Source organism: Thunnus maccoyii, chromosome 10 (genome assembly GCF_910596095.1).
Source record: "Thunnus maccoyii chromosome 10, fThuMac1.1, whole genome shotgun sequence".
In the NCBI taxonomy this organism is placed as follows: Eukaryota; Metazoa; Chordata; class Actinopteri; order Scombriformes; family Scombridae; genus Thunnus; species Thunnus maccoyii.
The window spans coordinates 14,888,775-15,026,260 of NC_056542.1; the positions used below are offsets into that span (position 1 = coordinate 14,888,775).

A 137,486-nucleotide genomic window follows, 5' to 3' on the forward strand; every position below is an offset into this window, starting at 1 on the left:
GTCGCAAAACTTGGAATTGATTTGTCTACATTGTCACTGGTTGAACTTCTCTATATAGTCTGAGTTGATACTGGTAAAGCATTTCATGTGCTGCACTATAGCATGCTGGAATCCCAAGGTGGTCATAGGTGAAGATTTTAGGGGCTCATCTTTCTCTCTTTGGTCGGTCATGTCATTGTTCTCTGTCATCTTCATCTGAATCTGGATACGGGGATACCAGACTCTCATCTTGTGCTTCTTGAACTGGTTGTACATCTTCACTCTGATTATCATCTTCCCACAGCACATTCTCCTACTGTGTCTCAGACTCATTTGTGTTTGTTATAGACCTTTCTTCAACCACTGGCCCATCAGTGCTCAATACTGGTGTCTCCTGGTCACTGTCCCCTTGTGTGTCAGCATGCTCAATGGTGCTGTCTGCAATGGGCACTACTGGCTTGTAATAGTACCCACATTCGCCGTCATCATCTTCCTCTTCCTGATTTGAGTTTTCTGCAGCTGTCTCCATCATCCTTTTCTTTTACTTAGATGCTGCTTTTGGCTGAATTTCCAAGGGTAAGTGATCACACAGTAGAAACAGGTTGCGATGCATGATTCTTGATCTTCCCCTTCCCTGTTCAGGCTTGACTTCATAGACTGGGATGTCTTCTCCAACCTGACGGATCACAACATGGATGTTCTCTTCCCAATGATTACAAAGCTTTCCAGTGCCTCCTCTAAGTGTCAGATTTCTACTCAATCACAGAATACAACACTGAGCTTCTCACTTTTCCATCATAATGTCTTTTACTCATTTCTGTTGACTTCTTTGCATTCTCTTGTACTACTTCATATGCTTCCTGCATTTCTCGCTTCCATTATTCCATGTATGTTCGATGGTCTGGTTTTCCTGTGTTAGAGGTGAGACCAGACGGGAGAGCAATAGGTAACCTGGGGGACCTTACGGATAAAAGGTAAAAAGGGGAGAAACCTATTACCTTGCATCGTGTGCAGTTACATGCATGGATCAGCTTGTTCAAGGAATCTTTCCAGTTTGTCTTCTGTTTATCTATAAGTGTCTTTAGCATTTGTGGCAATGTTCGGTTAAATGCTCGACTTGCCCATTTCCTTGCGGGAGATAGGGTGTTGTTCACAGACCAACTACACTACAGCTCTTTTTCTTATCATCTTGCTGTGTTTGTCGAATCTCAGCAACCCAGAATGGTTTGTGCATCTCTTCGCTCACTGCTTTTCATTGGAGAGAGGTAAGTACTGGACAGACCCACGGTGGGCGGGAGTCTTGAGTCTCAACAGCTTGGATTGTCGCTGCCACACAATCTGATGCCAACTCTTCAGTACACTGTCCCATCATCTCCTCAATATTTACAGGCATTCTTGACAGACTGTCAGCATCCACATTTTCTTTACCTGGACAGTATTAGATGGTAAAATGGAAGTCTGCAAGCTCTGCTACCCATCTGCATCCAGTTGTGTTGAGTACTTGACAGGACATACGTAAGCAGATTATTATCACTAAACACAGTGAAAGTAGGCACATAATACAAGTGATATTGGAATTTCTCTGTGAATGCCCGCTTTAAGGTGAAAAATTTTCTTGAATGGAGATGATAATTCTGCTCAGAGACTGTAAGTGTCCAGGAACCGTAGGCTATCACATTGAGTTTATCATCTTGTCATTGGTATAGACCTGCCCCGAGGCCTTGGTTTGAGGCATCTGTATGGAGGATAAATGGCTGTGAGAAGTCTGGGAACCTAAGGACTGGTGGCTCGACCAGACAGTCTATTAGCAACTCCAATATGTGTTGATGTTCTTCAGTCCACACAATTGGTTTGTGTGATGGCACTCCTTAACTCTACCCTGTAGCTCGTCTGGTGTTTATCCTGTTTTGTGGCACATTGTTGTCTTCTGTTGTCCCTTTCAGCAAGTTGTAAAGTGGCCTGGAAAGTCCCAGAAAAGTCCTGTATGTATTGCCTGTAATAACTTAACAAGTCCATGGTAGCTTGTAGCTCTCCTATATTGTTCAGTCTCTTATTTGTCAAGGATCTCACAGTGATGGTGTCAGCTGGATTGATTTTGCTACCTTCAGCTGAAATGACTCTTCCTAGATAGCAGACCTCGCATTTAAATAATTCACACTTGCTGGGTTGTAGTTTCATCCCATACTTCCTCAACAGCTGAAGTACTTTTGTGATGTGGTTTACATGATCCTCAAACAATCGACTGTACACTGATGTGTCATCCAGGTAGGGGCCGCAGATGTTGTCTCACATGTCTTCCAAACACTCCTCCATAGAGTGTTGAAAGGCTGTGTGTGCATTCATTTGCACAAATGGAATCCTTATCCATTCGTACAGGCCCCATGGAGTCACAAATGCAGTAAAAGGCCTGCTGTCTTTATCCATAAAGCCCCGATGGTAGGCCTCTCCTTGGTCTAACAATGAAAACCACGAGTGGTTTTCATTGCGTAATCCCAGGACTGTCAAGGATGTCCTGCATTCGAGGAATCGGTTGTCTGTCAGGGTGGGTCTTTTTGTTTAGCTTGTTCCTTACACAGACAACCTCACTGAGACTGAGGCATTGTCATGGATGTATTATAAGAGCTGGATAGGGCTCCGCCACTCAGCCTTGCAGCCAATTTTCCCCAGTGGCCACTTGTGGTATTGCAGCAAAAAATCCCCCTGCGACCCAAAAAGGATTTTCCTCATAGACTACCATTGTAAAAGAGACGTCTGTAAAACTGTTGACAGGACACCTCGGACTGCAAACAATATCAATTATGATTTTTTTCTATTATTAATTTTTGATACATGGTGGTTTTATATTTGTAAAACTTTCCTCGAGCCAAGAAAAGCGATTTTATAATATATGATGTCATCACAATGTAAAGTCTATGGGCCAAGCAGGAAGTCTTAGGCGGGGCCAGCGGGGGAAACACCACTGCACATATGCAGTGGGCTGCACAACACGGAAGCAAACCCAGAAGCTAGAAACTTTTTTGACATATGTGCCAGCCGAGCAATTCTTATTGGACAGAATTGGCGCCATTTTAACTCCTCTGGTGGGTAGGTATCCTTATACTTTTTCAAAGCTTTTAACCCTGTTAACCTTGTTTTTTAACATTTAAACCTCTTTATTTTACAGGGCTTATATATTTTAACCTCTTTCACAAGACTTTGTTTTTATAGGACTTTTTACTTTAAAGTTATGACCTATTTATAAATGAATTCCCTTTTGTCCCTGGATCAGCTTCCAAATAAAATCAATATGTCACATAAACTGTCACTTTCATGTGGAACCTTGAGCTGGACGCCTGTGGGTGCACAAGAGACAGAGAGAGGACAGCAGCAAAGACTGGGGGAAAGTAAGAAAAAAATTAATTAGGAAATCAAGAAAAGCACACAAAATGACCAAGAAAGAGTAAACTTTAGATAGTATGAGTTATAACAAGCAGGAAGTAGAGCCAGAGTCTGTGTGTCCTGGTAAAGAAAAGAATGAAAAAGTATGTGTGTGTTTGTACATAATTTCTCCTCCACCTTAATGGCATTTTGCCTAACCACACTGATGTATGAGCCTCTCGTCCAGATCAATACACGCTCTCCATTCACTGGACAGACAGTAATGCAACTGCCTCGTTTGTTTGATGATGTGTGCACGTGCCTGTGTGTCTGTGTGTGTCCATGTCTTTCAAACTGGTCCCCATTTCCTGGCAGTATCTTTAACTCTGCCGTTAAGAGAAAGTGACCATTAAGCCACATAGTTTAGCATGTCACTAACTTAATCGCTTAATCCACATGCCAGCATTGATTTCATAAGCGTGTAATGTGTGTGTGTGTGTGTGTGTGTGTGTGTGTGTGAAGGGTCTGTACAGACACACAAATGAGTGTTAAGTGAATTAAAAGGCGAGATAATACTCTCAGAATATTTACCTCCCATTGTAAATTTATCTGTGTCTGATATGGCATGTATGTGTGTATATTTCTCAGAGATTTTGTGTGTGTGTGTGTGTGTGTGTGTGTGTGTGCGTGTGTGTGTGTGTGTGTGTGTGTGTGTGTGTGAATGCCCACGAGTGTTAGTCTTGCATAGGACTAAAAGGTGAGGCTAGGATGCTTGTGTTCCCTCATTACAGTGTCAGCAATACAGTTTTTAGCCCACTCAACCACATAAATGACTTCAAATCCTCTGTGTATTAATCCTCACCACTGGGAACCCAATTTGTAACCTCTGCCCAGTAATACGTTAACTGGACTTTATCTGGGGACAGGCAGAGTGTAAAATTCATACAGTATCTGAGAGAACTAATTGAACCAATTAAGAAAGTGAATATGGATTACTGTGAGACTGTGAACACACACATCCCCTCTGGAATAGAGTTGGAGACCACTGCTTTCACGCGATAATGATTGTCATTGCAAATGGATGGCAGTGCTGGGTCTCAGTGTGCTGCGTAACAACACTCCCAGAGTCGGCTGGCTTTGCATTTACACTGATGTGTTTTCATTTCCTTAGCAGCTGATCCCACGGCTGCTATTCTGGGCAGTAATTAATTGCATGCGGGTAAAGGAAAAGTCAAGGATAAGTGTTAAAACTGTTCCTCGCCTTGTACACACGCTCACATCACACACAAACATAAAGGCAGCGCTCGTTTTTCACACAAACACACATTTGCTAGAGGAAACAAAAAGGGGAACGAGTATAAACAAGGAGATACACAGAAACTTGCACAAAAATAAGAGCCTTGGGTACTTCATGCTTTAAATATCTTAATCAGCAAGCCCATAAAGCCTCCCGATTTTAATTGCCCCACCATGACTATTAATTACATAACAGCCATTGCAGCCAGCATGCCCATATGTTTGCTAATAGGAAAGGATGGATTAGAATAGTGAGTGGAATATATTAGAATACAATGGTTTTTATTGATCTACAAAGGTAGAATTACATTTCCCCTCCGGGATGCACACATAAACAACAGCTTTTTTTTTCTTGTGAGCTCCAAAGAACGACATAAAACACATGGCAGGAGACATTTCATAGGCAGAGAGAACAATGTATCGTATTATTGTAAAAAGGTAAGGCAGAACACCATAGATTACTGTATAACAAAAGATGCTTCATACAGTAGGCTGCAAGAAAAATGCACCATATTGTTGTGAAACTGAAACACTATCTTGTGAGTTGTTTGTGGACAACATCCTCTGAGGGGACAACATATACAGCTCTGATAATACAAGAATGGAGTCATTTGATTGGCAGCCAGTTTGAACTCACATGTGGATCAGGAAACCCTGCCTGGGATTTTTGCATGTAAACCTGATGTCAGTTTATAAGATTGTAGATAAACTGATTCAAGAGCCACCAAGCTCAGCAAGCTACCTTGGCTAGATTCTTAGCACCTTAAAATATAAATCTATTTCTTCATGGAGGGATCAAATGTTTTCATCTGTAAAATGATACATATTTGTTGAATTTGTAAAACAACAGTTACATTTTTATACCCATTGTACCGCAGGTCTCAGAGTTTATTCCCTTCAGCAGAGCAACTTTTAATGTGCTAAGTGCCTGTTGACTGTAATCCTGCCACAAAACTGATCCCAATATCTTTTAAAGGTGCAAGTATATAATGACTGAAATTTCTCCTCTTAAAAAATGGTCCCAAACACCCAGGTTTCCAGCACTCTGGCGGCAGCAGTTAGGCAAAAACAACCTTTTCTGTCCTAGGCCTCCAAATCTTTTGCAGTTTTGTTGTGTGATTTTGATTATTGCTATCTTGTAAGAGCTTGCTGGTCCTAGCGACATAGTTTGTACTTATCTGTGTAAATTCTGTTAATAGAATGATCCACCTTTTATGAATAGTACTGAAGCTTCATTTATACTCTTATACTAAGAGTTAGATTTAGTGAACGTCTTTTTGATGTTTTTTTGTTTGTTTTTTGTTTGCTTGTGTGATAATTAAGAATATTGCAAAAATATTAACATCATTTATGCTACTATTGTTATTTTAAGTGGACAGATAGTTCCGAGGATGTAAAAATACCCGATAATGTATATTTCCAAACAGTTTCAACAAAAGTACACATTATTGAGCTGATGCTGCCTTCCAGTGGGCTGTTGGGCTTCAAACTGTAGGCAGCCCACAATTTTTTACCATAGATATATAGACGTGGATGCCTCATTTGTAAAGAGAAAAATAAAAGCACCCTAGCCGCCATATCTCACTGGCCGAATGCGCAATCTAAGTGTATATATCTATGGTGACCTCACAAAGGTAATTTAGCACTAATAGCAACAGTCAATCAATGAACTTCAGTCCAATCCACTCAACTGTGCTCTTCCTTCAGCTTACATGATTTACAAGGTGAAGGCCCCTTTGATCAATTATATATTGTTGAGCTGAATGATCATATTGTTATGACCGTTGTTATGACTATTTTATCCCTTGCTCTTTCTCTCCAAGTTTCTGTGTCTGACCTACAAGGCATGGTGACAGGCCGCTCTAGACTGACTGTACTGTGGGATACAGGCAGACACATGTCAACAGGTGATTGGCTCTTCAGTGACAGTTCAGGATGACAGCGAGGTGTCAGCTGGTCTGCAGATCGGAGCAGAAGTCTCCTTTCATGTCTCCCACCCCACCTGACAGTTTTGTCTCTATTAGTAGGAGTGACCTACTACTGCAATTTGCACTTCTGTGAGACATATTGTTGCTCATGGAACAATAAAGCTTGTAAACAGAGACAATTTTTTAATTTGCTGGGGACCTAGTTCAGCTGCACTTTGTGACTGATTTTGATCTGTTTTTGGTTGAAGGGTTTAGGGCAGAATGATGTACTTTATTTTTATTTTGCAAGGCTACATGGATTCTTCTCACCCAGACTGTTTGTTTACATTTTGGCTTGACAGTTTGTGCATTATTTATTATATAAAATTATCATTTATGGCTCCTCTGATTATTATTTAGTCTTTCATATCAGGAGAGCACAAGAGTTTGGTGTCATAAATTCAAATTTATATTCAGCATATAAAGCTTCTCACTTGTCACATCATCCTTTCTGTACTTTAAATATCTTTGAGTGAAAGACTTGTTAAGCAGTTCAAACTGTTTTAAATGTGTGTAACTGTATATCTGTGTGTATTATTTGGGGATGTAATTTGAAGAAAAAACCAATGAAATCCTATGAAAAACTGAAAAGTCTTAGACAATATGGTAATGACTACCCAAGTGTTAATTCCATATAAACGCCCACATGGTTTTTATTCTCCTGCTGCTCACATAACATCTATTACAACTTTCCATAGCTCTAGGCCAAACTTTCCTCTCGTCTCTCTTTCTTCCCACCCTCTGTCTTTCTCTCCCTCTCATCTGCGCTCATTTCCAACTTTGCCACTGCACTCTGTTTTGTTTCCAAATCAAAGTAATGAAATGGATCTTTACTGAGGTGATTTTCATAGCAAGCAAAGAGGGGGCTGTCATTAGTGCATCATTCGGGGGGGACGATGAGCAAAATGAAAAACAGGAGGAGAAAGTGAGCAGAGAGACAAATCAAAGAGACTCGGCTGCCTGGCTTACTTTTCCAGCCAGATCTATAGCTCTCGCCTTAAGGTAAAATCCACCCTTGAATACTCTTACACTGTTATAAGTCATCAATCTGTGGTGTTCAGTGGATTGCAGCAGTTCGTTTGTCATTAAGTGTTGACATTTTTACTCTACAATGGATTTCTCCATGTGTGTTGAATACTGATGTAATCTTGTACATCTAGAAAGAAGCTCCTGTTCTTTGATTCAAAGATGCTGTTGCCAAACCCAACCGAATACTGATATTTCAGAAAACTCAATTTTATGTGCTACTGAACTAGCTAAAAGTATTTTGACATGACATCACACCATCTGTATTTGGACAGTCATTCATGCTGTCCAAGACTAACAAGCCATGCTGTGAGGCTGTACTCAGGCACAGCAATGCCTTGAGCTAAATGCTAAAGTCAACATGCTAACAGAATGATGTTTATGAAGTTCATCATCTTAGTTTATCGTAATATCATGCTAACATTTGCTAATTAGTGCAAAATACAGCTGAGGCTGAGGGGAACGTTAGTTTTGCAGGTGTTTGGCCATAAACCAAAGTATTGGACTAATTGAAATTTTGACCTCATGGTAGTGCTAGATTAAAAATCAAGGGATCACCAATGCTGTTACAGTTCATCCTCAGAAGAACATGAATTTTTGCATCAAATTACTGGCAACCTATCCAAAAATTATATAATCTTTACCAGATAACTGGAAACCTGTACCTGCTGGTGGTGTTAGAGGAAAGGTCAGGGGCTCACTGAAATCTGTAGGATTCCTCTTCTGGGGAATATGAATGTCTGGAAATCCATCCAATAGTTGTTGAGATATTACTATTACTCTACTGACCAACGAACAAGGCAACATTTCCAAACCTTGAACCATCCCACTAAAATGACTAAAAAAGTACGACACCAAACAACAAAAGTGACTTACAAGTGACTTACTTATTAGTGAAATACAGATTTTAGCAGCAAAAGCTTCCCTAAATTGTTTGTTTTTTACAGTGATTTTTTTTCTTCTTTAATCCACATTAGTTAAAAACACGTCACTGGAAATAACAAATGGTGCTTTTTAATTCATTAACTGGTATTTTGGTGAATTCCCTTAAGTTATCAGGGTGGAATGGAGCTGAAGTGCGCCTGTGAGCCTCTGTTACTATGGGCCGTTGTATTGTGCTGTCGTGTCTACCTGCTTCACAGGCCTATTATAGAGACATCAGGGGAGTAACAGAGGCCGACAGAGACAAACAGGTCACCCTTACCTGGGCTGCAGGATAAACGATTTCCCCTCCACCACTGCTCTACCCCCCCTTATTTTCTCTTCAACTTCATCCCTCCATTCAACCCCCCATCAGCCAACCTCTCCTCTTTTCTACCTGTCTGCCATCTGACTTCTTCCCATCTCCATCCCCTCGACTAGCTCCTCTGCCCGCCCTCTACCTCCCTTCTCCCCATCCCAACCCCATCTCTGTGCCCCACCTCCCCACCCCCTCACTCCCACCCCCACACACAACAGAATTAATATTAAAAAGGTGACTGTGTGTGTGTGCAGGGAGGGGGTGATGAGAGGAGGACAGCGTGTACAATGACCTTACTCGCAAATCGTTGCCTCATGTACAGCAAGCATGTCCTTGTTGCAACACCATAACAGCTCCAAGCCCCAGACCACAAGGAGGCATAAACAAACACACACCCTTGCACACACACACACACAAACATGTACTCCAACAGCTACTTCTCCCTCTCTCTTTCCGCAGCAGTGTAGGATGCTCATTATCTACCCTTAAAATTTCATTCAGTTTACTTGGTTGGCATTTAACAGAAAGAACAGCTGATACTCCGTTCTTGTAGGAAAGTGTTGTAGCTGAGTATAACATAGCTTTTTTTAGCTCTGACACCTCAATCAGGTGAAGAATGTGCCTGCAGCCGGTTCCTCTTTAACTGTCATAGAAAGGGACAAATGATGTCAGACTCTGTTGCCACTGCTTCAAAGATGCACATGTCCTTTTAAAAAGCCCCGGAGCTCTGGCATTTAACATTAACATAAGACAGGTGCCGTCATGCATTCAGCTCTGTGTCACCAGCTTGCGTATTTATGCATGCAATCTCATCCGCTGATGTATGATCACATGCATACCGCATACGTGAATGCATAGGTGTGCGTGTATGCGCGTGTGTATGTGTGTGTGTGTGGGTCTGTGTTGCTGTAGCATAAATCATTGGAGCTGAGCAGGGGGCTGGTGCTGCTCCCTCCATCTGTCTCTGTCTGCAGGGGTGAGGTATTTTACACTGATGATAGGGCGAACGGAGGGAGGTGAGAAAAAGTGAGCCATGCTCGAGTCGTGTGGGATGGACAGAAAAATAAATGCTGTGGTATCGAAGGGCAGCGGGCAGCGTGTGCATCCTGTGAGTACGTGGAGAGACTTGGGGGAAGGGATGCGTCGAAGCCTTCAGCTCACATAATCCGCATCTCTGCAGGGCCTGTTACTCACTACCTAAGATCTACTTCTGTGAAACAGACTGTTATGCAGTGCTGAAAAAATAATGCTGCTCCTATGAGGTATCTGCATGCAGTCCTCCATCTACTGCAGGCTGCATACTGGATATGTATGAATGAATGCCACTGGAAACTACAAACTCAATATCTGCTTGGTCCAACATTTACTTTGTGTCGGTAATATGGACACATTAGCCCCTCTTTTGGACTAAATGATGTTTTCTTGTTCCGTCTACATGCAGAGACGGAACAATCCTAGGAACTGGCTTCATCTGTGGGAGAAGAACTGGCTGTCCACTAGTTACCTCCCTTCCATCAATCCTGCTCACCCCCCTAACAGGATAAACCGAAGCAGAACAGCCCCTGAACAAATGTATCCAGTACTTCCTGATCAGGTTGTCACAGTGACGAGGGAAAACGCTCTTCAACTGTACAGCATAGGGATTCAAGCTACTACACTGAGCTTGTTCCGCTGAGGTGTCCTTGAGCAATGAAATGAATCCCCAACACATCCAGAAATTGTTCTGAGAGCGACCCTGCAGTCTGTCCTACCTGTAGAGAGGAGGCAAGTGTACAGAGAATATACACTATGGGTTACACATGCAGCAAACTCACTTAAAGCAGCAGCAGCTGGTCGGCACATCATACAGGACTGAGCGCAACACCGCTGGACACTCTGCTTCGTTGAGCAGCCTCTGTTCCAGCTACACCCACAAGAAACTGAGAGAGCTTAGTGCAAAAACAATTCAAAAGCTGGAATAGGTTTTGAGCCCCCATTTATGACTCGTGTTGAATCCCTCATCCCTCCTATCCATTTGGATTACAGAGTTTCGAAGAGAGTGAATGACAAAGACAAGAGGAGAGACTGTTGGCTTATGTGGGTCTACCGTTGAAGGAGAGGGAGTCATGCTTGGTTGGCTTGGTTGTTAAGGTAGAGGGAGCAGAATCTCTCCTGACAGACAACCAGTAGCTTGCCACACTGCAACATTTGGTTCTGGGTTCTGAGATTAGCTCAAGCATGGCAATCTCTCCTTGGAAGCATTCTGGAGGGCTTAAAGAGGCAGCCTTAGAGCAGCAACATAACTGTGGAAAGGACAGAGCCATGCCAGGATTTTTTTTTTGATTTTTTTATACAAACTCAGAATTGGCAACTGAACACTGCATAGTAACAGTCGCATGATTGTTGCTGCATGTCATGTAGCTTGGTTCTTAAAGGAACACTTCAACATTTTATTTTCCAAGGGTTAGATGGGAAGACTGATATCACTCATATCTGTCCATTCAATATGAAGCTAGCAGCAGGTTAGCTTTTACCTTGCGAGGCAGCTGGATTGACAAGATCACATGAGAATCCATCTTGTCAGCCTTCGACTTATGCGCTTGTGTCCGAACCACCAGTGGTTCGAACCAATCAGCGTCCTATGAGGATTCTCATGTGATCGCATGATCTCAAGAATCCAGCTGCCTAAGATGGTGATAAACAGATGGTTCATCCAATCACCTGCCAAGTATTTTTTGAAAGTGCCTTCCCCTTTCCAAACAGTTTCCAAGGACAACCACTCAGATGGTTCTGTGTAACAAACCATCTGGCACATCTGGTTAGGTTAGCTTAGCTTAGCATAAAAACTGGAAATAGGGGGATATACAGCTAACCTGGCTCTGTCCAAAGCCATTTTAATGAGGCCAGTCTGTCAACACAGCAGAGATGCCAATGCAATGAAAAAACGTAGGGTTCTCCAGCAAGAAAGTTGAGCCTGGTTCAACTGCAATGCAACATCATCTGGCAAGACGCTATGGTTACCAATCAAATACAAGCAAGTGCACATTATTTTGCAACGTAAAAGGCGGCCAAAACAACATGTCCCTTCCAACACAGCTCCTGGTGTTGTTTTAAATAGGGATGTTTTCTGTTTGAGCACCTGATAAGCTCACTAATTTACATGTTTTATCTCATTTGTGTAATCCGAACAAAAATTAAGTGTAACAACAACAATCTGTGGTTTTATGAAGAGTTACATGCTGGACTATTTCTTGGCCAGGCACAGTGACTTACTGAAATCAGCACCATTAGGTTGCCAAGCAACCAGTGCAGACTCTAAGAAGTCACTGCATCCCGCCAAGACATACAATAGTCCAGCACATAATGTCTGTAAAAACACAACCTGTCTTTTAACCTTTGTACAAATGAAACAAGCAAGATATAACGTGCTGTTAATTTTAGAGGTGCTGTTATAGGCAGATTTTTTTTTTAACCTTTGTTTCCCTCTGTTTCCAATTTTTATGCCAAGATAACCAGCTGCTGACTGTAACTTTATGTTGCATGGACAAAAATGAGAGTAATATCAATCTCCTTGTCTAACTCTCAACAAGAAAGTGAATATGCACTTTTCCCAAAATGTTGAACTATTCCTTTAAAAGTATGCTGTTTGGGCAGAGCATCATAGCTGCTATTAACAGTGTGCAAGGACACACTCTTACCATCTGTACAAGACAGATAATTGAACTGTGTGATGTTCAGTGGGGTCAACTCTGAGTTTATTCCATGTTATAAATAAAATGAAGATGTAAAAGAGCACTTCTGATCATATGGGTGAGAGGTATTGACCCACCTTGAGCACAAATGTGGGTTACGATAAACATGTAGAGATATTTACACATACAGAAACCCACACATGTGACGAGGTCAATCTAATCTGTGGCTGTATTCAAAGCATATAGAATAAGGATGCAGGGGGTAGTTAATCCCTACAGTACTCCTACGACCTTGGAGGGATGGGAGCCCTTATATCCTCATTAACATGGATGAAGCATGGCCATCGGGTGAATACACCTACCAGATCACCCTGGTTCTCCTGCAAACTACTAGACAAGTAACAAGCATACTCAGATCCAAGTGCATACATGTATGCACACTGAAAAGAGCAGCCAGGCATGCACAAACCTCCAGCATCTATTTTTCATTATTACAATGCTATCAGCTGGAGGCAAGGTTGGGCTATGTTACACTGCAGCTGTGCAGAGGCTGCGTGTGTGAGGTGGGCTGTCATTGACACTCGCCCTCAAACATGAGTCGTTGCTAAAAAGTACAGGAAAGACCCAGCGGGAAGCAGAAGGGGAGCGGTGAGCAGTGTAGTCTAGTACACATCCTGCGCTGGAACTCAGCTGTGTCCTTTGCAGGCTCAAACACACACAAGACTGCTTGTGGCTTTGTTTTATCTGATTTGGCTGTAATCTTTCTTCCACAAGACAATAACTTACAAGAGGACAAATATCAGCAGCTCAGGTGCAGGCAGTTTAACAAAGTGCACAGTAAGGATCAGATCATTTTGTGTTTATGTTCTCTGCAATGTCCTGTCCTGTGTACTTTTATGTCTTGTCAAGGATAAACTGTGAACTATTTAAAAGGAACAAAAAGTGTCTGAAGTAAGTAGGTAGTCCCTCATGTTGACATATATATCAGATGTCTTGAGGGTTTAATGTAGAGAAAAAAGTACACTAAAGCTTGTTCGTACTAAATTCATGCAGAGATGTCACATGTCAAGGCTGTCAAAACAATAACCACAGCAGCTATTGGTGCTAAACATTCATTAACAAACAGAACAACTCAATAAATTAGACAAGACAGGGCACAGAATGATCTAATCCTCTGTCAAAATGAGGGGCAATCAGTTCTACAAAACACAAAAAAACATCAGGCAGTAATACAATCTTGTGTTATTTGCCAATTAAATTTTCATGAACAATTGGAGCAAATACTGATGATTTACATGGTACTATTATTCGTTAAGTGTCACGGCTTTTTAGATTTACTGCGGGTCACTAACATCGAACTCAACATGCACACATACACACCTGCAAGGGAAAATTGGTCCCTATAATGTGATTTTTGATGTAACTTTCACAGAGATTTCTTGTTGGGTCTTTGCTCTTTATTATAAAGATAAAAAACTAAATTTGGGTTTCAATTTGGACCAAATTGACAAAAATTGACAAATTGTTATGCAAAGTAGCTTAACAAGACAAACCTCAACACTGACATAAAGGTTGAATCACCTTTGAGGATGTAAGTGGAAATTTGTGAAGGATTTTTCTTCCTAACAACACTAAAACAAGATAAAAATGTCCCAACCTGAAGCCAAATAAACATCCTGCAGTTTTGTTGGCAAACAGTTTGCTCTGATTTTGTAGAGCTTTATATCTGCTGTTGCTCTGTTGAAGACAGTCATTAACCCGAACACAATTAACACAACTAAGCTTTGCTCTATGAGCCTCTTTTTCTCCCAAAGCTTGTATGAAGTGTTCAATTAAAAAAATCACATTACTCATCCTTCTGCCATTCTGCTCATTGACCTTCTTTCCCGTGGTGGAAGAAGCAGGCATCCTCTTGCAGTATTAAAACACTACATTACAAGTAAAAGTGTTATAGAGCAAAATGTACTAGGGTATCAAAAATGAAAGTACTCATAATGCCCTCTGAATGTTAGACTACATATATATTATATATTGGATTATTATTACTGAGGCATTAATATGTAAATTGCATTTTACTATTGTGTTAGCTGTTAGCTGTAGAGCTAATATTAACTATTTTATACACTGTCGGGTAGTTTATTTTACAACAGAGCATCATATCTTATAAGCTCATGATATGTTTTGTATGCAAAATCTAAATCTGTAACTTGTAACTACGTTCAGTATAGTATGAAGTAACAGAAAATGGAAATATTAAAGGAAAATACAAGAACCTCAAATTTATTCTTAAGCGACTATACTGTAATGTACTTTTTTGAGTTTTTGGTTACTTATGTGAAAGTATATGATTTTACATCTCAGAGACATTTTTCTTTTTTCTTTTTTAAACTATTTTTCAAATGTATGTATTTATGTGAAAACAGTTTACACTGCTATGTTACACATAATGTACAAAAAAACATACATTTTCTTCCCTATGTGTACGTTTTTCCCTCGGGATTACCTCCCATACAATAAGAGCAAAGAAAAAAAAAACAAATAAATAAGAACACTTAAAATAGTAATAATAATAATAATAATAATAATAATAATAATAATAATAATAATGACATACATTTTAGTCAATGATGAGGGTGATCTGTATAGCTTCACCATATCAACAACCATCATCACCAGTGTCATAAATATCATCGTCACAGTTATTGAGTATCAGATATTTTTAAGACAATACTGTGATGTGTCAGCAGGAGGCAGAGAAAAGCAGGCTAATAGCTACTAATAGTAGAAAAACAAAATAAGCCAAACACCAGTGCACTGAGATTTTAATTCACAGAGTATTGCTATACTGTTGATTTTTTATTGCTTTATGAAATGCAGATCCTGTCATGAGTCATTGGATTAATGTCCTGAAAAAGATTTTTTTTCGCAACATGTCCAAATTTCATATTAAAATATTCACAGGATCCGCGAAAGCTTCTCAGTTTCTTTTTACATTATAATAAACCACGATAATGGAAAATACTGTCTATATTTATCCCACCCTAAGCCTACAGCATGCTAGTAAAGTTTCTAGATAGGCACACTTACTAAAAAGCCTCTGGGTTACTTTTTCTGTTGGTACAAGGCAAAGTGTGAGCTGCACAGAGGAGTCATTTTAGGCTGATATTATAAAACACTGTAGCAGCAAATTATAAAAAATCAGGCACAAATTCTTCAGATGGTCTTCATGTTCCTTAACAGATCCTGAGCAGAGTTCAGCAAAACACTCTGTCTGACTAGTTTCATGTATCACATTAAGGAGTAACCTTCACATACATACTGTGGAAGAAGAATTGTTTTCACAGTGTGTGAATTGGAGTTGCCTGAACTACTCTTTATGGGTCTATATTGGGGTAGTCTTTATGAAGTCTTCATGAAGTCTTGGGGTCTTGGGATTGCAGTTGGAAACTTCAAACATTTTCTAAGGTAACACTAAGCCGAGAAAAAAAAATATGCTTCAGAGAAGAAAAGTTGAAAGTTGGTTAAGCTTTCATCCCACAGGGTTGTACAGCTCCACTACTGACTGTCAAGAAGCTTGGCTGGAGTTGTTGAGGTTCCTGCTATTGTGGCGAAGGTCAGTTTAAGAACCAGTACATCAAAAACATTTCTACCCACTCGTTTTGTGACTGCTGAGCCAAATAATGCCACATCGGGTTAGCCTTGAAAATGAGGCTCTTTTCTTCCTGCATTTTTTTTTTCTTTTTACTAAAAGAGGCAAAACATCTGTGGTACAGAAAGACTGTTCAGTCAAGCCTTGTTTTGGTGCTAATTAGTCCAATTAGCCTTCCCCATCTCACACAGTTTTAAACAAAGACGAGCAGCAGCTCTGCTCAGCTTAACCAGCCCCGCAGTTTGATGTGTGGTAGCGCTGGAAAGCTGCAGGAGCCTCTAGTTACAGACACAGACGCAGGCTACTTTAAACAGTTTCGGGGCATCCTTCCTCCACAGGATAAAACTGCACCCTGCCATGTCTTTTGAAATATTCTGTGTATGTCCCTTTAGCAAGATTTTAGCACAGAAACGTGCTTTTGTGTGTTAGGAGTCAGACTGCAGTGTGGAGGTAATATTCCCACAGCCGTAACTTCATGATTAGCAATGCTGAAGGGCACGTTCCATATTGGTCGCCTCAGCCTGTACTGTGTGATAACAGATTTCACGAGGAGGTGTAAATGAACCAGTTAGATACAGCTCAACAGAGAACTACAAGGAAATTTGTTATTCTGAACATATGAAGAATAATTAATCATTCCTCAACAACAAGCCTCTTTAGAAGCAGTTTATCATCATGAATCAACCCACTTCTTCTTTCCATTTGTCCTCTTATGAAAATTAAACAAGTTATTATTTACAAATCATATAATTATGAACAGTAAGATACTGATATCTGACTGTTGTCACACCATTAATTCTACTGTCTTATAGCAGAGAGAACAACAAGAGGGAACAGAATTTGAATCTTTCAGACATATCCTCCTTGGGGCAGAGGAGCAGTAATAATTCACCAGCTTTTGCAGCAGAAAACAAGACTTCTGTGGTGGTTTCATTGAATGCCCGTGTTTTATGTCCCAAGAGGAAATGATACATTCAGATGTTTTTATTTTCTTTCTACAGACTACCAGTCTGAGGGTCAATGTAAAAGTACAAAACTGTATAGTGAATGCCCTCTCAACACTGGCTGTTGATAGAAAGGTCTAAAAAAAAAGTCTATGAGTCAAGAATATGTTCAGTCGTATTGCTTTTTCTTTTGTTTTCTTTCATTTTCATTATTGAAAATGCTGTATTTTATTGATGTTATTGATCTTTATTGAGTTTATTGAACATTTTAATACATATCAAAATGAAAGAAAAATGAAACACATAAAATGAGAAAGGGGTGTGCTCGAATACAAATACATTTTTCGGCTAAGCACAAATAGTGGATTTTATACAAATATTTGTTTCATACAAATATTTTAAAAATTATTTGTTGAGGATGTTCCCCAGAGATAAAGCTGAGCTACTGACACAAGCAAAGTGCTCCCAAGGGACTCTCCATAACCTGTTGTTCCCCTTCTCCTTTCCACAAAGTTAGGTTGTAAAAAATAGGCAATAAATGAAAAGTGCAAAGCAATAATTGCCTTTGAAGTTCTTCCCTACATGTTACACAGTGGGCTGTGAAAGATAAACTGAGGAGAAGTCTGCTCATCACCAAGTTAATACATCCTGTGAATATATATTTATATTTTTCACAGTGCTCCATGATTTCAATGTTTGCTCCTAATTTAGGAGCACATGTACACATTGGGGGGCAAAGTTAGCTTATAGTCCAACACAAGTAACGTTTTCCCCGTTTCAATGTTGAAAAACATGTAATTGCTACCAGAGTTTTAATTTTACATTTATCAGTCAGAAGTGGAATTTTTCTGTTATTTATTTTGGTATGTTTATCCAGGCCAGCCAAGGCTCCCAGCATCTTAGGACGTAACATAATGTATTGTATGTACAAGAGTTTGTGACTGTGTCATGTAGCACTTATTTTGTTTTATTTTGTTGTTTCTCCAGCTATGAGAGAGGTCCTGTAGCATCGATGTATGGTATCGCCTTTATCTTCATCCTAAAGTGACTGTGTAATAGGTCAGGGGTATTTCACCATATGCCATTGATGGCTTAGAGTACGTTGGTTTTCATTACAACCAAAGACAACAAAAGTTGATTTCACTGAATAGCTACTTGTCTCTGACTGAAAGTGTGTTAATCAATTAAATAATCTGATCTAGTCTGTTGTTGGGATGAAAATCTGCATGGAATAAGGTTGAACAGTTTCTGGTGAGCACATTAGATAAATAAATAGATAGATAGATAGATGATTTATAATAGTAAGTTCATTCATTTGTGCTGTTTTATTTTTCTCAGGCACTATGGGTTGGCATTATTCACCATGTCTGTGACATTCACACCCGCCGTCAGGAGAGGTCTAGATAAGTGATACACATTTGTTTGCCTATGTAGCATATTAACTTACCCTGTAAGTCCTACTCTTGGTTAAATAACACTATTTTCACATGTACAACTGTATAAAATGTATGAAATAGTAAATTATCTCTATGTGTAATGGTACTGTCCTCCACAGAAGCAGTTTTCCATGCAGCTGCTGCTCTACACACAGCTCCTGGAGCAGATGAGGAACAGCAGTGCCAGTGAATCATGGGTGTTGTTCCTGCCATGAGAGCATCTTCATCCCAAGCAGTAAATTAAATACCTTTGGTGTGGTTTTGGTCTGACCTTTGTCAGCTATTATATGTGCAGCAATTTGACTGCTGGAAGGTGATCGGATAAGTTTAATCACACTGATTTTAGTGTTCAAACAGACTAATGATTTGATAGATTATTCTGTCTTTATCAGAATCAACTCTGAAGAACACAGAATAAGCTGTCAATATGTTTGTGTTTGAACAGTAAAAGCTGCATGTTTATGTTATCCTTTTATTGTCCAGATTGAAAAGGATGTCCAAAAACGTTTATGTTAAATAAAAGATATTTTTATTACAAATGTCATTATTCTCAGTGTTGTTTTTTATATATTTTTTTGTGGTTCAAACTAGTGAATTACAGTTAACATAACCTGAAGTGGCAATGAAAATTAATCCATAACATGTACTACAGTGCCCTGTTCTGAGGATCAGTGGTATTCCAACTTCACTACTGTTTTATGTTGCTTTATAAATATAAATAATGACAATATAAATTAATGGTGGAAGTGGTAATGACAATATACTGACTGCAGGGAAATACTGTCAATGTATAAGTATATATTAATATGTTTATCATTGCAATTATCACAGCACATCTGATGAATATCATTTATTTGGTAAACTTGCACATTTAAGTTGAACAAATGTGAATATATAAACAAAGAGTTTAATAATTATCCAGAAAATATATAAATATAGAAAATGTGTAGAACAAGTATAAAATAAATAAAATATCAGAAATGTAACAAATAAATATGAGATGATTTGATGCCTTGATGGTGAACAGGCAGGTGTGTGAGTACCTGAGATACTGTGTGGACGTTCCAGAGGACCTGGAGGGAAACTCAGAGGCCAGGTGTGAAACCAGTGTGATGTCTTTGGAGGACCAGGGAACTTGTCCCTGATCCTCCAAACACAGCAACTGGGGATGATAAGTTGGTTTCCCTGGCCTAAAGAGCCATGCTGTCAATAGATGAAATGTCTATAGGCAGCATAACAGTACTCCTGGTTGTCATCCCCAGGCTTCCTGGTTTGGCCAATTACCATAATGTCCTCCCAGTACCGCCTGTGAATGCATAAAGAGCATTTTCAAGACAGTACTGGGAGAAGTGAGGTATTATTATTATTACACAATCTGCAGGGTACTGGCCACAGCATTTCCTCTCCCGGTCCGTAGGCATGTCTTTACAGTTACTACAAGTACATCATGGTACCCCTGGCACTCCAGCAAACGATGGGACACCATGCCTGCACTGATGCATCATCAAGGCATCAAAAATGAACCCTGGCCGCCTCTGAAGCAGTTCACTGGTGAGCTGCCTGTGCTCCTCCAAGGTCATCTCTTCAAGAAGTGTCTGAAAAAATAAAACACAGGAAAAACACAGATAAGGCTTTATAGGTTATAAGTTTCATGATATGTTGGAAATATGGTAATGGTAGTGCAGAATATCGATTGTAGGCTGTCCAGTGTTCCCAAACATGTCTACAACAATAACATGATTTTTGAAAAAAGTCAAAATATTGCTGCTCGATACTGTTCCTATATAGTATTTATATAATCATTCAGTAGTGTGGCTGATGTTTTCAGTAGCCTCTTTTATACAGAGAACCCGCATTATAGCCGTAAAGAGGATCCAAGGGGAGGACATTTCTCTTCGTTTGATAACGTTAAAAGTAAAGTTAGACTTTTCTGTCGGCTTCCCGATTCATTTTAAAAAGACGAGAGAAAGAGAGAGAGAGAGCAGCTGTGGTCGAGTGAGCTAGAGGGTGAATGAAGAGAGGGAGCGCTAGTAACGTTAGTGGGGAAGCTGGTGAACCAGATTGATAAACGTTATTTTCCAATTGTTTCACAGCGGTTAGTTTCTAAAGCACAAACACACCCACACACCTCTTCAACCCTGCAGCTGTGCGCTGCGCCACCTGATTTGGTCTGAATACGGGCTAAACAGAACAGCGAGGCGGATTACAGGCGCAATATTCCCGCCTTGAACGGGCTGTGTAAAAGGGGCTACTGACTCACATTACACTGATAACACATCAAACTATACAGACTACAGTGATGTAAAGCACAGAGCTGCTATGTAAATACCACTTTGTGTTGTATTGGCATTTTTAATATCATGCAGAACGGGTAGGAATATGATAAAATGATTGTATAAATAACGTCACAAACCTCAGTCGCTTCGGTCCCTTTGGAGGGTATCCAGCCTCTTGCCCTGCTTCCGTGGTGCCGGTGTTTGCTCTCCTCCCTTGCCTGGCCCTGCCTGCAGAAGAACCGCTAACTCACTTTCTTTCTCGCCCTCTTCCTCCTCCTCTAACCTCCAGTGCTTGACTCTGCAAATGGATAATAAAATATGTAACGTTATCCTGCCAACGCTATCTCGCTATCAATAATGCCTAACGTTAGAATAAAATAACATAAATTTTGTTTAGCATGATGTTGCTAATGTTAGCTTGTATTACCAAAACAATAAAACACTCATAAGTGCTATCTTACTTGTGAGATATAACCTATGGTATTATAGACTAAATAATTAAATAACATCTTCAACTCATCGTTTGACTTGTTAGAAATGCTCGAAGTTGTCGTGGACAATGACATCTTCAGCAAATAGCTTCTTGTCCTTGAAGGCTTAGGGAGGGGAGGCGTGAGCAGCGGAGTGCTTCAATCTAGAAATTCACTGTTAGAGGCCGCTAAATACCACACATATTACACACTGGACCTTTAAATTTTTATCTACTGCCATCATCTGGTCAAAAAATGTTCAATTTGTCCGATACTTCGGTTTAAATACTTGCAAATCTAATGACATTCCCTTCAGTCTCAGCTGTGCTAATCTGCAATCGTTAGCAGGCTAACATGCTAAACTAAGATGGTGAACATAGAAAAAATTATAGCTGTTAAACATCTGCGTGTTAGCTGGCTGGCCAGAGAGTTAAACATATCATTAATCAGATCACCTAATCATAAATCCTGTCCTTAGAACAGATGTTTGGTTGGTTTGTTATTCATCATAGAAAGGCTTCAAAAGGTCAATCAGGGAACAAACCTGCTTTTTTCGGCAATAAGTGCTTCTAGTTCATGATCAGGTGACTCAGCAGAGGCCTTTTACATGGGTGTAAATTTGCAAAAAGGTTTTGACTAAATATACTCATAATAATAAATTAATTAAATAAATACCATACCTTTTTAGTGAGTAAAGTGAGTACAGTAGTTACCTATTATCATGTTTCCATTATGTTCTAATTAATGGTTTTAAACTAGAAGTTATTTGACTAGATTCAGCCTCACTTTTTGTCTCTCTCTCCATTGTTTAGTTTCCCTGTGTCTTCTCTCTTCTGTGTGAATGCTGTGCCTGACTTTTTCTTCGTGTATGTATGTGTATAATTTTGTCATCCAGATTTTCCATGTTGTCACTTTGCTATTTTTGTCTGAACACACAACATCTATTGCATGTCTGTTCATCCTGGAAAAGCGATCCCACCTCTGTTGCTCTTGCTTACATTTCTCACATTTTTTCCACATTAAAGGGTCTCCTAATCCAATTTGAGGGTCTGATGATAGAGTGTGTCATATGTTGTACATATTGTAACACCCATTGAGGCAAATGTGTCATTTGTGTATTGGGCTATATAAATAAAAGTGACTTGACAACATTTTTGTCATACAATTAAATTGTCAAGGTTGTTTTGGTCAAGTTTACATTCATACTACTACCATGTGGAGAATTGGCTGGACTTTTCCTTTTAAGCATATTTTTGGGCATTTTATTCACTTATTGGACAGCGACAGTTGAGAGATGACAGGAAATTACATGCAACAAACGTGGTTATGTGGCATTTGGCTTAACCACATGGCTACCAGGGCCTGCCTGGCTGAACTTCATCCTTTAACCAATTCTTCTTACATTTAGCCAACAATTTTTATTCATTAATTCAACTGTTTATTCCTTATTTTTAGCTAACTATTTCATTCAATATCACACCAATATGTCCTTTGTTTTTCTCCTTAACATAAATATATTGATATATGTTTTAATCAAATCGAAACTTCTATTTTTAAGTTGAGTTAGATCAGATAAGTTGAGTTAATTAGTTCAGCTTTCCATGTTCCCCCTGGCAACTGCAAAAAATGCCGCCTGGGGCAAGTACCCCTGGTTAATAATCACTATGTACTGTATATATGTATATATGAGGCTGTCGCTGGAGAGCCAGCAGCAGTTCAGGGCCTCATGCTCTTGCAGTCTTTCATTGAGTCTCTTATAACCACACAGCTCACATAGTAAAGAGATTATTTGATGGATTTTACAACCCATGTATTGGTTGCTGTGGTACCAAATGCCTTTTTTCTGCTCTAATACTGAAAACGTGATTACTGCTCACTGTTGGCTAACTGACACACTGGCTACAGTAGCTGCTGAGAAATTAACATCCCTCTGCCTGCTCTCATATGGTTTATAATTGCAAAGCAAACCTCTCAGAGGAGCGCCACAGAAATCGAACCATAGCGACCTTCTGCCAGTGATCAAAGCCTACCTCAACTAGCCCCCACCACCCCCACCCCCACCCCAACACCCCACCCCAACCCCGACCCAAGAGACGAAACGAGAGAGCAAGGAAAAGAGAGAGCGAGATGGAGGGAGAGAATCCACACAAACCACCTCACGTCTCAGGGAGAGCTACCTGCTTTACATATGAAACACACCTTTCTCCCTTTAATTCCCATGAAATCGCGCAGGAAGCGGTTATTGCAAGGGGGGGGGGGGGGGGGGAAGTGATGTGGAACGGCTAGAGGGGCCATTACAGAGACTCCCTCATTACACCCTGGTCACAGCTTTGGAGTATTACCCCTGTGAAAACACACTCTCTCACCCCCGGGTGTCAAAGAGAGTAGATTGTCTCCTCTTATTTCTCTCTTTGTACCTTGTCTCTAGACAGGTATGGTAGGGTTAAACTTATCAACACATTATGCAGCTGTAGCTTGCTGTAGCACTAACAGACAGGCTGGTTTAGATCTCTCCAGGCTGTAATTGAGTCTAAAGAATTGTCTGTTGTATTCTTATGTTCCCCTCTTTGATTGGAACAGAGATGGATCCTCACAACATATCTTGGTCTGTGAACAATCAGTCAATTAATCAACCCACCGGCTTTTATAGAGGCTCCTCATTTGCAGCAACAGTGTCTTAACCACTGAAGAGAGCTGTTAAATCATCAAGTCTGATGAGAAAAAAAGAAATGCCTCTCTAAAGGCGTATTCTTGCGTTGGAGAGCAATATGAGTTGTTTGGCAAGACATCAAAGAGGAAAAACATCCTGACTCATCTGTCAGATTCATGTGCATCCATCAAGCCGACTTTCTCTGTTCATTAGGAGATGCAGTTTACAGTAGAGGCTGTTTGCAGGAATATTGGCAAATGCAAAAAATAATTGATTGTAAAATACATAATTCAGTACATCAGTATCAACACAAGTGAGAAAACAGCTGCCACAGTTAGAAATTATGTATTCAACTGACTATTCAGGTACCTGTGTTGAACTAAACTTTGGCCCAGTAACAGGTCTATCAAAGAAGGGTATAATTTAGGGTTTTCAAACCTGTCCAGTTGAATCGGACTCTAGTTTGTTTTCCCCTTTGGTGCGAATCGTTTGGGCAGATCTGAACACTGCAATCATACTTGGGTGCAGACTAAAACAACCCTACCAAGACCCTTTGAGGAAGTGATCTCAGTCCAGTCTTGTGTCGAAGTCTGTTCCCCCTAGAATAGTGTTTCCCTTCCATTAGAATTGTGTTTCCCATCGCACCACCTCCATGGCTGGCGTTAGTGCTTAGGTTATGGTTAATGTTAGACGTAGCAGATATAACCGGTTGGGGTCAGGTTAAAGGTATACTATGCAGGATTTCCCTAAAAGAGAATGTATAGGCTCATACAAAAATAATCGCTCTAAATCATTACTTATGACCCACTAGAAGTGTGAAGTGGTGTATGTACCTGCAGAGACTCTGCTCTCTGCCTGTATTTTCTTATTTTCGTGCACTTCGGCTGCATTCACACCAAATCTGGCAATACGGCACCTGAGTTTTAGAGGCAGCACAATTGCATATAAAGTCTGATGGAAAGACATGAATGTCTGCGAGAGTTGAAAATGTTTCAACTTGAGCGAAATATTTGGGCTTAATGAATGTGTTTCATAAACATATAGAGAGGAGATGAAATGAGACTGGAAGGAAATAACAGAAAGAACCAGAGTTTCTGGTGAGTTCTGAGTTCAGTCAGAGGCTGAACTGAGCACAAACACACAGACACAGTCTGTCCTTTGCTAGCTAGCTTAGAGCTAATGTACAGTTGGTATTTTGGCCATTCGGGGCAAATAAACACAAATAGTCCAGCAGTAAAAAATATGCGAATGAGGCATGGTGAAAATTCACTTTGCGTTCTGTCTGAACACACCATAAGACTAATAAGGTTTTCATAGTCGAGAGTCAGTATCTAAACTCAGTTTAATCACCTTTTTATCTATATGTAGGTCATTATGACCTAAACTTGGACACATAATTCATTACAATATGTGATTACATTAAACATTAAAGTGATTTAAGTTATGTGATGACGTGGTATTTGAAGGGAAAACACAAATTACAGTTTTTTAAAAATATCTTTTATCTTTTAGGGGTTTTTTTGGTGGTCCTTTGCCTTGATGATCACTGACTTTACAGCTACATTATTGTTCCTCCAGATAATGATACTGTGTCATTATGAAGATTAATCATCAAGCCATGTGGGTGTCAGTGCTGTTGCACTGATATTTAAGCAGCATATTGGTAGAAATGAATATTTAATTCACTTTGAGATCATCAATATTTGATAAGACATAATTTTGGACAGTTTCTTGTGAAATATATAAGCAATCAGTAGTTTTTCTTACAATTTCTTCATAAAGTAGTCCACTGGTTAATCCGTTCAGCATGTCGTATCACAGCAATGATACTTAACTCAGATAAAAGTTTGATCGCTTAACCCAGATAAAAGAAACAAAGAAGAGCCACGTAGAAAATCTATTAAGACTTTAATTTTCTTAATGCTTTTAAATACATTTTGGACAGGGGTCGATATCTTTGGCATGAATAAATTACATAATAAATAAAAGCAAACACATTGTATTTTGTCTCATGTTTACACAAATAAGGCATTTATAGCAGCAGAAGTGGCCAACAGAGTCTCAGTTACCTGTAACACCCTGGTGTTTCCAGCTTCAAATCTAAATCGGGTCACATTATAACAGTATGTAACCTGGGTTTAGTCAAACCTGTGAAACTGTCTCAGGGGTGATCTGGTCTCTGAGACAGGAAACTCTGCACTAGTGTTCGGAAATTAAATTAGAAACAAGGAAAACACTAGTGGAGGCCCTAAAGCACTGGAAGTCACAGGAGGTAGCATCTTACTCTCCTGCCTATCAATTTTCTTTTTTTTTGTCATGCAGCTGGCAATGTTTATTGATCGCTATGATTATCATAGCCATCCATCCACATTTAACTGCATTTTTCATTGTTTCTGTAGTAAAAGCTGCACAAGAAATGCTTCAACATAATCTGTAGTATTGTGTTGAAGGCTTGCCTATGCTCAGATATCTTCTTCCAATAATTCATCGCAACTGTCTTGCTTAATAAGACATTGGTTTATCATTAGAACAAGAAACTAGAGGTTCAAAGGTTTGCGTACAAAAAAAAACATGACATGATCACAGTATGACCTTACATCTGCCAGTTGCTGTGCCCTTTACATAAACCATATTGCACTCAGCACATTACTTTTATTTTAACACAATACGGTGGAGAATGAGCAGGGGACGAAACACAGTTTTTGCAAAATAAAGTGGTCTTACAGAAAGACATCCAGTTAGTTATTCCCCATATGAATGAGCCAATCAGAACCCCTCAAAATGATTCATGGCATATGCAGCCAATTAAGAGTAAAATGTAATATATGTAGATGGGATCTTGTGTCTAAATTACATTTATCTGGTGCAGGATAGGTTAATGGCAGCTAACCTCTGTCAGATTTTTTATTGATGTTATTATGTTAAATGGGGTTGAGAATGTATATGAGGAGATTGGACATAACTCACTGAAAGTGTATTATACAAACAAATAATGTACCCATTTCTACATGACCAGTAAATCATTTAGAATATGAAAGCAACATCACTGTCACAATTAGGAAAATGTGCAGCATTTACTGGATCAGTCCCAACTGACAAGCTCACCTCTGGTCATGTGACATGTCTCATATACTCCAAACATATCACGTGCTAATTTTACAGTGCATTTTATAGTCACGTCTTATATTGAACTGTACAGCAAAGATTTAACAAAGTCAAATAATACATTCAAGGAATTAATTTACAGAGTGAACAGGTGTGGTCTTGGCGCTGGGTTATAAATTGTGCTAAATCTGGCTTTGCCAGTAGCAGGGTAAGCACTGAGCAGCGGGCCAGACACAGTTGGGGGTTAATCAGGGAACAAAATGACCACCTGTTTTTGCAAAGCGATGAGGAAACTCTCACTTGTCTGATTGGTGCATTTGTATGGGGACTATTTTTGGGGCGGTTGCCTGATTGCTCTCCTGGAGAACGGTGACTTGAACAAGGTAATGTGGCTGTTCTGATGATTACACTGGATATCTACACTGGAGTTACTGCCCGCTGGCAATGAGAATACAACGAAATGTCTGGTCTGAAATGTGGACACAGAAATACACAGCCTCTGTTCTGTGTCTTCCACTCGTATCCTATACAGATCAATCATACCGCACACAAACAGGCACACTTAATTGTAAGTGTGTGTAACTACAAGTGCATTTGGCAATAATGCTTATAAATATACATGGAAGCATTTTTGTGTTGACACATACAAACAAAAAGCAGCCCTTTGTGCACAGTCACATACAGTCAGAAATATTGAACACACACATACTTACACACATAAGCTCGCACACACACTTGCACTTGCACGTACACATGAACACGCACACGCACTGCTTGTTTGTAGCTTCTGCCAGCTTTCTCCCTCTGCATGCCGACTGTGTGTCTGGCACTGGGGTTAAGGTCTGGAGCCACACACAAGCTGTGTGCGCTGCCTGGCTTTTACACACTCTAAATGGGCTTTATGAATGGCTAGGACTCAATGACTGAGTCAACACCAGGGGCCACACTCAACCCAATCCGACAACAGGTTTTGGAGATAAGTCAGAAACAACATTCTCCCAGCGCAGCCAGGAAGCATGTTTAAATTAATATGCCACCAGGTTTTCTTTTGTTTTGCACTGCAAACATTGTGCTGTGGAGTGTGTCAATCCACAGATGTGTTGCTTGTTTGCCATTTCTGGCTGAGCCCAAGTGCTTTTAAACAGCGCTCTGCAGTGTCTATGTGTGTGTGCATGTGTTTGTGCTCTTGTTGCCCCATCAAAGCTATGTTTGATCTGATCGCTGCAATGAATCCAGCTCTCGACATTGCGTGGAGCCAATGACTCTGACAGCCTATCAATGATGGATGGATGGAGGCCTCTATTCACAATCTTGTGCCCTCAGTGGGATTCATACACTCTTCCCCATTCATGACAATCAAACAATACAACGCTCACCTACTGTACATAGAGAGTTATAAACAAATATGCGCACACAAGTTCTCACCACTGCTCTATCATTAGATCCAACACTCAATTGGCACTTACTCGCGTTGTTCTCCTGACTAGATCCTTGCTTGTGTTGTATTAACGCTCAGATGTACGTTGGATAAAAGCATCTGCTAAATGAAATTGTAACACTGTAACATTGTAACATTCAGATCTGAATCCAGACTGAAGTCTGTCTCAACGAAGGGAGCTGTGGGCGGGGTAAGCGGGCGCAGGCCAGACGTCAGCATTTCAAGCCAGTCAGCAGCATCAAACTGTGTCGGAGCCCGTCGTTTCCGTGACTTTCCAGTGGACAACAGAGGGGAGGTGCAGATGGGGGGTGGTGGAGGAGCAGGGATCACCTGGCTTGGGGTTATTACAGCAGGAGATGGAGGAAGCTCCAGTAAGAGAGAGGAGCAAAGAGGCGAAGGCAAGAAGTTGTCATCCTTGGTGTGCTGCTGATCGGCTTGAGGGGGAGGAGAAGGGCTGGGGGCCGAGTGGGCAAGGGATTTATGATCAGAGACATTGGTGGAGCCTGGAAGGATGGTAGTAAAAATGATTAGACACTGAAAGAAATAACAGTTCCATTTAGGTTACATTCATGATTAATTATGGGATACTCACGGACGCAAGTAATAGACTCGTCCAGAATGTCATCTATGGACTGCCGAGGGTCCATCTGTTGGCAAGAGAAAGGAAAAACACTTAATTCCCTCTGTACAAAAGGAACTCTTCCTGAGGTGATCTCCTGTTCATCTAAAGACTCTAACCTGTGCTTTCTGGATGGCCTCCTGTAGTTCTTCCTCCAAGCTGCGAACACCAGGCAAGGCCTGAACAGGACTTGCTGTAATCTGAACTGGCAGCTCAAAGTCCTGGCCAATCACATCACATGGTTGGCAGCAAAACACCTGATTAGAAAGCACAGGGTAAATTAGTTGACAGGTGGTGCTGGGAGCATGCTCAAACGTTTAGAAAGCAAGGCTCTGTGGTGCATCCTTGAAAAGAGGCATCTGCATGTGATGTGTGTGTATTGATTTTTGTGTTTACCTGTGTAAACAACACCTCGGTCTGTGCGTCTGTTTCTGGCTTCCCTCTAGAGCATCCTGGGTCCTGTTGCAGGAACGGATGAAGGGATCCTCCGCAAGACTAGAAGATGACAGGAATGGTAAAAAGGTAGTTATGATTTTATTTCTTGAAAACAGTCACCCTGTTAAATGGACTGTTCTCCAACACATCTGAGATCAAAGATCCAAGCCTGTCAGTCCTCACCTCATTGCCAGTGTTAGCAGAGCGTTCCCTAGGCCTGCTCCGTATTCTCTCCCTCATCTCCAGCTCCACGCTCAGCTCCTGCTGCTGTTGCTGCTGCTGCTCATTATCAGTTCTCCAGGGAGTACCACATTGCAGAGGCGAGGAGGACGACATGGGTAGACTGGGACTTGGAGTTCCTGAGGCGGTGCTGGCAGGAGCCAGGAAGACGGTGTTGGTAAGACCACACTGTTCACCTGCCAAACTGACTGATGCAGCATTCGAGAAACCATTCGAGACAGCACTCAGGATCCCATTTGGGGCTTCACTGAGAATCCCATTAGGAATTCCCCTGTCCTGGATGTACATCTGTTGGTTGGGGCTGCTGCCGGGCGAGTCTGGTCCAGAGCTGGAGCTTAAGCTGGGGCTCTGGTTGGGTGGCAGCTGGGGGCTGGGAGTGAGGGGCTCCATGCTAGTTCCCAGCTGGCAGAGGGGTGCAGGAGTGAGACAAGCATGGGGGAGCTGGAAGGGACGGAGACGCTGCAACAGGGCAGGCTTAGTGCCGGAGACAGGGAGGCCGCGCTTACGCAGCTGCTGCCGCAGCTCTGACACCTAGGGGAGGGAAAGTCTTATGAGTTTGTCTTAAATTGTAAATAAGAGTTGTTGGTTCTCAGACATTTTCTGCTTTTCAAAGCTTTTCTTACTGTTAGATCAACAAGATTGGCCGGGAGAAGCTCAGGCTTGGATGTGGAGTTTGTGTCCATAGGCGTGTGGTTTGTTGTGGCAGGAACAGGTTGGGGGTTCAGGGGCATGGCACCAGAGGACTTCACAAGATCACTGTGACCTCCACTGGAGGAAAACGGGACCATTAACTCACCAGAAACATCTGAGGACTAATGTCCTGCATAGTTCCCAGGCTCAGATTGAATTACCCGACACTATCAGCAGCAAACTACTAACTGCATACCTTGGTACAACAGTGAGCTGCTGTTGTGGTTGTAGTTGTTGCTGTTGTTGCTGCTGCTGGTTCTGAAGGATTTGCAGCTGGAGGAAGACCTGCTGCTGCTTCAGGAGATGGGAATAGGCTGGGTCTAAAGACTGGGTAGAGGTAGGGCTCTTCTGTTTGGCTCCTCCCCCTGGAAATAAACACATTTCCAGGCTTAATTCAAACACCCAGCAACAAGAGCAAGTCTTGAATGGACTAATGAAAGGAATTTTTAAATAAATGTAGAAAAGCAAAGCATCAAATTGGTACCTCCAGTCCCAGACCCTCCTCTCTGGTCTGGAGGAATGTACTGGTGATACTTGAGTTTCCTCATCTTAGGTTTGGTGTCCCGCGGTTTCCGTGGGCGGGGGAGGTGGCTGAAGTTGAGGGAGGATGGCAGGGAGGAGGAACAAGTGGGGCTGGGAGGCCGAGCTGTCTGTAAAGATACAAAATACCCACATTTCCTTAAAGTGTAACTATACTGAGGTTCCAATGAGTAATTTCAAGAATAGCATGTAAAATATCACACAGAGAAAATGTCAAGCCGTTTCACGTTGTTTGACAGTATTTGCCCCATGTCAAGGTTAAATTCTTACATGAAATGTACAAATGTCTCGCAAATCTCCAGATGACAGCATGTGCTGGTTCTGACATATAGCCACGCTGCTTTCGTGTGAATGTGTTAACCTACAGGGCAAATACTGAGCTCCCCCAGAAGTGCAAATTGACAGTAATGAATGCAGAGCAGCTTACAGCAGAGCATTGTGTTTGACAAAACAGAGGAGTGACCATCCTGTTAGGTTAAAGACCTTTACAATGCTGTTTTATCTCTCATGTTGTATACCTGCTGTGAATACCTGTCACCAACACAAGCACACACTCACACGTACACAATCTAAATGCTGATTTCCTCAATGAAAATCACGTTTATTTCCCTGCATTCATGACATTGACATTTTATTTTCCGGAGTCAAAATAAAAAAAGACCCTTATAAAATTTAAAAAAAGAAAACCAAAATGAAAGCAACAGAATTAGTATGCATTAACCCCAGGTTACCTTTGGCAGCAGGGGTGTGGTCTGAGAGGTCAGATAGATCCCATTTGGTCTCCCAGTTGTTGCCATGGAGTTTGATTCACCCAGTGTTACACTCATTGGTTGTCTGATGCCCTCGGTTGCCGGGAGCAACGCCAAACCAGACTGAAAACAGAATATTACATTATGAGAGTTAACGTAATTTATAAACTCATCAGTCTGTTAATATTTATTTTAATGTATTTATCAGAGGGTGTTGATGGGAAGTAATTTAACTTCCCCTCTTTTTAACTTTTCACAATTCATGAATCTTAATCAAAACTAAATCTCAGTGCTGTTTCCTCACCTGAGCATGACCGGGGCTGTGGTTAAGGGGCGGGCCCACAGCTGAGAAGTCACTCAGTAATTGGTCACCTGAGAGCCCTGGCAGTGAACGGAAGGCCGGTGATTGGTGAACGCCATGTTGCTCAGTGGGCGAGGAGGAGGAGCAGGTGGAGATGTCATCTTCGAAGACATCAGCGGACAGAGGGAAAGAGGCAGGACCTGAGAAAATGTAGAGGTAAGGTCACAGGAGGAGCTGAGGAGATTGGGTGAGAAATAAAAATGTATGCAATTCGGTGTGTGTGTGTGTGGACTCGTGTTGACTCACGGTTCTCAAGGGGCAGTGTGTGTTCGTGCTGTTGCTCCACAGGTCCAGGCGGATGTTGGATCCTCTCACTGAGGTCCTGTGCCTGGCGAGCCTTCTTCTGCCTCTGGGCCCCGCATACACTCCTCTCTGTGGGTGGGAGGAAGAGGGAGGGATGGTGAAAGATAAAGGGGACAGATGGGAGACCAGCAGAGAAAGAGAGAGAGAGAATAGGAGATTGGAGTGAGAGAAGCAACAGGATTTCAGAGCATATGTGATGTGAGACTGTGTTGCTAGAGGCAATCCGTCCGAATTCAAACCAACAGAGGCATCAAAAAATAGTAAACACTCCTGCCCATAGGGAGATGTACTCCCTTGGATATGAACATGCACACACAACATTTTTAAAAGGGCAGAAAAGGACTGTTTAGGAAATCAGACAGTCTGAAAAGCCAGATATTATAAAAGCAGTGTTTTCAATTAAAAAGAAAGGTTAGAGGGGTGCGAAGAGGAGGAGGAGAGATAAAGAGAGATGAGAGAGTAAGATGTCAGTAATGGGAGAAAATGATGACTCTGATCCCTGGATGGGCGGGCTTATCATGTGCTGCCAATCACTGATATGTTTGCTGGCTGCTTCGAATGCAGAGTTACAGTGTGCAACAAGGTCACATTTCTATTTAACTGACAGCTGATGAAACGTCAAGCCCGTTGCTAGATTTACACACTTCATTTCCTCGTGCAACTACTGTACAACAGAGAGCAGAGGGCAGCACAGATATGATAAAATACAGACATGGAGAGGAAGAGAGAGAGCAGAAGGAGACAGCGACAGTACTGTAAGCAGGGCATCACCTTGTGCAGTTTCAGTGTTCAGACCACTAGGGGGCAACTTCTGAGTGGCACCATCGTCAGTTAGACGCTGCATCAGGAAACAGCAGGTCAAACAAACAGCCAGGGATTACAATGCAGTTTACTCAGGGGAAAGTTAAATACTGCTGTAGTCCAATGGCAATTATTTCCTCCAGAGTTTTTGCAAGATCTTTGAAGCAGCGCTTGGAATTTATGCAGCAAAGATCCTCCACTGAAACCAATGTAAAGTCTTTTTTCAGGTTATTTTTAGTCTCCACTCAGTCTATTCAGTTGTTTTTCAGTGGGAATGTTGATTTATTCCTCAAGAAAACACAGCAAAAGTAAACAAAATTTGGTCTCATCATGTTCTTTCAAATAAAAAAATGATCCTAAATTTGAAGTGAAAAATTTCTTTACATTGCATCATGGCTCTTACTGCATCAACATCCTTATTTAATCAGTTGGATATCAATGAGAAACAGGATGCTACTCACCAGAGCTTCACTCTGGTCTTTCTCCGCTTTTTGAGAGGGACAAGTAGATTTCAACCCTACAAAAACAAGATGAAGTTATAAGTCAAAATGACAATGCAGCAGAGGAAGAGAAAGATTGTTTTTCAAATCCAAACCCTCATTTCTACTAGCCTAGTAGAGGAGCAACTTGGGTGAACTTAGAACAAAGCACTTTCAGCCTTCAATTCATCCCTTCAAGTTACAGCATGGAGCATCTCAGGTGCTCTTTTGTGTCGACAGGCATCAGAATGTGCAGCGCTTCTTGTGCAACCCGCTTCAGCCTCAGAAATCAAGGAGGGAACTGAAGCAAGGTGCACTGCCTGTCGACAAAGGGATTGTTTTTTGCTTCCCTACGCTGTGAACTACTCTGTAAATTTACTGCAAAAATCTGGATGAATCTGAATGTGCATGTTCTGCATATGAGTCTGCAGCACATTTTATTTACATAGCTTCTTACATATACATATAATGAGTGATATTAAGAACATATTATTATTTTTGCACATACGTTAATTCCTGCATGTATGCTTGTATCCAAATTGGCATAATCCTTGCATGATTGTATCTGCATTTCAAAACTCGCTGCAATGAAAATATGCAGGGTTTTTTACGGTGCATCTTTACAATCCTGACACCTTGCTGTATGTGTGGCCTTGTTAAGTCTTGTTAAGGTGAATACAACACACATTGTGCATATCATATATTATATTTTTGTTATTATCCATTATCATTTTCTCTGCATATTTTCATATTATTTAGTCACATTTTTCCCATTATTAACATGCATTTTTAAGCACAAATTTTAGTAGAATAAAAGAAAGTAAACAATCAATATCATTAACCTACAAAGACATTTACCAATCAATAGGCAATCATCTTTCAGTTAGATGAGGTGACCTAAGGATCATTAATATGAAACTGAATCAATTATTATGTTAATGATATACATAGACTAACCAGGGTCTGCATTGATCTCACTCTGCCTTCGGTTCTGAATCCTCAACTGCAGGACTGAAAGACAAGAACAGAGTTTGTTTGGGCTGTTAAAAAATTACGAAATATAACAAGTTACACTTATGGAGACGGACAAACAAAAAGTTTAAAGAACAAACTATCTGGAAAAATAAATCACACACTTGACGGAGAAAGGTAAGAGTTGAGCAAAGCAAGACAGCATGCTCACTGTCAAATGATACGTCCTTGCAACTTATATTACCGCATGACTTTGCATTGCTTGTAGATTATATATCCTCTTGCATGCATACACACGTATGCACAGACGCATTAACATTCAGTACACAAACAGGTGAAGAAGGGTAGGGCTGGGCCGGGGGCCACCAAGTGCCCCCCTCCCCCCCCCGATACATTTTGGTGAGTTTTGAGACCTGAGAGACCTGACGAGGGGAGCGGAGGTCTGCACAGGGGGTTGAGGCCAGTAACTATTTATCTCTCAGTATGTCTATTTCTGTTGGTCCCATCCCCCCTTCAGCTGTCCCGCTCTCTCCACAAGCCTCTCATGCATCCCCTTCTCACGTCATCCTCATTTGTGCTGCTAACTATACTCTTCCTGCTTTCCTGCCTCTCAGACGACTCAAAACAAAAGTTTAACATGGTAGAAATCTGGATTTTAAGCACCTTCACACAGCTCCGTTCTTATAACAAGCAGTGCTTGACACACTGGAGTTTCAGATCAGTTTCAGAGTGTACCAGCAGAGTTTTTATGTACTTAAACACGGGGCCCAAAACAAACCCTGAACACCACTTTTAATCACAAACATGCATTACATAATGTAGCAGTTCCCAGCCTGGGAGTCAAGATAAATCAGAGTAAAAACAGAGTAAAAAACATGTATTTCTGTCACTGAAATGCATGTGGTTTTGTTTTGTTGGTGGGATTTTTGTGACTTTGCAAAAAACTGTCTCCTCTTAAATCATTCAAATTGAAGAATCCCAGAATGATTCTTTGGTTGAACTTCTCACAACTCAAGACACAAACAACCTGTGAAGACAGGTTGCATGTAGACATTTGTATAAGGGATCCTTTTTCAAAAGGTTTGGGAATCACGGCTTTAACATAAGGATAAGTATGTTTTCTTAGAACTGACATAAACATTAAGCATATGCCTTCTTATGTAACATGAGAACTTTGCATCAGACCATTTAATGTCAAGAGTTTCAGGTCAACAAAAACAGTAACAACAAATTTAAACTATCATACTATAAACAGACTGACACTTGGCAAATCAGTCTAATATACTGGCAAACTGATATTTTGGTCTAGCGCTTCAACAGTATGTACATACATGATTTCAAACAGAGCAGCTGCCCTAAAGAATCACGTTTTCCAGCAGGTGTTTGTACACCTAGGGGACTGTCTCCATGTCATTTCCCCGGCTCTCTTATTTTACCAGCCGTTTGCGACAGCTGCCTGGGAACACAACAGCAGCCGCTACAACTTGTAGGGAAACTTGCATTACTTATGGGAAGGTTGTTTAATGCTGTTTGTCAAAGAACACTGGTTGTCCCCTGAAAGTTGTAAATTAGTGGAGTAGTACATCAGATTGGTACAAACATTTCATTAATTTCAGCTACTATTTTTCTGCTCGAGATCTTAACAGACTGTAACAGGATATCATCAGTCTGTTCAGATACAATGATGTTTACATATTTCTTGTGTGAAATTTTGGATTTGATTGGATATAATCAAATGTACTCAACAAAATCCACTTTTCAAAATTCTCTGTGCTTTTCAGTACACTGTCTCTGATAACAAACCTTGAACTTTAGTGTCAGAGCTATACTGTATTTCTCTGATGCCATTTGTTTAATGGACTCTAATTTTAAAGGGCCATAGTCTATTTTACCATAAATAACAATAAATGTACACATGTCCGGGTTAAAGTGTCACACAGTAACATGCATGAGATCTTTAGCCTCCGGCTCAGCTGTCCTCACATCTATTAAGACGTCTCTGTCTGTGGGTAGCAATCACTAAATCCATTCACTATGATCAATACCTTCACTCTATTGATCACATGATAGACAGCCTGACTGACTAGCCAATAACCTTCACAAACTCTTCACCTCTACATATTGATGCTAATCGTGCCAATTATGCCTGAGATGTACAGCCATTGTTGTAAGGAAAATAATTCCTTCTCCCCTTAATTGGCGTGAGTTGAGTTGATTCCTCACCTGAGCGGAACTTGTTCCGGATGAGAAGCGACCTCTCGGACGCCAGCAGTGTCATGGTGGAGGGGGGTGGGGAGAGTGGCGTGGGGGGTGGGGAGCGAGGGAGTGGAGCAGAGAGAAAGAAAGAGGAAATTCCTGGTGTCACTCTACCAGGAGGAATGGACCCTCTTCTTCTGTCTCTCACTGTTGGGAACGCAGGGAAGCAGAGGAAGCAGAGGGGAGTAAGAGAGACAGATGCTTGTTAATCCACTGATAGACACAAACCGATATTGATAGTGGCACACAAAGCACAGCAGAGATAGATTGGGGGGGAAATAGAGACGCAAGGCCTCTCAGACCTACAGGCAGACTGAACGCTGCGGTGAGCTGCTCTGGCAACAGCAGGCCTCCCCACAGACAGCCTGTCATAATCACACAGAGAGTCACAGAGGCCCACACAGAGAGACAGAACTAACGACACAGAGAATTAAACAGACAAGGAGGCTTTTAGAGAGACAGAGCGAGAAGACAGAGGAATAGAGGAAAAGAGGAGAGTGGAGCTGCGTGAGTGACGGAGACAGAAGCCCCAGTAGATACTCAGACGTCATGGCTGAGGCGTGCTGGAGGACACTGATTGTGACGGACAAACATGAACTTGCAACACCTACAGCATCGCACTACACATTCGCCGTGTTTGAATGAGTGACCCGCAAATGTGTCTTGTGCTGTAAAAGAAGAGGAGCTGCCTCTTAAATAGAGAAAGCCGGAAATCTACATAAGCTGCATTAGTGCACACACACAACCTATTCACAATATTGATCTCAACCGGCCAGCTGCAGAACACCCAAAGGAAGCCTGTTTGAAGGGAATGGACAAACACACACAAACAAAAAAACACACATGCTGTTGAATAGCTGAGGTTATGCATACTAAATCACCACGGTGCTCCTCCAATCCCATAAACGCACACACCTCACTTATTTACAGTATGAAGAGTGCTCCAAAAGAAGAAGGCCACTCACTCATTAATGCAATCAAATAACAAACGATTGATTGAGATTTGATGTCTGGCAAAGGCATTAGTTCGCAGTAGGGCACTGAGGCACAAGAAGGCACCAAAAAAGCACTGAGCAGCCTGAGAATAAAAGCAAGAGAATGAAAGAGAATACTTACAGGAAAAGAGAGAATTGAGTCCCTCGGGGGAAATTGGAGTGGATTTAAGATTAAATTGAGAGAGGTGCGAGATAGAGGAAGAGAGGGAAAGAGAGAAATTCGTAGTGCGTTTAATGACGATTTCTTTCTTTCATGTTCTTTTCATATCCTTTTTTTTCCCCGTCCCTTTTCCACACTTCTCCGTTTTTTTTTCTTCCTAAAGGTGAATATGCAAGGAGAAGAGGATCTGTGGTTTCTTCGTCCCCTTACGATAGAGACTCACCCTATCCTTCTCTCTCTACCTCTGTCTCGCTCTCTCTGCCCCTCTCCCTGTCCGCCCCAAAGCATCCTGGATCCTTGGTGCCAACTGTGAGCGACTGTCAAAGTTTACCCCTCCCCCTCCGCGGCCTTGTCTCCCCCTCCCCTTCACCTAGCAGCCATTCACTCCCCCCCCCCCCCTCCGTCTGACATGTGCTGACTGACTGATTGATTGAGGAACAGATTCAAAGACAATAAGCACTCTGTGTGTTTGTAACATGACTTTGTCAGACGTAGACTCACTGATGAAGTCAGTGCAGTTCTTTAATGTTAGCAGCTGAATTGCCACACAATGTGACGGATAGAAAAGTGAAGGCTGGATAAAGAGACGGTTTATTACAAGGCAGAGAGAAAAGCCCGGGAGTGTTTTGGACTCACATCAAATCATGTACTGCAGCAGGACTGCAGGCTCATATGCTCCTGTCAAGATACCTTTGGGTCACCCTCTTAAAGTGATTTAGTACTGTTTGCGTGCACATATGCGCGTGTGTGTGTGTGTGTGTGTGTGTGTGTGTGTGTGTGTGTGCGTGCGTGTGTGTGTGTGTGCGTGTGACACCACAGAGGGTCACAGATCAGTAAGTCAGTGTCCGTCAGCATATAGTAACAGTATGTATCAGCACTGGTGCCAAGCAGAATCACCCAGGTTTCACCTCGCTGCTCAAGCCTCCAAAACAAGTCAGGTGAACATGTAGGTGAGTGTTTGCCTGTGTGTGCATGTTCCCTATTGTACATGTGTCTGTGCATGTGTGTGTGTGTGTATATAGTGCCTTTGGGCTGCAGAGGGGGAAAAGTGGGGGAAGTGAGGTCGTAGCTGGAGCACCTGTTCCGTCGGTTTGACAGACAGGCCGGTGTGTGCTGGTTCAGCAGGTCATAGAAGAGGGAGGGAAGGAGGGAGGGAGACTGAGAGGGAGTGGGTGGGTGAGGGTGAGGCAGAAGAGACGGCAAAAGTTAAAGAGAAGGAAAGGGGAACCGCACGGGAAAAGTCTTAATGACAGGGACAGGAAGAGGGGAGCCAATAGGGAAACAGACCAAGAAGGAGGTTGCTGCCATTTTATCTGATGTGGAAGGAAAGAGTCTGACGTTGAGTTCCACTAATCAGAGAACACAGAGCAGAGATAGCACCGCATGGGCCAATTACGGTTGCCATGGAACAAAATTCGAGCAACTAATGGAACACAAAATGAATGGGAACCTTAATTTAATACATGGTTACAGACGGACAGCTCTTGTAGGTGCTATTTGCACAGTGCGTCTGTGTTTTCCTTCATTATAAAATCTCACCTTTGACAGCTTTTCCTCTCGTGCCCTGTGAATGCATTTCACACGCACGCACGCACGCACACACATAACAGACATATATAAACACTGACTGCACTGACAGCGTGGCACATTATTGGAGGAAAGGTGATGTAATTGCTTTTTCCTCTGGTTCCCCACCACAGCTACACCCTCTCCCCTACAGCCGGGACTCCCTTTCTGATTAACACCTGTTACCCTCCTTCTTCCTCCCTCCCTCCCACTCCTTCCCCCCCTCTCTCTCTCTCTCTCTCTCTCTCACTCTCTCTCACACACACACACAGACTCACACTCCATAGTGTTAATCCTGCACTGTGTCTGGTGAGCGAGGAGGCTTGCATGCTGTTAACCTTTCCCTTGTGCTGTATCATATTTCTCTGTGTAATTCTGGGCTTCTTTTTTTGCAGCACACCAGCTAAAAACACACTTGGCCCATCATACAGCTTTGAGTGGAAATATACTACATGTGTAGGCGATTTCATATATTTATGTGAAAAAAAAAAAAAAAAAAAAGCTTCCTTCGCTGCTGAAACTGCAGAATTTTAATGTAAATCCAGCCCTCCCAAGGCTCAGTCTTCTGCTTTTCACCCTGGTATAAGTATCCCTCCACCATTTGAGAGAGCTGAGAGACAGTATAAGGAAAGAGCCAGTACATGCAGCACTTCATAAGTGTAAGTGTGCCCTCACATGGCTGAACTGTGTAACGACAGACATGCATGTTGGACCCAAAAAAAAAGCATCCACAGTTAGTTTAGCTCTCCATCATTTTGGCTCTCAGTGGCAATAATGAGACGCCTGTGATGCAACAGAGCGGGTATACAACAAACATATCAAAGTGCCGAATGTATCAAAGAGGATAAAAAGCTGAAACATACCAGCCTAACACTTCATTACATCTGCTGCCTCTGCCTGGTCGTTCATCACTGGATCTATTCTCGTCCCTCTCCCCTCTCCTCCACTACCTTTATCACTTCAATCACTTGGCGATGTGCCTCGTGCCACTCAGAAGGCCTGCTGCCTGTTCCACTTCACGCAACACAAACACAGGCACACACACGGACACATTTCAAACACACACACACACACACACACACACACACACACACACACACTGCAGATTTCTGTCCTCAGTCTGTCTGTCATCCATCTGTCTGTCAGTCACTGCACTTTGAAGCTCTGTACAACCTGGACAGTTACCAACCCTGCACACACATACTGTACTGTACACACACACACACACACACACATACACTCATCTCCAGCTGGACTGCTGATCTCACACACTTGGTCGGCTGAATATTCATCATCATCACGCACTGAGGACCTTGTAGGCTCAGCGATGCAACAGCCCAGTGGAGTCAATTAGGGGACGAGAATCTGATTTGTGTCAATTTATTCTTTTTTTTTCTGACAGATCAGCATTGATTTAATGGCTGAACTCTCCGAGTGACCTTAACAACGAGTACCCGGCACTTAAATGAGTTTCTACAACAGAGCAGTTAGGAGCAGTTGTTAGTTAGAGGCCCATCTTTTATGGGATGAGGAGGTGTAAGCATGACTACAAAATGAAATGAATCAAGTTAATGATTACACTGGTTGCAGGGTTTTCTAATGGGAGAGCGGTGAGTGAAATGGATTAAACATTCTATCACGGTATTTGTAACATTATATTGTGATACATATACCTGTCTATAGTTATTATTCATAAATAAAACAGACAGTTATGCACACACAATGGCTTATTGAGGGGATTAAATAACTAGTAAATCAAGATTCTTCATCACATTGTTGCAACAACCTTGTAAATCTTTTTTTTTTTCTAGGATGTGCTGGCAGCTTAGAGGTTAAAGATGCTGAACATAAACTGAAGCATCCTCAGTTCAAGTCGTCAGGGACCTTTGTTGCATGTCCTTCCACATTTATTTATTTCTCTTATTTTGTGTCATCCCTCACTGTCGAGTCTCATAAAATGCTCAAAATATTTTTAAAAATCCAATAGTGCCATAAAGTAGACATTCTCATTGATTTGCTACTTCAAATACAATGGACAACAAGAGAGTAAAAAGCAGCGACCACAACAAATAATTCATAATCTCTGACAGTTTAAAAATGTGCATCACAGCATACACTTACCGAGCACTTTATTAGGAACACCTGTGCAATCTAATGCAATCCAATACAACAGCTCTGCCATACATTCTCTTTTTATGAAGCTTATACATTTTCAGTTTTCATTGTCAGAAAGGTGATAATTCTACTTTATTATTGAGGTTGTAGTGGTTGATGGTGGTGTACTGGAGGGCATCATATTGACAAGGGTTCCTAATATTTTGTCCACTCCATTAAAATACATGAAAATATTAGGAACACTTTTCAATATAATGTACTCCAGCACACCACCACACACTGCGACCTGAATGATAAACATGATTAATAAAATAGAATTATCACCTTTTTGACAAAAATTGAAAATGGCGAAGCTTCGTAAAAGTAGACTTAATGGCAGAGCTGTTGTATTGGATTGCAGTAGATTGCACAGGGTTTGTTTGTTTTTTACACTTTCTTGATCTTTCAAGAAACATAAACAATACAGAACTATATCAATATACAAACACAATACAAAAAAATAAAGTAAAATAAATATACATTATCCTGTAGCTAGTAATCACCAATGTCCAACTTCATCCCACCATACAGTCAACATAAAGCGAGGCCTGCTAGGCTTCCTCATAGAGGAGAATATCAATCACCTCCAAATCCACTCAGCTGACCTAGTATACTTTCCAAGTCTGTATGTTCAAAGTCATTAATAAAAGGACCCCACGCTTTTTAAATAGCTCTTGTTTTCCCTTAATGGAATAGGTATGTTTTTACATGCAGACAGTTCTTCATTTACCAATACTTGGTCTATTTACATTTTTTGATAGTGCTATTATCCGTTTTGCCTGTAACAAACATAGATCTAAAATTATTTGTTCTTTCTTCCTTATATTACATTCTTTTGGATAATAACCTAATAAGAAGAACTTGGGCTCCATAGTTAATTGAATTGATAAAATCTCTTCCATCATATATTTTTCCGCTTCCCACAACTTCTTTTATCTTATTACATTGCCAAACACAATGAAAAAATGTTCCCTTAGCTTGTCCACATTTAAAACATAAATCTGGGATATTACTATTAAATTTATTATCTTTTCTGGGATAATATATGTGCGCATCAGCCAATTATATTGTAAAATCTTAAGACGGGTATTTGCAGTTCGTGTTTGAGCGTCCTTGCAAGCACGTTCCCACTAATCAAATGAAATGTCTTCCTGTAAATCCTCTCTCCAAACTCTAAGTTTAGCTTTGGAAGTCTCAGGGGACCAAGATATAAGTAAGTAATAAAATACAGATATTAAGTTTCTTCCTGTGCAGTCCTTTAAAATAGTTTTCTCTAATGGTGAATAGGGAGGTATATTTAGTGATTGTTTTTGGCTTGCTCCAATGAAGCGTCTGAGATGCAAGAATTTGAAAAAATGTTTCCGTGTTTAATTACAAGCTCCTCAGATGACATCAGTTTATCATCCTAAACCCAATGTCAGCTCTACCTCGAAGCGAAGTCATCATTTCCCTAAATTGGACTAAAACATGATAGAGAATGTGGTTCAGCCAGGTGTGTCCTCACCTCATGCAAACATTAATCATGTTCCTAACAATGGGGTTAGTAGTTTTTTTGAAGACTAGCTGAGTACATTTATGTGGGAAGAGATAACTCTAAAGATTGGAGCCCCATCTCTCTCCAGGCTGGTCATTTGTAAAATAAAACATAATAGTTCTCAATTGAGCTGCCCAATAGTACCAGAGACAGTTAGAACGCTGGAGCACCCCTCTAACAATTATTAGATTGCACAGGTGTTCCTAATAAAGTGCTCAGTGAGTGTATATCTACATATCTCTGAGCCACAATGTGTATTGTATTTAACTGTGTAATTCATAAGCCCTGCTGAGATAAAAGGTCATTTCTGTAATTAAGAGCGCTCCCTCTGTGAGTTGCTGATTATATATTCATTTAAAGGTATAAAATAGTAAAAGTAAGATGTGCACTAAACGTCTGCTCTTACTGTTTTACTAGAGCAAATACTTCACTATCTCTGTCTTTCTGCAGCACATGCTCTATTCTCAGAAAGTCTGCTTGGTTAACCTTTGCTCCACACACTCTATACCTCTCTCCTTCCACTAACCACCTATAAAAGTGAGTTTGCCGAACTATAATACAATGGCGCTTAGAGCAGGGCTTTCAGCATGCATCTCTATTCACACAATGGCCAATGTAGAAATAAGGAATGGGACGGCCATGAGGATCCAGTCAGGTCATTTGAGCGATACGGTATTTAATAACTTATCTTGAGCTTAGCTCTGTTAGGCTCCATGGCTTAAATGGAGCAGAAAATTGAGAGTGCAAAAAACAGAGGACTGTCTTACAAACTCAATTACTCCCTGGAGGCAGTCCAAGTGGTCAGCTTGAATGGCCCAGCAGATATATATCGGGTATCTTTTTCTTCACAAAGATCCGTGTAAAGTCTGGTCTGGTCTTTGGTAATTAATGTAGAAAAGAGAATCGAGTCGTAGGATCATCTTAAATTAAAGGAGAGATATGGACCTTGTGTTCATTACCAAGCAGAGTTATATGTGATTAAAACCTTTTTATGCAAAGCCACATTAGAGATACTCCATCTGTATAAAAAAAGACACCGAGGTTTAATAGAAAACGGGACAAAGATTCAGTTACAGTTGTCAAAATTTAATTGAAATAAGTTAATATAATTCACATTAAACAAAAAATCTGAATATAGTGTTTATGTTAGAACAACTCAAAACATTTGGTCAAACTCTTACATGATACGTATTAAATACATAAAATCAACAGGCAACAAAGGACAAAGTAAGTATTTTCATTCACAATGTAAAAAAAGTGAATATTGAGTAAAGTAAAACAAGTGCAAATGACTCACAGTGTCTCTGACGGTAAGAAAGATAGATTACATCTTTCACATAAGATAGTGCAGAAGTGCAGCTCTTCATATATACAACTAGAGCAGAGAATTGTTTTAGTAAATAAGTTATCTTTCTTTTTGAGCACTTTAGGGTTTTATCATGTGGATTGTGTGGGAATGCAATTTAATGGGGACATGTTAGCATTATAGTTAATATTTTGACCTCACATAAAAAACATGATTTTCAAGCTTTCCCTTTCATATATGCATCTTTTTTTTCATACAGGAAAGCAAATTCAAAATCATGTATGACTTTGAAGGCTTTATTTTTGGCCCATCAAATGGAATGGGAATAATATACATTCATATAAATAAATTAGCATCAAAACATTAAAATAAATATTGCAAGTGCTCCCTTCTTTGAATGTTAGTTAATTACTCCTTAAGTTTCCATTTCAGACTCCGAGTTATCCAAATTAGACACAGTTGAGCTGTACCATTCGGCACTCTCTTCCTCTTCCTGCACTCCGGATCCGCCGCCTCCTCCGTCTCCTCGGCAGCCTCCTCTGTCTCTTCTCTCGCTCAGCATTTCCATGGCTACTTGGTGGTATGGGTGTTTGCGTTTGGTGTGTCGGCGTAGTGTGTTGCGCTCTGCAAAGCGCGTGTGGCAAAGTTGGCACTGGTAGGGTTTCTCTCCAGTGTGGACCCTTTGGTGACGCTGGAGCTCACCGGCCTCCCTGAAGCGTTTGGCGCATATGGGGCACACAAAGTTCCTCTGGCCTGTGTGGATGTGCTTGTGTCTCTGTTGAGAGAAACATTTTATCAAAAATCTGTAGAAAATGAAACTCAACACTTGGCTTTAATCAATATCTTTATGCTAGCAATGGATCACATGACTACTTGTATGTAAACAGGGTCACAAATAGTTAAAAATCCATAATTATCACCTGAACCTGCAGTTTCCCTCAACTCTCAACAGTATTTTGGCATCTTTAAGCTCATTTTGTTATCTTCGAGCCAGCAGAAAAATAATAGTCAACTATTTTGATAAGAGATTAATTGTTTTGAGTAATTTTTTAGTGTAAAGTGCTAAAACTCTCTCGTTTCAGCTTCTTAAATGTGAATATTTTCTGGTTTCTTTAGTCTTCTATGACAGTAAACTGAATATCTTTGGGTTGTGGACAGTTGGACAGGACAAAACAAGACATTTTAGGTTGCATCGTAGGCTTTAGGAAACAGTGACCAACATATTTCACCATTTTCAGACATTTTAAAGACCAAACAACAAATCAACTAATCAACAGATAAAATATTCAACAGATGAATCAATAATGAAAATAATCGTTAGTTGTAGCTGTATTCTCATAACTGCATTTTCAGTTGCAGCAAGCAGCTGTTGTCAATGAAAAAGCTCTAAAAATCCACTGAACGCTACCTGCCCAACACCAAACAGCAAACAGACAAAGTTAGTGACTAGCTGGTGAACACAGTGGAGCATTTAGCAGCTAAAGAGAAAAAGAGATCTTTCTCAAAAATTGGTGAAGACCAAAGCTAAAAACTAAAAAGAAAATGAATATTGGTGAATATTATTCATCAGGTGGCCAGAAACACGACTCCAAATGAATACTAATGTTGCTCCGTATTTGCTGGATGTGTAAATAGGAAACTGTTAACAAATTATTATGTCAGAGTTGTATTCACAGCATGTTTCCCGATGCCACCGGAAAATTAGTTATTGCACATTATCTAACAGTCGCTGCACTAATAATTTGTGACATCTAATTAAATGATTTCTGTTATTACTTTTGTTGCTGATGAAATGATGTTTATAATTTGTTTGCACTGACCTGCAGATGGCTGGAGCGTTTGAAGGCTTTGCCGCACTGCTGGCAAACGTGAGGCTTCTTCTGTGAGTGAGTGATGGCATGGCGCTCAAGGTCAGAGAGGTAAAAGAAGACCCGCGGGCACAACTGGCAGTACAGCACCCTGCGGGAGCTCATGGCGTTGGGTGACGCCGCTGGAGAGAGAGGATCCAGCGGGTCAAGGGGGTCAAGTTTGCCAGAGGGGAGGATGGGTCCAATCAGAGGGGAGGAGGGAGCAGCGGCGCTGGAGAAGTAAATATGGTCCTCCAGAGGTAAATGTTCTGACTGCAGGTCAGAGGGGTCAAATTTGGGCTCTGAAGCTGGTGATTGGGCTTCTGCCTCTGAGCTGGGCTGAGCTAAGGGGTCATAGGTCAAACCAGCAGCGCACTGTGTGTGTGGAGAGGATGCTGCTGCTGTAAAAGTTGATGGCTTGTTGTTCTCATTTGAGACTTCTTCAGCAGATATGGCTTCAGTTCCGAGGTTTGAATCAGAAGAGTTGATCTGAGTGTGAATGAGTGCTCCTCCAGAAGTGTTAAGGTGATTGTTCTGGAGAGCGGGGGCGGGCGAGGGGACAGCAAGAGAGGTGAGAACGGAGCTGGAGTTTACATTATTCACTCCCGACAGGATAACGGGGGGGTTATTGGGGCTTAGTCTGATGACAGGTTGAGACAGCGTGGGCAGAGGTGATCCCAGTGTGCTGACCTGACCAGAGGGCAGAGGAAGAGAGACTGAGGCGGAGTCGGCAGTGATCTGGGACAACTGACCGGTTGTGGGGTCGAGGACAGCGATAGGAGTGGAGGTAGAGGCAGAGTCACCAGAGGAAGAGGTTACAGACGAAAGGAGAAGAAACATAGGAGCGGAAGCACCAGGTGAGGTCTGAGTGACAGAAAGGGGAAGCGAGAGACCCACCGGAGCAGAGGAGAGCTGGGTAGAGGAAGAGGAGGATGATAAAAGCAGAATCGGAGCATTAGTAGAGGAGTTTGTGAGGATCTGAATGGGCTGGCTGGAGACTGATATCCCAGAGGGTTGGGACAGAGCAGCTTTAGGCTCCTGAACAGATTTACACGGCTCTGAGGCCTTAGAGGAATCTGAGTTTGTGATCAAACTCATGAAGACTTCTGGAGCCTTTGTCTGATCCACACCTAGTGATGGTGAATCAGTAGCAGGGGCTGGTGAGGGATATATATCATCAGAAGGTGCATTTAGTGCATTATCTAAACTTTGGCTGTGGCTAGGACCTGCTAACATGGCCAACTGCGATGACCCCTTTCTCTCCACCTCTGCTGGATTCGCCTGATCTGACTGAGGATCCTCTGACGTGGAAGCATCGACTTGTGGCACTTTGAGTCCGTCTGAACTGAGAGTATACGGGATTCCTTGGTCGTCTATGAGAAGAAGGTTCTCTGTGTCACAGTCTATCGAAGAGAGGGAGGTGAAGACAGAGGTAGAAAAGAACGAAGGAGACAAGAGAGAGTCTTCAAGCGTATCTGTGCCACCCATGCAGTACACAGAGTCCTCTCCATCATCTTCTTCTACTATGTCTCTGTCTCCTTCTCCTTCGTATTCATCTACCTCCATAATCAATGAGCTCTCACAGACAGAATCATCCAGAAAGCGCCCTCGACTTTCTCTTTTCTTGGGCAAACTCAGGTCTAGCGGTTCTGTCTGTTCCTCCATCCTCACTTCATCAAACTTCTTACAAGATTTCAAGTCCATTTCTTGCAAAATTAGAGGAATATTTTTCTCCAGTTCTCTCTCTGCACTTTCCTCTTTAATCCCCTGCCAGCTTAGTATTTTAACTGTATTGGTGTTGGAGATAAAAGGAGTTTCTGACCCATCAGTGTGGATGATTTTAGCATCCAAAACATCCCTTTTCTCCCCCCTCTGTGCTTCCGTACCATGGAATGATTCTGCTTCAGTCTTTTGATGTGTAACTTCCTTGATCTCTCCTTCATTCTTAACAGCAGATATTTGGATTTTACCACTGTTTTCTTCTGTGATCACTGCTCCGGCTGAGATCAAAACAGGTCTTCTGAAATGTGAGCGAGCAAAGTCTTTGGTCAGGCTGATGGTGGAGTTTGTGATTGGCCTTTTGCACCGTGGGGGAACAACAATTTTGATTCTGATTGGCTGGCTGCGCAGAACAGGCACTCCAGTCTTTACTGTAATTGGCTGCCTGAACCCACCAATCTTACTTGTTTCCTGAGAGGCTGGCTTAGAAGTCCCGCCCACCTCTGGCTTTTTCCCATTGATTGATAGAGCATCCTGCCTGATGGTCACTGCTTTGACAGGGCATGGCTGGAGGTTACCTGCTAGAGTACTTGGTGAGGTTTTTTCCTTTGGGTCCAGAAAAACCTCTGTCACTGGCCCTGATCCCTCTGCACACTGGCTGCCATTTTGGACATCCAGGCTGCCACTGGTCAGGACTGTAGCCAACTGAGAATCCATTTTGGGGCATACCTATTTATATTTCTATAAAATAGGAATAAAATAATAAATTAGAAACTCAGAGAAGCAGAATTAGAGTGAAAAATAAACACATTTCATGGTGGAAAGGGAAAGGAATTAAATAAATAATTGGGGTTGGTTGAGAAAACTCATGTCTGGTGATTATTGGGGTCAAGTTGAGAGCAAAAAGCCAATAATCACCATTGATTTTGTGATATTCTTTACATATTAAGCAGATGATGCTTTCTAATCCCACAGTCCGAATTGATGAGCGACTCATGTGACCCCCTCCTCTTCCTCCTCCTCCTCCTCCTCAGCAGCAGACCGTCCTGTTAATTGTGCTACCTTGCATGATCCTAAATTATAGCTCAGCGGATTGCTTACCGAGGGGTCGCCTGGAGTCGCCGATCATTCACAAAAACGCACCGGAGTACAGAAGGGTCCGAATGATGTGAGCGAAATAACATTTCCTCTCTCATACTTCTACCATCCACATGCAACACGAATAAATAGCTAATAACTCGTTTCATTTCGGATCTGCCTCACATCATTATTCATATTTCGTTTTAGTTTTGCGTATACCAGCCTGTTCTCTTTGGTTAAAAATTTGGCTGAGGATAAACCGAGGAGTCCTGTCCGCGGAGGACGCCATTACGCACAGTCCTAGGTGCGAAATGCCAAGATCATTATGATGCGTGTGCGCCTTGACAGCTCTCGGACCTGGGACAACACCATCACTACATCACATCTGAGTAGAGAAACGTGTATATTTACAGACTGTCGCGGTGTGGAGCGGATCCTTCCCTTTTGCACCGGAGCCTGCTCGGACCTACAGCCAGCCATTTTAGAGCCGAGGGTCCGAGACACCGAGAGCGCAACCCGGCAGCTTTAGGACAAACTTTCCCGCCGCGCTGTCATTTATTGCAGCCCTGCTGTCAGAGCCGGCGGAGGACGCGCCGGACACGCTTTCGATACATTTAAAACTGTATTTTTAAACTATACTCCACCCATACACTCGCTGCATAGGGACTGGCTTACCCGAGCTGTGGATATTTCCGGAGGACCAAATATGACTGTGCAGTGTAAAGGGTGATGCTGCGAATGCTGAGGGAGGGAGGGGTCAAGGGGAGTTGCTATGGTGTCGCAGCCTACCGGGTCCGACCAGTAGCCATGTTCAGCCTATGAGTACTGTTGAACCTGCAGCCTGCAAAAGGAGCTTTCCCTCTGCGCGCCTGGCAGTCAAAGAGACGGAGGCAAAGCTGCAAGAGATAAATATGAGGATGGAGAAAAATGGGCTTGAACTCTCCTAGTTGGACTTTCTGTGTTGTTAAAAAAAAAAGAGAGAGAAAGAGAGACAGAGAGCTAAACCACTTTGACATAATTTTATTTAAAATCACTCACATCTTTACAACTTACAAGCCTCAAGACTTGATGCGTTCCGGCTCAACAGAGGAAAGAGAGATCACACAGTGAGATATCACAGAGTCAAGCCATTATGAGTTAGGCTACATGGATGTACCATCACAGGCATAACAAATGGTGTAGTATGTATTAGAGCTATATACATCATTTATGGATTGCCATCTACAATATGCATCGGCTCAAGCTGGAGGAGGATGAAAGTACTACTTGAGGGGTTACAATTAAGCCTGCAGTGTGATATTATGCAGGAGAGAGTGACAAAGGCCACAAGCACAGGAGAGACGTACAGATTATAGGGTGCTGATGCACAGGATCACTGTGAAAAATATTTCAGCGTCTAACAGACCACGATCATAGCACAGATTATGACATAGCATAGTGTAAGCGAAGCTGCAGAGTGTTCATGGTGCTGCTGTGTGTGTGTCAGGAGGTGTTGGTATGTGTGGGTCGAGGTCAGACATGGAGGTCATTACTCCACATCATCAGGCTCGCACGCTTCGATCTCTGAGACCAGCCGATGAGGGAAGAGTTTATACTGCAGCCATGTGGGCTCTGAAAAAGAAAGAGAAAGTCAAGGGTACCGTCATTAATACATCCAACTGACATCTGCTGACACAGATATAGATAAGAAAATGATGTATGGCCTGTAAGAGTGGCCCAAGGTTTACCAAGATAGCAGGCTGGTGGCTGCAGGTTTCCGTCAAAGCAGGTCTGGGTTGCAGTGAAGCTGCACTGCTTGCGAGGGTGTTTGCAGTAGAATGTCACATTTTCCCCATGAGGAACCATGGCATCTGTAATGTCAAAGGGCCAGCGCTTCACCCCACCGATCTCCACACGGCTCCTCTCAGCGGGGATGAGACAGCGAGCTGGGAACAACATGGTATCAGAGTATAAGTATGAAATGCAAAATGCTATTTCTGCATGCTTGTAAGTGATTAAGCCTGTGCAAATTGGTGTTAGCATGTTTGTAGTTTGCATGTTTGCATACTGCATACATTCAGTGTTTTTATCTGCGTAAGTAGACTCTTATTTTAAGTTATTTAATTAGTCAAATGCATAGATTTTGTTTCTGGTGCAGACATTTGAAACCTCCAGGATCTCCCTCACCTCTGCAGTATGGGGGAGATGCACTCCAGCTGCCGTTTGACAGGCAGGTGACCTTCTGGGGTCCATCCAGCAGGAAGTTCTTTTTGCAGAGGTAGTGGATGTCAAAGCCCACTTCATATTCCGTCTTCTGGACAGCCACCACGTAACCCTGCTCCACCTCTCGAGGGGGCTGGCAGTACACATCTAGGGGAGTGAGAGGATTATTCTTATTTTTTATACAAAACTCAGGGTCAGACTTATTTCATATCCTATAAGAATTCCCCATTCAAGTGTAACAGGCCATGAAATGCCAGTTTAAGCCACAAGATGGCAGAAAAGCACTGCGAAAGAGAGCAGTAGAGCCTGACGGATGTACATTTGAAGGGGCTTCAGTCTGTCTCCTTTGATTCACTCAAACATGCACACATGAACGCAAGCATGAAACACAATTTCCATCCATTCAAAGTGATCACATATGCAGTCTCTCTGTTCATTCAATCACACCTCAACCATCACTCCTTCTTCTCCTGCAAATCTTAAAGACAGACTGAGTGAAAGAGTGTTAAGAGGATGTAACCTACATGCACGTTCACATGCGTATGGTCAGTGCATGAGATAGTACACTTACTTTTACAGATGGGGTGAGGATACTGCCAGGTTTGATTCTCCTGGCAGAAGTTTTCACTGCTCCCCACTATATCCGCTCTGCAGTAGAGAAAAGGAGAGAGCGGCTGTGACAGATGGCTGTGTGGCATGTACAGTATTGACAGCTAAAGGAGCGTCGTCTAAATAAAAGTGATGAAAAAAGGTGTAAATGATTCCTTTTTCCACTCGAGTGTCTAAATTCTGTGTGTACCAGATCTGGCTGACACATCTACTCAGGCTCATCTTATCCTGTGGATGAGTCAGTGTGAAAAGGGGAGTCAATGCGAGATTAGACTGTAATGACCTAGTTAGCTCAATGGAGAGATCGTCAGCTGGGAGATCAAAATGAATTTGTTTGCCATTCATCACTCATCATTCCCCGATACCTCTTCTTTATTCAAGCCTTCACTTAATCTTCACACTACATCCTCATCCCTCTCACTTCCTCCATTTCTACCTCTGTACCATCTCAGGTTTTCATAGCCTCTGCCTACGCACTCACAACCTTAAACCTCCCATGTTCTCTCACCCCGACAGGCAGCTGTAGCCGATGGATGTTCCTACAATAGCGTCGCCCTGGATGCTGAAAGTGTTGATCACTTCCTCAGGCAGAGGGCAGGTTTGGGCAGCAGACGGTTCAGGCTGCTGAGTCTCTGAAGGTCAGAGAAGAAGAGGAGGAGCAAACAAGCAGCAGGAGGTTAAAGACTTTGCTGTCAGATAAGGAACAGCATAACAGACAGATGTGATATTTTCTCTGCTTTTCATCTGCTCTTGGATTTGCCCAAGTAAGCAATGTATTATTTCATCTTAATACCCAAACCTGTAGAAAAAACAGCAGTTATTTTACATTTTGTGCTGTTTATTTAACAGATGAAGAAAAGTAGCATCTTCCCAAACCAGTGGTGGAACGTACGTTACTCAAGTACTCTAAGTTCAATCCTGAGGTATTTGTTCTTTACTCTAGTATTTTTAAATTATGCCTTTTAATACTTCTACTTCACCACAGTTCAGAGGCAAATATTGTACTTTTTACTCCACTAAATTTATCTGCAGCTGTAGTTACTAGTTAATACAAAACCTGTAATAAAGGTATAAAATACAATACCCAACAGTGTAAGGTAATTAAAATGGACTCAGCCTTGACATGCCCCAGTATAAAAATACTGCTTACACATCAACGTGCCAGCAATAATTATTGTAATAAAATAAATAATAATATCATACTGTCAATACAGACATTACTGAATACTGAAATCTTGAATGCAGATCTTGTGCTTGTAGCGGAATATCAACAGTCAGGTGCCCATTTGAACACTCAAATAAGTTTTGCTGGCTGTAATTATTCCTCCTGTCCATACAGGCCATTAGAAGAGACTCTCCAAATGCATTTACAGTGTAAGTGATGGGAGACAAAATCCACAGTCCTCGTTTTGAGAAAAAAATATTTTTAAAAATTTATCTGACAGTTATATGAGGCTTCAGCCATCTGAGTTAGTCAAATAAACTGGATATCTTCCACAGTTACAGTCTTTTTAGGGGAAAATTCCCACTTTGTGTCTGAGTGTTTTCCTGTTCAGCTGCAGAGGTAGTATAGTAACAATTAGAGGGAATTTGGCACTAAAAAGACTTTACCTTTGAAAGACATTGACTTGATTTGACTCATTTGAACGGCTGAAGCTTCATATTAGCTTCAAATAAACTTTTAAATAATTTTTTGCGCAAAGTGAAGACCTTGTCCCCCATCACTTAGACTGACGGTGCCTTATGAAGGGATCTTCTTATGGTCTGTATGAACAGGATGGACGATTACAGCAAGAAAAGCATGTGTCAGTGTTCATTTGAGCACCTTTGGGCTATTGTTTTAGGACAGAATTGAAAAACTTTGAACCTACCCTTTAAGTAAAGGTTTTTAATTTGTCCTTCACTACTGCCCTGTAGTGACACTGATGTGTGACGTTTGTAAAGCACCTCAAAGAGAAATGCAGCAAGTACACTCAGTGTTTATCTAATGTCTGTGTGTGTGTCGCATTGTAATTCAAAGAATTAAACACTCATACAAACACAGTATATACCCAAAATAGCCCAGACTGACAGAACCTGCACAGAGGAAAAATTAGAGTCCGCATTGGTATGTGATTAATGAAAGCAAATAAGTGAAAAAACATGAAAGAAAGAAAGCAGGAATGTCCATCATGCTACCTCATTTAACTTGTATAAACCAAGGTTTCTATTTAGTTTGTGGCCCACGGAGGCGTTTCACCCAGTGTCTTGTTCTATTTAAGTTGTAATAACCCTTCTTAGGTAATAAATCAAAGTTCGATGAGCAGGTGAAACGCCCTACACCTCTCCACGCTCACAGCTATATTCTGTGATTGTGTAACACCTAGCAGTGTTCATTCCTGAAAGTTTGAGTGCCTCATGCTCATGGAAATATAAATATCAAGAGTGGTGCTTGGAGAGAGGCTGGAGCGACCTGAGCTTCATCAAGCGCAGGGTTTCGGAGCTGAGCGCAGCTTTGAAAGGCAGAGACAGCTCTTGCCTGAGGGCTGTCTTGGTTATCTGAAACCAAGAAACGTTAATATAAGGATGTAAAGGGACCTATGGGAGAGGGAGAGTTACGAGTCTGTTTGGCTGTGGATGAGAGCCCGAAGCCGAGTTCTGTTTTCACATACCGCCCCTCTCCTGCCTCGCACTGCTGCCACCCACACACGCTGCAGCACAAAACTGCTATGAAGCAGGTATATCAAATTCATCTTTTAAAAAATTAGAAAATAGTGATTTTGAATGAGCATCTGCGATAAATATACAGCAACCGGATTGAGATTAAAGACCAAAAGTCCAGCCAGGCTTCATATTTGCCCCTTTCTGTATTTTTTTTTTCTCCTCTGCCTTTCTCACACAAACATACACACAGACGCATGCACACACCACAAACTAAATAGCCCCAAGCTGGATGCTTGTCCTTGGCTTCCATTGTAGAAAGAGACCTTATCAGAGGCCTCAGATGGAAGAGGATGAGAGGAGAAAGAGATGAGAGGAAAAGAGGATGAGAGAAGAGAGCAGAGGAGAGGAGAACAGGGAACAGAAAGGCCTGAAGCAGCATGAGCAAGAGAGCTCTCTGACTCTCCTGACTGTGATCTGTCGCCCACACACACACACACACAAACACACACACACACACACACACATGCACACGTAGAAACTCTGTGACACATGTGCAATCCGCCCCCCCCCTACACACACACACACACACACATCTAATGTACACAGAAAAAAATCTACCTCTCTCCGATAAACACACACACACACAGACAGACACACGTTCACACTCACACTGTGCGCACACAGCTCTGCGCCACTTTGACAGTGATCTGCCACCTACTGCCTCTTAACAGGCATGAAGGAGCTCGACTCACACTCAAAACACACACATGCAAAGGACACACAATGCAAACGCTCTCACACGTTCAAATCCCACCTACCTTCTGCTTGTCTCTCAACAGGAAGATACTCTACGAGAGAGAGGGAGAGAGCTGAAAATCATATCTTTATTTCATATCTTTGAATAGCTTAAAAATCTCAGAGAGAACGGGATCCAGCTGGGTTGAGGATTCCTAAAAAAGCATGTTTGCTGTAGCTCCAGGTGTGTGAATAATGCAGCAGGCCTCACACCTTTACAGCTGAAATTTTATTGTTTTTATCAGAGCTGACAGGTTGACAAAAGCAATGAGCAGAACATATTTTAAGGTGCTGTGTGTTAATGAGATGTGTTGTGATACTAAGAAGCATTGATAGCTTTACTTTCATGTACCGCTGTGCACAGTGGGAGAAATAATAAGGCTGCACAGCAGCAGAACAAATTTTGTCTTTTGTGGTGCAGCCTATTCAGATTTTGGTTCTATATTTAGAGAGACAGAAAGTTCAGATATTTCACCACTAGATTATCTCGGGGCACAGTGGTACTTTGGTTGTAAATTAACATGAATCATGGAAATGGTCTTTCCAAATGTGTTTACAGCTCTGCCCTGCTGACCTATGTCACATGTCAGTTTTAGGTCAGTTAAGACATCTACCACATATTATCGACTTATAATGTTAGATCTTTATTGACACTTTCTCCACAATGTGTTGATTCATCTTGATTATATTTTTAGGCTGTAATCTGTGTTTTTGTTGTGTTGCATTGCTTTATATGGTTTGTTTGTTTTTTTTGGACTTTTTGTCCATGAGTGGACTGCAATGCAAGTCAATACAACAAACCCACAAACTAAATGCAAAATACATAGATTTGTGAGCTGTAGCATTGACTCTGATAGCATGCATGTGTTTTCAGATTTCATCATTTAAACTTATCAAGAGTTCAGCAGTAAAACCTTCAGACAGCCGATATGAACAACTAAAGCTCCGGTTGCTATGGTGATGAGGAGAACAGGTCCCAGTTGTGCAATGTCTCGGTCGACATGATCACAGAGGGGTTTCATTCCTGACTATCTGTCTCTCTCTCTCTGTCTGTCTCGCTGTCTGTCTCTGTCTTTCATAAACACAAAAAGCTACCTTCAGTCTTTGACCACCGACCTAAACACATGTACGGCACACATGCAGTGCGCCTGTTGCTTCTGTTAAACAAGAAACACAATATTACATTTGAGAAAGTAACAAATACCACAGCAACGTTCTTTCCAGATAATGTTTATTACCTGTGCCATGAATTCCTTGTTATGAAGGAACATGGAGAGAGAAAAAGAACATTTCTCTGTTGAACTCAAAACCCACCTGTGCAGATGGGCTCATCCCCACTCCACTGTCGGTCACCTTGACAACGGCGAATAGTGGCATCCAAGCCATTGGGCAATGCGAATCCTGGCTTGCAGCGCACTTCAAGCAGGGCAGAAAAAGAGTGAGTGGGAGAGAGCAGGCGAGCCACTGAGCTTTCACTAGGGGGTAGAGGCCAGGGACAAGTACGACCTGAGGAGAAAAGAGATGATCCGGAGAGAAGAGAGGAGAGAGGAAGCCGTAACAAAAAGATTCTCAGAATGTGCTGGATTGTTCCTTGTATTAAAAGAAATTGAATGGTAACACTAAACCACTTTTAAAGGACACTAATGAGGTTGTATAACTAGACTGGATCCATGCACAGTGCCCCCTTTTTACAATGCACAAGCATAATAAAAAGCTTGTGTTCAGTTCTGGCACAGAGCACATTTTGAGTCCACATTTTGTGCATGACCAAGGCTTTTATTTTATTTTCCAGGAAAACACACACACGGACAGATGTATGTTGGCACAGCTGCGTGTACACACACACACACACACACTCAAACACTTCTAATGACTGAGCCCACAATGGTGTTCACAGTGACAACTGAGGGCACACATGCATACAAATAGTTACCTGGAGCCACACAGCTGAGACCACACTGGCCGTCACACAGACACTGGCGCTTGCTGCCACAATCTTTGTCTGCTTTGCAGGGCCGAGGACACGTCCTCCTCCTCTCCTCTCCCAGGAGTCTCTCTGGACACGACCCTGTTGTGATACCACACACACTATCACACTCTCACAGTAATTGCCCCTTTGTTTACTTCTACTCCATTCATGGCCCCTTGTAAAAACCGCAAACACTAAGGGCCGCAATAAGATTTTGTTTGCCAGTTTGCCTCCTTTGCTTTCTGTTTGAAGGAGAGTAAACCCAGTGTGGGTGGCCGGGCAAGCATTTACCACCCAGGTTGCCTGATAAGTAAGTATTTAGATGGAATGCTTTACTACTCTTTGCCATTCAGCTATCAGTCTTGTTTTTCCCTAAAAAGTGTTATCGCACTTCTGTGAATAGTATTTATTGCATATTTACTCAGTTGAATAACTTTGTCTAAAATGCAATTCATGTTTGAACCGAATCAGTCTATCAGAGTCCTCTAGTACCCATAAACCCTCCTCATTTTCCTCATTTCTTCACTATAGATTCCATCAGACATCATAAAAACAACTTATTTCACAATGCACGCCAACATCCACACCCTCAATGTACAGAACATTTGAGGGGGAGCGGGGAGGGAAAAGGGGGAGACAGACTGGGTTCCCCATAATTCATCTCACAGAATGAAAACATGTGTGCTACTGTATTCACTCTGCCCAAAGCACGTGTGAGCACTTTTCCCACCCAAACACACATGTGCTGTGCTTATGTACACATGATCGTCCCTGTTCAGCATGGAGACACACTGTACAGTACATCCATGTAGCACCTATTACACTGGCAATAATCACTGCATATCATGAAATATGGACCAATGTTAGAATTGTCTACGGAGCTATACATTTAAAATAAAAACTGTGATCACATAATTAATAAATAAATGAAACAAGTAAACTCATTTACATTGACTTGACTTAATTCATTATTGATTAATCTATCAATTATTTTCTCGATTAGTTGATTAGTCATTTAATCTTCAAAATGTCCGAAATGTTGATCACTGTTTCCCAAAGCATGCGACCTAAGATGTTTTGACTTGTCCCAACCAAAAGTCCACAACCCAAAGATATTTGGTTTACGGTCACAGAAGACTAAAGAGACCAGAAAATATTCACATTTAAGGAGCTGGAGCGAGAGTTTTAGCACTTAACCTTAAAAAATGGTTCAAAACAATTGAGCAGCTTTCCAAATAGCAAATTTTCTGTCGATCGACTACCTGATCAATCAACAAATCATTGCAGCTCTAAATCAGTGCACTATGAACATGAATACACTATATTGCACAGTCCCTTCTTCAGTTAGTGCAAATGATTAAGTGCAACTGATTAATTGCACATTTCCAAGCCTTGATTGCATCATTATCTTTACATCCAAATGCAACAAAGCTTGCAGGGAAAATTTCAACTGTATATTGCACCAACAAAGGTAACTCAGTTAATAAATACAAAAGTAATTCCCCATCAAACCCCAGTATTTATTGACAGGTAAGCTGTGTTCATTGTGTATGCAGGGTTTATTGCTCTCCCAGGTGTGAGTGATGGATAGAGTCAGAGGGCTTACCTGAAGCCTGCAGGGACACAGTTCCAGTCAGAGCCCACAAGGACAGCAGCAGCAGTGCACGGTCCATCCTTGAAGCCAGGCCTCAGACGATATGAGGGAGGGACGCACAGACACAGCATTTTTAAGGAAGGGGAACAAAGGGTGGGAGAGGGGGGGAGAGAGAGTGAGAGAGGGAGTGAAAGAGAGCGAGAGAGAGGGTACAGCCCAGGAGCACACATCTGGTTTGTGTTGAGGAGGAGAGATTTGGGAAAAATTCCATTCTGAAGGACCTTTCACCCATTTCTGTTGAGACAGCAGATAACGGGGATGACCTATGTATGGCTGTTGCCCCAAAGCACAACAAACAAACAGGAATAAACAAACAGGAAATTGCAATCAACTGAGGATTTTTTGGGGGGGATTTCACCTGATGTTAAAAACCCAACATTTAATCTTCTACACATTGAACCACGTAGCTCAATGTGGCTTTAATTCTTTAATTTACAGATCTGTATACAAGACTGTATTTTGAAACTCCACCCTCTTCACACATAAATGTTCTGTTATAATAAAATGTGAGTTTCATTGGAGAAAAAATCCCATTTATGAGCCCTTTATCCCCGTAAACGTAGAGTACATTTAATTTAGAAATGTGTAAAATACTCCTTAAATGTCCAAGGAAGGCAGCGTTGCATTTGTTGGGCAAGAGCACATATTTGGACTGCTTTGCCTATTAAAGGAATGTACACAATGTGAACAAACAGGGAGGATATCAAAACAAGTTGTTTTGGGACATTTCGCTGCATATTATTGACTAGTTATCAGGCTTACGTAAACAAATCAAGTAGTAGTCCCGAAATTTGACCTTTGCTGCCCATTTTCATGGTGAAAACTAGGCTTTAATTCAAGATATGAGAAAACACAGTATAAAAGAAGCAAAAACAAGATAAACTTGCAATAAAACACCTAAGGAAATCAGAGCAGTAGTGAATGAGAACAATCTTTTATTGGTGTTTTGGGGAAATCTCGACTACATCCAAATAACCAGCATTTAGTGGGCTGGGCACCATGGACACCACTGATGCAGCAGGGCAGTTGTAGTTCAATTAAGAGTCACTATAAGATTTATCAACCACATCTGTGAGGATATTAGAGACAAAATCCTGTTGGGAGAGCAAACAATCACTGATTGAGGTGATAAAGGCTGAAATAAACCGACAAGGACAATAGCGTGCATAGTCCGTACACAGCTGAGGAACAGAAGAGGTCATCATGAAAGGTAAAGTAAGTCTGCATGAACATCATGTTCAAGTCTTTGAGCCACATTTGTAGAAATCCATGGTCAAAGAAACCAAGGTGGCAGTAGTGTCCGTAGCAGAAGTGAGAAATGTTGAATGTCTGGAGGTCTGAGACAGGATGCAAATAGCAGAGAGTGAGGGTTGGTTTTTTTTCTCCATTTGAATAGTCTTTCTGGGGAACACTGAAGATCAAAGATGTTTCAAGGTGCAACAGATCATGTTCATCCAAAGAAAGAAAATCATTCAATAATATAGAACAGCAACAATAAGAGGGATACTCATCATAACCATAACAATAATAATAGCAGTAATGGTAACTATTCATCATGGTCATTAAGGGGATTAAAATCACACTCTATTACTAGTCATCCCTCCCCAAGGAACATAACATAGTGTACCATGCCCCTGTGTAGGTGTTGTGGGTACACAGAGAAGTTTATAGATACAGTAAAAAGTAAGGAGTAATAACAGGAGTGAACAATAAGGAAGGAGCATTATTGAAAAAAGCACTAAATAGCAACAAGCTTTGTGGATCAACACAGGAAATTTTGGCTTTTATTTCTCCCAGAAATCTGAGAAATTAACACCATTCCACTCAATGGGGATATTCAACCCATCTCCTGGAATACATCAAATACACAAAATAGTATAGGCCTATCCAATATACACAGTATTCCCCCCCCTCGCCCCCATAATAATGCTAATTAAAATGTGTTCATAAAAGTACAGTAAAGTAACGATGTGCGTTTTACTGGGAAAATTGATTACGATTTCAGAATACGTTACAACACTGAGATTCAACTACTCTATGTACCATCTAGGTACAAGAGACATAGGACAAAATGTTAATGGGAAGAGTGCACATAACTGTGAGGGGGACTGGCTGTAAGTGAGAGCAGACAGAAATAGAGCAGGTGGATACAGAAACAGAGGAAATGTCCCAACAATTCAAAGAGAGGATCAAGAGGAGCAGAGTTACCCAGAGCAGCACAACAGGCTTTCACCAGCTTAGGTAAGATATTCAACAACAGAGTAGATTAAAAATCACTCAACGCCGGGGAGATAAAGTCAAAGATACAAGTATGGATATATGAATCTCATAAAATTTAGCCCAAGGTACAAATAACTAATATTGGTGGGGGGTAAACGGGGGAACTTAAAGACCAATCATATAAAAAGGATGAAGTGGCTCTATTAAAAAAAACAAAAAACGCACAAGACTGGTCGAGACAAGTGTTTGAGGATAGTGCTGGACTGTATACATGGTGTCTCCCTCCTTGTCTCTCCTTCTGTCTCTCCGTCCCAGCATGCCCGATCCCAGTGACAAGAAACATAATAGGAAAAAAAATTAAGTGCTTGAGTAAGATCCACAAAAATGTTGAACTATACGATTTTAAAGATAATTTTGCTCTCTATATTACAATTGTTACATGCGTCCTCGCCCCTGCTGCTGCGTCCTGACTAATAATAACCAAGTCGAAAAAATACCCATCAATGGCTGACCACCTGTTAAACATTTCCTGACTCATCTATAATAAAAAGATATTTACCATAGCATTGCCCCATCTCTATGTCCCAGTCATGTAGAAAATATACAAAATTATTCTCCAAATTTTCTCTCCCTCTAATTTTTCATAAGTATTATAAAAATATACAATTCTCCAATAACAAAACTCTTAAAAGTCACATCTTTCATCCGTTAAATTATTCTCTCCATCCATCACTTTTAAGAGTTGACACCTCAACAAAACACCTGAGCTTCAATACACAAACCTCCTCCATGTCTTATACATTCATCATCATAATCATCATCTTCCTCATCATCATCATCATCATCATCATCAACATCATCACCGTGACCCCATTCTGTCCATCGTGACACCCAAGAATTCAGAGTCTTTAAATTTAATCCAGCTTATTCCTCCTCTTCCTTGCTTTCGCTGCGCGCCTTCATCACTGGTCAGCGAGACGGTTCTCGTATTTACTAAGGATGTTGCGACACCGGCCGAGTTCCTTCCGCATCTCGGCCACTTCCTGTCGTAGGGCGGCGTTCTCTCTCTCCAGGTAGGCGGCGCGCACGGATATTTGGTTCTCCTTGAGACGGCGAGCGTCTCGGGAACGTTTTGCTGCTTCATTGTTTTTATATCTTCTGGTCCAGTACTTCTCATCCTAAAAGAGGAGATAAAGGAGAGAGGAAAGATTAGTTTAGCATCACCCAAAAAAAATATTTACCTAGACCAGGGAATACAAGTATTATGAGATAAAAGTACTCCAATAAAATAATCAATGAATGGTCAGACTTGTTTCTTAAGAAGTGTGCAGTAATCTTGTACATCATGTTTTTGGTCAAAGTGGGTGTTTGGCCATGAATGAGCGTGGGACACATTCTATTCAGATGCCTAATCCTCCGAGTTCGGTCAGTACTGAGTTAGTCTGAGATCAAATAAAGTATGCAAACAACCTCCATGTTCTACATCCCAGAAATAACAAAGTTTTAACATCCTCAGTGTCATTTGGGATTTTTTTGTGTGTGTGCTCATTGAAATTAAGCACTGAGTCTAAATCAGCTATTTTACTTCATTAAATATTAGCCCAGAGCCTGATATGTGGTGGGAAACCATTAATTAATTGAGAAATAAAACCTTTTTTTCCTTTACATTAACAATATGTGCCTTAAAATCTAATCTAATCATGACCTAAAATGATTTCCCTCCCAATGCACAAGGCGCTGACTGACCACCACATGCTCTGAATGTTCCTGCTGTTGCAGTGACGGGTTTCACCAAGTGTTCACCTTCAAGTCGTCAGGCACCAAGATCTTGCGTGCCTTCTTGATCATTGGCTGCGGTTTGAGCTCCTCTTCACTGAAGGACTGCCTCCTGGGGTCAAAGTTTTGCTGCCCAGAAGAGTTGGACAAAGACATGTCTGAAGAATCCATGTCAAACATTCCAATCACATCTGGCCCGCTGCCTGTGGGCGTCAGCAAAGGTGGACAAGAGGACGAGGAGGAGGACGAAGGTGACTCACAGGAGTCGTTCATACTCGTCTGACTCCCTGGAATTAAAGAGAAGAGAAATCTGGTTTACATCCTTTTCGTTGAACTATATTGACTCTGAAATACATTATATTGTCTCAATAAAACAGATTAGCCGATGACAGCAGGCCACAAAGAAAACAACACAAACACATGCAGCATTTCATCATGACGACCACCAGATGGAAGCAGAGAGCTTCCTTCTTAGTATAAAAGCAATAAACAACATTCCTTTGCCCTTAACTGATTCCAAAGATTTGAAGACGGTTTTCAATCAGTTTTCATGGACAGTGAGGATTTTTATACCTCACAGAGGGGCAGAGTGATACACAGATACATTTCTATTATGACAAACACATACATCTTTTAGCATACACATAAGTAAATATAATGTTATATATAATTTTCCAGAATATACTTTTGTACACAGATGATCTCTACCTACAGTACTTCATGTCAAGTACTCCATATTAGATATATACACATATCAAACATCCATTGTTAGATATGATTTATTACTGCATGCAATCTGTCAATAATGGAAAACCTGATCAAAATAGTTCTTATGTATCTCTCATTGAGCACACTACTATTTAATAAAAGTTAATCTACAGTCCTTATCTTGTACTTTTAACAAACTGACACATCAAAGTACATGATGTCTATCAGCTCAATCAGTGCATGATCTTATCAATCAAACCATTGAGAAATTCTGGTAGACCAACATCCTGAACTAGATGCCAATAGAGAAATCTAAAAGTGGAAATGTTATGTAACTTTCTACCCCTCCCCTTAAAATCAGTTTTTCTTTAAGTGGGGCCCCTATAGGGCTATACCTCACCCCACCCCCTTTAAGGCCCGATGCACCTTACTCAACTGACTTTCTTTCAGTTACTGACTAACTGTTCCTATATCTCCATTAACAAACTCTCATTTGTTATGGATGTATTCAGATTCAGTGGAACAAAAATGTGATTTCCACATGAAAGACAGACTTTAAACTTAAAAAGACAGCTACACGGTCCTGTAAATGCTAGTCAGAAGTATGTGTTAACCTAAAAGTGATCTGAAAGTCACACATGTTTACGCTTTAAAAGCTGAATTGAGCTAGTTTTAAACCTGCAACAAAAAAACTATTTTAATGGGAAGTCTCAAAAGCTATCACAATATAAGAAGCCCCCATCAGGGATAGATGGATACATAACAGGATAGTTACTTAACATCACAACACTGCAGCCTTACAAATGACCACAGATATGCATCTACATATTCAAAACAGAACCTGAAAGCTGGTAATTATGGCAGGCTTGCTATGAGGAAATGAGAATATAAATAGTGCATAATGTGGTCTAATGGGAACCAAAGCCTATACCTGAGCAATGGGGAAAATACTAAATAGGTTTATAATTTATCTTATACTCTTTTCCTCTTATAGTTGGCTGTTGGTTGGAGAAAAACAGAACCAGCCTTAAATTCCTGATAAGTGTTTGATGTGTAATATATGAGCAGCTATCGCGTGAGTAAAGGCCATATAATGGTCAGGTAACATGAGGGCATGTTATCACACATAGTGCACACTAGACTGTTCAGTTATGATGTTCCCACATACCACAATGACAGTGCCATCATAACACAGCAAAATACATTCAAAAAAAGTGCTTTCGTAGACACCCTGAGGAAGTCAAGCATTCCCATAATACAAAACCAGCAGGTCTAAACATCCCTGAGTCTTGGTGTGGAAAACAAACACGTGCCACAGAAGCCAGCAAATATTCACATTCTCCTCTCTGTATGACTAAACCAGGAGATTTCACTGATTTATGCTGCTTAAACCCGACAGCAGGAACTAGTCAGTGCAACCACCTGGTGGAGTGTTTTGTTGGAATGAGGACCTGCGAACCCTCAGCGCTCCTGTGGCACATGGTTGCCTCTCCCTGCTTTTTTGGGGAAGCTCTGGAATGCAGACTGCAAAGTAGATTTGGTGCGTTTTTCTCCACGTGTCTCAGCCCCTCGGAGAACAGACGGCTTTCGTTTTTTGGAAAGAAACGGTCGAATAAGCGGTTACACACATTTCAGGACTTGTGCAGTAACATTCCAAAAAGGGCCTGAAGCTGTTGTGAAGGCAAAGAACAGCCTCACGCCTTCTTTGGTAGCTAATGATAATATTTTGTTAGGAGTTGTACATTCAATATTAATGAAGCAGCTGTCGGTCGGGCACCTTTATAGCACCAGATTAGAGTGATATTTCTCTGGTGTCAAGCTTTGGTAGAGTTTATGTGACTTATTAAACCAATTTCACCAAAGTAGTAAGACATATTTAACCAGAAAGGCCTCATTTTCTTATTAATATCTTTAGAGTTCTTCTTTCATGTAATTATAATAAGTCAGGAGACTTTCTCCTACCATATAAATGCAGTATTAGAGGTTATGATCATGCATTTAATGGCTGAAGGGCTGAACTAAAAGACCTGCATCCACATCCCCACACAGTATAAAATAATATTCTGGATATCAGCATTCTCAGCGTCATTCATTGTTGATCAAATGTTCCAGCAGCAGCAGCAGCAGCAGTGGGAACCTCTTCCTGTTGCCTTGGTCCGTCCCTCCCCCTCTGGGCTCCACCTACATATCTACTGGCCCTGCCTCTAGTTCTCTCAGTCCAGTACACTCAGCCTCGGCACGTGTACTGACGCGTGCACATGGCTGTGGCGTGTGAAGTGGGGAGAGATTTAAAGACACGCAACCGCAAACACTCCACACACACACACATCTCTCTCTCTCTCCCTCTCTCTCTCTCAGTACTGTTTTGACCCTGCTGCATATTAATAATTGGCATGGAGGAGTGGATGCTGATTGTCTTGTACATTTAAGCACATAGATCACATGCCAAACTAACCCGAACCTCCTTTTCACTACTGTGAGGTAAAATATCTGAAGACTGCTTCCTTTACAGCAACTATTTCTTTAATATTCTCCACCTCCACAATTCTCCCTGCTCCCTTGTCCAACTATAAGACGAGCTGGGAAAAACAGATTTTAACCCTGCATCATTACTACAGGATGAAAAGTACATTTCGGCTGTTATTAAGCAGCCATTTCTGAGCTGTGTTGTTTTCTCTGTCAAGTTGAACCATGTGACTCTATCTGCTGCCTTCAGTCTGACCCCACAGGACAGAAAAATGCTTGGTCACCATGGCATTTGTTATAAACTCAAAGGTGAGTTAAAATGCTGAATCACAAGCCCATGGGAACATTATAAGAACACCACTTAACCTTCAAGTTCAACCTATAGTGAATTGTAGGGTCTACTGGTCTCCTATCAGTGGAAGGGGACAGTTTGTCTCTTTCAGCTCATGAGCTGATATGGATGAGCCTTGAAAGAAAGAACTGTCCTTGTTCATTTCTTTTACTGTGGTTGAACCAAAAAACGGCCCCCCCACGTCACGTAAAAACTCACCGTGCAGACAGTCGTTTCCTCCCGTGAGACTCTGGGGCTGAGCCACTTCCAAGCCAATGAGCGATGGGGAAGAGGAGGACGAGGGCGATGAGGATGAAGAGCCAGGTGGGGATGAGGGCGGCAGGCACTGGGAACTCTGGTTGGGCACAGCTGACTGGGAGCTCTGTGAGGGGATCTGGGCTGAACTGGAGCTGTTGTTGTTGTGCATGCTGCCCATTCCGTTTTCGGTCAGAAACTCCTCCAAGTCCATGTACTGAAGCTGGAAGAGGCCCCCGTCCGCAGGTAGGGTGCGATCCCACAAGAGAGGCCCCAAGAACTGGTTGAAACTTCCTCCTCCATTTCCACCGCCACCTCCGCCTCCTCCGCAGCCATTACTGCTATTGCTGCTGCCAATTCCACTTCCATTCCTCATGGGGCAAACTCCTAAGGAGTCCTCATCAAGGTCCAGAGATCTGTCTTTGTCTGCCAGAGAGCAGAGAGTAAAATTATTATTAGTTCATGATGAAGATGATGAAGACTTTAACAGCTTTTCAAGACACAATAAAATGGTTTTCTTAGGATATTACACTCTGTGGCTTGCGGAAAACGGATGCTAACATCAACTCTCCATATTAGCGAAGCACTAAAATGTGGTGGCAGGTGTATCACATAAGATGCACTTCAGCAAAATCTCCCTTTTATTCTCTCTCACACACAAATACACACTCACAGATGGACCAGATGGCGGCTGAATTGCAGCATTAAGCGAAGAGCCGAAACCAATTTGTTGTCATAACGTACGCGTAAGCTCCCACCGGAACAAATCTCACAATAGCAGAAGATACAGCAAGCGGTCCAGAACGCATGCCCTGCACAGCATTACGGCTAAACCAAAACATATTATCACTCATTGTAATCTGGATCCTAATTTGGGAGTCGCAGCAGTGATTATAATCCAGGTGACTACTCATCAGGGTCACGGAGGAGTCATGGTGAATACGCGTGACTGTGCATCTGACTTTGGTGAGAAATTCTGTGCTCAAAATTATTACAAATTAAATGTTTTGTTGTATAATAATGTTATTGTAATATATTTGTATTGCAATAACAACAGCAGTGGGTGGGATAGGGGCGTTTGATTTATTCATGTTGAGGATGGACTGTGTCAGGTGGTTGCACAATCAACATAAACAACATAGTGTGAAGCAATCCCATCACCTTTCACCTCACCTTTTGCATCACAGGGGCTTTTTAAACGCTGGTCTCCCTTCATGGGGTGCTGCAGGAGGGATTTCAGCCCCGCCATAGAGTTGAGGTGCCCCCCTGTTAGGGAGCCCGCAGGCTGAGTACAACTTCCAAACTGTGGGCTTGCACCGGCAGGGAGGTCGGGGGTCGGAAGCTGGGAGAGCTGCCTGGACATCCTGGACCAGACGTAGGAGGGGGGGGTCTCACAGATAAGACACCTGGGGCACTTGGAAGGGGCGAGGCGAACTGACCGGAGTACCTACCAATAGGACAAGTATGCTGGATGACTGCAGGAGGGGTGGACGTGAGAGGGATTGGAGAAGGGAAGGGGAGGGTGGGGGTTTAGAAAGAGAGAGAGAGAGAGATAGTTTTGATAAGTGTCCATGCAGAATAGAGCAAACACTGTAATTTATGAGTTTAGTAATAATGACGCAGTTTTATTAGTACACTTTGACAACTTGAATAAAATATCACATGCACCATAATTACCTTTTTATTATGTGCAGTTAAGCAGGAGTCCTTGTTTCGTTGAAGAAATATTTTTCATCGGTTTTCCATTGCAGTTGTTAAAAGTATTCAAGCAGATCAAGCTGTTATTCTCAGCGGAGGGACAGTTAGACCATCTGAGTGGGAAAACTGTCCATAATAATAAAAAAAATAATAATAATAATAAAATGTGAAAATGACAATGAAACCCGGAGAGTGAACCAACAGGAAAATGTTGCAATTAAAAGTTGTTGTTGTAGAGAAATATCCCCGAGTTAATCCGGGTCCGGTTATTCACAAAAAAAAAACAAGTTGCAAAGCGAGCGTCCGTCAAAACAAAACAAGCGAAGTGTGTATAGGAAAAACACGCACACACACACACACACGGCGACAGGAGCTCTGTGGCTGTGTTGGTCAGATGACAAGTTGAATTGGTGTTTCTCCTCTCTGCTGTCGCGCTCTGCTGTCCGTCGGCTGGAGGGAGGGAGGGGGTCGTTTCCTCTTTCTCTGTCTGTACCCTTTTTTTTCTACATCCGGTGGATCCAGTCACGGGCGCACGGGTCTGTGGGTCTGTGTTTGGGCCGCGCGACGTCCACGTCCGACCGTCCTCCTCTCACTCGCGCTCAGCTGGAACTGACACGGGCAGTTCACGTGACGTCACACCTGGCAGAACAAGCGAACGAGGCGCGAGAGAACGGGTGGTGGTGGAGGGGAAGGAGGGGAGGTGGGGGGCGGGGTTCTCTTCTTACTGATCTCTCAATTCTCGCGTACTATTTATGAGACACACCTACCCTCGTGAAACACTTCGAGGAGAGAAGGGTGTTTGTTGTTCTGTCTGACAGGTACAAACTGACTTTTTTCTGGTTTGTTTATACTGCGGACATAAACGTGAATTTGTTATTAACTGGAGTATAACAGAAAGAAAAATGTCTTTTTTCCCTTTCAAGTGGGCCCTGTCATCACAAATAACTCATTTAGTCTGGCACGAGATTACTGGTTTAAAACGTTGCCCATCTCTATTAGAGCATAGTTTGTCTTTCTGTAATAATCAGGTAGTGCAGCATGGCTTTTCCAGTTTCCTTGTAATCCACAGAAAACGTGAGTGCGCCGTTTTTTCAGGCGAGAGGAACGCTTCAGCACGTTGCCTCCCGGCGTACAATAGCTGTTCCACCTCACGTGTATCAGGCACGCGGAGACGATGCCTGTTCGCTCGCGGCTCTGGTTCGGATTGGCTTCTGGAACATCACGCCCCGCCCACGACGAGCGCCTATTGGACAGAATTAGGTCGAATAAACCCGCCCGCTCGGATTCCCCGTGCATGCCACTGCCGCGTGAGACCAGTTCGAAACACAAAAAGCGCGAGGACTGTCTGCTCTTACAGTACAGTTGCAGAGCACATGCAAAACATTGCGCGCTGCAGGAATTCACCTTTGTTTTTTCTTCCCCAGTCATGGACATGCAAAAGTAAATAGTTAACAGACTCAAGTTACCTTAGTGTACAATTTATAATCTGTATGAATATAATGTACTGGACGTGTTCAATTAAACTATTTGTGTTGTCAACACTAAGTAGAGGTTCAATTACTGCCCTGTTTTTTCAATAAAATAATCCAACTGGAAATTTTGATGTCATCTCCAGCTGTGGGGCCCTAAAATTGCAACCATTGTTCACCCCACTTGAGAGTACAGTAGGCATGAATCATCATTTTTCAGGTTTACAGGCAAAACTTAACATTACCATCAATCTGAATCAAAACACGCACTCTTGTTGCTTTAAAGTAATTTAAGCATGTCCACATCACTTGCATGCATCACAAACTTTGTCGAATTCCACAACCACATTAATTTCTGTACTGTTACTTTTCATTTAAACATAGTTAAACTCAACTGGTCATGGTTACTGAGTGATGCCACAAGCATTTTGTTTACTTTGTGTTATTAATTTTGCAGTCAAGAGCAAACAGACACACAGTCATACAACACTCAGGCACACCAGTCCACCCCCCTATCAGTGTAAAATCCATGTGACTGTCACACTCCTCCACACCAGGGCATAAGTACAGTATAAATGAGTTGTTTACTGCCATCTTGTGGAGCTGGAATAGGAGTGAGATGCTTTACAGAGCCATTTATTTCAAGTATAGTAAATATATAGTATAAATATTAATGAAAACAATTAACCTAGGGTAATCTGACCAATAACTTGGGCAGGCCTAAGAATTTCAATGAAATTTATTGGTACTACATCCTTAAAATCCATTTAATCCACACAGTGATATCAAATTCACATAGGACATATAGCTAAATATAATTGTGTAACTTCAATACTGGCTTTGGTAACAGTTACATCTTAACTATGTTTAATAACTAGCAGTTTGTACCGTCTTCTGGATATTGCAGTTTGTAACTTTGAACGAGAAATGAAAGGGAAAACAAATGATTACACTTAAGGTTTATTCATTGCTGAAATATAATCAACTACTGACTTTTCAGTAAATAATGTGATAGAAATCTACTAAAACTATCATTTTTTCTTTAGAAGAAAAAAAAACAAGGCTTGAAAGGGGTATGAACATTTCATGTGAATAAAGTGACAAAACTTATTTTTCTTCAGAAGAAAAAAAAAAAGGCTTGACAGTAAGAATATGATTGCAACTCAGCAAAAAAGAAAAAACAAGGTAGAAGGAGTTAAATATATTGGCATGAAGACTGATTGGGTTACACACATAAATACATGGAATATTACATTTGCCTCTATTATGATAGGTCCTTGACTTAAACACACCGTGAAGTACTGTAGAAATAATCACTGCTAAAAAGAGCATACAAATAACATGAGATAAACATGTGTTACAGTCCACTTGTTTAACCTGTTTTCAATCTCTTGGTATAAAAGCTAGGAATATCTCAAATAAATGAAGTAAAGTGAACATAACAAGCAAGGCTTTTTGTAAGTTTCTTCATTTTGGCAGGAGAGGGATCCTTGTACTAATTACCAGCAACTTTGACATTTTATCTATACGTGATTAAATCACTAGGGAATATAGAGCAACTTTCAAATCAAGTTTACACTACAAACTTCTGGGGATATACTGAATAAACCATCACATACTGTAGGAGTGATATCACCTCAGCAAAAAACTTGACCAGAGAACAAACATGCACTGACAAACTATCAACAAATGTCTTTGTCCCCATGTCCCTACTCCTAATAAATGCACTTTACATTTAAAAAAATCCTCAGAGCCTCTAAGTGAACAACAACAAGACAAAATACACAGCAGAGACGTTTATCATACAGCAAGAGGTGTAGCAGGGATTCTAGTTAGGATATGGGGAGGAGAGATACATTAGCAGGTCATTTCACCTAAACTTGTCTAGTAACTGCACAGTGTCAGCCAAGCATAGTGTCAATGCACTTAAGGGGTTAGTGATCCTATGGAAACAGTCACGTCTTTGAAACACCTTCCAATATAATCTGGAAGAATTTCTGGTGATATTTTATAGGATGCTCTACAGTAGTTGTTAACACACTCATTCTAATAGTCAGCAGAGTAGATGTCAACACAGACACCAGGCAAATTCTCCTAAAGGCAATAGATGCCTTTTCAAGTCCCTTTTTTTCTCACCTTCCCATTTAGAACAGAAATATCCCTCTTGTATGCCACTCTTTTGAGATACCAGGATGCTCAGTATCTGTATGGTCCCTGTAGGAATGGCATCTCCCCCTGACCCTCTCGGGTCTGTCTCTCTCCTGGTCTCTTTGAAAGCGTAAGCATCTTAGCATCACCTCGCTGCAGTCCTTTAGCCCTGCGGCGGCAGGACACCTTGTGCCTGTAGAGAAGTGTAGCATTCCAGAAGCGAGCGGAGCAGCGTTGGCAGGAGAAAGTCCCTCTGGCACGATGGGAGGCCCGATGGATGAAGGCTGCCAAAGGCCGGTGAGACTGCTTCCCACATACACTGCACCTCAGTCGCTCCGGAGTGGTCAAGGCTTTTTGTGGGTGTTTCACTGCCATGTGGACTAACAGTCCCGCTTTGCGGGAAAACACAGAATTGGGACATATAGGACAGCCAAAACGTTTCACAGGAACTTTTAGAGATGACAGGATCTGCACCTTCATTCCCCCAGTGTTGACAAGCTTATAACCACCACCACCTGATCCTCCTCCCCGCCTAATTGTCAAACGAAGAGAGCCTTGTTTTTTATTCAACTGCCCTCTTATTGTACAACTTATCTTTCTCTTCCTTCTGATTCCATCAAATCTGACTAAATCTTGGGATTCCCATTTATTTTCCCTCCGATCTCTCCTCTCGGACTTTTTTTTTTTCTTCTTGTGTCGTCTCATGTCATCATGTGATAACTGGATGCTGCAGTCAAGGTGTTGGTGGGACTGGGTACCTGACTGATGATGAGGATGATGGTGGGAGAGGAGATGATGATGATGATGCAGATGATGATGTTCAGTGGAGGGCAGTTCCGTAAGGGGCTGGAACGGGGCTGTGGTGTGAAGCGTGCGGCTACGGGATCCAGCTGGATATATGTGCTCTCCTTTCACCCCGGCTGGGGAGTGCGGGTGCTGCGGGGGCATGATTGTTGAGTTTGGAGGCAGAGGCTGAGAATAAGTTGGGGCATTAGATGCTGAAGTTTGGGCTGCTGCAGCATCATAAAAGAGAGGAGAATAACCAGCTGGTGGTGGTTGTGGGGGTGGCTGCTGGTGGCTATGAGTGACAACGCTAAGACTCTGCCCTCCATGGCCTTCTGTGGAAGGAGCCATCTGTAGCAGGGCATTGGTGGCAGCCTCACTCTCTGACGTTGACTGATTAACATCACTCCCGCCTCTGTTGTCTCCAGACCCGCTGCTGCCTTCTTGAGGGTTAGACGGCTCAGTGCGGGTCATCCCATGCTGTGATTGCCTATGTCGAGTAAGGCTATTGGAGTAAGCAAATGCCTTCCCACATACCTCACAGCAGAAGAGCTTTTCACCCCCTCCTTCATGAACCGTCTGGTGATGGGCAGTCAGGTGGAAGTGATGGCGGAACGACTTCCAACATATAGCACAGGTGTAAAGTCGAGGTGGAGGTGGGGCCTGGGGATGTGGCTGGGGTGGGGGTTGTGGCTGAGGGTTGGTGTCTTGAGGCTTGACATCTTGAGGGTAGGAGTAATAGGAGGAGGTGCTTGGTGCTTGGTTCTGGCTCCTGTCTTGGGCCACGCTACATTGAGGGTTTGGGTTAAAGCTGTTTAGGTTCTCTGCAGCTGGTGTTGTGGGCACCTCTTCCAGCTCCCCTTTCTGGTGGAGTTTACTGTGCCTCCTAAGGCTCTGGGAGTAACCAAACTCTTTCCCACAGATACTGCATTTGTAATTCTTTGCCCCAGAGTGGACTGTTTGATGCTTGCTTAGGTGAAAAGCCTCTCTGAAATATTTTCCACAAACAGTGCAGTGATGAGGCTTTTCTCCAGTATGGATGCGGTCATGCCTGCGTAGGGTCTCGCGACGTGCAAATCCCTTACCGCAGACACTGCAGAGGTGAGTGCGTGGGAGACCACTGGGCCCCATTCTCGGAGTGTATTGCCTACGTTTGGGGGGCTGTCCACCAACTGCTGGATCTTTCTTTGCTCTGGGTTTGCGGGGACGTTTTGGCTTGGCAGCAGGATTCTGTGGGTTGCTGCTCATAGCCTCCTGGTTCCCACCACCTCTGAAATTCTTATCCAAGCCAGATGTTGATGAAGGTGAGCCCAGAGGACCTAAACCAAGACCACCTAGTAGACCTCCTATGATGTCTCCCCTATCATCCCCTCTATTTCCACTGTTGCTAGCTGCTGTTATAGCAGAGATTGCATTATTGACAGAGCTAGTGACATCATCCTCTGAGTCATCCAGTAGAGAAGATAGGGGCAGGTGGGGCTGTTGCTGCGGATGGTGGTGCTGGTTGTGGCTCTGTGAGTGTGGATGCAGTGTCGGGGCCAAGGGTGCCTTTCTCAGAGCTGGGCCCGCCATCCCACTTCCACAGGGAGAGGCACCAGAGTAGCATGGAGATGGGTTACCTTGAGAACGGTGATCATCATGGTAGCCTGTGTAACGATTCCGAGAGTAGTCAGTGGGGTATTTACTATCTGTTCTGTCCCTGTCATTTGAATTCCCTTCCCTTCCAGACTGAAACAGACCATCACATCCTAAACCTGATTTTGGTTCTCCTTCCCCCACAATGATTACACCATCTTCTTCCTCAGTTTTCCCATAAATTACCCCTCTATTGCTTTGATAAGTTCCCCCTCCTCCATTACCTCCTCCACCCCCTCCCCCGACTCTGTCCTCACCATCATTTCCTGTCTTGCTGCCCCGTTGTTTGGGTCCCCTACCTGGCTTGCCGCAGGTGCCTGAGGCAGCATGGTTGAGTAGAGAGGTGCTCTCACGGAAGGCACGACCACAGGCAGGACATCTGAATGGCTTTTCCTCATGTATCTTCTCATGGCGTGTCAGTGACTCTCTACGATTAAAAGCCCGAGAGCAGGTGGAGCAGCCATATGGGCGGGCTGAAGAGTGTAATACACCATGTTGCAGGAGGTGCCCTTTTTTCTTAAAGCCTTTGCCACACTCAGGGCAATGAAATATTTTGTCTGGGCTAGGACAAGAATTGGATGAGGGTTGGGGAGTTTCTTGGGTCGAATGGGGAAGGCTTGGGTCAGGTTGAGTTTTAATGTGTACAGGATTTGGGCCAGTAGTAGCACTTTTGCTAGTACCAGCTGTGGTTGGCTCATGCATGCGCAAATGCCTGCGAAGGCTTGAAAGGTGAGGGAAGCTTTTGGCACACTCTCCACAGCTATAAATGTGCTCTGTATCAGACTCTGTGGGGTTGGGTTGCATTGAGCTCTGGTTATCAGATTTAGAAAGGTGAGAATCATTAGTAACCAGTACTGAGGCAGCAGTGGAAGAGGGAGCAGAGGAGGAGGAAGAAACTACTGATGAGGATGAAGATGATGAAGCAAGAAGGGATGATGGATCTCCACCCATATTTGACATACCAACCCCACTCCCAATTAAAGCCGGGGGCTGACCATGACTAAGCCCTCCACTATTACTACTAGCGCTAGGATTACCACTGTGGCTGTTGTGGCCATGACTGCTGCTGCCGCCATTACTAGTGCTATCAGATTTTCTCTGTGGCAAATAACCAGCCATAGCTTTCTTCCTTCTACTGCTGCTGCTACTACCAGTACTACTTCCACCTCCACTGCTTTCCCCTTTACCATCATCCTTTGACAAGGATAAATGAAGTGGCAAGGGGAGGGGTAAACCTGCTTCCTGCTGCATCAGAGAAGCTATCTGATTTGATGAGAGTACAGGGATACCCTGTAAGTCAAAGCCACTCAATGATGAGTGCTGAGAGCCTGGGTGGAGCGGGTGGTGAGGATGGGAATGAGAATGAGGATGAGACAGGGTGTGAGGTGGAAGCTGTTGCTGCTGGGGAGGCTGCTGTGGGGCCTGCTGTGGCTGGGGGGTGGAGTGGCCATGTGAGTGCGAAGAATGCAAAGCAGGAGGCGGAGCGAGACTAGAACTAGGCTCCCCACCTGTCTGACTTAAACCAATCCCTAAGTGGTTATGGGTTCCCTGTTGAACAAGAAATTGCTCTAAACTAGCATTAGCAGGCACCCCAGAAAGGAAATACTGATTAGCAGCTAACATGCAACTAAATTGTTGGTGAAGGCTCCGTGCATCAGACTGGGCCCCAACCAACTGGTGTCCCAATGAGCTGACTGCACTGCTGCTAGAAGGGTTGTTAGAGGTGGCCACAGAGGTTGAAGGGGAAGGAGAGGAAGAGGGGGGGCCGGGTGATGCTTGGGGGACAGAGAGACCGGGATGCAGAGGAGGAGGGGGTGGAGGTGCTGATGTTACTAATCCTCCTAATCCCCCAGCACTCCCACTACTGCTACTTCCCCCGGTAAAGTGCTCAAAGCGGCCTACACCTGGATGTAACTGCTCCTGTGCTAGTGCTGCCTCAGACGGGTGGAAAGAGCGCAGGAACTGTGGGTAGCCTGAAGAATGGCTTGAGCTGCTGCTGCTCATCTTGCTTGACTTTGAACGAGAGCTCTGAGATGAGGAAGGCTGTTGTTGTAAAGGTGGGGGAGGAGGGGCACTCATCTTGGCAAAAATGGAGGCAGAATCAGAAAAGGCGTTACCTCTAGACCCCTGCAGGGGGCCCAAGCCAAGTCCAGACAGAAGAGCTCCAGAAGACTCAGCCTGCTGCTGCTGCTGCTGCTGGAGTTGATGCTGGTGAAGTTGCACTTGCTGTTGATGCTGTAGTTGTCGATCTAAACCAAGGCCTTTGAACTGGTGGGCCTGGTGCCCACTTAACATCTCTATAATGTCCAAATTGTATTTTCCAAATTGGAACATTTCCCACTCACTGGCACATGGGGGTGCAGAGCCAAACCTCCAGCGCTAGGAGCGGCAACAATGATCCCACCACTGACTGGTGAAAGACAAACTTTACCCTAAGGGTGAGGTTATGCTACTATTTCTTCCAGAACTACTTGAATGTCAGCTTGACTCTAAAGTTCGTCTCTCCAGACTGTACAGTTCAGCTGTTGTTACTCCCTCTTGATCATCCACTGCCCACACTTTACTTCCAAAAGCAGTGGGGTAGCTGAGAAGATGACTTTATGATCAAAGGGTAAAGATGTCTTTTTGACAGATAGAGGAGTTCCAACTAATTTTCAAAAATTTCCTTTGAGAGTTACTGCATTGACATTTTCCTTCATCTAAGCAAGATTCCTCATCTGCGTTCAGCCAAGAAGTTCCTACAGCTGAAAAAACAAAGGTCAAAAAGGGATAAAGGTCATAGAGGAAAGAAAGAAAATCCTTTTGAACAAATTTTACTTTCTGTCCCTTTCTGAAAAGCAACATCTGACCCTATAAAACGCTGCTCCATCCATTCAGGCAAATCTGTATGTACATGAACAGAATTCATTTAAGTCAGTGCTGTAACATAACAAGATAGAAATGTATCTCCATGGCCCACATTATGTGCAACAATCATTGACTATGTAATTCTAATGAATTTCAAACAAACTTAGCCACCAATGACTTGATGCTTAGTTCAGCATCATCTCACTAGGTTTGACACTGAATTTTAGTTCCACTGTTCTTGATATACATTAGATTTGATATCAAAATAACAGATACTAAGTTTCTTATTCATCCTACAATTTCTCTTACAAAAGGTTTATTAATACTGTGATCATTTTTTATTTATCAATGGTACATGGATAGCTACAAGCCAAAAGCCCCCAAGTTAAAGTGAGGTATGTGACCATTGTACAATATAACTTATAGTTTAACTGGAGTCTACATCAAGTGAAGAAACATAAATAATTGAACAATACATTTCTATTTTTTTAGCCACCTCATCAGGTTAATAATTATATGGAACATTTCACATTTTATAATAACTTACCATGAGGTGGTTCTGCTGGGTTGCAGCACAACCAGAATCGGTGAATGAATGCTCATTTTCACTAACATTAGATTCATTTGTTACTATGGAGGTAAATATGGATCTACATAATGTAGAAAAGTTCTTTTCTACATTCTTAAAAGCCTTTACATCTACATGTTCATAGACCTCTGCTACAAAGGTATAAGTTACTGGTTTAATGAGGCAGAGGTTGTTTAAGGGTTAAAGGTTGTTGCTTATTTAATAGACCTACTTTAGACACAATTTATTACAGTATTATACACTGGCCAACCTACTCTTAAACCTTTTATGCTGTAGTAGTTCTGTAATGTATTTCATACTGTATTTCATCCTCGCAGTTGAAATGTACAGTATAAATGGCTATCTATCTCTACCAATACGACAGAGTACATAGATGTGACCGTGTTGACTGAAAAAACACATCAAACAGCAAATGCATCACTTTTGGTTAAATGCAGGTTTTGTGTATTTTAACTGATTATTTGGATTTTACTTGTACTCACCCTGCTATTCTGCAAAATATGACAAATTCTACCACAAGGAAGTTGAGAGTGTAAACACTGCATTTTCCACCTTGCTCACAGTCATTAAAAAAAGAACTCAGCCATGAAAGATAGGTCCTATCACAGTGTGGCTGTTATTCTTTGAAAACATGCTTTTCGCTGCTTTTAGGGTTTTACTATTAGACAGTGTTAACCCTCAGGGTATGTACTGGAGAACAGAGCTTCCTGTAACCTGTTCTTCAGTGATTTCAACATTTTGGATGCAATCCATCATCATGATGAAAGAAACTAAAATGACTCAGACTGATGATAAAAAATTCATTGAATATCAGATAACGCAAGTGAGATTTTGTCTCAATTTATGATGTTATTCTTTGTTGAGAAGTCATATTTCTGCATACCTTGTTATGAGAGCTTGGCATGGTGTCTTACCGAATAGTTCTGATGCATAAATTGGTAGAAATCATTGGGACAGTCAGTCCCTTATCCAGGTTTTCCTTTTCAGCATGAAACTATTAATTGTGTGGAAATGTACATCAAAGAGCATTACAAAATGTTTTCAAATGCAGGTCAACCTGTCCTGCAAAAAAATGTTAATTATTTTCATTCAATCCTCTTTTAAAACTTGTTTGCTCACATTCTCCAGCCCCAGAATTGACCCAAATTGCACCATTGACTTTTTTATTTCTGTTTTTATTTATTTATTACAAATTGGCCCAATGGCATGCAGCTATTAGGTACATTAAACAGCCATCACTGTTTCATTCTTAGAATGAAAATAAGTCTACATAATGGAAAAATATATGGCATTACATCCATTCATATTGCTCACACTCTAATTGGTTATAGACCATCCAGTTTTGTTTAAATCTATGACACCTTGCACATACTTGCACTATCTGGTTAGATACTAAACTGGATTTTGGTGTACTGGCACTTACACTGTACAATGACTACTAAATTTAATTAAATCTAATCTACAACCATCAACAACAAAGACACAAACATAAACAATTTAATGATGAAATTATTTCTCTTTGATGAAAAGGGGAACAAGAAAAAAAGACAACATTGCAAATAAATTCAACATTTTACCAAGTGTTCAAAAACAGTGAAAAATATTGAAATGCATAAGTTGTTAATCACATTAATATTTCCCATTGTTGTACTTGTAGGCTGAAGGTAATCTGGCTACACTTGAATCACTCACTTTGAATGTCGATTTTCTCACCTCTTGTATTCTTACCGTTTCCTCTAATTGATCCGATGAACCTACAGGGGAGTACGATCCCCTGGCAGATGAGGAAGATAATTTATCGTATATTTGACTGCCTCTCATTTTTATGTAAACCAGCAAATCCTGTGAAGAAGGGCAGAAATGCTACAATTAACATCAGCATCACACTCGCTGCACAATGTAAACATTAGCAGTACGTTACAGGCGCAAGTAACAACGGATGCACTTGAGGAGGCAGCCTGTAATAGTATTGGCTAACATTTGGAGTAAAAAAAAAAGGAAAACATTGGACGCGCTTGCATGCAAAACTTCACGGTTCCCCCCTTAGCATCCTATTTCACACTGTGCTCGGCGTGTTTAGCCATTTGGTGCCACACGCAATCTAGAAAACCCACATAACCACTGTTGCTAACGTTAGCCATCCTTCCTAACTACAATATCCAATGCACCGTTAGGATGCTAACGCTCGCTTATACATCTGCGTATATTGAGAAAATGTTTACCTACGCATCCAGTTGCAGATGGATGAGGCCTGTCACGCCTTCTTCTAACCGCCTAGCTAGCTATCGTCCGCGTCCATTTCTGCGTGCTGTTTTCCAGTCGTTAGTCAGAGCCATTTTCACTGATGCTGAGCTGGGTAAAAGCTTACACGGTTCCCCCCAGAAATCAACGCGGACGGATACCGCCGCCGCCTTCTTGCCATTTGATTATGACCGTTTGCGCCGGTGTGGCAAGGGAGCTTTCTCTAAAGAACTCGACGGCCGAGGAAATTTGGATGGTCGGTGATAATATTTTTGGGTAAAAGTGAGTGACGTGTGCTCCCTTAACATTGGTCCTTTCCGGCCCTTGTAATATTTCCGGGTAGCAGCAGCAGCAGCGGGGCTCGCGGACAGTTGTTTGGGCTCATAGTAGTTTCCCCCCGTTTGGTTGCACGTTGAGTCCAAAATAATGCTGCATACCCGGATAATTTGAGCCTATTCCACCACCACACCCCTGTATCCGATGATATCAAATGTTACCCAGCCCCGGTGGGAGGCTGAGGACTTTTCCCAGGCTGCATAATGGCCGATGTCTTGTAGGCCATAGAATAAAAAACATAACTTCAGGCTATAACTTTTCATCGCATGAAGTGAAAGTGAAAAAACAGGTTGCAAGCTTTTTTTTTTTTAATTTACACGATTTGGAAATGTAATTTTCCTATACGTGATGCAAGATCTTGTTAATTAATTCATTGAATTATTCTGTAACTAAAGGGATAGTAATATACATCATATAATCCCTAACATGCGTGCACAAGTACATAAGTGTTAATGTTCCAAAAAGATACACAAGCAATAATTTGAATTAATGCTATACAGTATGAATGAGTAACAATGCAAATATGACTATTGATAGATGAATGAATGAACTTTATTTATATAACACATTTCATGCACAGGAAAGTGCTTTATAATTCAACAGCAAAACCAAAACAAACGTTTAAAACCATACAAATACACAAGAAGGAAAGTAGAGGATGAGTGTTACTATTTATAACCTAGTATTTACACAGTTACACGGTCATTAAATAGAAAATGGAGAAAATCATAAAAGATTAAAACAGACAGTTGCAAGTTATGGGCTATATTAAAAAAGATTATCGTTTAAAACTGTCCACTGAATCAGCAAGTTTAATATTTAACGACGGTGTTCCATATTTGGGGCGTGTTATGGCCAAAAGCAGCAGGTTTTAGTGGTGACCTTGGGAACAGTAAAAAGAGCAGCTGTGGAGGATTTAAGGGGACTTGGAGGATCATAAAACGATTTGATTGACTATTGACTAAATATTGATGATTACTTACCTGCTCAAATTATTTTTCATGTTTGTTCACTTTGTGGCCCAAGACAAATATCAGAGAAACTTGACATTAAAGTGAATCCAATCTAATAAATAATAGTGTCAAACTAATTTTTAGAGGAGATAGATTAAAGGAAATGTGCACCGAATCATTCCATCTGTTTGTTTGATTGTTAGTCAGTAGGATATCTTAAAAACTATATAAGCTATATAAACTCAAATATTGTTGATGAAATGGTCTTGGGAACATTTACACTAGAGCCTGACCAATATATTGATCAGCTGATTTTATCAGCCGATATTGGCCTATCACAGATATATCCACATATATGTTGTCCGACATGCACCAATATATATGTTTTATTTTTTTAAATTATATAGGCAGAATTTTTTTATATATTCAATCCTTTTTCTTAATTCAAGTTTAATATGTATGTACATATGTTTTTTTGTTGTGTTTTTAAATTTATAGTTATTTATAATTATTAAATTCCCAATGAAGTTCACTGTTTCAGTGCACTGATGTCATTTTATACAATAAAGTTTATTGTTAAACTGTAAAATATCATGCCTCCATTACTTATCTTTGTCACAATTGTTTGGTAACCACATTTGAGGGATCATTGCAAAAAATGTATTTTTATGTATATATTCTGTATATGTAAGATTATATATATAGCTATATCAGAATTTTTTTACTCCCTAATATCGGTATCGGCATCAGCCCCAAAAATCCAATATCGGTCAGGCCCTAATTTACACCTTTCAAAAGACATTGTTAAACCAAGGCAGCTTGTTTTTTGTTTTGTTTTTTATCACTTGCCTATTATTTTTTTAGGGAGTTTTTCCTTACTCGAATTGAGGATCTAAGGATAGAAGATGTTTTATTGCTGTAAAGATTGTAAAACCCCCTCAGGCAAATTTGTGATTTGTGATATTGGGCTACACAGATAAAAGTGAACCTGACTTGACTTGACTATTAGTCACAAACAAGTATATAACTCCTCCTTTAAAAACCTGCAGCAACAAATGTGACCGAATACAATAATGAAAAGGAATCATATAAATTATTACTCAACACAGAAAGAGTTTCACTGCACATCTCTTACCAGTCTCTCCTCCTCTTTATTGCCAATGATATTGCTCCATGTTTGAGCCATTGTAAAAGTGATCACACACAAATCAATAAATGGCATTATTAGATCAATAGCATGATTAAGATATATCTATATGATGTTTAGTGTAAGTAAAAATGGATCCTGTTATGATTATATAACAGATTGTGTTTTTCTAAAAATGTGAGAAAAGTGGCGAGTGAACCCAGACGAAATCATAATTTCATCATCACATAGCCGACATCTTGGATTTGATTCAATCATTTTAATCACAGAGATGTGAATAATTTCAGCTCTGCGCCGCTCTGTGATTTTTAAGGATGTTAATCATGCCTGGGTTGGGATGATAATCATGTGCACAGAGCGTGTAGGGCACAGAATCTTTCACTCTGGACCATCAAAGACCCTCAAACCTTCAATTCACATACATAAATTTACAATTTAAATATTGATTGGTCTTTTTTTCCCCATAAACCAAGCATCACTGGTGAGTTGTCACTTCACTGCACAGATATTGATTGGTTCTACTTTCTTCAGTGTACTCTACACATTATAAACCTTGCAGTTAACCCTGTATGTTAACAATAAGAGGTTTAAGGTGTCAGTTCTGTGTCATTCTGAGAAAAGGCTTCATGCACAGTTTTAGAGTTAAAGGAGCCACTGAACCTCCTGGTGGTGAAATGTGCAAATTACAACAACTGTAATGCATCAAAGGCTTCCAGTGTCTAAATCAAACATAATCATTTTGTTTTCCCTTTGTGTACTTCCTGTAAAACATATTCCGGTATCAGTACAATGGCAGTCGTCTGCTCTTTCATTTAAGCCTTCATACATCTCAGTGCAATAAATGTAATCACAAGGGGTTTAAAATATGAGCTCCATTTGCCCTTACCTCCTTGTAAGGATTCAGCCAGGGTACAGTATGATATAACCCTGCACTCACATGGTCTGGCGCTGTGAATGATTTGAAGACAATTTCATTTTTTCATTTCATTTAAAAAAACAGAGGTATCCATTCCCTCTGGCACTGTATAGCCTTGGTGTGGCTTATACAATATCTCACAGTGATGTAGGACTTTATCTTTATCACACTGTGTGCTCACTACCTACTCAAAGCTAAAAGGCATTTTGTTAATATAGAGCTGCTGCTTCAGGTTTGACCCCTTATAAAAGACTTATTGTCTTGTGATTATTTTTAGAATCTCAATTTCATAACAATTTGTCCCAGACCAATGCGCTGGTCTCCGAACTGCGGCTTCTTGCACAAACATATGTTAGACTGGTCAGACATATGTTTGGCATGACTGAGTGGTTTGAGCCTAAAGTGAGTTTGATGTTTTTACAAAAATAGACTTTAACTATAAACCTTGAAAGAATAGTCGCTCTGCCGCAGGCAATCCCACAACTAAGAGCTGTGTTTCTGTAATAATCAATGACAGCTGACAGGAATGTTACAGAAAGAGCAATGGAAAGAAATTTGTAGAAGAATGTACATATAACAGGTAAATTCATCCAGAAATAGAGGCTTTCTGCTGGAAATGAGACGTAGCTATGTTTTATATATACAAATAGTTTTTCATTTAGCTAGATTATACTGCAAATTAGCCCTGTGTAAAATAATCCAGAGTTAGTGTTGTGCAAACAATGATCTAAACTCTAGAAATTGTTAGATCTTACACAGAAACATTTGTGTAACCAGGAACTTGAGATTATTGTTATTATTACTGTTGCTGTTATTATTATTATTATCATTATATTTTAGATAAATTCTTTAGGTAAATACTTTTATATTCCTACTTCTTACTTCCTACTTTTCTCTTATATTCCTAAGACCTTATCATTAAATGTAATGTAATGTAAATACTGTTTTATTTTAATCACTAAATAAGCCACTTTTTATTAAGATTTTCATTAAGGGTAATGATGTTGCATTGTTACAAGTATATGACAATAAACTTGACTCTGAAACTTAAACCATAATTGAAAACCTTGTAGCCCCATTTGTATTTTGCTTTGCTGCATGGTAAAGTGTGTGTTGCTTCAATGTTTGCTTCTTCAAGAAAGCAGTATGAAAAGGTTTAATTTTTGAGGAAGATCTGTAAGATGTTGCCCACTTAGATAACTGAGAATATATTTCAATATTACTGAATGAGAGTTATAGTTATTGATAACTGTGGTGCACGTGCCAGAGACTTAAACTGCAGAGGTTGGAGGTGACGCAACCATTCATGTCTCAGAGAAATAAGAGTGAGGCGATATTCAATGTGTTCAGAGAATAAGTCCTGAATTCACCCTCAGTTACGACCAAGGTGAAAAAATCATTCAAGAACAAGAACTCTGTAATAAATGACAAAACATTTTTTTTCCCACCAACTTTATTATACAAATTCTTTGTTAGTCACTGTCGTATCCAAGGGGATCAATGCATTGAACAATAACAAAAGGTTTGAAATTTATAGGCATGAAAATAAATCCATGAATTTCATTACTGGACACGATACCTGTCCATACAATTTAGTGTTGGTAATGCTTCTTACATTTCAGGTGGCAATTAACCATCCTCACTCTAAATGAATTCATAATGGTAAAAACACACACCATATTCATTCATTTCTCTCTGAAAACTAGCGTACTTGCCTGCGTATTAGTTCTCAGTTGTGAAAAAGAAATACCCCTGTTGCCATGGAGAAGGCCGTGACAATAGAAAGACAACAAAATGTTATGAGTTTGGCACTGTACAATTCATTAAATACTAACACATAATTTGTTGAATCCTCAAATTAATGTCGAAGAGATCACTCAAAATATTCTGATTGTACTAGCTATACAAAATACAATACTTGCACAAATTAGATTAACCATTTATAAAACTGTGATAATGAGTTTTAGATGGATATGGCTTGTGAGATATTACAGACTTTGCTACAGACCTTTTGTGGCTCTATTAAAAAAATCTAATACTACTGTATGTCATCTGTCCTATTTCCCTGAAAAAAGACACTGCATTCAAAACATCCGGGTTTCCATTAGACCTCCGTTTCTTTCCGACTTGTGTAATAAACATTCATCCGAACACACATACATTATGGCATCATGGGTTTCAGTGTGTGCAACCCACAAGTTATTGGGTCAGGCTGCTGCAATGGAAACAACAGACCGTCTCTAGTCTGGTGGCGTTGATAACTTCTGGCCCGTCCCAGACGCATCTATCCCTCCCTCACTGGCTGTTATAACACCGTCATCAACACATAGAAGGCTGCAGATTTTTTTCAACAGATGTTTTTTTTTTTGTACCAGAGTGGAAACCTAAGTAATCACTTGAGATCAAGAAGTCATAAGGCCGATGTCTAGGCACAGTACATACAGCTGGAAAAATTGGCCATGTAAGCATAAATGACCTTAAAATCCAGGCATACTGTAAATGCCTCTCAATGAAATGGAGCTGGCATGCATCAAGATTTGGAATGTTTTTTTTAAAAAACTTGAATTTATGACCCGATGTATGAAAAACCAACTAGTCATGAGAATGCTAGTTATCTAAAAACAATAAACACTTAAATCCCACCAAGTAAAAGAACATCACATCATAAGATAATTGTTAATAATAACCATAACAGTTATAATAATTATTAATAATAACACTCCATCATATTCATAACAACTACATTTAGCACTGTGTATAGGAAGATTGTCCGAATGAAATCCGTGTTTCTGTTTATCAGCATTTCATCTTTGTATCCTTTCGCATGACTGAACAAAAACCAAGCATTAACAAATTCCTTCTTTGATCGGCGTAATTACCTCTGATTACTGTTGATTTAAAAAAAAAAAAAAAAAAAAGATTCCTCTCCCAATTCAATACCTTCCATCGATCAGTCACACTTTTTCAGCCGTGCTTGTACAGAATGTAAACCTTGAGGACACGATACAAAGTATGTTTGTATCTGGTGCAAATATCAGGGGATAGATTTGTGCAAAGTTTTGTCTCTGTGTTTCTCTTTGAACTGTGCTTAAATTGCTCTTGTTTTTTGTACACATTAATACTTAATACATCATGACAATATCAACACAAAATCAAGAGAAAGAGATAGCATTTTATATGGACCACAGATATCACATACTACAGTATATAGGATAGGATAGCCCTTAGTATTGATAAGCGTTGTTATTGATGAAGATTTTTTTTTTCTATTTTCTTTTTTTTGTTGTTTTTTTTGTTACTCATACTGGCTGAAGTGCGTTATGATACAGCAAGGTCTTCGTCAGAGGATGGGAAGGGCTTCCTAACCATCCGAGTGTCTTTCGGCATATGGAGCCACGCAGGAGGAAGCCCCCTGGTTGCCCTCTCTCTCTTTCTCTTGGCTCGCTCTGAAGCCAATCCTTTGACTGTACAAAATATCACTGACTTATATAATTTGTCACCTGGTGAAAATAATAAAATGGTGATTGTCAGACCAGCTTCTTCTGTAGTATTTTTCTTTGTATCTCCATAAATGGCTTTGAAGGACAGTTGTGTAAGTGCAATCTCTGCGTCATGGTCTATTCATTTGTGCTCTGTAGAAAAAACCTTCCTGCTTCATACACAACCTACATTAAAGTAAGTTGCCTTTTTATTAGTAAACTTAACACATCTCTTGACTCCTGTGTGTTTATGTCAAGATTTATTTATTTTTTGTATTAATAATACGACTGATGGCTCTCAATTATTTCATAGCCCATTGTTTTTATAGTTAGGTCCTGATCTATAGATGAGGACATTAGGGAACAATCACCCATAGTGTGATCTAATATCATCTTCTGTAGTGTAACAGTGATAGAGCATGAGACTTCCTCTGGGGATTTGATCTAAGGTCACATGGAAAACTAGGCAACCCAGGCATCGGATTGGTAGTGTGGGTATGTCCGCAGTTTAAATCGGGCGCGGAGTCCTGCCAATAGTATCAGGCTGCTCTGTGCCAGTCCGAAGAGTTCAATACTCCTAAAAACAGCCCCCCACCTTGTCCGCTGATTCACACACAGGAAGCGACAAAAGTCAGTTCTGTCTCCCTGTGTCGGGGTGAGGTTGGCTCAGCAGAGTGAGCAGTGAGTGTCGGATCTCCAAAATCCCTCACCAGGCACACGCTTCATCTAGACTCGTCCGGTCCATCGGACTGCTCACCCATGAGATTCAGTTTAATAAATCATTGTTGGCGAGGGCCGAGCAGATTGACAGTCTAGCGGGTAGTTGGCTCAATTCTCAAATAAATTCTGTGATACAATATTCCACGTGGTCCTCCTCTTCATTGACCTCTTTTTTTTTTTTTTTAATCGTCTGTTTCCCTATCTAATATGGCTCCTGAGTACTTTTTGAAAAACATATATAAAAACAAAAGTATGAACGACACTTCTGTTGGTTTTGTTTCACCCTTCCAGTCAGTCTTTCTACAAGTAACGGCACCGCTGTATATGGCAATATGGCAAATTCTGTTACAAAATATGGCTGATGTAGGCTATCACATAATTGGAACAGATATTCCTCATCTAGAGTTTAAATTTTTATAAGTAATCATATTCAAGCTATTTAATTACAAGATAACACTAATTTGAATAGCCTAAACACATTATACTGTTACTATACTTTATACTTTATTCTAGTTGTATTACTTGTAGTTGTAAATCTAATAGTTAAATGCAGAAGGGTGATCTATTCCCAAACCTTTGATGAGGGGTAAACTCTACATTAGGCACAAACCTCACACCGTCACCTCATTTTTACTCCCCGTCCTGATTCCCTGACTGCCTCCCCCGCTTCCTGCGGACCCCCCGCCGCCCCCTCCCGGTATGAAATGTAGCTGCTCAATGGTGTTCTGCCTTTTTGCTGCGAAAGCCATCCTCCTGGCGCTGTGGCCCCCTAGTGTTCCCGTTCCCATGACTACCCCCGCCCCGGGCATCTCCCCCGCCCAGCCCATGCCCCCGCTCATGTGCCCCGTCATGCCCGTGTTCCTCTCCTGCTCTCGTCCGGATGTGGGGTGAGAGTTCATCTTGATCATGTGGTGTCGGTCGAGGGAGGGCGTAGCGCAGACGTTCTGCTGGGACTGGGCCTTCTGCTGGCGAGGCAGCGTTGGGACAATCCCTCCTGTGTGGGCGTACGGGTCTACAACCCCCATCCCGCCGACCCCCATCCTGTCCTCCAAATGGTCCGGGGACATGAGCAGTCGTTCCTGTCGCTCCTGCCTCTCCTGCCTGTCCTGGGTCTTGCGGGTGAGGGTCTGTGTGTTTGAGTTCTTATTGGAGGCAGCCATGGCTTTATAGTACTGGTGTTGCTGGTTCTTGGACAGCCGGGACAGGGTCCCCGTGTTGCCAGGGATGTCACCCATGTTGAGCAGCTGGTCAGTGGACTTCACTTTCCTCGGGGGCTTGGAGAGAGTGTCATAGTTGGGGTTGTACTGGGGCTCCGGGGGATCCAGGGGGTAAGGATTGGGAGTGGGTGAAGCAGGCATGCCAGAGGGTGGCGGCGGGATCCAGGGACGGGCTGCGTGCCTAGGGAGGGTTCCTCTCCCACTGAGGGTGTAGTCTCCACCCCAGTGGAGGTGGTGCTGAGAGGACTGGAGGGCCGGCTGGGCTGTGTGAGGCCGGCGCTTGGTGGTGCAGTAACCAGACGAGTACTCATCAAGACCTTTTTCTGAAAGCCAAACAAAATTTCTCTGAATTGTTTATCACCACAGTAAATACTTTCAGCACATAATGACGCATCCTGCTCTCTATGCCATAGTGTCAAGAGTGTCACCGTGTTCCAGTGCTGATGAAACAGCTGCAAAAACCGCACTGTAAGGGGGACCAAGGGGCAGACAGACTGGTACATTCGTCCTCATTTCTCGAAAATGAAGGTACTTACCGAGCCGTTTGAGTGAGGAGTATCTGTTGAGCTCTGGCTTGGTGGCACTCTCATAAGAGGGAGGCAGCTGAGCCAGGTTGTGCAGGGAGTGGTGGAAGGCGGGCTGGGATTTGGTGTTGTTGTGTTTACTGGAGAGCAAGGTGCCTCCAGCTGCCAGCTGAGCATTGTTCATTCGAGGGGTGCGTTCTACAGAGACCGCAGGGAGAAAACGACTATGTGTTAAATGAGATTTGCTCCTCGCGCGCCACACGAAGCAGTGTTTGAAGCTGCTAATATTCACTGGAACAGACAGATTTTAACTTGCTTTCAACACTAACATCAGCAACCAACGCTATGATAATCATTATTATTGTTAGGATGAAAGACTCTACTTTTCAGCTTAAAATGAAACTGAATGAAGCAAATGAAGCATTGCGATGATTACATGTAATTTACATAGGAGCCCAGCTTTCACCAGCTGCCTTACCGATAGTTGCAGAGTGTTTGGGGCTGGAGCCTGATGAGTGGATGAAATTGTGTTGCAAATTGCCCACTGTAAGTCAAAAGAACATAAGGTAATCAGCACACAAAATGGATGTCAGGCAGTTTGCAGATCAGTGGTGTTTCAGCATAAAAAGATCAAAGCGACTATACTCGTTTATCCTTCTACATCAATTCACCTTCACATGGTCTTTCATGCACAGAGATTCTCAGCATCATCATCATGTAAAGCATACATATTTCAAGAGAACCTGTCCCTAGATTCCTGTGCATTTAACTACTTGAATCTTTAAGTAGAAGTATGTTTTTTTCAGTGACCACAGCCAGTACAGAGAAATTACAAATGATAACCGTGATAGACATGCTTTTGTTAAAGATTAAAATATTAAATTTGAGGATTTTTATCTCTCTTAAATAGCTGCACAGATATCTTGATGGACAAGAAAAAGAACATGCATTCACTTACAGACATGACAAACTCAATGTGCCTCTGCATAGAGATGATAAATTGTGCTGTTGTTTGTGCTATTTTTACAATGTTCTAAAAAGCCTTAGACTCTCACATCTGTTGTCCTTGCTGGGCAGTCCTGGGGCGTAAAGATTTTTTGGAGGTCTCCCCAGTGTCCCCTGTCCGTCCCCCACAGCCAGAGCCACGCTGTTGTTTCTCTCATCCTGCTGGACGGGACTCGACTGGTGTCGCAACATGTCAACCAGAGCTCTAATGACATAATTAACACAAGCAAAAAGGAAATGCAAGATTAAATTTGACAGTGATCTGTTGGCTAATGGCTTGATAATGATTACAAACAAAGTTAAAGTCAAATTCATGTTGATGAATAATGTCTTACTCTCTTGCTATTTGTTGAGTATTTTTTCATATTTGCCATCACAGACATTGTTCATAAGGTTCGTTTCATTTTGGACAGTAAAATTGTTGATAATGGATTAGCAATAGATCGACCATATTCATGTGAGGATGAAGGCTTCGGGGCTAAAGCAAAGACATTAACCTTACAGACCAATTCTAGTGACGTGAGAGACATTTAGTATGTATACTTATACTGTATGTAGTGGTGTTTGTGGTGAGAAATTAGGTTTTGCAGCCTCTTTCATGCTGACCTATTTCAATATAAATGTGTATAAAGTGATGAACATGTTACAAAATTAGAAAAGTAATATAGTTTTTTTGCTTTCTTTAAGGGGCCAAAGCAACAGGTAATATTGGTCTGATTACCATCATTCGCCACCAGCCCAAGATGGGAAACCTGTACAGAAACCTAAATGTAAATCTTCATTGTCAAGATTACGAGCCATTTATGAGATAAAAAGCCCAGAGGAATCAAAATAATCATGAATTCTGCAGCAGCCACTTAAAGAAGATCGAATTTATTTCAGATGATGACTAGTAACATTATTTTGAGCCCAGAATGATGAATCTAGGCCATTTATGGAGTCCTGAAAACCTAATTTCATTATAGCATTTACACATGGAAGAAAACCATTCCAGTGATGAAAGGTGATGAAATAAATAGCAGAAGAAAAAAAAGCCTCACCTGGGCATATTGAGATCCCTTTGGTTGGCTTCCTGTTGCACCTTGTTGAAGACCACCTTGATGCCGACAGCTACAGCCACCATGAACACAATCACACCTCCGATGACGAAGCCTGTATTGTGGCTCTGCTGCTTCAGCGGATCAAAGTCTGGGTCAGGACCAAATACCTCTGGTATAATCATGGCGTCTGTCTGAGGCTTGGCCCAGTCTGGAGAGTCATAGTTTTTACATATGTCCTGCTCCAGTTGTCGGCTACGATCTGGACAGCAGAAGCGGTAGTGGCAGGTTCCACAACAATAGATGAAGGTGTCCTTGGAGCAGTTGAAAGAGCTGTCAAAGTGTCCCATTACATCATAGTAACCCCGACATACATCCACCCATACATCGATCAGCCGTGGTGCAACCTGGGCTGCGCCTAAGGGAGGTGCGAGGGCCTCTGCTGAAGTCACATTCTTGGGGAACATGACTTGGGGAAGGGGTCTCGGGGGCGTCTCCAGGACTCCCTCTGAGGTTTCTGGAAGTTTCTCAGGGGTTTTGGTCCTGCCTTGGAGAGCAGCTGGTCGGATATTGGCCTGGATAGCAAGGAGCAGAAGAGAGGGACTGGGGGCGGTTTTGGGCTGCTCGGTGAACGGCCTCCCTGAGCGGTCTATGTGCTGAGGAGGGGGGGACGGAGAGGTCTCCACAACAGTGGTAAGTGGGGCAGTAAGGAGGGAGAGCAGGGAGACAGCGAGGATTCGGAGATTGGTGGTGGGCGTCATTTTTACATGACTAAGAGATCTATTTTCTGTTGTTGAGTCAATGCAGTTACAACGCTGTATCCGCTTTTGCAGTTTAACCCACTAAAATGGCATGTGAAAATATTCAGGTAGCATGTACTAGATATTAACAATATATCAGTAGTTTCATTCAGTAATGTTAAACTGTTTTTTTGTTTTGTCAGAAATGGAGCATTTATATTGTATAATTATAGAAAAAGTCAGGGATAATAAAACTGAAAGATCAGTTGGTAGGTTTAATAGTATTAAATGGTTTTAATTTACTGCTAGAAAGGAACTCTCAAGTCCAGAACACTAAAATGGTTGCAGTTTTGTAAAAAGGACAAAAATAATCTTCATGCTTTTAGTCCTTACTGCCTTGTTCTACATGTCCCACTGCACAAAAGAACAAATATCTGTCGTACTCTTGGATTTTTTTGTTATTTCAGCACAGAAGCCTGTAAAAATTAGTAGCAAGAATTTTCAATAAAATATGGCAGTCCTGTACATTCCCGTGCTGATCATGGCACTTGAACAACAATAGTCTATGGCCGTGTGTTTTGTCAAATGTAAACAGTTTGATCTGTTTTGTTCCTGGTTGACTATTTCAGTCTGGCACATACATTCGGAATTGGCACTTATTTAATCTGTAAGCAATTATTTTCTGAAAAAATGTATGAAATCTATAATTCTCGTCATATGTTTGGTGCTTTTTGGCATTGTAAACAAGCAAATATAATTAACAGACTGCACCACTGACGAAATATGGGACTAACTCTGAAAGCTGTCCATTAATAATGCCTAGTCTCTCCGGAGCAGAGACTTATCTCCATATTAACTTGTTCTAGGCACTCGTCACATCCATAGATACACCATGTACTTTATCTCAATCTTTTATATGGTTGGATTAATGTGCATCAGTACTCGCCCGGCACCGACTGTGATTGGGCTGGGGGTGATAATGAGCGAGGCTCAGCTTAAGTGCTAGAAGACTGTATCAACTGAAAATTAGGAGCAAGCATAAACCAAGGAAATGGCTCCCAGCCTGTGAAACACATCAGGCAAAATGTTGTGGATGTTAAATGTTCTGTACTCAGTTTTAGGCACAAAAGTTGCCCGTGTCATTTAACTGTATCACTAATTAGATATGAACTGAGTGGCGCATTGCTTCTCCGTGTGACATGTCTAAGCAAAATTATTCCTGATTCGTCTCCGAGGTTCAAAGAATATCACTTTTGTTGAGAAATATGTAAATGTGTGAAGTTATTGTGTTGGAGGTGTTGGCAATAATAGACAGAGGCAGATCTGTCTCCCACAGAAATTATAATTATATGTAATTATCAAAACGTCCCTATCTGTAGCAGAGAATGTAGGCACAGATGGGGGAGACAGAATGCTGAAATCACCGAGGGCTCCACTTGTTTCAGTTACATGCTCCTCTAACCTTCTGAGGAGAGTTCAGAGAAGGAAAAAAAAAAAGGGGAGACACAAAGCAGCAGTTCTCTCCCACCGACTAATGTTCCAAACGAGCTCTCCGGGAAAATTTTTCCTCTGTCGTCTCTAAATGTTCTGCTTGATTTCCAGAATTGTCTTCGGGTTTTACATGTCGACAATCGAACCTGGAATGTGTCGGCCGAGTTTCCACTGTAATACAAACAAGAGACATGATTAGAGGGGAAAGATCTGCGAGCTCCTCACTTCTCACTTTTTGACATTTGTGTGCGAACATCTGCAACACAGTCATTTTTATTAATTGCATTATGTACTTGCATTGTGTGTGTGTGTGTGTGCGTGTGTGTTATAGCGTGCTCCGATCCGTTGCAGGAGCAACACGCTCCTGAAAAAAAGCCAATGATAGAGAACGAGAGAGAAAGAGAGCAAAGGGATAAATGCAGGGTAGGGATTTAAATGAGCAAAGAGATTGTGGCGAGCGGGAAAGAGCCAGAGGTATAGATGCAGAGACGACCATGAGTGGGAGGGCGGTGTGTGGGTGGCACAGAATCAAGTACATTTCTCCCAGCACTTACCAATACAACATAGCACATCACACAAACAGCACCACCAAATAGATCTGCAAATACAGTACATGCCACACACACAAGAAGGGTGCTAATCAAGACTGCAAATCAGCTGCTGTTAGAGCAGTTAAAGGAGTAGATTGTAAAACAATAAAAAGGCTTTGTGTGTGTGTGTGTGTGTGTGTGTGTTTGATGTTCATGTGTGTGCATGTGAGAGACTATAGTAGGCATCCTGTAAACCTCCTTTTAGTCAGTCTCTGCCTTTCTCTCTCCTTTATTCCTCTATGCTCCCTCCTTCTCCTCTTTCTCCCTCGTTCTGCCTTTCTCTCTTTCTCAGATTCTGTGCGTGGGTTGAGGCAGCTAACTCTCTCAGAATAGCACTGCAGCTCTGTCTGTGTGTGAGTGAAAGAGGCAGTGAAAGAGAAGGGAGGCAGAATCCAATCTACACTCTTTAGTCAAAACCAGATTTCAAAAGTCACATCTGCCTCGTCTTTTGCTCAACAAGATGACACCGATGCCTCGCTCCGTCACCTGCGAACGCTGGCTCAACTTACATTACCATATTTTCGGCCCTGACTTCACTCACTCGATGAGGATTTTCTGGCCAGAGAGCCAAACGATTCCCCAATAAACGTGAAATTACAGCTTTTTCTCAATGCATGAGATTTTTCAATTGAAAACAAACATGCCAGTTCATCTTTAAAAAATACGGAGGGCCGGTCCTCCTGCATTCAAAAACCTTGAAATATAGTATTCCAATAAAGTGACTCAACATATAAAAGCAAATGTTTTCCTATAGGTATCTCTCTTTACATACTGTGCTGAAGCAATGCAGCAAGAGAGTAATAGGCCTATAGAAAGCAAGGAACCAGAGAGTGAAGGGCACCACATTCACAACTGTGAAGATGCATCCCGGAGTTACGTGGCCACTGGAGGGAGGGAGGACAAAAAGGGTTTCAACAGATTCCTGGCATTGCACGCAATTGTGTCAAAGCAAATGAACCAAACGACCCCCTCTTTTTTACTTTTCGTTGCAGGATGCTGGCGAGCTGTGCAGACGGGTGGGCATGCAACAATTTCAACAGGTGTTTGTTGGAAAATGAAACAAAATGGCCTCTTTTTTTTCTTCTTCTTCTTTGGAAGCGCTGTTGCAAGACGCGCTGTGATGTAAATCAATGAGGGGAAAAAACATCCTCAATACATGTCATGTCGACACAAAAGACATTTAGTTATAGAGAAAGCAGCGGGGGATTTTAGTCTTTTAGTAAATATCTGCTGCGCAACGACTTTGCATTGGCAAACTGATTTGGACATGACTCCTTACACTACAACGCACCATTCATTAGGTTACTAAGTTGCAACTTGCAATGAAGAAGCATGCGGGTTTTGGACATGACTTGCATGTTATCAGTAGGCTAAGAGTGCGTGGGTGTATCCGTGCCGGTGTGTATGTGTGTGTGTGTAGTCCGGCTGGATGTGTCGGTGTGTATTATCAGTGTTCTTAATATCAATATTCTAATAATATACTATGACTTGTCGATTTAAGTGATTTAAGTGATAAAAAAAACATGTCTGCCTCAGCCTTAAAGCGTATGTGCAGTTGTTTCTGTGGCGCAGCTTTTTCATCCAAATGTTTTGTTTGACAGCCACCAATCAAGCTGATGCGTGTAAAAACAGATGCCAAACTCATTTTTACATACACACAGAAGCATACAGTGAAGGTATAAAACGGTTTTTACCTGTAATTCGCGTAATTGGCGTTGCGTTAATAAAAGGTGCATAATGTCGTGCCTTACCTGTGCGTTGCTCTGGGGTTTGATGCTGGAGAAGAGCGCTGGGAAGAGCCTGCGCACTGTATCTCAGCGTCTCTCAGATGGCAGCCTGTTATTGTAGCTGAGGATGATCAGGACAGCGTGAACTGTTGCTGGATCTGCCACCTGTTTTTTTGTTGTTGTTGCTGTTGTTTTGTTTGTTTTTTGTTTGTTTTTTTTAAATGTCAGTGTTTTTGACAAGTGCTGCAGATCTCAATCGTTCTCGCTGCGTCTCCATGAGGCTATCGATAATCCATTTTCACGACAGAAAAAGAGAGAGAGAGAGAGAGGGAGAGAAAACGCGAGCAGGAGAGAGAGTCAGTTCCCAACGAGATGTTCTGAGATTTTCTTATACAAGTGACAAGGCAATTAAACTATACATCGAGAAAAAATCCGCACAAGTTAACTATCCTCGAGAAACCGCAGTAATTCAGCAGCCTGATTAAGCGCAAAAAATGTCAAATCACCAAAAAAAAAAAAAAATCCCCTAATTTAACTTTTCTCCATCTGAAATTGACTGAGGCAGGTTCCCTTCATAATTTCCAAGCGAGATAGGTTACACCGCCTATAACTGCGACTGGCCCCACGGAGGTCCGCCAGTGAGGGAGCGCTGTGATTGGTTAGTCAGACTGGTGCCGATGAGACTCTCAACTCTTCTCGGCGCTGAGCTGACGGTCATTCAACTGGTGGCGTTCATCTTTATTGCCCTCCATTTCATTTCCCTCTTTAACTGAATGACCGTATGGCCTTCGTGTTGTTGGCACTGACAAAAATAAAAAATATCGGTCAGGGATTTGACTACTTTTCAAAAGTGAAAGGCAAGGATGAGACAATTAACGCGATGAAAACGCAATTAAAAATTAAAAAAAAAACTTGCAAGATTGAAGCAGCCGGTAAATTCAGCGGAGGACCTGCGAGATTCAAAGTGTGTGTGTGTAAGTGTGTGTGTGTGTGAGACAGAAAGAGACACACATACATACACACACACACACTGAGAGAGAGAGACATGGTTGCCACAGCAACTGTGTCATTATGTTGGTGGCAATTATGAAAGCGATGAAAACAGGGAAGGGAGGGGATTGGCGCAAAAGCTTTAACACTGGAGCGTCAGCGAAACTATCAATTAGACACAAACCTACATTTGGCCATTCGGGGATTTATTTAAGTTTAGGACGAGCAGGGGACAGTTCGGACATGAGCAAAAACGTGAAAGAGTGGAGGAGAGATAGTAGAGGGTTTGTATTTGTTGCTCAATACTGTCACACAGGGGCGGGTTTAGTGGTTTTGGGGGCCCCAGGTAAATGCCATCATCCTTTCTCAAACTGGGAATGTTGGTACTGGCAGAAGTAATCAAAACTTTTTTCTTGAGTAAAACTATTAATACTGTTGAAGTTAAAGTCTTGATATTACAATTTTTACTTAAAGGTGAAGATTTAAAGGGGCAGTGTGTTGGAAAAATGCCACCAGTTTTCTAATGAACACCTTAGCTATGGATACATATCCTGTTTTTTCCAGTAGCCTCAGATTTTTCCTTGTTAGGCTGCTCTTGTTTTACTTTGGAACAATTAATAAGAATGCTTCCTGTTTGGCACCAAATTACCGCTTTCTGATTGGCTGCTGTTCATGATCAAGAACGAGACCAGAAGCAGGATTTGGGCGCTTGGGACTGGGCTGCCCATTGACAAAGTGCTGAAATGACAAATAATGACAAATAATGAACTTTTAATCTAAAATTTAGACATCAAGGTACCCACTTGGTTTGCTAGAGCTCAACTGTAACATCTTAAATTTAGCAAGCTGGCTAGATCACGAGTAACAAAGCTAACATTAGTCTAACTTTACCGACGTTGCAAACTGTTGACCCAGAGCTGTTAACACCAGCTAAGCCATATTTGCTTAGCTGGCTAGGCTTGCTAGTGCCATGGATGGCTAATTTAAGATTTAAATTAACCAGCTAACATCTGCTAATAACAACATAAAATGGTCTCAATGTTTATTTTACAGTTAGCAAAAGTAATTACATACCTTGGAGCAGACATAGCTGTGCTTGTTGATCTTTGAGGGGTTCAACTGGGAGTTTGGACGTCCACATAACTTTATCCACAGCCTACACTTTTCAAGGTTTTGGAAAGCAGAAGAAACGTACATTTCCTTCCAATCTCTCCAGGTAACTAGTATCACTATTACACATGCCCCAGGCACAACATTTAACCGTGACTAGCTTGAAATCCACAAAAACAGCCTGAAAATGAAGAAAATCTGAAATGTTTGTATTGGCGTCTTTGGAGCTCAGCTGTTTAGTTGTCACACCCTCATCGGAGCTGGCCGATGCTATGCTATTAAATCAAATCTATAATTTGGCATCCAATGACATGCTTTTTTTTAAAAGATATAACACAGAATAATAATCAACCTTAATATTCAGGGGAGATAATTAGCCTACATTTTAATTGATGGGGTACGGTAAGGGACCTGGATAATGGATGGGGGGGTGGGGGGTGGTAGGGGAGGTGTATTCACCGCTAGATGCCACTAAGTTTTACACACTGGTCCTTTAAAGAGAGGTCTTACTAGTACAACGTACTTAAATTTACATATCTGTTCAAGGTGGAGCTTTTAATTCTGTTTTATATAATTCTGGATAGTTTAATGAATAATAATGCATCATATTTTATTTGTTATATTTCATGAGTAAAATCTGAATTTGCAGTGTAACATTTATCTGTCAATGTAGTGATTGTTTTCCTCTGAAGTAGAAATAACACAGTTGCATAATTTTTAAGTGCTTTGGGGGTCTTTTGTAACTTATTTCTGGGTACAATGAGTTAGTATAATAACATAATTCAGTATTTTTCATATCTAAACATCACAATCAATCTATAGCTGTTTGGGGGCCTTTTAATCGGGGACCCCAGGATGTTGCCTAATGGTTAAGTCCGCCACTGCTGTCAAATACAGTAGCTGCCTCCTCACAATCCTCAGATCTCTGACACATGAATGAATTAAGGTTTTTTCTATAAATTTAAACCAAGGACTGTTAAATGAACTGGAATCAGTGATTACAGGGTGAATCATGATCAACACCATAACATTGTATGTGATGCTGGAAACCCAGCACGCACCCAGACCACATATGAGACCACTAAGATGGATGTCTTAACACATTACATTATTCTGAAGTGTTTCTTCAACGATAGCGGCAAAGACAATGCTAGAGGTGGATGCCAGGTGTGGAAGGAGGTAAGCACTTCCAAAATGCGGCTTGGGGAAGGTGTGTAAAGAGTTATCAGGAGCACCCAGGTGTCCAAGGGCCTGATGATTACCTGCATGGCAGGCTGCTATTTCTACACGGGTGGGTGGGAGGCCAGCGTAGCCAGTCATTAGATGGTCCAATGACGCTCTATCGGGTGCACTTTCACTCACTGGTTTGCTGGGGTGGATGCAATTACTGGTTTTCCCATAATGGTTATTCCATCACTGCAGAACAGGACGCCACTATAAACAAAATTAAGTGCTATTATACGTCACTGAACGGTAAAAGCTTCACCCTAGTATCAATTCCCAGCAGCTACACTGAGACTTCACTACAGAATAGCTTCATTTTTTACCATAACAAATAATTATGCAAGCAAAAACGACATCAAATAAAAGAGCAAATATGACTCATTTTTCATTTCACTTCTCGTATTTCAATGTTTTATTAACTTAAATAATTTAAAATGGACACAAAAATATCCACCTAACAGTTTGCACGGTGACAGGAGTTTCAGAGGCACCTTTTCCGTTCCAACTAAGACAGAGCTTCAGTGTGTTTCCTTGGGAAATGTAGGCCCCGCATGCATTTAGCACAGAGAGAAAACCTGCTCAAAGAAATCCTGCCGGTGCAACGGGGGTGAGGAGACGATTTCTATCAAACGTGGAGCTTCTCCTACTGATGTCTTCTCTGGTACCCACATGGCTGGTTGGAAAGCTGGGTATTTGAGAGCACATACTGCTTTGTAGGGGAGCAGGGGGTAGTATAAGCGAGTCACACCACTGTATGTTCAATACAGATAAAAGAGGATTCATTTTCTATTAACGTAGCCTTGCAACCTACCCTAATCCCTTACAGCCACTCATCTAGGTCTTCACACACAACCACAAGACAGCTGAATATGGACATGTCAATTATAAACAACTTTTGAAAATACTGGACAGTGAAACCATTTTAGAAAAATAAAAACTTAAAGGGATAGAGATTTTATGAAGAACAATGACAGACTTTCTATACTCCACAGCTAACTCTTTCCATACCTTTACTTCATTCAGATCACAAAATGGAAAACAATTTTAAAAGATTTTCACTATTTCATGTGACATTAATACTTCTCTCCCAATGACTTCTTGCATAATTGTTTAGCAACTTCTACCATTATTTTCCTTGCAGCTCAATTTGAAAACCTGACTTTACTGTAAATTATATCCTGGTTTAGGCTCGGAGTGAGCCTGGCTGAGCAGTACACAGTACCATCACAGCGGCATTTAGCAGGAGACAGTTTAAAAAGAGCCGACATCATGTTCACAGCTGATCTAGGACAATAATAGTAATGTCTCATTAATGGACAGACATTAGAGGCCATGTTTAGCACAGTGAAAACCCATTTCAGGTGTCATTCATTCACAATAGGCCGAGGGAAAAATGCAACCGATGACATGATTTTCGCAGTGAAGGAGTCTTCTTTCTTTTAAAAGAGGAACAAATATCTTTCGTCATGTCTTTTAGGTATGGAAATAATTAACGAACCTGTAATGCCAACAGGACGAGACAAACTAGTGGCAGAGCAAAGGGGAAGGTATGAGTAAAAAGTGGACAGTCTGGATCGGTGGTAGAAAGAGTCGGGGAAAAAAAAGGGAACAAAAACATCGTCAGCACACTTCAATATTTATATTTACACACTCTCGCACACGCACACACACTGAATTTTACTGAGGTATTAAAGTCGCCTCAATGCACGCTTTTTATCTGCTTTCTTTTTCCCTGCTACATTATTAGTGCTACTACTATTGTTGCTATTGCTGGTGGTGGTACTGGCTCCATTAGCTCCGTTACCCAGAGCTGCTGGCACTGCTGCTGCACTGGGTCCCGCTCTCTTCATAGGGTCGCCTGCATGCTTCTTCGGCTGTGGGCCGTCGTTAGGGTCCTGAGGTGCCCCAGAGGTCCCGCCAGGCCCGCCCATGGCGTGGATCTCTGTGAGCAGACGAGCACGGGACTCATATTCTGCATAGTCCTCTAGGAGCAAGCGTCCAGCCTCTTCATTCAGAGCCGACTCTGGGTTCGGATGGATGAGAAGACACTTGATTGTCTGTGGGGAAACACGGGAAAAAGATGGTAGTTTAAAAATACTGCAGCGAAATCAACGCAACTGACAATCAAAACAACAAAGACTGATGATCCCTCTTACAAGTAAGACATGTCTGAGGCCGAGTTCTGCCTTCCAGTCCCTCTTCAACACGTTGACACAGATCTCTCCTTTGTGACCCACGTTGGGGTGGAAAATCTTGGTCAAGAAATACCCCTTGGGTGGAACAGCAGGGAAGTCCTTCCCGAGGACCAGACGCATTCGGAAAATGCCACCAGCAAATGGAGTTCCCTCTGTCAAAGCATAAAGAATTCATCACATGAACAGTATGTCCTGACTGTGCCAATCTTGCTCAATAAAAAGAAAGAAGGTCACAGAGCGGCAACTGAGTCAACTGACAAAAACAGAAAACATTACATCAAAGTCCATCACAGATCAAACGCCTTGCCCCTAAATTAACAATTAATTTAGGTTATGATGAAAGCAGTCACACACGCTAATGAATATGTGACCTTATTGTGTTGCCACTTGAAGTTAATGACTACATGATCTACCTCAGCTGACAAATACACTGCCTTTGACTGAAGAATGCAACAAGCAAAACTTGGCAGAGTATCAGCACCTAATAAATCAAAGTGTTGCGGAGAAGGTGCTCTGTGGTGGAAGTATCAGGCTCTTCAATGCCTACTGAAGCAATGAGTTTGTAGTGACATGACAGATTGAACATTACTGGCTGGATGGTTTGAGCCAGATGTGTATCACACATGTAATTAGCAAAATCTAGAATGAATCCTTTACACAATAACGTACATTTTTGAGGAGGCATAAACAAGGTCTGCTGGCAGATCGGCTTATAACCAACAACCTACAGTATTGTGGAGCAGACAACTGTAAGAGCTTAGACGACATAAGAGCTAACATAACAGCTACGAGGTGTTATTACCACCAGCTGAAAATATAGCGTTGGTCATTAGGTGAAATCTCTTCACTGCCAAATGGTTATCAAGTTATTTTACTAAATGTGTAGTGGTGAGGCAGCTGACGTGAAGCATGACATGGATGCAACATGAATTGGAAGTTGTAATTATATGAGTGGTGCACAACCAACCATGAGCTACGAGTTGCCTCACTGGCTAAAGTTAGCTCTAAATTAAGAAGTACTGGCACTCTAAAGGCCAGGGAGTCATGTAATTACAAAACTGGATGATTTTATTGTAGGAATAACTTCATAGGTTAGCTGGATGATTATGAAGGGAAAAAATTAGGCCATTTAATAATAGCAAGCCAACTTCTTTTATTTTTTGGAGTGCAGTATATGGTCTACTTAAGCCTTGTGTGATTGTTATGTGTCTGTTAAGCTGTTCCATCATTAAAATGTCAAAATTCAGGTTGCTCTGCTGACCTTTCAGTAATTTAATTTAACATCCTTAAAACCATGGTACGTGAGGCAATACAGTGAGAGACTGTAGAGATGAAAGAGTGTGAGATTCTAAAAAAACAATACAGATTTATGTATGAGCTGAATTTACTATTAAGTTGATCTCTTCGATTTCGCGTAACAAAACTAATTCATCAGAGTCTTTATGCGACATTGTATTGCAATCCTTACCCGGTCCTTCAATGGCTGTGTGCAATTCAGTAATATCTTCATCGCTGGGATAAATCTTGATACCCTCAGGCGGGTCTGCTGCTAAAGCTGAAACCTCTTTGTATACCAAGCGAAGAACATGAGGGGGCAAATTCTCCACATTGGAGTTCTGGAGAGACAAAAAAGTAGTTAAGCCAACTCAGGTTGTGCATGTGCAAATATAAGTCCTGTTATAAAAGAAAACCTAAAAGTTAGATGTGTTTTGAGAAATCGTCAAGCCGCTTTACTAACAGTATTAACTTACTGACTGAAGGGGATGAAGTTCACCTTGGTGGACAGAAAGTAGTTAAATGCACCAATATAACTGTAAACCAGATCTAGTGCTTGATAGGTTGTCTACACCAGTGTGGGAAAGCTTTAACAGTCCCCTTTTTTTGCTGCCGACAAATACCAGTACAAATCATGCCAACAAATATTGTGGTCTTATATTAATAAAGGGACGTCTTTTTTAACTTGTTTTGCACTTGTATTTAAACTTGGACTACAACTACAACTAATGATTATTTTCCTTCAGACAATTAAACAATTATTTTCTTGGTTAATCATTTAGTCTATTAAACGTTACAAAATATTGAAAAAAAAATGGCATTCACAATTTCTCAGAGGACACAGTGATGTCTAATTTCTTTTTTAAAAATCATACTAACAGTGTAAAATGTCATTTATATGAAAATGAAAACAGCAAATCGTCCACATTCGAGAAACCGAAACCATCAAACAGTCAACATTTTTGCTTGAAAAATTACAGAAATGATGAGTCCATTATCAAAATAGTTGCTGATTCATTTTCTGACGATCGATTAATGGACTAATCGTTGCAGCTCTAACGTTAGTGCATATGGTCACTGTACATCTAATAAACAGCTTTTATCAAAATAATCAATCTACTGTTTCAACACTAAAACAAACCAATGTGACTATCTTTAATAAACATTCACACAGATTTCTTTCAGTACACTGGTGTTAATAATTTAACAATCAACTAAGACGAACTAGCACTCAAAATCAAACTGACATGAAACAAATCCACCATCGACATTAAATAAACTTTTTTTCCTCTCTTACTGATGGACGACAGTTCTTTCTCTTCAATTTAAACTCTATATTCATAATCATTTGAACTCTTGACACTGAATCAAATCAAAGCTTTTTTGCTTTACAGACAGCACCTAACTTAACGCTAGTGAATAACGTTAACAGAAGTTCAGCTAACTTAACGCGTATTTGTTCAGCGTTAAATTTAGGCTGAAGTGTATTTGCCTTTAACAACATCACTAACGCTGGGTAACGCTGATATAACGTTAATGGGAAGATAATAAAGAGCCCGTTAGCGACCATCCACTTGATATGTAACTTTACATTAGCAACACTAGCCTAGCCTCAATCCGATAATTAATGATACAAGGTGCGCGGTGATTTTAAAATTTGATATACGACATTTATTATAGTCCGTGTATTTATTAAATTGAAAAGCCGTACATAAAGACTTTTAATTAACGCCAGAGATTCCAGTAAATAGACATAACCCGAATGAGGGAGCTCGACGGCTGGCGACGGCTAAACATCGGATCAAGCTAGTAGCTACCCCCGTTAGCCGTTAGCTGTGAGCTCGGCTATCATCCCACTTACCATCTTCAAAAGGAGTGGAGATCTGGCTGGTGTCAGATGTGAGGAGACTTTTCCGTTAAGGTGTGAAAAAAAGAACTATCTTTGATGAAAACTTATCCCGGTCTCACTGTCTACTGTTCTTTTCTTCTTTTCGTTGACACAGGAACAAAAATACGATCCCCAGTTTAACCTACTGCCTCTGACCAATGGGCAACTTAGTGAGGTGATACGTCAGAAAGGTTTGCCCAATCAGGATATAGTGTTGTTATTGCGTCATGGTCGGAAGCCCTATCAGCCACACAGAATCGAATGTATGACTGATGCTTATCAGCCATAGGTCCATTTAAAAAACTCACCCCCGCCCCCGATTAATGTTCACAAGACAAATCTGTTGTATGAAACAGATTTAAAATGCACAAAAGTCAAAAGAATTGCATCTAAACTGAAATAATGCAAAAGGAGAACATACTGCAGATGAATAATAATTGTAGGATGACTGAGACAGAAAACAGAACTCAAAATTGCAGCTTATATGAGAGCATCCAAATGGAAAGAGTGACCACAACCAGCAAAAGCAGAATCCACTCATAGTAATAAAAAGATAAAGACAGACATTCACAGAAGTCACTGGAAAAAAACAACAACAACAAACATCTAATTTAATCAAATACAGCATCATATTGCTGCCACCATGAGAAAGAATTGATCATTTTTGCTTTTTAACATGAAACATTCGGGGGGGGGAGGGGGTTGTTTCAAAGTGTAATGTCTAAAAGACAGATAGATAGATAGACAGATAGATAGATAGATAGATAGATAGATAGATAGATAGATAGATAGATAGATAGATAGATAGATAGATAGATACCTGAATAATCTACACAAAGTATTACATATGATAACAGCACCTTATACCCAAAATATGTAAGGTGCATGATTGTCCATGGGATGTCAGAACTGAGTGTACTAAATATTGATACAAACTCATGTCATATGTTGTTGGTGAACAATTTCTTCCATAAAAAACCTACATATGTAGCACCAGTGTCACCATTAAAATGTATAAAAATGCACATATAGTATAAACTGGTCAGTTTCACAACCAAGATTCATTTTTTTAGTTTAGTTTAGTCAGGTTAGTCTAATATAAATTCATTTTTGACTAAGATGGTCTTTCATAGTAAAAATGCAGGAGCCCAGGCAGCTGGTTACAACATACTAACAACAAAGATGATGACAAAGATCATCCAAGTCAAACATCCAAAAATTACATTCTGAGATTGTTGGAACCGTCTCCCATCACTAACAACCACCTGCACATAGGGCACAGTACTCTAACCAAGACTGACCATAATACCTACAACAGCCGAGCTTAGAGCAACACATCTCTGCTTAAATATCTCTTTTAATTTCTCACTGTGACAGCATTATGTTAATATTATTAATTAAGTGAAAAGAATTTGTGTTCTAGCTATTTCTGTAAATGTCTGCATTTGTCATGACTTAAGACACACACAGACGCTTAAAAGAGTACTCATTCTGAAAAGCACTTGTACACCATAAAAGTCTGGCCCCTAAAATGTCATAAAAATCAAAATCTGTTTATCTGTTTACACCAGGATTATAAAATTATAATAAGATTTTATCACACTATATGTGCCTGACACATGTTTAGCTATTCAGTCACTGTAACTTGGTCACAGGTTAAACTGCAACCTCTAGTGTTCGATGTTCATTTTGTTGCTTGTCTCTCTCCCCATGTTTCCTGTCTGTCTCTTATACTGTCACTGTTAAACATTGGCAAAATGCAGACAAAAAGAATATGTTGTCCTAAAATCAGGCATCAAGAAAGGTGCATTCATTGCATTGATATGCAGCCATATACAGAATGTACAGAATCAGAAACATGTTTATTGCCAAGTAGGTTTGCACATACAAGGAATTTGCATGGTGTTGTGGTGCAAAGCAGTCAAAAATATACACAAAATTAAGTAATTCTAAATAATAAGTAAGTAAGTCATTTAAATAATATTAAAAAAGATAGAAAGAAATTTAAAAAATAAAAAATATTTGAAATATATTCTAAGCGAGAAGAGCTGCTACAGGTTTAAACTTTAATTGAAGAGAATGAAATGAACAAAATATTGATCTGAAATGTGCAAATGTTCATTCTGCCCTACAAAGCCAAAGTGCAGTAGTAGTGCTTTTTGTGTTTTTTGTTTGCCAAGTGTAAGCATCAAATTATATGTAACTACCAAGTTTATGATTGATTAGATGAGAGTGCAGTGAATTTCAAGCATATTGTAGTTTGACCTTCAGGCTGACCTTGGCAGCTTTACGGCTAATAAAAATGCACTTTGCCTTTGTTTTACTGCAGTACAATCATATGGCCAAACAGTGATAAACTGCAGTAAGAATTGTGTGAGGAATATCTTAGTTTTTAATGTAATTGAGTGGACAATAAAGATGTCTATTCTATTCTATTCTATTCTATTCTATTCTAATGAAGTACAACAAGTGGAAATGACTTTTAATGTTATGAACAAACTCTTACAGTTACAGGTCTGTATGTGTGGATATGTAAACAACAATTAATATGAATTGGACAATTAATTGATATCAATTAATCAATTGATTAATTCTGAATGCTTTGACGGGAGATAGGCCTACACATGTAATTCTGTAACAGTTTCATTGGCCAGGGCATCCTCAACAGCAGTCTCAGAAACTTTCAATTCCTTACAGAAGTGTCTCCTGGTCTCTGGCATAAGAGGGATGAGCTTGTTGATGATGTCTGTCTTCTTGCTGAGAGATACTCCTTTGTCCTCCTCACAGAGGCGAGATGGTGGCCCTGACTGCTTCCTCTTCAAATCCTTCTCCAGGGAGCCGAGCTCACAGTGTTCTTCCTGGTCATGAGAGGTCTTGTAGAAGAGATTCTTGGAGCCTTTCCTGGCCTGAATCTCTCTCCTGCTAGCCAGCTTCACCCCAGTCTTCTTGAGCTTTGCCAGACTTTGGCCACCCTTCCAAACCAGGACATCCTCGTTCTTGAGTTTGATGACTTCATTGTTGGGGCTGGACCTGCTGATGACGTCAAAGTCATCAAAGTCATACAGTTTTCCACCAGGGTGCTTCTTCATTGCCAGCTCCACATCACGGTGGATAGAATCTGCTCTCGTGAAACTGTGCCCAGGTTTGAAAAATTTGAGTGTTATGTCCTCCACTGCTGTCTGGTCACTACATGGGATAGTGCCATCTTTAAGAATTTCTTCCCTCTGTCAAAGAGTTCACATTTTGACAATCACTTTGTTCAGGATGTCACCTATAAAGAAGCAGTAACTAGCAACCTCGTTTTCAAAGTTGGTCCTAAAACAAAGACAAACTGCAGTATCTGACATTCTTCATGGTGAAACCAAGGCAAACTGCAGTAAGTGAAGTTACTGCACTCTGCCTTGGTTTCACAGTGCATTTTTGCAGATACTGCAAAGCTAAAAACCCCAATAACTTCAGTAAATGAAGCAGTAGAACAACGAAACTAACAAATTGAAGAGCAGATACTGCACTTTAGATTGGTGCAAAAAAGTGCACTTTTCCTTTGTAGGGCAGCATAGTGTAAACAGTAAATGCAATGTGCAATTAATAATGATTATAATTAATAAAGGATTTATTAAATGATTTAATAAAGGATTTTTAACTCATAATCAGAGTGCCTTGGATGTTTTTTTTTGACTACTTGGTCTTTCCTTGAAGAGCACCTGATTTTTTACTTCAACATTACCAACACTATTGGTCTTGACCCAGTGCAGCACTCCTCATTTTTTCTTCATTCTCAGTAAATTGTATTTCTCCAGTATCCTACAGTACGGAAGCCCTGAAAGGCCATACATTCATACATTTATGACGGAAAAACAGAGTAAATAAAATGTATGAATGTATAGCCTTTTAGGGCTTCCACACAACAGTGATAATAATACATTGGTTGTTTATCTAGATGTTTTTAAGGTTTGTTTATATAAGGATCATAGCATTCACACATATCTTTGCTGCATCCAGAGAGAGACATTTTAATGCGTCTAAAGTCTACAAAATTGTACTTTATCTTTGTTTGTTTTTTTAATCATATTTAATATGTATTGTGAGTACATCCTTTGTTACCAGACACCATCATCATTATTATTATCAATAACCAGTCTGAGCACTAGAGGGCGCTTCAACACAACGTCCACCCAGCTGCTGAACGTCTGTGTGCGGAAACAAGGACAGAAGTTGCCTGTAACGGTTGTTTAATTGTATTTTTATATGAAGTAATTAGTGCAGTAAAATCAGAGCGGATTTAAGCGACATATTCTCCGGTGCTGCTGTGAATACTATCAATGGGCGTGACAGCCGCACAACCACGACAACAACAACAACAACAGCAGCAGCAGCACAACAACAAAAACTCCGCTTCCGGTTTCTGGATGTAGCTGTCAGACTCCAGCATCGTTTTATTTAAACGGGGAATCGCTTTATCAGCAGGTCAGTCACTTCATTTAGCTATTGTCGGTTACTAACAGTTCACTTTGCCGTCGTTATGGAAACTGTTGACAATCAAATGTAGAGAATAATCAGTAGGCTTTAGCCGTTTAGCCTCTGCCACGGTTAGCCCGTCTGTGTGAATGGAGAGCTGTTAGCTAAGCCAGCGGTGAGAGGTAGATAGCTCCTCTGTTAACGTTTACTTCTCCTACTTCTTTTTCTTGTGTGCTTGTTTGTCTTCAGCTTTATTATGAGCGAAGGAGAAGTGTTTCATGAGAAGCAACGATTGGAGCTGTGCGCGATTCATGCACTCAACAACGTGCTCCAGGAGCGGGTGTTCACCAAGGAGACAGCCGACGACATCTGCAAACGGTAGGATAACAACTCCACAGTGTGTCGGTGTTTGTTTGTTTGTGTGCTCGACTACACATAAAACACATAAAAACATCCATTGGCATCAAACCAACAAACACGTTGAAATTGTGAGTAACAAAAACATATGTAAACAACAGGGGCGGTGCTAAGAAATCCTTCCCCAGAGAGAAGATGCCCCCCCCCCCCGCCCCGTTTGTTATCTCCTACATTACTGAGTTTATTTCATTATATGTAGTTAACTTTTTTTACTTTATTGGAAAAATTCTTTATTTACAAACAGAAGTTTTTAGGTTCCCAACAAGCGGGTAGTTCGGGGTCTGTAAAGTGAAGTCAACGTGGAAGTGCCTTAAACCTGCTTTCTCTCTAATGGCCAGCAGGGGGCGACTCCACTGGCTCCAAAAATAAGTCAGATTGTATGGAAGTCGATGAGAAACTGACCCTACTTCTAACTGGATCTATTAATTCAGTTAACACTTTCCTAATGAGTTTATGGTCTCAATAGCTAGTTTCAAGTCTTCGTCAATACAGCATGATGTTCATTTTTTAAATTATGGTCCCATTTAATTTAATTTGAATTTGACGATAAAGCAGGGTATGCTTTTGGGCACGGCTACGTTGTGATTGACAAGTCCCTACCATGGTGACGACATTGGTTAGGAAACGTTAAAATGGTGTAACCCCAGATTCACAGAGTATAGGTGTCGTTATTTCAGTGTGTTTTCAGTTCATGAAAGTTAATTGTAACATTTTGGTCATCTAAAAAAAGTTGTTTGGTTGTACTAAAAGACCCTTTAAGGGGAGGGATGTTCAGTTTTTCCAGTAAGTACATTTTTGTTTTAATGGTTTTAAGCCTGTTTTTCGCCAGCAAAAATATGTACATATGGTTTTTCCACAAACTTGTCACCAGTACTTGAACAGATTATAAGTTGGCCACACCCAAACTGTATAACCCCAGCGTTCCCGGTTTGATCCTGGCCACGGCCTGTTGTTGCATCTTGTTTATCTCCTATGTCCCCATATTTACTGTAAACTATCTAAATAAAGGCAAATGCTTAAGATATCTTTAAAGAAAACACTTTAATTGATGTCATCAGTTGACTGTTTTTGAAGTTTGTCAACTGACAATCACTGACTACAGGGTTTCCCGCGGTGGGCCACCTCTGTAAACATCATAGAAAATGAGTACACTACAAATATAACATCAGCCTTTGGGGAAAAAGGGCAGGGGAGGTATTTCACTTCGAAAAAAACCATTGTAAGCCATTGTGGGCTACCTAAATTAACCATGAGACAAGATGAGTCATGATCTATGTGGCTTACCACCTCAGCTAAAGAATTTCCTGTGGAAAACCTTGTGACTTTAAGGGCTAAAAACATTTGCCCAAGTTGTGACAAACAAATAGTTTTATGTGGTGTAGGGCATTTCTTAACAAAAAATGCAGCCATATCCCAGCAAAACCACTGTGGATGTTGGGGCCAATGGTTAGGGCTGGGCAGAGGACTTACCACTGATGGGCAGATGTGAAAATGAGCTGTATGGTGATATGAGAGGGATTTTCCCTTTTTAAAATGTGATATTTCTCTCTCCATAGGCTGGCTCCACAGTGTGTGGTGAACCCCCATAGGTCAGTTTTAGGCACGGGAAACTATGACGTCAACGTCATCATGGCAGCACTACAGAGCAGGGAACTGGCCGCGGTGTGGTGGGACAAACGCAGGTGGGTGAGAACAAACCGAGCCCTGTGTGATGAGAAACTTTTAGTTTCAACAAATAGCAAGCCTTACTGTGCAAAATTCTTTTAACAAAAATTTGCATCGTTTTGCATTCTGGTCAAAATTTTCAGCTACAGTCAAGTTTGATGAGTAAAACACATAATATTGCTTTGCATCAGACTATCTTGAGAAAGGAAAAGCATCCTTTGAGATTCACAGACGCAGAGATACTAGTTTCTGCACTAACAGTCATGTTACATTGTAAGTAGGAGGATCGACTCTCACTTTTTCCTCACACGTCTAACTATTGCCAACAGTTGCTCTCTCCAGCTACATGTGAAACTGGGGGATTTTAAAAGCTATTTTGGGAGACTTAGGAAGTCAGTAAGTGGAGTAAAAGGCGAGTCAGGTTGACGTCAAGTGTGTCAAAGAGTTTCCTGGAATGCACTGAATGTAACAGAGGGATAGTTAAGAATATATCAAGTTATGTTTAACACTTGGTTTCTCCCTCTTTTTATTACAGGACAATACAGAGCCTTTGCATGTCCAAGGTGCAAGGTTTCATTCTGAACGTCCCGTCGCGCGTATCACTTGGGATCGTGTCCCTCCCGCTCCGAAGGCGGCACTGGCTCGCAGTTCGGCAAGTTAACGGACAGTACTACAACCTGGACTCCAAACTGAAGAGTCCTGTCTGCATCGGGGGAGAAGCAGAACTACGGTAAGAATGTAGCTGCATGTAGAAAGGCGCGTCTACATCTTTAAAATGTTTCCAATCCATGTGCGTGTCAGGGTTTGCTCTGGATTAGATCTCAACTTGGCTTCGGTTTGCTGCGTGGTTCCTGCTTGAACTCTTGTCTCAGCGAGTGAGTCATCACATATGAGCAGTCACATGAGGCTTACCTCACTGTTTGTGCTAGAACACTGCCTTCTAGTAATCTGGTCTCTGTCTGTGTCTACATTCTTCTAACCATTGCTTCTCTGTCATCCTTTCCTCCTCACCGTCTCTCTCAGTGCATTTCTCAGTGAACAGCTTTCTCAGGACGTGGCAGAGATGCTCCTGGTGGTCCGGCGGGAGGTGGAGGAGGACGGTTCATGGCTGAACTCTGACATCCCCAAGAAGTGATGACTTGGGACAAGGACATACCTTTACCTAGCATGGAAAAAGAAAAACTCCTCTGGGAAAAAGACATTTTTAAAAACAAACACCTCATTACAGACAACTCTTCAGGGAATGCATTAAAATACATTTGATATCTACACACAGAGGAAATTCCAAAGAGAAGCAGAGACGGACATGTGGTCCTGAAATGAAGAACTGATGATTGTAACGCCTGAAAAGCTACGGCTAAGATATGACCCGTGTATCTGCGTTGTCCACTCTGCTCTTGGTACCTTTTTGTTTTAACACTGGGAAGGTGCACTTAAACTAACAAAGTTGCAAAGTTTGAGGCAAATATGGGCTAGTTTGATGATACTTGAGTTGTGACACATGACTGAACTTTCACTGTTTTGTGGTAGAAATGTTGCAGACAGTGGTTGTGCATAAAAAAAACAAAAACAAACAAAAAGCATCTGCAACAATGATAAGTGGACTTCTTTGATTACTAAAACATCACCAAGAAGAAAACAGTTGAATTGAATTTGCTCTGTTACATACGGTATCTTTGGACTTTTCTGATGTAGTCGTCAGAATTAGATCAATACGCGGTAAACTGTACGTACAAGCTGCTCGTGTCAAAATGCATCGAGCAGCACCTCAGTGAACCACCTCTTTCCCCGTCTTTGTTGTTAACCTTCTATGCACTGCAGAGTTAGATTTGTTAGCACTGTTTGTCTGTGTGTGTGTGCGTGTGTGTGTGTGTCATGTAGGTACAGGTACTGTGAGGGCATCACCTGGTGAGGCATTGAAGGACTGTACCGGTGTCTTTGCATGTTTTAGGCCATTTAGTATAACATTTTTTATAGTGTGCCACTTTTTTTTTAGATTTTTGAATGTGTTTTCTGATCCACCAGACAACCTTTGGCTTTCACTCATTTAGCTACAGTAAAAACAAATGAATATGCAGAGATTTTAATGTGGATGAACATCTTGTCGCCTTTTATTTTTGTCAAAGTTACATTATTGATGTGTGATAATGCAGTTGGATCCACGCACTAATGAAGCAGTGACAAAAATGAAAGCAGACGTGACGCTCACAGTGATAGATTACCTATCTCAACCAGGTGTCCAGTCTCTGCAGGTTTATTCTCACACTGTTGTGTCCTGAATGGAAACCAGTGGTTGCGTGGAAGTTTGGAAGATGGCTTTTGAAAATCTAAATAGTGAACATGAATTATGATGTACATGAGCCGCTTAAGAGTTAAACATGCAAAAACACTGGCTCTGTGACTGTATGTAACCTTCATGTTTGTATTTTGTCTCTCCTATTGATCTATGCATATCCAAAAGAATAGGAGCACTATCTCTGGTACACACTAGTGACTAACAAACACATAAACCTAAGCTCAGAGGTTCATAATATTGAAGTTGTATTTATATTAAACTTTGACTTCTTGTTTTAAGTATGGATCTTTTGTCAAGCATGCTGTGTGTGTGTGTGTAGACATCATGAAGACCAGCTGAGCGTCAGGTTATTGAAGTTATTTTTATTTATATTAGACTCTTGAGTGTAAAAGGATGCCATTCAAAAGGAGCATTGATAATACCATACAAACTCAATTCAAGGGTTAACAAGGTCAGTTGGCAAGGATGGGGGATTCAATGAAATCTCCAACATACCATACCATATATACACAAAACATCTTGGAGAGATCTCAGAAACCCAATGCTATACATAGTTATTATTGCTAGTTACGGTAGAGCTACTGCAGCACCAGTAGCAAGAATCATATTGCTATGTACCTGCTGTCATTGCATGGGATTTGTAGTTCTCCACTCTCAAGACTTGAGTGGCAGTTGTAGTTTTCTCCATTCGATCATTAAAACAGGGTCTTGGTAGTCCTCAAGTATTTTTTTTTTTTTAAGAGCAAAGGTTCATGATTATTCAGATATTATAGACAGTGAGATATACAGAATACCATAAGGTAATACAAGGAAAATACAGAATTGCCACCTATAAAAAGTAATAATAAAAAAAATTATACCAAGTGAAGGAACTGCATAACCATTCACAGAAAAAAAAGTGTCTTGTTGCTACGTGCCAGTGCTTTTCTACAACAATATTTATATAAAAACCTGAAAATAAATTGGTGGTACTGATACATTTAAGAATATAAAACTACAACGTAGTAACGTCAATACCATTCTTACTTGCCTCACCACTGTTCACAGTTTACACAGAGTTTGGACAGACAAGGGGAAAGAATTTAGACCAAGTGGACTTGGTTCGTACCTTTGCAGCATTATCGCTGTCGGTTATATCAACAGTCCATTTAGACTTGTTTCTTTTATGTGCTTTTAATAATAGTAATAATACTCAGTGGTACTGACGTTACGCACTTTGAATTCACACCTAGCATTCATTTTATTTTAGATTAGTTCTTTTTCATTTCAGTAAAGTGTCCATTCATATGAAAACTAAACATATTTTTTTTTCTATACATTTCCTAACAAAACAAAACCAAAAAAAAAAAAAAATCAACGTGAATATAGGTTCCTTGAATGGGCAGGGTTGGGGTGTGATTGACTTCCCCCGTAACCAGTCAGCATGCTGGGAGAGTACTGTACGTCCAGAATAACGACCGGATGCAACGGAGGACAAGTTGAGATGGTTCCAAAGGTGTATCGAGAGAAAATAATACAAAAAAAGGAGAGAAAAAGATATGTTATTCACCCATGTGAAGATCAACTCATCAAGAGTAGAGGACAGTTCATGTTCTACCCACTATCTGACCAAAAGGCATTAATAAATTTATGCAGATTTTACGGTTTTTCAAATAAAACTCAGAAGAGAAAAATAAGTAAATTACTGAATTTTTAGGAGATTTTTAGAACAACTAAAGTAACAAGAAAATATGTTCATTTTTTTGCCCCCCCCAAAAAAAAACTTAACTCAAGGTCCCCTTTCCTGCTTAATCCAGGCTTTCAACTGCATCTCGGGGTCTTCCTCAGCTGATGGAGTTTGCTCAGTTGTCATGGAGATGACACAGTTGTCATCACAAGACTCAAGTATGAAACTTTGGTTACGTGATTACATGTGGTCCAACTGTATACGGAGGGAAGACTAACTTCAAACTTGATTCACCGAGGAAGACCACGAGATGTGATTGAAAGCTAAGAAAAAAGTGAGTAAGGGAACCTTGAGTTAGGATTGCTTTGATTCTTTTTTTATGTCAAGAATAGGCTTTCAAAGCTGAATGTTTATAATTATTTTATTTCTAAAAGTTGTTTTGGTCGAGAGGATCTTTTAAAATGGCCAGATAGTGACGATAAAACAGGAAAATCTCTCATGTTTACGTCAGTAACATGTTAATACTCTTTCATGTTTCACACACATTATGAACAGGCATAATAAAAAAGAACAAAAGGCCAGCCCACAGGGTCCTGCGAGGTTGAAGCCCCTCCACCACCACGTTAGTCCCGTTTGCTACCGATTAAAGTGAGCGTGTGCACTGACAGCAATGATAAAATGGCACAGATTGTGATGGCATCACAAGAACAGAGGAACTCACAGAGGGGGGTGGGGACTGCCTGTCAGTCAAGGGTAGGCTCTCATAGCCAGGGTTGCCATTGGAGGAAACGTTTGGAGTCCTGTATAGAGATAGAAAGAGACAAGGACAGGAGAGGAATGGAGGATGAAGAAGAGAGGGAAACAGGGGTGAGACACATTGAGAAAGACAAGAGGGGAACGAGAGGGCCGCAAGGGTGACGGGAGCCAAGGACAGGTAAAAGGAAAGAAGGAGAAAGAGCGGTTAGAAATATAGTGTGGAAAAATACAGTGCGCAGAATAACTAGTTGGTATTAGTACCACCGGGGCACAAGCAAGGCACTCTGAGCACCAGCAGCAGGCGCACAGTCCACTCCTGACTGATGATGCACTGCAGGATTTATAGAGTAATCTGCAACTACATGCATTCAGGACTGTGTATGACTCACCAGCCTCATTTCAGCTGTAATGTGGTTTTTCTAATGAATCTATTTATCTGCATGATAAACCCCAGAAAGCTTTTAAAGCAATCCTGAGCAGTTTCCATTTAAGAGGAGTAGACTGTTTTTGTTTTGACTGCTAGCTCAGTTCCTGCACCTTGCCATTTAAGTCAGGCTTGTCTGTGTTAATATTAGATATGGGAGCAGTCAAGATAATAAGCTGGCAGGAGAATAGGAAGTTAAATAGTCCACGATTAGGTGGGTTTCTCAGAGCACTAACTAAGCTTGGAAACTTCAGTGAGGGAGAAAAGGGGGAAAAAAAGCATAATAAGATGAGAAAATTGAGAGCGAGAAAGAGGGAGAGTCAAAAATAAGGAAGCAGGAGGAATGATGAAGAGCGAAGAGCAAGGACAGATCCAGAGAGATAATCTGAGACACCACAGCGAGGAGACAGATGAGAGTGATGCAGGAGGGTGTGTGTGTGTAGGGGGGGGGGTTACCTACAGTCAACCTGAGCCTCACAGCGGCAGAGTTTTTACGAGCGCGGCCTCGTCAATGACACCCTTCCCCCCAACACAGCAGTAGTCTACTACTGTTTAGGAGACAGGACGCCATTTGAGACAAGATCTGTGAAATGATCGAGCGGCCTACGTCGTCTGTCCGGAAACACTCGACAGACGAATAGACAGACACACAGACAGACAGACAGACCTCTGGAGTTGTGTCTGTTTCTCTGCCTACACTGTAGTCCATATTGACCTGTCTGTGTGTCTGTCTGCAATGCATGTGCTTAACCTGACAGCTCTCTAATCCTACATATGGACAAAAGTGTGTGAGCCTAGCTGACTATTCTGCACTCTAACTACCTAATCTGTCTACTCTCGTGTCAAGATGTATTTGTTGTTATGTTGTCAATACTATTATGTGTGTGTCATGAGGGGAAAATATCTGATGTCATAGCTGAATGTCTTCACCAAAAAGATTATGTATCTGCACAAAAACACATTAATAGTCTCTATGAATTGTTAATGTAAACACTGTGTTGGCACACTACATCCTGGACTCTTTAAAATCTCTGATCTGGGTGGGGCATGAGTACAAAAGTTGCCCGTAGGTACAAGCTTGAAGCTAAAACTGTATCTAAGGGCAACCTCTTCTGGGACGTTCTGTCTGTCTGTCTGTCTGTGTGTCTGTGTGTCTGTGTTACTCACGGGAGGGGCGGCGCGCTAGAAAAGGGGGGTGTCCACCCGGCCCCCGGGTAATTATAGAAGGGGGCCATGGCCCCTCGCTGAGACCCCGAGGCCGTCTGTCTACGTGCCTGATGGGAGGTGAAGGGGTCCTCACTCTCGCTGTCCGAGTCTTCGTATTCTTCTGATTCACTGTCACCGTCCATGAAAGAGAAAGAGAGAGGGAAGTGTGTGAGAGCAGAGGAATGACGAGTGTCTTCATACTTTATTCTCTTCATAGCTGTATTATCGTAGTTACATATTCTGTTTACGTTGAACTTTTGACATGCGTTATGTTCCATGTAGTGTGTTTCAGTGTACCTGCCCTTTGTTCCTCCTTTCAGGGAGCTGAGACCAATCAGTGGCAGCTGATCAACCTACAAGAGCCCTTCCTTTCTTTGTTTTTTACTTGATAAACTTAATTTTTCAAACCTAATTTTAGTTTTCTTGTTCATGTTACTTTCCCTGAACCAGGGCTGTAACACATGACACATGATAATATTTCCAGAAAAAAAGGATGAGATGCATAAGTCAGATTTTAAAAATTATGTATCAAACCACAGTTGTCCACCACAGAAACCACCAAGCTACTAAGATACAGGACTACTAAACAAGCAGCACTCCTAAATTATAGATATGATATTAAGCTTTTGATACAATAATGTAACTTTAACATACATGCCAATAAAGTTTTAACGAATAAAGAATTACAAAACAAATACCAAACCTGGCTCTTTGCTGTGGACACATGAGGGCTTGAATGTGGATTTCAGCATACCTGAAAATAACTACTTTTCTTCATATATATATATATATATACACACACACAGACCCAAAAATCCTGAATACCAAACTGTACCTGCTCTCAAATAAAGGTTATCTGAAAGCATCCTGCTACAAGCCATTTATGTGGAATGTTGAAACATTATTATGTTGTTAAACTTTTGTTTATGCCAGTGATCTTCTGAAATTTCCCAAGAACCTATTATTTAGCAAACTTTACTTTTTCCATTTTGCATGCCAAGTGGTATTCATAAACACATTTTATAACCACAATCTGCATGTGGATGATCAGGACATTATTTTTTAATGAATACAAGAAACAAGGAGTGTACGTCCTCCTGACACTGTGGGACAAGTAAGATTTATTGCTGCTCGAGGACTTCAACTTGAGTTCAATCATCATTGTTTGCCAAAGTCCTTTTCTTGAACTACTTTTGGCAGTGTTTCTGGCAGGAAATTTACAGAGAATAAATGAGTGCAGGAAAAAAGCAATACCTTGATTCTCCTTATTTTTATTACAAAACAATTTTTAAAAATGATTGCAGCAAAAATTACATAAGTACACTGCACACACGCTTCTACACAAGTGTTTCTTTTGTGTAGATCTCTGACATACACTGCAGATGCACACATGCACATTTAACACTCCTGCTCTCACCTGGGGAAGCTCCTCCAGGCACCTGGCAGAGAGCAGAGAATGGCAGTGAAGGCCAGAGCAGAAAGGAAAGAGTAGAGGGAGAGGTAGAGCAATCCCTCCATCCCATCATAGCACAGGCCTTTCAGCGAGTCAATATAGTCCTAAAAGTAAAGGGCGGAAAACCAGAGAAGGAGGAATAAACGTAAACAAAGAAGCCTGTTGATTAGTTGTTATTGGTTGTTATATGCAATGCTCAATGCCTTGGGTTACCTTATTCAGACCTCTGCAGTTCAGTAGTGCCACCAATTGATGAAAGTTGCCCTCTGTGGAGTTGAGTATCTGCTGAACATCCCTGAGTGATTTCTGCAGTTACAAAAAAAATGTGAGAGCATGTGAGAAAAATCACCGCAAAGTTGGTCAACACGTGGCAGAAATGTTATTTCTTTACTGTCATACAATATAACATTACCTCAGCTTTGGGGAACTGTGGGAGAGCATTTCTTTCCAGGCTGGAGAGGTGTGTGTGGATGTTGGACAGTGCCCTCTGCGACTGGGTCAGCAGCTGAAGCCCACAAGTCAGTTGAATTATGAGCTTTTATTTTACTTTCTTGTTCAAATACACCATTAATATGCTGAGAGTGTAGCTATTTATCAGAGGAGAAAATCATTTGAGGACAGGACGCCCAAGCAACAGCTGTGCATCCTGTCCTCAAATAATTTGTCCTTATCCACCCTTGAGTGAGTTTGACATGCAGCCTGCTCACTTACTTTAAAGGGGACCTATTATGCTTCTCCTTTATTTTCAGTTATATATATATAATGTTACAATGTTAGATGTTCATATTAAACGTGGCCAAAGTTTCAAATAATGAGGTAAACATATGTAGAAGTAATCCCTGTGAGCAGAAAGCACCTGCTTCGGGTTGCTCTGAACGCTCGGTTTCCAACGTTTTTTTTCTGCTTCCAGCCTGAGCCAACATCAACGTGTGATGGATTTCTTTATATGGTCCTCTGCTCCAGCGCTGCAGTGTGTGTGTCAGCTGCCCGTTGGAGTTAACTGCTCCGCTAACATTATGGTATTTCTGTTTGTACTATTCCTCCCTGCATTATTTCTAACTGATCTGCTGACGCTAACAAAGCTCTGATAAAACAGTGGATAAACACGTTTCATTTCCTGTAAATTCTTCACAATGAAAGTCTCCTGTTATTTACTCATTTAAAAGCTTTTAATTTGAAGCAGCAAAAGCAGGAAATGTTGGGTTTTCATCAGCAGTAACTTAACTCGACTACAGCTGAAAGCAATCAGCAAACAGTGAAATAAGGCAGATGTCGCAGAGAGAAACTACACTTCAAACTACAGAGATTTCATTAGAAGCTACAAAAGTATAGAGAGATGAACACAAACAGGATAAAGATGTTGAACAATAAAGCGGTAATGAGCCTTACCAAACAGAGACATCCTGCTGTAATCTTTGTTGCTGCGGATGTTCGTGCTGACCATTTGCATATTTCAGATCGGATTTTGGCTTCAAAAAGTACGGATGTACTTGAGAAGTTTATATTTTGAGTAAAGAACAAGGACAAGAAGCAAAATCCGACTACTATAGTTTGTTTATGCTGCCTCCAGAGCCTTCTCCCGGAGCTGCGGGAAGCTTCCTGAAGCTGGCCAATCAGAACAGAGTGGGCTTTTAGGGAGGGGAGGGGAATCTAAAACAACCTGTTTTAGAGAAAGGCTGAACTGAGGGGCTGCATAAACGGCCAGTATAAGATAAATAAGGAGTTTTTTGAGCTGTGAATAATGCAAAGCTACTCCAGTGGTGTCCAAAAATAAAAATATAGAGCTGGAAATGAGCACAATAGGTCCCCTTTAAATCACTGTCAGCTAAATGCCTGTAATGTAATATGTTATATAGATAAAACATGTGACTGACAGAGGTCACATTACCTGCTGGAACGGACTGTTCATGCGCCTGCTGCAGGTCAGGTAATAATCCAACACATCTGAATGGCCGACAAAACACCAGTGCACAACAGATCAGTGGACAATAGAAAAGATGTGGGAACATTTAACATTCATTATACTGAGTTTCTGCTGACATGAGCACAGTTGAGGGGTTGGGGGGTATTTTTAGACAGCGTTGCTTGTACAGGAACAGACTTCTACTGTACCTGAGCTGGTGCCAGTGTTGAAGTGGGTGGAGTTGAGGACGAATGTGTTTGGATCTGAGCAGAAGTCACTGAGAGCCTGGCGGTACAGCAAGAGTGACAGGGAGAGCGAGAAGGGATGACAGGATAAAGAGGGTCAAAGAGAAAAAAAAAACAGCAGGAGAAGAGGGACAGATGAGGAAATGATCACAAGGGAAAAGTTAGTAGACACACTGACCAACTGACATACTTACCGCCTCAGATATCTGACTACAGCTGACAGTATACTGGAAGATATTGATCTGCTGCTGCTGCCTGCATCACATGCTGTCCTGGATAAACCTGCACTATGCCCTGACATCCAAATATCTTTCCATTAGCTCATCACTCACATCTGTTGCCCTCTTTTTCCATATCATCTCTATACAGTAGGGTCCAAAAGTCTGAGACCAAAGTGGTGCTCAGACCACTTTGGTCTCAGACTTTTGGACCCTACTGTACATTACTGCACCTTCTTGCCTATTTTTACATTGATAATGCACCCACAAACATGCTCAGCTTGAAATCACCCCACCAGAAGAGGGAGTGAGAGCCACACAGAGAACCCGGCGGCTGACAAGAAAAGCGGTGACCCCGAGACAGAATAAAGTGGGCAGGCCCACAGCTGGCCCTTTGTTTCCCTGTCAGTGACCAGGGACAGAGCGTCTCTGTGCGGACCCACAGGCCTTGGGACATCTCCCGCCAGCTCCACATGACACTGAGACTGTTAAAAACAGGCAGCAATGCAGAAAAACAGGCACCATTTACCCCCCTTCACACACCCCCAGCTCAGACCCAAACTGTCTCCCCCTTCAGAGAGTATGCCCTCTCCAGCCAAACTTCAAAAGACAAACTGAAAATGGGCATAAAACTTTCTCTGTGCTCTTTGTTGCTGATAAATGTCACCGTTGGCGGGACTGTTGCTTGTCGGACACACTGGTGATGTTGTCATGTGTGGGCGATAAAAGCACAGCTGGACTTTTAGCTGAACATGGTCCAGCGGCGTGTTTGTGAATTTCACTTTCACAGGATTACACTCTCACTTCCACTTTGCTTTTCCTTCTGGTTTGCTCAGTCTGAAGTCCCAAGGGGCCGAGGTACAGTAACAGCTCGAAGGCTTGCACTGTGCTCTCTCTGTCTCTATCACTCACTCTATCTCACTCGCTCTATAAACTGATTTTGAGAGGCACTCTCCCGCTCTTCCTCTCCCCTCCTCACTCTCGTTGAAAGCACTTCTCTTCATCTTCTATCTTTACTTCTCGAAGCCAAACGCCCACACACTCGCAAACATACTTACATGAAACACGCGCACTTTAATGCACAAACACACTTTGTTCACAAACGTGCACACGCGCATTGAATCTTTAATCTCTGCCCCATTTTCCAGCCTTTTTGGGCCTCTGCCATGACTGCAGCGTTCCCTAGGAGGCAGGTCTTTTCACAGTTTAGCACAATGGGCACAGAAATCACAAACACGCACACACACACACACACCGCTTTGGCCTGCCATCAGGGGTCGGCCTCCTAAAGCTCTCTTTCCTCCGCAATAGCCAGCCAATCCCTCCCATGATAGTCCCATTCACTTCCTATTCCTCCTCCCTCCAGTTCTGTCACCATAGCAGTTTCACTCGGTCTACTCACCACTACAGTGGCAGTCTCCAAGCCCAGGGAGCCCCAGCTGAGGAAGAGCGCCAGCCACGCCAGCACGGTCATCCTGTGGGGGAACAGCGCAAACGCTTCAGCCAAGATGACACACTGACCATCAAGCCAGCATTGTGTTGTGTTGGTTTGTTTTTAAAGATACATGAGTGTGTGTGTGTGTGTGTGTTTGTGTGTGTACACTCACAGGATAAGCAGCCAGCGTGCTTGCTTGGCCAGTCCCAGTAAGATGAACAGACATACTATGAGGTCCAGCAGCAGCAGCAACACATATGACAGCCACCTGTAAAAAAAACAAACACCACATACAGCAATTGTCACTAAATTAAACACTATATTAATGTTGAGCCTTAAAGTTCATTCTTGGTCTCATAGTCAGGCTTCAGAGGATGGATTTTGCTCATTTGTGACTTAACTTTTTTATTTGTTAAACTATTAAAAATGTGTACAAGAAAGCTTTTTTGATACAACTCTACTGTGGTTACACACATGCAAAAAAGAAGCTACTGGTTACAAAACATGTGACTATAACCGCTATGTTGAGCTGTTCTTCCGCTGAGAAGAGCCACAGAAACAACTGTCTACAAAGGGATTTTTGATGATAACTGTTGGAAAGACGTTATGTCTCTCACTTTAGCACCTTTTACGTATGTAAGAAAAAAATGTTTTAATTATTATTTTCTATTAGATTTTTCATCCCAGCCATTCTGAGTTTGTTGTGTGAAATGAACCTTTCACCAGATTCAGATTTTCCCACCTCATTTGTCATCAAAACTTGCTATTTTTTTCCAGTATTTCCAGAATTAAAATTTCCGGAAGTGTAATAAGATTGATAAGATTCTGATGACACTGCGCTGATCTAGGATTAAACAAAAAAAAAGGAGACATTACTCAAAGTTTATCACTGGTCTTTTTGTTACTCCCTTTTGCAATATTTTCTATATAAAGATAAGAGTGACAACACATTCCTTTGTATCATGTTACGGAAGCAATGCACTTATGAGGTCAAAGCTTACTTAACTTACTGTTAAAGGGAAGGATGTGTTTTTTTCTGCGTGTGATCTGTTTACGAGAAGCAGTGCTTAAGCTCAGTTCATATTGATATTACTCAATAGATATTATGCACCTTTATTTATAAATTAAAGTCATTTCACGGAATATAAAAGTATCTCATGAGGAGGAAAGACGTCTTGTCATCTTGAAAGAAATTTCATTGAACTACCGCAACAAACTTGTAATAAATAAACATGCAACATTTATGAGAAGCTGGGTTGGATGGTTTTCTCAGGCTCTTACAACACTTTAAGAGCAGGGTGTGGGAATGTTAATAAACAGCCTGAGCATGTTGATATTTGTGCAACTGACCACCAAGGGGGTTTGTTCACATTACTATGGAGAAAGAATCACCATTTCAAATGTCTAGACAGCTAAGATTGTTGTTGTTGTTGTCGTTGTCGTCAGATTGTCTGCATGTTGCGTCTTTGCTAAATGAACTAGTATGTTGTCAGAGTACAATCAACAGTTGTAAAATGTCATAATGGGTCTTTCCATATACTTGGATAAACTCAATATTCTGCTTGAGTAAATCTATGTGTTAATGCCCTTAATGTTAAATGCCTGGACTGGAAATTCAACAGATCAATATCAGTTTTGTAAATGGGTAAAACAAGAATTAAGATATTTTATTAAAAAAAGGAATAAGAACAAAGTTATGCCATCTATTTTATGAGAAACTGAAGCATGTTTAAGAGGAATCATTATGTTTCGCACAGTTACCAACAGACTGAAAAACATGTATGAACAAAACTATTAAGGGTCAAATTGGAGGCAGTAAAGAACATAAACAGTGACTTACCCAGGCCAAACTGACTATCACTGGCCATGTTCACTACTGATGGTTTGGCAGGAGATATAATTTTTTGGGGCATTTCTGATTGAATACTTTGAACAAACAGGAGGAAATATTGATGTTTCTCTACTCACACTAATACACTTTCATCAACAAGTAAAAATATCATATCCTGAATCGAATCTGAGATTAATCAATACTCACAGATCTGAGCAGTATTTAGTATTTCTTATGAATAATCATCAAAAAAAACAAATGTTTATTTGAATTAAACATCTGGCCTCTCTGAACTGCAGCCTCACCTGTAGTCCTCATTCACCATCAGCGTGTTGGCTGCCCAGCCAGGTGAAAAGGGGTTGGGCATGAGGCCACTGGTAGGGACCACTGTAGGAGCCATTGAGGGCGGTACTGGGGTCAATGGTATGATGGACGCCCCACTGACACTGCTGTCATTCCCCAGCCCGACGTCAACGCTGGACCGGGCCAGGGAGATGGAGGAGAGGAGGTTGATCACATTCTCTGATAACCTCCGGCAGTTCCGCAACGACACCAGGAAGGGTTTACTGCCAGTAAAGAGCTCCTCCATTGTGGTCAGCGGGCCAGAGACAGACAGCTGCAGCCCAGCAATCGTGTCTGAAATCTGGAGAGGGAGGAAGGAAGAATGTGAGGGGAGTTAAGTGGCATGGAATCCACATATTAGAGATGTTGATGCTCATGAATCACGGTCTGCTTTGAGTGGTTGCGTATGGAGAACTGAAGATGTATTTAGGCATTTTGGGTCTGTGTGTCCCTTGTAATCTAAACTAAAACAAGCTCAGCTCCTGAAATCATCAAACTGCTACTGGTTAAACTTTAGACATAAGAGAGAGATGAAACCCTTATTTATTAAATTTCTTTTGAATTAAAAATAATATAACTTAAGATCTTTTAGATCCCAGATGGCTGCAGTACAGAGACAGAGGTGAGCACAAACCTTCTGAGACTTGTTTAGGAATATTAAGATGAATAACATGTTAACTGAAGCAATGTGTATTAATTCAGAATAGTGTATAGGTTATATAAAAAGGCTTTTAGCCTGTTATTTAATGTGCCTCTTCTACAACTTTGCAGCAGAGTTTCTTTCTTCCTTTTTAAAAATTTAAATATTTTAAATTGTTGTTAATTTCATGTGTCATTTGCTACATGTGATATTAAAGATTTCACACAAATAAAATGACCTTTTTAAGAAATATAATTGTTTATATGTTTTTGCAGGTGAGGGCTGTTTTTTATTAATGAATGAACAATGGCACAGATGTAGAGTAAATCCTAGTCTCTGATTGGCTGTTCCTACTATATACTAGAGTTACTCCTACACCTTGCTATGAGTACAGCAGGTGTAAGTCAATATATAAATATGTCTTAATCTTCACTCTCAGAAAAGAACTTTTAAGTGAGCGCTTTGGAGCATACTTAAGTATAATTCTTAGAAGTTTGTTAAAGGTGCAGGATTTGTTGGTTGATGTTTGTAAACACACAGCATTCAAAGTTGGCTCCTCCTCTCCGGCTCAACTAGGGAGAGAGAGAGAGAGAGCAGCGGTGGTCGAGTGATAAAACGTCTGATTTTTTTTACATCAGTCACGTTCTAAAGCACAACAAACAAGGTGTGAACGGAGCATCATCCTATCTGCTGTCTCTCTGCTCTGCGTGTGTGTAGCTCAGCCCCGTTCTCGGCCAAGCACACACACAGACCTGCGGCTCTTTATACATCCATGACACAGAGACAGAGAGCAGAGCAGAGCAGAGCGGAGGAGAGAGACCCTGCGCGATGTTATTGGCTGGGAGCTACATACCAGAGCGCAGGGTCTCTGCAGATAAATGCAACGCCATACTCCTAGTGGGTCATAAGTGAGGACTGAAAGGGGTTACTGTTGTATGTTTGTTTTTTTAGGAAAATCCTGCATAGTACATCTTCAAATACAGGACCAGTTTATTCTGTTCAATATCTGTGTGACCTATTGTGTGTGTGTGTGTGTGTGTGTGTGTACTGCCTTGGTGTGTGAACTTTCCTGTGTCATCTTTAATGTACCCAATGAGCCTGATTGTAGTGCACATTTACACTACTCATGCAACTGACTAATATACTTCAAATCCAAACTTCATTTCCTTTATTACAATAAATGATCAAAATTTTCTGGCATTTGCGTATCCATTCTTGTTTTTGACATGAGTTATTCCTCTCTTTAAACTGTGTCTAATGCTGTCGCTTGATGGTGGTCAGATTAAATAATCTGCTCTATTTCAATTTATTGAGATGGATTTGAATGGATTTGAGTTGAACTGATTCACTCGTGTTTTTCCACCTGCTCATAGGTATTTATATGTATATTGTCATCTACAGATAAATTACTGTAGTTTTTTCCTGACCTGTATCTTCCACCGAGCGCAGTGGAGCAGTCTGACACACAAACCACTGTCTGATCACAGGGAAATCGATAAAACAAGTGTTTGTATCCCATTTTCTTTTTCTCTCAGCAGACCACATGTGAGCATGAATCTCTCTGTCTCTCTTTCTCACACACACACACAAACACACACACCACACACACAAGCAGGGTAGATATTCTGCGTGACATTTTACTTGCGGAGAGCAGCACTCACCAGCAGATCGATGGAAGCTAGCGTATAATTGGCTGTGAGAAGAGACGAGGTCAACTGATACATCCCATCATTAGCTTCGCTGTTGCCATAGAAACCGATGCCTATGGCAACACTGCAAAGGGGAGAAAAAAAAAAAGGAAACATGAACACATTGTGGGAGGGTGTATACAGTATGTGTGTGAGAGAGGAATAGAAGAACAGATAGCAGAGGCATAAATGTAATGTTTAATTCAGTGTGTATGTACATTTTAAATGAATGTGACACAAGGAGATGGAGCTGGAGAGGATGTGATATGTGTGCTCTGGATGAGCATACCAACAACGGAGCGCAGGGGGAAAGGATTAAACAGATGATGGGGAAAAAAAGCTGACTCTTAGGACTGAACGGTTAAGCTTCAGCAAGGAAAAGTATTCGAAATGTTAAACATAGTGACATGTTTACACATCTTTCTGTTATTCAAATATTCAGATTAAGGCTCAGGCCAGATGTTCATCAAATCCCCTCAAACCCGGGAGGAATGGTATGACCCAATCTCCCACAAAGTATGTGACCCAGATTAGAAAGCAGGGGGGAAAAAGGAGGAATGTGAGTCTGCGTCCGTGTGTGCTTTGCATTGCAAGCTGCCAAATGTGAACGCTGTCTAATGCAGCTGCATTTCAAATGACATACGCCTGTTTTTGCACTTGTGACCAAAGGCCACCATCTGGAGGAAAAGAGTGTCACGTGAAATATTTTCAAGAGGTAAACTGCAGCATTATTTTTTCATGCGGTCTAAAACAGGGAGAGCCGTTGTATCGAGCTTCACAGAGGAAGACGACTACATTAAATTACATGACGCTCCATAAGGGGGAGACACGAACCACATCAACCTACAGTCTGCACATGATGACATCATTATGACAGCTGAAATCAGATCCCCAGTACATTATGTTCTATGATATAGCTTCATAGTCAGACAGCATTGCACATAAACGTGCTGCGAATGGACTTGAATATAATAACAGGCACTGCTGAAGCATTAAACTGCACTATAATTTCATTACAGCACACAGCTGAGCCTGTAGCTTTAGATTTAAAAAGGTCTGATAGGCAGCTGAGCTTCCCCTCACAGACTTTTGCTGGACTGTCATGGACAGATGACAAACAGCGTTTCTGTGTAATGTACAGCGGAGATAATGCACTGACTTGCTGACTGCATGGTCACAAGATCTGAGGGGAAAACCAGTGGGTGAATGAACACTGTACTGTAGGTGGGTGAGCTGAGATCATCCTCACACACAGTACACGTTGACGGTAAACCCCTGAACACTGAAATCTACACACACACACATAGTGCTGTCATACGCCTGTGGTTGATAAACAGCAACATAACATGACTATCAGCTGTCATCCAGCCTTCCTGTCGTCTCCAGTGACATTGGTGATGGTGTGAGACACTAAAAAGCACATGACGATGGAGAGGGGGTGACGGCTTGTGATTCAGAGCCTTGCTGCTGCTCCACCTAAAAGGCAGCGGTGTAAAGTATTTAAGTACATTTACTCAAGTGCTGCAACTATTTTAGTACAATTTTGAGGTACTTTACCTGTTTTTTTTAGATTATGTTACTTTCTACTTCTACTCCACAACTTTCAGTGGTAAATATTGTAGTTTTTACTCCACTACATTTATCTTGACTACTACAGTTACTTGTTACTTTCGGATTAATATTTTACATGAAAAAACAAATGATAAGCTTATTAAACACAATGCATCGATAAAGATTGTGGTTCCCAACCTTTTGGCTTGTGACACTTTACAAAAAACAATGTCTACCCGGGGCTCTTCGTCACGTTTCAGATGGTTTCTTTTAAATAACTATTTTGGGCTCAAAGAAGTAAAATGATCCAATATTTCAAAAAAAAAAGATTCAAAAAAAGATTAGACAAAAGTCCAAAACAATGAATAAAAATGTGTGTTTTTTCCATCTTTCCTCTTTTATTAATCATCTCACGACCCCCCAGATTTATCTTGTGTCGCTTTGGAGGGGCCCACTGGACTAAAGGACTAAACTCGATAACTGTATACAAAGTAGTTGAAACTAGCTCCACCTGGACCAGCTACAACAGTAAAATGCTGCTAATACATTGATGCATCAGTATTCAATCTAATAATATGATGTATAATAATATACATAATCAATCCCATTTTTCTGCATGATGAGTACTTTTTATACTACTTCTATGTAAGATTTTGATACTGAACTTGTAATTGAGTATTTTTACTTCACTTGTACTTAAGCAAAAGATTCAAATACTTCTTCCACCACTGCTAAAAGGCAAACTGTTTGTGCCTGTTGTCATTAATGACGTCTGAATCCCCCTTCTCACCAGCACAGCGTGACGGCCGCCACCGCCACCCACGTGACGCAGCAGATGCCCCGCCCCTTCTTCCCACTGTAACCGTGACCCGTGCTGCCGTCTTCATCCTCCTCCTCCTCCTCTGATCCCTCGCTCCGGTCACCACGGTGACAGCAGCAGTAGTGTATGAGGAAGGAGAGAACCACCAAGAGGGAGAGAACGAGAGCAATGGCTGATAAACTGGACAAAACCAGCAGGGTCTGAGGAAGAAAGAGAAGAGGAGGAAGAGAAGTCAGTAAATCTGAAAAATGGCACTTTAATTCCATTTTTACAAGTGCAGAAGAGCAATTTGAGAGGGTAGCTTGTCATAGTGTCCCACCCCCATTAGCAGCAGGAGATAGTGATTAAAAAGGTATGAGAATATAAATTGTGTGTGTCAAAAAGGCCATAAAAAAATCAAGGATCCAGTTACACACTACATGCATTAACACAGATGGATACACAATTAATTTGAGGTGAATCTTGACCTTATATACTTATTTCAAAGGCTTTAACCATGAATCCCTGATCTGTCTACGCAGTAGTATCACACAGTGAACGTTAATGTCACTAAGCCATATCAGACTCTGCATTTGATCAGGCTCCATGTCATAAAGTCAACATTACTGAAATGCATTTTGCTACAACATGTATCTACAGTATTATCCTTCATCCATCTGTCCGTCTGTCACTCCCCATTCCTCCACCTTCTCTCTATCTCACCTCCTGCTCTCTGAAGCCCCTCCCCATCGCTCCACTCAACCCATCCCTCTTTCCCCACGTTCTCCCTCGCTCCCACTCTCCTTCTTTCTATCCACACCACTGAATCTCTATTAATAATCTGTGACCTACTTAAATACATTCACTGCCACTCTCTCTCACTCTGACTCGCTTTTGCCTTCCCTCTCTCTCTCTCGCTCTCTCTCTGCCCGATCTTCTCTTCAGCAAACTCCTCGCATTACTCATTCCCTCTCTCATTCTCTCTCTCGGAGCACTTTCAGTCTCTTTTGTCTTTCTGTTCTGCAGGATAATTTGCGTCCCCCCCCCCCCCCCCCCCCCCCCCCTCCTCTTTGTACCGCAGAGAAGTCACAAACACGCACTGTGAGACACGGCTAGCTGGAGCGTTTGTATGAAGGCCCGTCGGAGGAGAGGGATGAAACCTTTTGAATTCTGCAGCAGGAAATTGCACAATTCAAAACCGTGCAGGCAACAGCAACTGTTGGATGCATGCTAAAGGACTCACATCATCTCATGCACTACCTGATACCAAATTGCATTTAAAAAAAAAAAAAAATCGCCAATTTGCACGCACAGAAGCAGGTGCAATGTCACGGCTGTGTGACTGTTCAGAAGAGCATTAAAACATCTAATGCAAGGTGGAAAAAAAAGATTAGATATGAACTTAGGGGTTCTTGGCTGTGTCCCCATCAATAATTAGGGCAATAAAGTGGCATGAAAAAGCGTTTTTAAATGACTGTAAATGCCATCATCATAGCTCTGCAGATTGCTGTTAAATTCAAGGATTTATGGAGCAATTTATAGTGTGATGTGGAGCAAATTGCCCTTCACTCAGTTATTTAATTGTACAAAATTCCTGTGCATGTATAGCTACAAATGGAGCAACAGGACTGTAATTATTACGCAATGTGCCACCTCAGATTGGACGGATACAGTGCAGCATGTGGTTACAGTGTTGTGTAAGTGACTGTGGCAGGTGTCCGTTACCTGCTGGTACTCCCAGCTGTCAGGGACAAAGATGTTGTCCCTCATCTGCATGGTGAGGTCCAGCCGGGGGAGGGCGTGACACATCCTCACCCACAGCGAGGGGCTATAGCTGGGCACCGTTGTCATGGCAGCCATTTTCTACTGCCACTGGTCCCCTCCTCCACCCTGTGTGAGGGAGGGGGGGGAAAGAGGTGTCAGAGCAGTCGGGATGTGAAGTAAGATCAGAGGAGAGGAAAAAAGGTAAGGAGGGGGTGATGGTCTTTCCCGAGCTCACTGTCAAACTGAAAGGACAGAGAGGTCAATGCCAGCTCTAAGGCCATGGTGCCCCTCCTCCATCCGGGCACAGAGGAGACAATTTATGACCAGTGATCACCTGAGAAAAGCAAGGGTCAAAATGTCAGCCATACTTACTGGAAACTAGCTTGGGGGAGTGTAAATCTGTGCACACACCGCACCCAGAGAGGAGGCTGTAGTGCGCTGCTGAGTTTTATGATTTACCTTGTAGTTCAGGTAACGCACAGGTGTTTGCTCCGATCTTATATCAGTTCATCATGGCAACACTAACTATAAGGTTGACATATAAGACTGGATGAATAAAACCAGCTTGTCACATAAATTAATACTTTAACCAGCTTTACCTGTTCAAATCTTTGGATTTGAATATTTTTGAGAAATATATCAGGTTTTTGGTCGCATGCAATGTGTTTAGAGATGAAATAATTAGTCGATCAACAAATTTGTTGAACAACGGAAAATTAATTAACAGCATCTTTGATAATTGATTGATCATTTAAGTCTTTTAATCAGGCAGAAATCTTAAATATTTGCTGGATTCAGCATTTCAAATGTTAAGAGTTAAAGATTTTCTGTGTTATATCATCTTAACTTGAACATCTTTGGGTTTCAGACAGCTGGTCGGACAAAACTAAACATTTGGAGATGTAACCTTGGACACTGGAAACTGCATTTTCTGGCATTTTATAGTGTAATTAATTACTAGTTTAAAAAAAGAGTAGAAATCTGTGAAAATTATCATTAGCTGTGCCATAAACAGAGAGATTACATTACTATATGTAACAAAATGTGGCTGCTTTGCATAGACTTCTTACTTAACCTTAAGAAAAAACAGTATATGCCATAGGAGCAGCACGGATTATATAGGGGATATACAGGGTCTTTGAAGGGGTCTCTCTGGCAGGATACATACAGGGGGAAGAACAGTGTTTAATGCACCAAGCAGACCACGATACAAGAAAACATGTATTTGACTCCATCATCACCCACTGTTCAGTGTTCAGCATCTCTTACTAAAGCCGGCCAAGGGGGGGGGAGAAAGTAGGGTAAATACAAAGGGCAAATCCAGTTAGCCCAAACACACACTGGAATCCTCATTACAATGAAAGAGCAGAGGGGGAATAGAGGGCGAGACAGAGCCTGGTAGGCTTCTGATACTGGCTGCCTAGATTAAGAAACCATCAGGGCTTTACTGTTTAAGAAAGGCACGTTTTAAGACAGCTCAAGAGAGAACGAGCACAGAGAGAACCATTCACAACAACAGCAATGATACAAAGCATTATACAGCACAGCTAAATGCTCATATTCTGCATTTAAGTCAAACAGGATCCAATAATGTCAAATAGATTCTGAACTAAAGGCCTGTGTTGGATTTTATTGTTTAATGCAGCTGCTATTTATTCAATACCACAACCAGCACTGTGTTCTACACTGGTGAGGCTTTTTTTATTGTCCCTATTGATCCACACTTACAATCCATGCAGCACATAATTTTGTCAAATACTGTGCATGATAAAAGTTTTGATTTAGCCACATGTCACATTCAATGCCAGACAACTTCCCCATTCAGATTTGGGGGGGCGGTTATGGCCCAGAACAAGTTAACAGGGGCTGCTGTAAGCCCATTACAATAAGCCTGTTCACCTTAATGGTTCCAGCAGCCCAACTGTCACAAATCAAATCATTGCCAACACTCCATTTCCCTTATTAAAATGGTGCTGAACATAATGGTTCACACGCCGAGAGACTCGAATCCAGCCGCCGCCACACATCAGCAGTGTACACAGACTTCGGTGTCAGTCGTCGTATTTATGAATTTCTTAAGGATCATTTATCTTGAGTGAATTATTAGATTAGATGTATTATAGGAGCTGTGAGGCAGGTCTATGAGGTGCATTTATCAGACTTTGGAGAGCGTTAAAGGTTTTCTGAGAGGCTTAATAATCGAGTAACGGAATAATTCCACAATCAAAGCAGAATCAGTCTACCTGTTGTGATTACCACCACCAGAGAAATGGGCCAATATAGAAAAGCGTTTCCACTGATGGATGACAGATGTGTACTAATAATGATTTTCACTGTGAAGCAAATAAGTGGTGACACGTGCACCATGCAGCATATAAAACCCAACAAAATATGCATGACAGCAGGTTATTTGTCTTGCTGTGGTATCACCTCTTGCACAACACTAATTGGAAAATCGACAGGTCAAAGTCTAGGTAAGATTCTTCAGCAAACCCAGAAAGTTACTGGGACAATCTAATGAGGTGCGGATGGAAGTGAGGAGGGGTTCACAGTCCTGGGGCTGCAGTTACTCAGCAGTTGTCAAAGATAGGAAGCCTCAAGTTGACGTGATGTCTCCTGCCAGCTTGTTATCATGCCTGTTACCATTGCATAACTGAAGGCAAATAAATGTGATTTCGAGCTCACTCGGTGGAGGGAAAAGAAAACGGGAGAGACAAGGAGAGGGATGGACTCTCACCCAGCTGTGGCTTCTGAAGAAAAACAAAGCAGCAGAATCATTTTTATGTTCTGTCAGCACAGAGCTCAGACAGCATCCAAGAAGGGAGAACCAGTTGCAGGATATAAGACTCCATGATGTGTGAATGTACAGGAAAAAAAAGGCCATTTTGAGGCAGCTAATGAGAACAAGGCTGAAGCATCTCTGTCAGCTGAATTTAGGATCATCTTCAGCATAGGAAAATCATTTCCACCTCAGTCTTTTTTTATGACAATACCATTCTCTGAGTCAGAAGATATAAATTATGTAGTTTTTTCGCTGCTGAAACCATGCACTTTCGCAATTCGCCTCATAAAATCTGTTATGGTTCACATTAAAGGCCAAGAAGTCTTCTAACAGGCACTTAACAACAACCTTAATGAGTGTAATTTATTAGAAAACATTACAGCCTCATGACACACTACATCAGTGAGGAGAAATTAATTATAATCTACGTGATCGGTGCGAGTTTACCTTTGTAAAACCATTGTAACAGAGGAATATTCTCAATTAAAATTCATTTTCTGCAGTTTACATTCATCTGCATAATTAATGCTCAGCTCCGACAATGTACCCTCAAAGTGAGTACAGCTGACCGAAGGTAAGTGAGTGCAGCTCATAGTCAGTAAGTCAGCGCAAATCAGTGCTTTGATGTGTGCAAGAGTCCAACATGACAAGTTAATGGTGACAAAATACTTCCACACTACTGACCAAACTGAAAACCCAAAGAGAACAAAATACTTCATTATCTTGCTGATTAACCAAATAGTTCAGAAGCGTTTAGCGAAAATATGAAACAGATGAAACTACAACTGGGTGGAAAAATCATTAAATGCAAATCAAACCATTAAAGCATCACCGCATCAATTTTCTTATTCTAAAAATGTCCATAGGAGAGGACATCCATTAGACATGATAGTTGAAAAGATAAGCATGAATCCATTTTGGCACTACAGTATAATGGTTTGATGAACATCCATTAAGCATATTTGAAAAGATAGGCATGGATCCAAATTAGCACTACACTGTGATGTAGTGTAATGTGCAATTATAATATTATATTTCACTTGCATCATGAATAATCTTTGCAGCCACATCTACAATTAAGCCATAATCGAGGGCTGACAGGAAAGAGATCAGTCTCTTACCTCTGACGGTTGTGTTGGGAGGTTTCTCTCTCCTTCTGTCTCTTCTCTTCGCCTGGTGTCCGTGAAATATTTACCCACTCAAAGAGGTATACCGCCAGCCATCAACGCTTGATGCTCTTGAAAAAACATCATCCTGAAAAAATGGCTTGGAGACATGCCAAAAATATGTCAAAATGGGGGGAGAAAAAAAATGACGCCAATAATTCTTGCAGTTAGTGAAATATTAAATAGCCAATAATTGTATGGTTGTCTGGTGACAGTGGAGAGGTGCTTGTGTTGATGGATGGGAGAGGAGCTCTCAGTGAGAGCAAGTGAGTTAGAGAGACAGAGAGAGAAAGAGAGAGAGAGAGAGTGAGAGAGAGAGAGAGAGGGATTAAGATTGAGGAGACACCCCTAAGGGACTCTTTATCGTTGCATTGTAGCCCTTCGTAGCTTAACGCCCAAGCGACTTCACAACATGGCAGCGACACGATATTGCCCAGAGATAATTAATCTGTTAACGGGGATTAGCAGGGTCCAACCCCTCACTCACTTCATACTGGGCTACCAGAGGCACACTTCTAATGCCGACCCCCACCAACATCCATGCACACTCCCATCAACCTGACCAATCTCTGTCCAGACTACCAGACTGAACTCTGACCAGATTACTGAGAGAAAGCGTCAAAATGCAACTGTGCGCGCTAAATAATGGTGAAAAGAGATTTTAAAAATCCACTCACATGTTGGATGCAAACCAGTGAACTCCCGCCTATGACAGCACAGTTAGGCTGCGTTGTGTCGAGAGCTCATGTGAGGTAGAGATGCATATAAAATTAAGAGTAAAAGAGGCGCACATAGATGAATATGGGGAGGGGGAGATGCAGGGAAAGGCAACATAAAATACTGAGGAGAAAAAAAAAAAAAAGTGGGTTCCCAGGGAGTGATGCTGATAGACAGAGGAGGGAGGGAGAGAGATGGAGTGAACAATGAATAGAGAGGGTGGGGGGGTGGGGGGTGGGGGGAGCAGCATGCAATGGATTTGTAGGCAAAACCAGTTTTCACTGGAGGCAACAGAACAGCATCAGTGAGAAGTAGGCAAAGCAGAGCATGCAACAACACGGGAGAAGTGATGAGAGTGTAGTGATGGAGATGCTCTGACTGAGAAAAGGGAATTGGGAGATTAAATGGTAAAACACAGCAAGAAAGAGTTAAAAAAAAAAAAAAAAGAGTATAGTGTTTGTCTCTCACTCGAGAAAGGGGGGCAGAAAGAAGCGAGCGAGCAAAGAGGGAGGGGGCGGCGTTGGTTTTTCTGTGTCACTGAAAGAGAGTGGGGGAAGGGAGGCTGGGAGATAATGCGAGCAAGGGAGCAAACAGTAGAGAGCCACAGAGCATACTCACTGACTCATATAGACTATGTATAGTGTATGTGTGTGCGTGTGTATCTGGGAGGAAGAGGGGGAAAGAAGACAGAAAATTATATTATGTATGCAAGAGTTGCTCAGGGAGCGTTTACGCAGCCCCTCTCTCTCTCTCTCTCTCTCTCTCTCTCTCTCTCTGTGTGTGTGTCTGTATGTTAACGCACAGCAACAGTAGCGCATCCAGGCCATCCATCACAGCACTGATAAAATATCACCACTCACAGGATTTAAAATAACCAATTCAATATTTAATGTGCTTGACAATCTAGTGGTTATAATTCATTGTAAAAGCACACAGAGTCATCATTCTTGTGCAACACATTCAATACAATATTCATATAAGACAGATTGTATAAATCATCGAGTTATGAGCTGTAGAATACAACTACTTTGGCTAAATGGTTGTACAGAAAACATAATATTTTCCTCTGATGAAAACAATTTATGTCTCCTACATAAGCATTTATGGCAGGTGCATATATCCTGTCTGTGTAGTAGTAAGAAAGTAGATTGT

General features: G+C 41.4%; 9 protein-coding genes across 22 annotated transcripts; 1 reads left to right on the plus strand and 8 right to left on the minus strand.

The window, feature by feature from the left end:
- Positions 1-25,852: 25,852 nt before the first annotated feature.
- On the minus strand, positions 25,853-38,400 carry si:dkeyp-69b9.3 (myocardin). The gene is made up of 16 exons (XM_042423773.1): positions 38,066-38,400; positions 36,917-37,096; positions 34,679-34,732; positions 33,704-33,759; positions 33,213-33,279; positions 32,385-32,510; positions 32,082-32,278; positions 31,760-31,900; positions 30,973-31,138; positions 30,685-30,853; positions 30,422-30,566; positions 29,742-30,329; positions 29,520-29,618; positions 29,243-29,380; positions 29,097-29,151; positions 25,853-29,007 (listed from the first exon to the last, which is right to left on the minus strand). Exons 2-16 carry the CDS (start codon positions 36,969-36,971, stop codon positions 28,607-28,609), a joined length of 2,457 nt encoding a protein of 818 aa, XP_042279707.1. The 5' UTR covers positions 36,972-37,096; positions 38,066-38,400; the 3' UTR covers positions 25,853-28,606.
- A 6,068-nt stretch (positions 38,401-44,468) lies between these two features.
- Positions 44,469-50,079, minus strand: LOC121905506 (zinc finger E-box-binding homeobox 1). Of its 4 annotated transcripts, none has more exons than XM_042423771.1 (3): positions 49,986-50,079; positions 46,485-48,971; positions 44,469-45,439 (listed from the first exon to the last, which is right to left on the minus strand). In XM_042423771.1, the coding sequence occupies exons 2-3, from the start codon at positions 48,945-48,947 to the stop codon at positions 45,080-45,082; spliced, it is 2,823 nt and encodes a 940-aa protein (XP_042279705.1). In that variant the 5' UTR covers positions 48,948-48,971; positions 49,986-50,079; the 3' UTR covers positions 44,469-45,079. The 4 variants fall into 4 exon arrangements, with proteins under 4 accessions (XP_042279705.1, XP_042279706.1, XP_042279704.1 ...); XM_042423772.1 differs by lacking the exon at positions 49,986-50,079 and adding an exon at positions 49,722-49,978; XM_042423770.1 differs by lacking the exon at positions 49,986-50,079 and adding an exon at positions 49,332-49,978.
- A 235-nt stretch (positions 50,080-50,314) lies between these two features.
- Positions 50,315-59,209, minus strand: ntd5 (ntl-dependent gene 5). Of its 2 annotated transcripts, XM_042423776.1 has the most exons (9): positions 59,135-59,209; positions 57,493-57,627; positions 56,874-57,065; positions 55,583-55,612; positions 52,630-52,753; positions 52,084-52,160; positions 51,477-51,659; positions 51,038-51,235; positions 50,315-50,921 (listed from the first exon to the last, which is right to left on the minus strand). In XM_042423776.1, exons 1-9 carry the CDS (start codon positions 59,199-59,201, stop codon positions 50,839-50,841), a joined length of 1,089 nt encoding a protein of 362 aa, XP_042279710.1. In that variant the 5' UTR covers positions 59,202-59,209; the 3' UTR covers positions 50,315-50,838. The 2 variants fall into 2 exon arrangements, with proteins under 2 accessions (XP_042279710.1, XP_042279711.1); XM_042423777.1 differs by lacking the exon at positions 55,583-55,612.
- An 890-nt stretch (positions 59,210-60,099) lies between these two features.
- Positions 60,100-70,116, minus strand: dbpb (D site albumin promoter binding protein b). Its single transcript, XM_042423775.1, has 5 exons — positions 68,616-70,116; positions 68,112-68,413; positions 66,903-67,364; positions 63,206-63,465; positions 60,100-62,580 (listed from the first exon to the last, which is right to left on the minus strand). The coding sequence occupies exons 2-5, from the start codon at positions 68,299-68,301 to the stop codon at positions 62,365-62,367; spliced, it is 1,128 nt and encodes a 375-aa protein (XP_042279709.1). The 5' UTR covers positions 68,302-68,413; positions 68,616-70,116; the 3' UTR covers positions 60,100-62,364.
- Positions 70,117-71,049: 933 nt separating this feature from the next.
- Positions 71,050-80,921, minus strand: si:dkeyp-69b9.6 (zinc finger protein 865). Of its 4 annotated transcripts, XM_042423768.1 has the most exons (4): positions 80,330-80,916; positions 79,836-79,949; positions 74,971-77,415; positions 71,050-74,682 (listed from the first exon to the last, which is right to left on the minus strand). In XM_042423768.1, the coding sequence occupies exons 3-4, from the start codon at positions 77,003-77,005 to the stop codon at positions 72,302-72,304; spliced, it is 4,416 nt and encodes a 1,471-aa protein (XP_042279702.1). In that variant the 5' UTR covers positions 77,006-77,415; positions 79,836-79,949; positions 80,330-80,916; the 3' UTR covers positions 71,050-72,301. The 4 variants fall into 4 exon arrangements, with proteins under 4 accessions (XP_042279702.1, XP_042279701.1, XP_042279699.1 ...); XM_042423767.1 differs by having other exon boundaries at positions 71,050-77,415; positions 80,334-80,921; XM_042423765.1 differs by having other exon boundaries at positions 71,050-77,415; positions 80,330-80,921.
- A 7,589-nt stretch (positions 80,922-88,510) lies between these two features.
- LOC121904928 (protein shisa-6) lies at positions 88,511-98,557 on the minus strand. Of its 3 annotated transcripts, none has more exons than XM_042422738.1 (7): positions 98,295-98,557; positions 96,255-96,351; positions 91,686-94,084; positions 90,696-90,850; positions 90,119-90,184; positions 89,653-89,838; positions 88,511-89,439 (listed from the first exon to the last, which is right to left on the minus strand). In XM_042422738.1, the coding sequence occupies exons 3-7, from the start codon at positions 92,441-92,443 to the stop codon at positions 88,511-88,513; spliced, it is 2,094 nt and encodes a 697-aa protein (XP_042278672.1). In that variant the 5' UTR covers positions 92,444-94,084; positions 96,255-96,351; positions 98,295-98,557. The 3 variants fall into 3 exon arrangements, with proteins under 3 accessions (XP_042278672.1, XP_042278671.1, XP_042278674.1); XM_042422737.1 differs by having other exon boundaries at positions 96,255-96,511; XM_042422740.1 differs by lacking the exons at positions 96,255-96,351; positions 98,295-98,557 and adding an exon at positions 95,484-95,541.
- Positions 98,558-101,171: 2,614 nt separating this feature from the next.
- ube2s (ubiquitin-conjugating enzyme E2S) lies at positions 101,172-105,076 on the minus strand. Its single transcript, XM_042422850.1, has 4 exons — positions 104,886-105,076; positions 103,218-103,365; positions 101,711-101,901; positions 101,172-101,611 (listed from the first exon to the last, which is right to left on the minus strand). The coding sequence occupies exons 1-4, from the start codon at positions 104,886-104,888 to the stop codon at positions 101,243-101,245; spliced, it is 711 nt and encodes a 236-aa protein (XP_042278784.1). The 5' UTR covers positions 104,889-105,076; the 3' UTR covers positions 101,172-101,242.
- Positions 105,077-109,071: 3,995 nt separating this feature from the next.
- Positions 109,072-114,026, plus strand: josd2 (Josephin domain containing 2). Of its 2 annotated transcripts, none has more exons than XM_042422852.1 (5): positions 109,072-109,379; positions 109,620-109,748; positions 111,344-111,469; positions 111,988-112,182; positions 112,476-114,026. In XM_042422852.1, exons 2-5 carry the CDS (start codon positions 109,627-109,629, stop codon positions 112,585-112,587), a joined length of 555 nt encoding a protein of 184 aa, XP_042278786.1. In that variant the 5' UTR covers positions 109,072-109,379; positions 109,620-109,626; the 3' UTR covers positions 112,588-114,026. The 2 variants fall into 2 exon arrangements, with proteins under 2 accessions (XP_042278786.1, XP_042278787.1); XM_042422853.1 differs by lacking the exon at positions 109,072-109,379 and adding an exon at positions 109,450-109,552.
- An 86-nt stretch (positions 114,027-114,112) lies between these two features.
- Positions 114,113-135,657, minus strand: ttyh1 (tweety family member 1). 4 transcript variants are annotated; one of them, XM_042422843.1, is made up of 15 exons: positions 135,573-135,657; positions 131,631-131,795; positions 129,897-130,126; positions 127,529-127,640; positions 125,191-125,528; positions 123,227-123,322; positions 123,022-123,094; positions 121,366-121,441; positions 121,142-121,197; positions 119,666-119,758; positions 119,467-119,559; positions 119,218-119,357; positions 117,762-117,929; positions 116,136-116,214; positions 114,113-115,185 (listed from the first exon to the last, which is right to left on the minus strand). In XM_042422843.1, the coding sequence occupies exons 2-15, from the start codon at positions 131,763-131,765 to the stop codon at positions 115,102-115,104; spliced, it is 1,773 nt and encodes a 590-aa protein (XP_042278777.1). In that variant the 5' UTR covers positions 131,766-131,795; positions 135,573-135,657; the 3' UTR covers positions 114,113-115,101. The 4 variants fall into 4 exon arrangements, with proteins under 4 accessions (XP_042278777.1, XP_042278779.1, XP_042278778.1 ...); XM_042422846.1 differs by having other exon boundaries at positions 115,103-115,185; positions 117,869-117,929; XM_042422845.1 differs by lacking the exon at positions 116,136-116,214 and having other exon boundaries at positions 117,869-117,929.
- Positions 135,658-137,486: the final 1,829 nt, after the last annotated feature.

What these genes read in the sequence shown, in the direction of transcription:
- josd2 (XM_042422852.1), top strand. Translation starts at nt 109,627, where the DNA reads ATGAGCGAAGGAGAAGTGTTTCATGAGAAGCAACGATTGGAGCTGTGC. An exon ending in GTGTGGTGGGACAAACGCAG is followed by an intron (nt 111,470 to 111,987) that starts GTGGGTGAGAAC and finishes TTTTTATTACAG; the next exon opens with GACAATACAGAGCCTTTGCA. An exon ending in GGGGGAGAAGCAGAACTACG is followed by an intron (nt 112,183 to 112,475) that starts GTAAGAATGTAG and finishes CGTCTCTCTCAG; the next exon opens with TGCATTTCTCAGTGAACAGC.
- si:dkeyp-69b9.6 (XM_042423767.1), bottom strand. Translation starts at nt 77,005, where the DNA reads ATGTTCCAATTTGGAAAATACAATTTGGACATTATAGAGATGTTAAGT.
- ntd5 (XM_042423776.1), bottom strand. Translation starts at nt 59,201, where the DNA reads ATGGACCGTGCACTGCTGCTGCTGTCCTTGTGGGCTCTGACTGGAACT. An exon ending in GGCTACAGCTGCCTGTCGGG is followed by an intron (nt 52,161 to 52,629) that starts GTGAGAGAACAT and finishes TCTCTACTGCAG; the next exon opens with AGCGGATATAGTGGGGAGCA. An exon ending in TCCTCACCCCATCTGTAAAA is followed by an intron (nt 51,660 to 52,083) that starts GTAAGTGTACTA and finishes TCACTCCCCTAG; the next exon opens with ATGTGTACTGCCAGCCCCCT.
- ube2s (XM_042422850.1), bottom strand. An exon ending in CACAGCCATTGAAGGACCGG is followed by an intron (nt 101,902 to 103,217) that starts GTAAGGATTGCA and finishes ATGCTTTGACAG; the next exon opens with AGGGAACTCCATTTGCTGGT. An exon ending in GCCTCAGACATGTCTTACTT is followed by an intron (nt 101,612 to 101,710) that starts GTAAGAGGGATC and finishes GTTTCCCCACAG; the next exon opens with ACAATCAAGTGTCTTCTCAT.
- LOC121905506 (XM_042423771.1), bottom strand. Translation starts at nt 48,947, where the DNA reads ATGGATTCTCAGTTGGCTACAGTCCTGACCAGTGGCAGCCTGGATGTC. An exon ending in AACGCTCCAGCCATCTGCAG is followed by an intron (nt 45,440 to 46,484) that starts GTCAGTGCAAAC and finishes TTCTCTCAACAG; the next exon opens with AGACACAAGCACATCCACAC.
- dbpb (XM_042423775.1), bottom strand. Translation starts at nt 68,301, where the DNA reads ATGTCCAGGCAGCTCTCCCAGCTTCCGACCCCCGACCTCCCTGCCGGT. An exon ending in AAGCCCCTGTGATGCAAAAG is followed by an intron (nt 67,365 to 68,111) that starts GTGAGGTGAAAG and finishes GCTCTCTGGCAG; the next exon opens with ACAAAGACAGATCTCTGGAC. An exon ending in AGGAAACGACTGTCTGCACG is followed by an intron (nt 63,466 to 66,902) that starts GTGAGTTTTTAC and finishes CTTTAATTCCAG; the next exon opens with GGAGTCAGACGAGTATGAAC.
- ttyh1 (XM_042422843.1), bottom strand. Translation starts at nt 131,765, where the DNA reads ATGGCTGCCATGACAACGGTGCCCAGCTATAGCCCCTCGCTGTGGGTG. An exon ending in TCTAGCGCGCCGCCCCTCCC is followed by an intron (nt 116,215 to 117,761) that starts GTGAGTAACACA and finishes ATCTCTATACAG; the next exon opens with GACTCCAAACGTTTCCTCCA. An exon ending in GGCAGTCCCCACCCCCCTCT is followed by an intron (nt 115,186 to 116,135) that starts GTGAGTTCCTCT and finishes CTGGACGTACAG; the next exon opens with TACTCTCCCAGCATGCTGAC.
- si:dkeyp-69b9.3 (XM_042423773.1), bottom strand. Translation starts at nt 36,971, where the DNA reads ATGACACTGCTGGCGTCCGAGAGGTCGCTTCTCATCCGGAACAAGTTC. An exon ending in CACACTGCCCCTTGAGAACC is followed by an intron (nt 32,279 to 32,384) that starts GTGAGTCAACAC and finishes ACATTTTCTCAG; the next exon opens with GTCCTGCCTCTTTCCCTCTG. An exon ending in CGAGTCTATTACTTGCGTCC is followed by an intron (nt 29,008 to 29,096) that starts GTGAGTATCCCA and finishes CCATCCTTCCAG; the next exon opens with GCTCCACCAATGTCTCTGAT.
- LOC121904928 (XM_042422738.1), bottom strand. Translation starts at nt 92,443, where the DNA reads ATGACGCCCACCACCAATCTCCGAATCCTCGCTGTCTCCCTGCTCTCC. An exon ending in GCCCAGCAAGGACAACAGAT is followed by an intron (nt 90,185 to 90,695) that starts GTGAGAGTCTAA and finishes TTTGACTTACAG; the next exon opens with TGGGCAATTTGCAACACAAT. An exon ending in CAAACACTCTGCAACTATCG is followed by an intron (nt 89,839 to 90,118) that starts GTAAGGCAGCTG and finishes CGGTCTCTGTAG; the next exon opens with AACGCACCCCTCGAATGAAC.